The sequence below is a fragment of the Mustelus asterias genome, chromosome 8 (genome assembly GCF_964213995.1).
Source record: "Mustelus asterias chromosome 8, sMusAst1.hap1.1, whole genome shotgun sequence".
Lineage (NCBI taxonomy): Eukaryota > Metazoa > Chordata > Chondrichthyes > Carcharhiniformes > Triakidae > Mustelus > Mustelus asterias.
The window spans coordinates 128,592,432-128,736,610 of record NC_135808.1 but is presented as its reverse complement, the minus strand read 5'-3'; the positions used below and the strand labels follow the sequence as shown (position 1 = coordinate 128,736,610).

The 144,179-nt window shown below is 46.7% G+C and overlaps 2 protein-coding genes across 3 annotated transcripts in view; one reads left to right on the top strand and one right to left on the bottom strand.

Moving 5' to 3' along the window:
• The first annotated feature begins 24,481 nt into the window (after positions 1-24,481).
• On the top strand, positions 24,482-132,007 carry LOC144497551 (vitellogenin-like). 2 transcript variants are annotated; one of them, XM_078218970.1, is made up of 35 exons: positions 24,482-24,559; positions 26,537-26,551; positions 26,659-26,810; positions 28,789-29,040; positions 30,648-30,809; positions 40,557-40,705; positions 43,865-44,018; positions 52,440-52,597; positions 55,795-55,960; positions 57,239-57,364; positions 59,594-59,812; positions 61,438-61,655; positions 61,743-61,840; positions 72,771-72,895; positions 72,999-73,079; positions 75,241-75,351; positions 84,295-84,472; positions 85,512-85,602; positions 85,740-85,925; positions 87,811-87,955; positions 88,039-88,258; positions 91,064-91,257; positions 99,691-100,731; positions 100,835-100,891; positions 104,354-104,476; positions 105,712-105,924; positions 108,909-109,051; positions 109,146-109,284; positions 112,904-113,033; positions 115,908-116,085; positions 116,173-116,267; positions 118,709-118,803; positions 120,123-120,282; positions 122,015-122,176; positions 131,796-132,007. In XM_078218970.1, exons 1-35 carry the CDS (start codon positions 24,517-24,519, stop codon positions 131,915-131,917), a joined length of 5,901 nt encoding a protein of 1,966 aa, XP_078075096.1. In that variant the 5' UTR covers positions 24,482-24,516; the 3' UTR covers positions 131,918-132,007. The 2 variants fall into 2 exon arrangements, with proteins under 2 accessions (XP_078075096.1, XP_078075097.1); XM_078218971.1 differs by lacking the exons at positions 99,691-100,731; positions 100,835-100,891.
• A 7,536-nt stretch (positions 132,008-139,543) lies between these two features.
• Positions 139,544-144,179, bottom strand: part of LOC144497983 (interferon-induced protein 44-like) — a 21,217-nt gene continuing 16,581 nt past the window's right edge. Inside the window, exon 8 of the mRNA XM_078219447.1 lies at positions 139,544-140,003. Coding sequence (XP_078075573.1) covers positions 139,821-140,003 — 183 coding nt within the window. The 3' untranslated portion in view covers positions 139,544-139,820. The remainder of the gene's footprint in view (positions 140,004-144,179) is intronic.

The window sequence follows — 144,179 nt, the reverse complement described above, 5'->3', positions numbered from 1 at the left end:
TGAATTAATATTTTGTGTTTGTGTGTTATGAAAGGGGAAAGCTGAGTCTAGTTTCATTTAGAGTTTTTTATGAGTTGGATGACAACATGTTTGGAGCCCTGTTTGTATACACAGATTTTTAATGAGATTTTACAACTATTGAAGTGAAGAAAAGGGTTACCAAGGGGTTAGTAGTTTAGTGATGTTAAATAAAAGCACAATGTAGAAACAAACTGCTGTTGCCTGGCAACAGGGATCCCGCCATGCAGAGAAAGAAGGATTGTTCAGTCAGTTGAGGTGTGGATGCTAGAGAATGCAAACAGGAAATTTGTTTTATGTTTATTTATTAGTGTCACAAGTAGGCTTACATTAACACCGCAGTGAAGTTACTGTGAAAATCCCCTAGTCGCCACACTCCGGCACCTGTTCAGGTACACTGAGGGAGAATTTAGCATGGCCAATGCATCTAAGCAGCATGTCCTTTGGACTGTCGGGGGAAACCGGAGCACCCGGAGGACCGCACAGACAGTGGCCCAAGGCCAGAATTGAACCCGGGTCCCTGGCGCTGTGAGGCAGCAGTGCTAATCATTGTGCCACCGTGCCACCCTCTGAAACCCAGAATCACAGTGCAGAAGAGGCTCTTTTGTCTATCGGGTCTGCACCGACGCATGAAAGGCCCTGACCTGCCCACCTAATCCCACTTGCCAGCACTTGGCCCATAGCCTTGAATGTTATGGCGTGCCAAGTATTCATTCAGGGACTTTTTAAAGGATGTGAAGCATCCGAACTCCACCACCCTCCCAGGCAGCGCATTCCAGACCGTCACCACCCTCTGGGTAAAAAGGATTTTCCTCAAATCCCCCCTAAACCTCACACCCCTCACTTTTAACTTGTGTCCCCTCGTAACCGACCCTTCAACTAAGGGAAACAGCTGCTCCCTATCCACCCTGTCCATGCTCCTCATAATATTAAACACGTCGATCAGGTCGCCCCTCAGTCTTCTCTGCTCCAGAGAAAACAACCCAAGCCTATCCAACCTCTCTTTTAACTTAAATGTTCCATCCCAGGCAGCATCCTGGTGAATCTCCTCTGCACCCCCTCCAGTGCAATCACATCCTTCCTATAACGTGGCGACCAGAACTGCACACAGTGCTCCAGCTGTGGCCTCACCAAAGTTCTATACAACTCCATCATGACCTCTCTGCTTTTGCAATCTATACTGGGATTGATGAAGGTGAGTGTGTTATATACCTTTCTCACCACCCTATTAACCTGACCAGACTGTCGGGACTGAAAGTTGACAAAGCCCCGGAACCATGAGCAAAGAACAAAGAAAATTACAGCACAGGAACAGGCCCTTCGGCCCTCCAAGCCTGCACCAACCATGCTGCCCGACTGAACTAAAACCCCCTACCCTTTCGGGGACCATAACCCTCTATTCCCATCCTATTCATGTATTTGTCAAGACGCCCCTTAAAAGTCACTACTGTATCCGCTTCTACTACCTCCCCCGGCAACGAGTTCCAGGCACCCATCACTCTCTGTAAAAAATCTGCCTCGTACATCTTCTTTAAACCTTTCCCCTCGCACCTTAAACCTGTGCCCCCTAGTAATTGACTCTTCCACCCTGGGAAAAAGCTTCTGACTATCCACTCTGTCCATGCCCCTCATAATCTTGTAGACTTCTATCAGGTCACCCCTGATTCTATGATTAGGAGAGAGCCAACGTGGATTTCTGAAGGGGAAATTGTGTCTAACTAACTTCTGGAGTTTTTTGAGGTGGGAACTGAAAGGGTCGATGAGGGTAATGCTGTTGATCTGGTGTACATGGACTTTCAGAAGACATTTAATACAGTGCCGCACAACAGACTTGTGAGAAAAGTTATAGCTCATGGAATTAAACGCACAGCAGAAGCGTGGATATAAAATTGGCTGAATAGTAAGAAGCAGAGAGTTATATTCAATGGATATTTTTCAGGCTGGAGGAAGATTTGCAGTGGTGTTTCCCAGGGATCTGTATTGGGACCTTTGCTTTACCTGATATATATTATTTTTGATTTGATTTGATTTGATTTATTATTGTCACACGTATTAACATACAGTGAAAGGTATCGTTTCTTGCGCACTATACAGACAAAGCATACCGTTCATAGGGAAGGAAAGGAGAAAGTGCAAAATGTCATGTTACAATCATAGCTAGGGTGCAGAGCAGTGATTCCCAAAGGGTGCGGGCGCGCCACACTGGTGCGGCGAGAGAGGGTGGCAAGTGTGGCGGGAAGATTCAAGGACAATCAAAGAAACATTTAAACATGGTTTAAACAAGCATTGTTTTATACTTTCTGGGTGTCCCATGATCATATTATAAAGTAGTTGTGTTCTATGTTATGAATCAAGCACTGCGAGGAATTGTTTTTTTTTTGTTTTTGAATGTATTTCTTATCCTCTTTTTGCCCTTCTAACTCCCCGTTTGAGTTCTTTCCTACTCTCTCTGTATTCCTCCAGAGCTCCATCTGTTTTCAGTTGCCTGGACTTAACGTACGCCTCCCTTTTCATTTTAATCAGATCCTCAATTTCCCTGGTTATCCACGGCTCTCGAATCCTACCTTTCCTATCTTTCCTTTTTACAGGCACATGCCTATCCTGCAGCCTTATCAATAGTTCCTTAAAAGACTCCCACATGCCAGACGCGGACTTACCCTCGAACATCCTCTCCCAATCAACATCCACCAATTCCTGCCTAATCCGGCTATAGTCAGCCTTCCCCCAATTTAGCACCCTGCTCGTAGGACAGCACTCATCCTTGTCCATAACTATCCTAAAGTTAACAGAGTTGTGGTCACTATTTGCCACATGTTCCCCAACCGAAACTTTGACGACCTGACCGGGCTCATTTCCCAGAACTAGGTCCAGTATAGCCCCCTCTCTCGTCAGGCTATCTACATACTGTTCCAAAGAACCTTCCAGTACGCATTTTACAAATTCTTCCCCGTCCGGACCCCCAGCTCTAAGCACTTTCCAGTCTGTGCCAGGGAAATTAAAGTCCCCCACTACAACAACCCTATGTTTTCTGCACCTATCCAGAATCTCCTGACATATCCTTTCCTCCACTTCCCGTGGGCTGTTGGGTGGTCTGTAGTACACCCCCAGCATAGTGACTGCACCCTTCCTGTTTCTGAGTTCCACCCACAGCGACTCAGTACATGACCCCTCTAAGTTGTCTACCCTCTGCACCGCGGTAATATGCTCCTTAACTAATATCGCTACTCCCCCACCTTTTTTAGCCCCTCCTCTGTCTCGCCTAAAACACTTATACCCCGGAATATTCAGCTGCCAGTCCTGTCCTTCTTTTAACCAAGTTTCCGTCACCGCAACCACATCCAAATTCCGCATAAGCATTAAGGCCCTAAGTTCGTCTGTTTTACCCGTTACACTCCTCGCATTGAAGCAGATGCACTCCAGACCTCCAGGCCCAGTCAGGTCCTCCTCCTCCAGAGTGCTCCTCTTCTTAGCTAGCCTTGCCCTGGCCCCCAGCTCAACCCCAGCCTCAGTATTTACTGACCTCCTGTTTTGTTCCCCACCCCCCTGCCACACTAGTTTAAATCCTGCCGAAACACTCTAGCAAAACTCCCAGCCAGGATATTTGCTCCCTTCCAGTTGAGGTGTAACCCATCCTTTCTGTACAGTTGCCATCCTGACTTGAAGATTTCCCAGTTATCTATGAATTTAAAACCCTCCCTCTTGCACCAGTCCTTTAGCCACGCGTTCAACTGTAGAATCTCCCTGTTCCGAGCCTCACTTGCACTAGACACCGGGAGCAGTCCAGAGATTGCTACCCTGGAGGTCCTACTTTTTAGCCTAGCACCCAACTCCCTGAATTTCTCTCGTATGACCCCCCTGCTCTTCCTACCTACATCATTTTCACCAATGTGTACAATCACATCAGTTTGACTACCTTCCTTTTTAAATATGCTTCCTACCCTCTCGGAGACATCCAGTACCCCAGCACCAGGGAGGCAGACTACCATCCTGGATTCTCGTTCAGTCCCACAGAAGCGCCTGTCCGTGCCTCTAACCATTGCGTTCCCCACAACTATCGCTCTCCTAAACCCCTTCTTTCCCTTCCGGACCCCTGAGCCTGTCTCCATGGAGGCGATCTGGTCCTCGTGGCTTACCCCTGGAGGGTCATCCCCCTCCACAGAATTCAAAACAATATACCTATTTTGGAGGGGGACAACCACAGGGGATCCCTCCACAGACTGCTCATTCCCTTCCCTTCTCCCATCTGTTGCCCATCCCTTTCTTTTATGGGAGACTGCCACTGGGGTACTTTCTGGCACATCACCCTTCTGACTATTACCCCTCCTAACTGTGACCCACGTGTCTTCCTTCCGAGACCCTGGTGTCACTACCTGACTATAACTTTTATCTATTAATCTCTCATTTTCCCTAACTAAACTGAGTTCATCGAGCCTCAGCTCCAGCTCCCTTACACGATCCTTCAGGAGTTGCAGTTCCACACATCTGGCACAGATATGGACTTCCGGGAGGCAAGTTGTCTCCAGGAACTCCCACATCCCACACCGAATGCAGTATACTGGCCTCCCACTCATACCAGCCATGTCCTTTTTAGTTTTTGGGAGATAAAACAAAAAGGGGGTGTAACCGAAGAAAAACAAACAAACAAACAAACAAACAAGAAGGTGGAAGAGAGAATGTCTGGGGTGCGTGAGGTCCTTAATTATGCTGGCTGCTTTTCCAAGGCAGCGGGAAGTGTAGACAGAGTCAATGGATGGGAGGCTGTTTGCGTGATGGATTGGGCTACATTCACAACCTTTTGTAGTTCTTTGCGATCTTGGGCAGAGCAGGAGCCATACCAGGCTGTGATACAACCAGAAAGAATGTTTTTTATGATGCATCTGTAAAAGTTGGTGAGAGTCGTAGCTGACATGCCAAATTTCCTTAGTCTTCTGAGAAAGTAGAGGCATTGATGGGCTTTCTTAACTATAGTGTCAGCATGGGGGGACCAGGACAGGTTGTTGGTGACCTGGACACCTAAAAACCTGAAGCTCTCGACATTTTCTACTTCGGCCCCATTGATGTAGACAGGGGCATGTTCTCCTTTACGCTTCCTGAAGTCGATGACAATCTCCTTCATTTTGTTGACATTGAGGGAGAGATTATTGTTGCCGCACCAGTTCACCAGATTCTCTATCTCATTCCTGTACTCTGTCTTGTCATTGTTTGAGATCCGACCCACTACGGTGGTGTCGTCAGCAAACTTGAGAATCGAATTGGACGGGAATTTGGCCACACAGTCATAGGTGTATAAGGAGTATAGCAGGGGGCTGAGAACACAGCCTTGTGGGGCACCGGTGTTGAGGATGATCGTGGAAGAGGTGTTGTTGCCTATCCTTACTGATTGTGGTCTGTGAGTTAGGAAGTTCAGGATCCAGTCGCAGAGAGAAGTGCCGAGGCCCAGGCCACGGAGTTTGGAGACGAGTTTCCCATGTCTGCATGTATTTCCTCCGGGTGCTCCGGTTTCCTCCCACACTCAAAAGATAAGTTGATTGGTCATGCTACATTGACCCTTAGTGTCAGGGGGATTAGCAGGGTAAATACATGGGGTTATGGGGTTACGGCCTGGGTGGGATTATTGTCGGTGCGGGCTCAATGGGCTGAATGGCCTCCTTCTGCACTGCAGAGATTCGATGATTCTAAATTCAAGTTTATTTATTAGTGTCGCAAATAGGCTTACGTTAACACTGCAGTGAAGTTACTGTGAAAATCCCCTAGTCGCCACACTCCAGCGCCTGTTCGGGTACAGTGAGGGAGAATTTAGCATGGCCAATGCACCCTGGCCATACTCTCCTCCACCTTCATCCATCGGGAAAAAGATAGAAAAGTCTGAGATCGTGTACCAACCAACTCAAGAGCAGCTTCTTCCCTGCTGCCATCAGATCTTTGAATGGACTGTGGGTGGCACGGTAGCACAGTGGTTAGCACTGCTGCTTCACAGCTACAGCGACCTGGGTTCGATTCCCGGCTTGGGTCACTGTCTGTGTGGAGTTTGCACATTCTCCACGTGTCTGCGTGGATTTCCTCCGGGTGCTCCGGTTTCCTCCCACAGTCCAAAGATGTGCGGGTTAGGTTGACTGGCCATGCTAAAATTGCCCCTTAATGTCCTGAGACGCGTAGGTTAGAGGGATTAGCGGGTAAATGTGTAGGGATATGGGGGTAGGGCCTGGGTGGGATTGTGGTCGGTGCAGACTCGATGGGCCAAATGGCCTCTTTCTGCACTGTAGGGTTTCTATGATCTTCTATGATCTACCTCACACTAAGTTGATCTTTCTCTACACCCTAGCTATGATTGTAACACTACATTCTGCACTCATTTCCTTCTCTATGAATGGTATGCTTTGTCTGTATAACTCGCAAGAAACAATTCTTTTCACTGTATACATGTAACAATAATAAATCAAATCAAATTAAATCAATGCAAGGACATGGAGGAAAGTTCCTGCAGATCAGCTAAGTCTACCTCTCACTCTCTCTTTCTCTCTCCTCCTTAAAACCTAGCTAAGATTGATATCACATGTTCCAATGTCTCTTTATGTAGCTTGGTGTTAAATTTTGTCTGGTTATATCCCCATAAAGAGCCTTTGAACAATTTACTGCATAAATGGTGATATATAAATGCAAGTTGTTGTTGTTTTTGTTGTGGAATTTCCATCGGCACGAGTGTCAATACCAAACCTAAAGCTTTCGAAAACAAGGGGAAAACTTTTCATCGTGCCATCTTTCAGGTGCTAAATTCTTGAGCTGGTGGAAATATTCCGGCAATTCCGCCTTTCCCCAGTGGATGACAGTGCAAGCTCAGCTAAACCACATTGCAAGGCAGTGGATCATCCAAAGAGGTTCCTCCCATCCCCTCGCACCCCCTAATGCTTTAGCAAAGTAACCACGGGCATCTCTCTCTCTTCTGCAAGTGCTGCGTTCGTAGTCAGCCCTCAAACACCTTCCCAGAACAGCTTCAGCTGGTTACGTGGAAATATTCCAAACAGGGGTTCCGATGTCCGAAAAGACCTAAAAACAGACTGAGCACCATCGGTTAAAAAGACAGAAGGTGCATTTAATTTCTTCTGAATGCAAGCTGCTTCCCATTTTCAGCAATTGTATTCATGAGCATTAAGAGAGTGTGTGATGGATCTGTAAATGTAATTGTCTGAAGCCAAGTTAGGTTTCATAGAATCATAGAATCCCTACAGTGCAGAGGGGGGCCATTCGGCCCATCGAGTCTGCACCGACCACAATCCCACCCAGGCCCTATCCCCATAATCCCACATATTTATCCTGCTAATCCTTCTGACACTAAGGGGCAATTTATCATGGCCAATCAACCTAACCCGCGCATCTTTGAACTGTGAGAGGAAACCGGAGCACCCGGAGGAAACCCAAGCAGACACGAGGAGAACGTGCAAACTCCACACAGACAGTGACCCAAGACCGGAATCGAACCTGGGTCCCTGGTGCTGTGAGGCAGCAGTGCTAACCACTGTGCCGCCGTGCCACCCCTTTGTCACTTTATAGATCTCTGGGCAGAGGCCAGTAAATGAGGAGCGAATCACACAACGTTACCGTACAGGTGACAACACGTGATTAAATATACCTCCCAAACCGCAGAAATGAAGCAAAGACAGGAGCCGGAACGTTACGGCTGCCCAGGCCGGTGGGATTTTCCCATCCCGCTGCAGTGAACGGAAATTTGACTGGATGCCAAAATTCTCCAACTTCGATGCAGGCGGAGCGTGGCACGAACGACCGGTAAGATCACACTCATGGTCATTGTTTGGTGCCAAAAATAGAAAATGCCGGAAAATCTCAGCAGGTCTGACAGCATCTGTGGAGAGAGAATAGAGCCAACGTTTCGAGTCTGGATGGCCCTTCGTCAGAGCTAAAGGGGGAGTGGGAGGGTGGGGTTTGTGTAATAGACCAAGATGTTAAAGACAAAAAGACAAAGCGAATGTAAATGGTGCTGATAAAGGTTAGGAATGGTGCTAACAGCAGCTGAGATTTTCCAGCATTTTCTGTTTTTGTTTCAGATTCCCGTATCCGCAGTATTTTGCTTTTATAATTGTTTGGCCAACTAACTGAGATTGGAAGCAGTCCCCGAATCTCAATTCATTGCACTCAGCCAATCCCACTGGCCACTTACTGACTTTGACTATCGCAACTCCCGCCTCTAGAAGAAAGTGAGGCTAACAAAGCATTCCATTCTCCACGGCCAATGTTCTCATGTCAGCCCCAGTGTTTGTTGAGCAGCCAGGGATCTCTGCTGACAGTCTGGTGTCAGTTCCTCTTGGGTCACCCAGCATAGGAGCCCCCTACATGCCCTGATGGGCAGGCCTTGAGGACAGAAGTCAGATGATGTGGCCAAGCCAGCTGAGCCGTCCTTTGCAAATGATGGACAAAGCTATTGGGCTATAAAACGTAGGAGCAGAAGTAGGCCATTCGGCCCATTGAGTCTGCTGCGTCATTCAGTGAGATCACTGTTTCCCTTGGTGGGGAATTCTAGAACTGGGGGGGCGGGGGACATAGATTCAAGTTAAGTGGGAGTGGGTGTAGAGGGGACATGAGGAAGAACCTTTTAACGCAGAGGGTGGTGGGTGTCTGGAATTCACTGCCTGAGTTGGTGGTGGAGGCAGAGACCCTAAACTCTTTTAAAAAGTACCTGGATCTGCACCTTAAGTGATGTAAGATGCAAGGCTATGGGCCGGCTGCAGGAAAGTGGGATTATAAAGGACACCTGGGTGTCCTCAAATTGGCATGGACAAAATGGGCCAAATGGCCTCCTTCTGTGCTGTGACGTTTCTATGGTGCTAAGACTGATCTGATGTAATAATCCACTTTCCCGCCTTATCGCCATAACCCTTGATTCCCTTACTGATTAAAAGTCTGTCTGTCTCAGACTTGAACATACTTAATGACCCAGCCTCCACAACCCTCTGCGGTGAAGAATTTTGCAGATTTCTGGAGAAAATGGATGCTGTTCTGAGCAAATTCCTACTTCAATATTGGATATAAAATCCTAGAATTGTTCAAAGACAATAGAAGCGCCCAAGGCGGCACAGTAGCACAGTGGTTAGCACTGCTGCTTCACAGTGTCAGGAACCCGGGTTCGATTCCCGGCTTGGGTCACTGTCTATGTGGAGTTTGCACATTTTCCCCGTGTCTGCGTGGATTTGCTCCGGGTGCTCCGGTTTCCTCGCACATTCTAAAAGATGTGTTGGTTAGGTGCATTGGCCCGAACAGGCGCCGGACTGTGGTGAGTAGAGGAATTTCACAGTAACTTCATTGCAGTGTTGATGTAAGCATTACTTGTGACTAATAAATTAACTTTGACTTTGAAGCACCCAGTTTCCCTGTTTGAGAGGTCTTCAGATTCCTAAATCTCACGACCAGGTAATCTGGAGAGCACACTTGCACCTTTATTTTCATGAAAAGAAGTTTTACTGTTCCAAATCTTCTGCAGTTGGTTGAAGTCTGGTGATACTGGAAGACATGATGTGGAGATGCCGGCGTTGGACTGGGGTGAATACAGTAAGATGTCTCACAACACCAGGTTAAAGTCCAACAGGTTTATTTGGTAGCAAATACCATAAGCTTTCGGAGCACTGCTCCTTCGTCAGATGGAGTGGACATCTGCTCTCAAACAGTGCACAGACACAGAAATCAAGTTACAGAATACTAATTAGAATGCAAATCTCTACAGCCAGCCAGGTCTTAAAGGTACAGACAATGTGGGTGGAGGGAGCATTCAACACAGGTTAAAGAGATGTGTATTGTCTCCAGACAGAACAGCTAGTGAGATTCTGCAAGATCAGGGGGAAAGCTGTGGGGGTTACTGATAATGTGACATAAATCCAACATCCCGGTTTAGGCCGTCCTCATGTGTGCGGAACTTGGCTATCAGTGCACTGTTTGAGAGCAGATATCCACTCCATCTGACGAAGGAGCAGTGCTCCGAAAGCTTATGGTATTTGCTACCAAATAAACCTGTTGGACTTTAACCTGGTGTTGTGAGACTTCTTACGATACTGGAAGAGCCACTGGTTAATTGACAACCCAAGCCAAGGCATCCGCAATCTCAGGTTACAGCCGGATAAGATCTTTTTTTAAATTCATTTATGGGATGTGGACGTCGCTGTCTAGGTCAGCATTTATTGTCCATCTCTAATTTCCCTTGAGAAGGTGGAGGTGAGCGGCCTTCGTCAACCACTGCAGCCCATGTGGTGTAGGTACACCCACAGTGCTGTTAGGCAGTTCCAGGATTTTGACCCAGCGACAGTGAAGGAATAGCGATGTATGTCCAAGTCAGGATGTTGAGTAACTTGGAGAGCAACTGCGAGTGGCTCATTCCTAATGCTCTTGTACCCCTAGATGGCACTGTTCATTCATTTGGAAGGTGCTGCCAAAGGAACCTTGATGGGTTCCTGCAGTGCATCTTGTGGATGGTACACACGGCTTCCACGGTTCACCGGTGGTGGAAGGATTGAATGTTTGTGGGAGGGGTAACAATCAAGTGGGCTGCTTTGTCCTGGATGGTGTCAAGCTTCTTTTGTGTTGTTGGAGCTGCACCCACCCAGGCAAGTGGAGAGTATTCCATCACACGACTTGTGTCTTCTAGATGGTGGACAGGCTTTGGGGAGTCAGGAGGTGAGTTACTCACCACATGATTCCTGGCCTTCGGTCTAGAGAGGTTTGAATGCATCTGTGGGAGCACTCAGAATCCACCAGACTCGGCAACTTAGGAAGTTACAATCTTCTAGGCAGGTTGGAGCTTGGTGGATTCCAGTCTGCATCCCTGTGGAATGGGCAAACTAAAATGATCTTTGACACTGACGCCAATGGCAACCACAGCCTCTCTTCCTCCTTAGGCGGGATGAGAGTCGGTGGCAGGCAGGGATTAACCCAACCTCCAGGGAGCAAAGAAATGAAAGGTAAAGGGACAAGCAAAAATTTCCAACACCATTGAAAAATTGCTGGAGTCTCTTAGCTTGGAGCTAAGAAAGTGGTGGTGGAGAGAGGGAGGCAATAGAAGCGGCACGGTGGCACAGTGGTGAAGCATTGCTGCCTCACAGCGCCAGGGACCCGGGTTCGATTCTCGGCTTGGGTCACTGTCTGTGTGGAGTCTACACGTTCTCCCCGTGTCTGCGTGGGTTTCCTCCGGGTGCTCCAGTTTCCTCCCACAGTCCAAAGATGTGTGGGTTAGGTTGATTGGCCTTGTTAAATTGACCCTCGTGTCAGGGGGATTAACAGGGTAAATATGTGGGGTTACGAGAATTGGGCTGAGGTGGGATTGCGGTCGGTGCAGACTCAACGGGCCGAATGGCCTCCTTCTGCACTGTAGAGATTCTATGAGAAGCAGAGAACTTTGCAGTATGTCTGAAATAATAGACGGAAAAAGACAAAGTCAGAACAGGATTCAGTAACACCAGTGCCTTGAACAACATTGTGTGATACTGACAACATTAACAACTGCGGCAACTCATCAAGGTTCCTGTGACAACACCTTCCAAACCTGCGACCTCTAACACCTGGAAGGACAATGGCAGCAGATGCATGGGAACATCCTGAATAATCCGGGATTGGCAACAAATGCTGTGACGCCCACATCCCATGAAAGACCAAAAATGGCAAAGAGGGCGAATCGGATCCTCTGCCGGGAAGGACAGATATTTTTGCTGAATTTTACCTGATGCAAGAGGGAGGGTATCGGGGGGGAGGGAGGATGTTGGGGGAGGGGATGTGGGGGGAGTGGCATTAACTCCAACAGCAGCAGAGTTTAGTTTAGTTTATTTATTAGTGTCACAAGTAGGCTTACATTAACACTGCAATGAGGTTACTGTGTAAATCCCCGAGTCGCCACACTCTGGCGCCTGTTTGGGTACACTGAGGGAGAATTTAGCATGGCCCAATGCACCTAACCAGCACGTCTTTCGGACTGTGGGAGGAAACCGGAGCACCCGGAGGAAACCCACACAGACACGGGGAGAACGTGTAGACTCCGCACAGACAGTGACCCAAGCCAGGAATTGAACCCGGGTCCCTGGCGCTGTGAGACAGCAGTACTAACCACTGTGCCACCGTGCCGCCCCAGGTCCTGGCAGCACTGTTCTGTGGTGAGGTCAGGGCTGCAGGTCGCCTTTGGGTGTGATCCACTGCCAGGATGGTGCCCCAGAGATTTCCACCACCTTCAATATCAGGCTCTTTAAATTGATTCGCGTCCGGCTCCCGCATTCTAAACATCAACGTTTGAACTGTTTGCAGTTACACAACACATTTAATAAATAGCAGCCCAACCATTTCAACAAACTGCGTCCTTTTAATCTCCCTGCCCACAATCCCCACAATCCACTGAAGAACAAACTACAAAGGTCTAAGTGACCTGAATCTTTAAAAAAAAGGATGATTATGGCAAAAGAGAATGATGCTGGAGAGCAGGGGCTGTTGAGGTTAATTTGGAAATGCTGATTTAGAAGCTTCTAGATGGCTCAGTGACGGACGGAATTGTGGTGCAGTGATTGGTGTCCCTGCCTCTAAGTCAACCAGGCTCTGCAAGGGCTGGCACCACTTGGAAAGAGAGGGCTGGCTCTTAAAATCAAAGCCTCTCTGAATTTCTACGCGAGTGACTCATTCCAGGGCAGCAGGGGTGATGGCACAAAATGACCTGTGTGGCATCTCGCAGTCGGACAAACACAAACACATCCAGGAGGTTACAGATGCCCTTTATGTGAGGGCTTACGTATATGTTAATTTGGACTGGTGCCTACTGACGCAATGTATTGTGATGACTGTGTGTTTTTGTGGAAGACACTCACATTCTATGCTGGGGTATTGGTTCCTTTTGGAACTAGATTTCACTAAGATTTGATTTCTGATCTTATAGAAGCATATAAGATTATGAAGTGATGTGGAGTTGCCGACATTGGACCGGGGTGGGCACAGTAAGTAGTCTCACAACACCAGGTTAAAGTCCAACAGGTTTACTTGGTAGCACAAGCTTTCGGAGCGTTGTCCCTTCAGTCACTTGTGACCTGCATTCACCCGATGAAGGGGCAACGCTCCGAAAGCTCGTGCTACCAAATAAACCCGTTGGACTTTAACCTGGTATTGTGAGACTACTTACTGTGCCAAGATTATAAAGGGAATAGATAAGATAGAAGCAAAGAGGTTGCTTCCACTGGCGGGTGAAACCAGAGCTAGGGGCATAGCCTCAAAATAAGGGGGAGCAGATTTAGGACTGAGTTGAGGAGGCACTTCTTCGCCCAAAGGGTTGTGAATCTGTGGAATTCTCTGCCCAGTGAAGCAGTTGAGGCTACCTCATTGAATGTTTTTAAGCAAAGATAGATAAATTTTTGAACAGTAAAGGAATGAAGGGTTATGGTGGTTAAGTGGAACTGACCCGCCATAACTAAAAGATCAGCCATGACCATACTGAATGGCGGTGCAGGTTCAAGTGGCTGAATGGCCTTCTCCTCCTCCTAATTCTAATGTTCTTATGTTCTTTTGAAGCACTTGGCTTCTCGTAAATGATCATGTGACCAAGTTGCTTGGGTGATAAACACTAGAATAGCCAACAGCCACCAAGATTTGTAGGGGTGGGTAGTTTATGGGTGTGGCTCTGGATGCAAGAAAAGATTTTAGCGTTTAATATGAGGACAACCTGATTGCATTGCAAAGACCATTTCTTTTAGAGCAGAGTTCATTTGAAATTTCTGGTCCTGGCTAAAAGGGTTTAAACCTCTTGCTAACTGAAGGGTCCCTAACAGTGAATTAGGCTTTTGGGGAAGCCATGTTGAGAAGCAAGAGGGAAAGAGAGAGAGAGAGAGCATTTTAGATACAAGACTGCAGAGTTAAAAAATATTGGAACCAGGAAAGCTCTGACCTGAAATAGTTACGCTTGGGAAGTTAGCTGTACCCGTGTCGAACTGCAAGGCAAAATCCGTGGGATGATTGAAATAGATTTGAAGGAACAGCCTGGCTATTGGCAAATGGAAGGCCCAAAAAAATCTCAACCTCCACATGGATCTTTGAAACATTCCTCAGACCAAGTGTTTAATCTTGCAAATGTTGATAAGTATTTGACTTGAGATTTGGGGATGCGTGTCAAATGAGTATAGAAGGAAATTCAAGATAAGGATTTTGGTTTAGGAAATAAGTAGGTGAACATAAAAGATCCCTAACCCTAACCCACGGCACTGTTTTATCGGAGAGGGGAGCTCTCCCCAGTTTCTTGGGGTTAATATTTACCACCCAAGATGGATTTTTGTGAACAAAAGATATTAAATGTGTCAATCTCAGATTTCAAAGTTGCAACTGAATCAACATGAATTGTAGAATTGCTGCCACCCTTTGTGTATAAAAGTGTTTTCTAATTTCACTTCTGAAAGGTGTGACCCCAATCTTTACAGTAAGAGTTTTAACAACACCAGGTTAAAGTCCAACAGGTTTATTTGGTAGCAAATACCATTAGCTTTCGGAGCGCTGCTCCTTCGTCAGATGGAGTGGAAATGTGCTCTTAAACAGGGCACAGAGACACAAAAATCAAGTTACAGAATACTGATTAGAATGCGAATCCCTACAGCCAGCCAGATCTTAAAGATACAGACAATGTGGGTGGAGGGAGCATTAAGCACAGGTTAAAGAGATGTGTATTGTCTCCAGACAGGACAGCCAGTGAGATTCTGCAAGTCCAGGAGGCAAGCTGCGGGGGTTCCTGATAATGTGACATAAATCCAACATTCCGGTTTAGGCCATCCTCATGTGTGCGGAACTTGGCGATCAGTTTCTGCTCAGCAACTCTGCGCTGTCGTGTGTCGTGAAGGCCGCCTTGGAGAACGCTTACCTGAAGATCAGAGGCTGAATGCCCGTGACTGCTGAAGTGCTCCCCCACAGGAAGAGAACAGTCTTGCCTGGTGATTGTCGAGCGGTGTTCATTCATCCGTTGTCGTAGCGTCTGCATGGTTTCCCCAATGTACCATGCCTCAGGACATCCTTTCCTGCAGCGTATCAGGTAGACAACATTGACCGAGTCACAAGAGTATGTACCGTGTACCTGGTGGATGGTGTTTTCACGTGAGATGATGGCATCCGTGTTGATGATCCGGCACGTCTTGCAGAGTTTGCTGTGGCAGGGTTGTGTGGTGTCTTGGTCACTGTTCTCCTGAAGGCTGGGTAGTTTGCTGCGGACAATGGTCTGTTTGAGGTTGCACGGTTGTTTGAAGGCAAGAAGTGGGGGTGTGGGGATGGCCTTGGCGAGATGTTCGTCTTCATCAATGACATGTTGAAGGCTCCGGAGGAGATGCCGTAGCTTCTCCAATCTTTACACCAGATTCTTGACTCCCAACCAGCTGAAATACTTTGTCTCAATCGACCCCTTCAGTTTCCTTTGATAGCTTGAAAGCTTCAATCAAATCGCCACTCAACCCAAGGGTCCCCAAATTATGGGTCACAACCCCCAGTGGTGGCATCTTGTGCTGCCCTTACTCCAGTGGGTCGGTCCTGGCATTGGTTCCAATGTCCGATGACAGGCATTTGCAATTCCTTTTTCCAAAGAGCCTGAAAAACACTGGGAGAAGAAACATTGCTGTGTGTTCTCCCCTCCCAACCGCCCCCCCCCCCTCCCCCGCAACCCCACCCCACACTCTCACTGCTCTAAACCCCCACTGCTCTGACCAAGACCGCGAGAAACTACAAAGGATCGGGAATATAGCCCAATCCATCACGCAAACCAGCCTCCCAACCATTAACTCTGTCTATACTTCCCGCTGCCTCGGAAAAGCAGCCAGCATAATCAAGGACCTCACACACTCTAGACATTCTCTCTTCCACCTTCTTCCGTTCGGGGAAAAAGACACAAAAGTCTGAGATCATGCACCGACTGACTCAAGGACAGCTTCTTACCTGCTGCTGTCAGACTTTTGAATGCAATTGAATCAACATGAATTGTAGAATTGCTGCCACCCTTTGTGTATAAAAGTGTTTTCTAATTTCACTTCTGAAAGGTTTGACCCCGATCTTTCGACTAGATTCTAGACTCCCAAACAACGGAAATACTTTGTCTTAATCGACCCCTTCAGTTTCCTTTGATAGCTTGAAAGCTTCAATCAAATCGCCACTCAACCCATGTTATATTAAGCTGACATTTCTCTACACCCTAGCTCCGACTGTAACACTACATTCTGCACTCTTTGCTTTCCTTCTCCCCTATGCATTCTATGAATGGTATGCTTTGTCTGTATAATGCACAAGAAACAATATTTTTCACTGTATCCCCAGGCATGTGGCAATAATTAATTAAATTGCCACCCACCCCACTCTCAGCTCTTGCCCACTCACTGTATGTACCGTGACCAACACCCACCCAGCCTTCTTTAACCCCCCCCCCCACAATCCCAGCTATCTAACCCTTCCTCTCCCCCTGCTGGCTGTCCAGCTCCCCTCCCCACCCCCCACCACCTCACCACTCCCTTCCCCACCCAGAATGCTGGAGCAATTCCCCCGCCCAAATTATAACTGCTTACCTGACAAATCTGCCATCTCCGTAGCTGGGACCTTTGAACCTACCTGATTTATGGCAGCTGGTGATGTAAAATGGGGGTGGGGGTGGTGATAGCGGCGGTGGCGTGACCTCCTTGCCTCTGACTCAGCAGCACTCGATCGTAAGCCTCGGGGACATACTGCCCCGCACCATTCCCACCCGCCCTGAATCGAGGAAGCTGGGCGAGGCAGGGTCGGAAAGGTTGCAAGGTAAAGATGTCAGAGTGGACTAGCAATCTGACTCCGATTGCCATTCTGAGGCCAGCACACAGAGGTTGTTTCCCCTTGTGGAAGAGTCTAGAACAGAGGGCATAATCTCAGAGTAAGGGGTCGTCCATTTTACACAGAGATGAGGAGAAATTTCTTCTCTCAGAGGGTAGTGAATCTGTGGAATTCTTTATCGCAGAGGGCTGGAGAGACTGGGTCATTAAGTACATTCAAGGCTGAGTGTTTTATAGCTTTAATTTAAACACCATCCAAGCATTCCTGTTTAATGAGACAAACAAGGACAGTAATTCAATTATTTCGTTATTTAACACTTCCAGTACCAACTCAAACATAAACAGTCGCAACTCATTAACTCTTGACTGAACTTTAACTCTTAAACTACACTTTAACTTTAACTGAACGTCAACTTTAACTGTTTAACTGAAAATAGATACCACCAAATTTAGTAAAACCTTGGCCAAGAAATATCCTCGATGTAGAATCTACCTTCCTGTTTTCTCTGAAGTCTCCTTCAGGGTACAAGGTCTTGTTGCGATGGTTATTCCCTTGGAGTTATCGCTGCCAAACAAAGAACCCACATGTCTTTTATCCACAACTCTCCACTTGCTTCCAGAAGATTCTCTGTCATCCAGCCAATTGCGTCACCAGAAACCGGTCACATGGCTCGAACATCCAGTGAAATTACTTTTGAATGATGCCACGATGCTTAGTTCATTTTACATGTCCCACACATAGCAGCCATAAATTGGAGCCACACTGTCTCAGTTAATGTTAACAACTTTCCTGATCTGACCAACACAGGAAGCTCCAGATCACAGCCCCCAGACCAGACCCTCTTTATGACTTGCATCTGGTTTTAAACTATAAGTTGACCAAAATTCCCAGCATGCTTCACTCTCAGTCAGAACAACCATTTTAAAGCCACTATTGCCATTATTGTTGTTAAATCATTGCTATAGCCGTTCTTTCTCCGTCCACACTGAGATAGACAGATGTTTAATCAGTCAGGGAATCAAGGGTTATGGGGATAAGGTGGGAAAGTGGAGTCAAGGATTATCACTTCAGATCAGTCTTGATCTCATTGAATGGTGGAACAGATTCGATGGGCTGAATGGCCTACTGCTGCTGCTACGTCTTATGGTCTTAACAGCAAAGAATAGATTAGACTGGTGGTTGAAGGAAAGATGAATAAAAGATTTTGAGAACAGGAGGGGACTTGTGGAATTAGGACTACTGCTTGTGTGGAGGTTCAACACCAACACAGACTGACTACATAACGTAGAGATGCAGGCGTTGGATGGGGTGGGCAAGGTAAGAAGTCTTATAACATCAGGTTAAAGTCCAACAGTTTTATTTGGAATCATGAGCTTTCGGAGCACTGCTCCTTCATCAGGTGGTGATGAAGGACTTTAACCTGGTGTTGTGGGACTTCTTACTGTGGCTACATAACCTAACAACAACATAGAGGCTCTTTCAGGCAAACGAAGACCATTATTCTATCTACCTCATTTAGCCACACTGTTCCCTCCAGGTAATCTGTTTCCACACTGACCACCTTTTATAAGCAGAAAAAAACCTTCCATTTTCTTTGCATTGCCTTGTGCTTAAATTCTGCAGATGACAGAGCTTATTCCTTGAATCTAATTTAACTAACCTTTTCATAATTCAGGCACTTCTGGCCCGACAACTCTTTTTATTCACTCGTGGGACATGGGTGTCGCTGGCTGGGCCAACATTTATTGCAAATCCCTAGTTGCTCTTGGAGGGCAGTTGAGAGTCAACCACATTGTTGTAGCTCTGGAGTCACATGTAGGCCAGACCAGGTAAGGACAACAGACTTCCTTCCCTAAAGGGACATTATGAACCTGATGGTTTTTTTCCTTACAATCGACAAGGGTTTCTTGAAATCATGATAGATTCTTAACTCCAGATATTTTTTTATTGGATTCAAATTCCCCCATCTGCGGTGGCAGGATTCAAACCCAGGTCCCTAGAACATTAGCTGAGTTTCTGGATTAATAGTCTAGTGGTTCAACCATTAGGCCATCGCCTTTCCTATTGACCTAGGTCTTTCTGCGTTGAACTATCCATGTTATCCTTTCATTGCGATCACTTATAAACAGCTGAGACAAAGGTGAGCGGTGCGACAGCTTTCCAAGCTGGGCGAGCTCAAACTCGGCTAAATTAGTAAAGCTTCCAGGATCACCCTTCAGGCTGAAGTCCATGGTGTTTGTTTGTTTTATTGAGTAACCCTCTCCATGATTTGTAATCTGAATGAACCATGACATTAAGTCACTACGACCTGCAACTGGAGTTTTGTAACATCAAGCCTGAGATACTCCAATGCTCCTGTTAGTTTAGGCCCCATGGTCAAAGGCCATGGATTCAAGCAGCACTCAGCAGCAGATATAAACTAGAGCGACATTTTATTCCATGGTATTTTATTCAAGAAATTTGTTTGCAACCCAAAGGCTGAATTCCAGTGTAATTTATACTGACAAATTCATACATAGACAAAGTGACCCAGTCCACATCCAACAAAGTGACCTCGTGATGGCGGAGGCTGCCCACACGTGTAGCTATCCACCTGTCCTTAAAACTAAACCCTCTCCCTACCTCCTCCCCCATACTGAGGCCTCCCTGACTGGCCTTGGTGAGGTCACCTCGCGTCCAGGCTCCATCGACAACCTTCAGCCCGGGCCTACTGCAGTACCGGCAGCAACCACCATTCCCAGTGGCACTGTTAGTATTGGGGAGCTGCCGGACTCTGATTAGCCAGTGGCACACTAGAAGGCAGGAAATTCTTCTTGACCACGATGTGAACCTCAGCGACAACCAGGTAATTAACGGTATATCGGACGGGGGAAGGGAGGCTCACAATGGCTGCAGTGGGTTGCTTTTATTCATTTATGGGATGTGGGTGTCGCTGGCTGGGCCAGTATTTATTGCCCATCTCTAACTGCTCTCCGTTTCAGAGAGCATTTGAGAATCAACCACATGGCTGTGGATCTGGAGTCATGTGTAGGCCAGACCGGGTAAGGACAGCAGATTTCCTTCCCTAAAAGACAATAGTGAACCAGATGGCTTTACAACAATTTCATGGTCATCATTAGACTTTTTAATCCCAGATTTTTATTGTACTCAAATTGAACCATCTCCCATGGTGGGATTCGAACTCAGCTTCCCCAGAGCATTACCCTGGGTCTATAGATTACTAGTCCAGTGACAATACCACTATGCGACAACAACCCCCACTGGTGTTCCAACTGGGGGATGGGCCCACAACCACAACAATCAAATTCTGCCTGTTAACTCTGCGTTCTTTTCCACAGATGTTGCTGTGTGTTCCCTGCTATTTCTGTTTGGATGATCACGCGGGCGGCACGGTGGCACAGTGGTTAGCACTGCTGCCTCACTGCTCGAGGGACCCAGGTTCGATTCACAGCTTGGGTCACTGTCAGTGTGGAGTTTGCATGTTCTCCGTGTCTGCGTGGGTTTCCTCTGGGTGCTCCGGTTTCCTCCCACACTCCAAAGATGTGTGGGTTAGGTTGACTGGTCATGCTAAATTGCCCCTTAATGTCCCAGGATGTGTAAATTAGAAGGATTAGCAGGGTAAATATGTGGGCTTTCGGGCATAGGGCCTGGGTGGGATTATTGTCAGTACAGACTCAATGGGTTGAATGACCTCCTTCTGCACTGTAGGGTTTCTATGGTTTCTACATTGCTGTTTGTGGGAGTTTGCTGTGGGCAAATTGACTGCCATGTTTCCTACATTATAGCAGTGACTAAGTAACGCCTGGTCTTTGAGTTGTCTTGAGGTTGTGAAGGGTGCTATTGAACTGCAAGTTCCTTCTAGTGAACAGCAGCGACTACACATTGAAAGTAATTTATTCTGGAAAGTACTCTGAGACATTTCCGTGTGATAATAATGTGCTAAATAAATATTGAGCAAAGTGAGAATTCATTGCACGCTGTGCAGGAATGGTGAAAAATTCTACTTAGCAGATTGAAATAAACAAACCCATATTTACAAAGCGGGCTGACTTTTCCCTGCCCGTCGGTTCCTGGGGAGCTGTGGAGCAGAAAATGTTTCTTTTCATTCATTTTCAGGATTCCTGTGTCACTAACATTTACTGCCCATCCCTTAGACTCATAGAGTCCTTGAGGTTTACAGCTTGGAAACAGGCCCTCCGGCCCAACTTTTCCATGCTGCCCAGTTTTTACCACTAAGCTAGTCCCAATTGTCTACACTTGGTCCATATCCCTCTATACCCATCTTACCCATATAACTGTCTAAATGCTTTTTAAAAGACAAAATTGTACCTGCCTCTACTACTGCCTCTGGGAGGTCGTTCCAGATACTCACCACCCTCTGAGTGAAGAAACTACCCCTCTGGCCCCTTTTACATCACTCCCCTCTCACCTTAAACCTATGCCCTCTAGTTTTAGACTCCCCTACCTTTAGGAAAAGATGTTGACTATCTAGCTGATCTGTGCCCCTCATTATTTTATAGACATCTATAAGATCACCCCTCAGCTTCTACGCTCCAGAGAAAAAGTCCCAGCCTCTCCTTATAACTCAAACCATCAAGTCTCGGTCGCATCCTTGTAAGTCTTTTCTGCAATCTTTTCTTGTAGCCCTTGAGAGATGATGGGGATAGACCATCCTCTTGAACCGTTGCAGTCAGTGTGAGTCCCAGGACTTTGAGTCCAATGATATGCATAAATCATTAATTACTATAATAAAGTAGCAATGATGTATGCCCAAGTCTGTTTGGTGCCTGCGATATGGAAGGGGATTTGGAAGTGCTGGAGTTTGCATACGCTTGCTTCCAATGTCAGAAGAAAATCCTACGGGGGTGATTTTACCAAAATAATTCTAAGTGACAAAAGAGTGTTGAATCACACCCATTTTTCTGGCGAGAGAAAAGTTCAAATTTTATGCCACTTGGAGAAAAAAAGGAAGCAAAGTGTGATTTGCGCCAGGAGGGAGAGTGAACGGAGTCTATTCACACCGGGAAACCGGCTGTTGACTGCTAACATGTGCTATTGTGCACGCGCATGATCACCCAGTGCACTGTGTAAAGGCCCCTAATGGGCCCTGCTCTTTCCCTGGTTATCCTCTTCCCATTGATATGGAATATCTTGGGATTTTCCCTACTTTTACCCGCCAGAGCTTTTTCATATCCCCTCTTTGCATTCCTAATTTCTTTCTTAAGCTCCACCCTGCACTTTCTACACTTCACTGATGCCTCTGCTGATTTGCTCCCCTTGTACTTGTCAAAAGCCATTCTTTTCCTTCTCATCATATCCATCTCTCTGAATTTACATAAATTCAAATAACAATCTGCCTTTCTATTTTTGCTACCGAAGTGAATAACCTCACATTTATGCACATTATACTGCATCTGCCATGCAGATGCCCACACACTCAGCCTGTACAAATCACACTGAACCACCTTTGCATCCTCTTCACAACTCACCCTCCCAACTTTGTATCATCTGCAAATTTGGGGACAATACATTCAGTTCCCTCTTCCAAATCATTAATATATAATGTGAACAATTGGGATCCTAGTACAGATCCCTGTAGAACCCCACTAGTCACTGACTGTCAATCAGAAAAAGACACATTTATGCCAACTCGTTGTTTGCTATCTGCTAACCAGCTCTCTATCCATCGCAAGATCATTCTTGATCATCATCATTCCTGTTAATCTTCTTTGCACCTTTACCAATCTCTCTACGTCCTTTTTATAATATGGAGACCAGAACTGCTCACCGTACTCCAAGTGGGAGGCACTGACAAGGTGGTATTGTCACTGGACTAGTAAGCCAGAACCTACGGGAACCAGGTTCAAATCCCACCACGGCAGATAATGAACTTTGAACATAAATCTAGAATTAAAAGTCTGTAAAAACCCATCTGGTTCACTATAATGTCCTTTCGGGAAGGAAATCTGCCGATCTTACCTGGTCTGGCCTACATGTGACTCTAGATCCACAGCAATGTGACTAACTCTTAAATGCCCTCTCAAGGGTGCCCACATCTCATTAAAGAATAAAAACAAATGACTTATTGGCTAGGTCTTCATCCCCTTTGATTTTATCCAATGGCCGTGGGCAAAGACTTGAACTGGTGATAACCGTGATAAGATTCCGTTATGTTATGTTATATTTCCCTCGCATTCAATCTTTGACGGTCCCCTCTGACTCGCGGTGGGGGGGTGGGTGGGGGGATTGAGTTAGCAATTCTAACTCCAACTTCCCTCCTGACATCTACTGCTCACATCACGGTTCATGAGCCCCGATCTATCTGTGAAAAAAAGATCTTCTCTATGAGTACATTATGGATTCCATCGTTAGCTTAAAACTTGGTTTTCCAAAAGTGAGAGAGGATCTCATAGAAACTTATAAAATTCTAACAGGGCTAGACAGGGTAGATTCAGAAAGAATGTTCCCGATGGTAGGGGTGGTGTCCAGAATTAGGGGTCATAGTTTGAGGATTAGGACTGAGGTGAGGAGAAATGTCTTCACCCAGATAGTGATGAATGTGTGGAATTCACCACCACAGAATGTAGTTGAGGCCAAAACGTTGTGGGATTTCAAGAAGAAATTGGATATAGCTGTTGGGGCTAAAGGGATCAAGGGATATGGAGAGAAGGGGAGATCAGGATATTGAATTTGATGATCGCCCATGATCAAAATGAATGGCGGAGCAGGTTCAAAGAGCCGAATGGCCTCCTCCTGCTTCTATTTTCTATGTTTCTATGGCTGTAATTTTACCGTAAGAAGTCTCACAACACCAGGTTAAAGTCCAACAGGTTTATTTGGTAGCAAATACCATAAGCTTTCGGAGCACTGCTCCTTCGTCAGATGGAGCTCCATCTGACGAAGGAGCAGTGCTCCGAAAGCTTATGGTATTTGCTACCAAATAAACCTGTTGGACTTTAACCTGGTGTTGTGAGACTTCTTACTGTGTTCACCCCAGTCCAACGCCGGCATCTCCACATCATGGAATTTTACCCGCATGCCCACCCCGATTCCAGGGACGGGCGAAGCTCGGAGAACGGCATTCTCCGTTGGCCTCGGGCGGGATGGTACGAACCTCGGGCAGGCATGCTGGTAAAATTCCACCCTATGTTTTTATTTCCAAAACCCTGCAGAATGCAGGATGGAAATGACACATATCGCGGAGTTATACCAAAAGGTTCGAATTTTCTGTCGATGGAACACAAATGTATTCTTAAAATACACAATTATGTGTACTCAATGGGACATTCTCGAATGAAATAAATAGGAAGTTAGTCTTATATTTTGAATGCTAAAGCAGGCAGATAACAGCAGTTCTTTGATACGTGGGGACACATGTACAAAATCTAGGTCACCATAACCCATACACCGCGACAGTGCCAAATTCTAATGCCAAGTGTGGCACCGAGAGATAGCAACTAATCTTTTAAAACCGAAAAAACCTATCACACTTCAAAATCTCCCTGCAGTGTCTCTCATCGAAGATCTTGTTTACTGACTGTGTTTTGATGCTTCCAAAAAAGTTTAAACGCTTTTTTTCTTCAATAACTTGAGTCAAACTAATCTGATAGGAAAGTGATTGGTCACAGGGTAGGGTACACGTGGTCCCATGTGTTGAGTAGTTGATATAAAGGACAGAGAGAGAGAGAGAGAGAACCATTGCATTTGGCATTTATTATGGTGAGGGGGATCATTTTTGCACTGGTCTTCGCTCTTGTGGGTAAGTTTATAATTCTTCATGTATTAGGCCTTGCAGAGAATCTTCATTCGAAGGATGCCAGGGACTACAGTTACAAGGACAGAATAGAGAAGCTGAGGTTGTTCTCCTTAGATTTAAGGGAAGGTTTAACGGAGGTGTCTAAAATTATGAAGGGCTTCTGGTCGAGTAATTATGGAGAAACTGTTTCCTCCGATGACCCGGGTTCGATTGTGGCCTCGGGTCACTGTCTGTGTGGAGTTTGCACAATCTCCCTGTGTCTGCGTGGGTTTTCTCCGGGTGCTCCGTTTTCCTTCCACAGGCCAAAGATGTGTAGGGTAGGTGGATTAGCCATGCTAAATTGCCCCTTAGTGTCAGGGGAATTAGAAGGATAAATACGTGGAGTTATGGGGATAGGACCTGGGTGGAATTGTTCTCAGTGCAGGCTCGATGGGCTGAATGGCCTCCTTCCGTATTGTAGGGATTCTATGTTTCGAAGTTTCAAAGTTTATTTGTTAGTGTCTCAAGTAGGCTGACATTAACGCTGCAATAAAGTTGCTGTGAAAATCCCCTAGTCGCCACACTCTGGCAGAGCCATCAAGAAATATAGAAACACAGAGGGACCTAGGTGTGCAAGTCCACAAATCCTTGAAAGTTGCAACACAGGTGGAGAAGGTGGTGAAGAAGGCATATGGTTTGCTTGCCTTTATAGGATGGAGTATAGAGTATAAAAGCTGGAGTCTGATGATGCAGCTGTATAGAACGCTGGTTAGGCCACATTTGGAGTACTGCGTCCAGTTCTGGTCGCCGCACTACCAGAAGGACGTGGAGGCGTTAGAGAGAGTGCAGAGAAGGTTTACCAGGATGTTGCCTGGTATGGAGGGTCTTAGCTATGAGGAGAGATTGGGTAAACTGGGGTTGTTCTCCTTGGAAAGACGGAGAATGAGGGGAAATCTAATAGAAGTGCGCAAGATTATGAAGGGGATAGATAGGGTGAACGGTGGGAAGCTTTTTCCCAGATCAGGAGTGACGATCATGAGGGGTCACGGGCTCAAGGTGAGAGGGGCGAAGTATAACTCAGATATTAGAGGGATGTTTTGTACACAGAGGGTGGTGGGGGCCTGGAATGCGCTGCCAAGTAGGGTGGTGGAGGCAGATACGCTGACATCGTTTAAGACTTACCTGGATAGTCACATAAGCAGCCTGGGAATGGAGGGATACAAACGATTGATCTAGTTGGACCAAGGAGCGGCACAGGCTTAGAGGGCCGAAGGGCCTGTTTCCTGTGCTGTACTGTTCTTTGTTCTTTGTTCTTTGGCACCTGTTCAAATACACTGAGGGAGAATTTAGCATGGCCAATACACCTAACCAGCATGACTTTTGACTGTGGGAGGAAACCGGAGTACCCGAAGGAAACCCACGCAGACACGGAGGAACATGCAAACTCCACACAGACAGCACCCCAAGACGGGAATTGAACCCGGGTGCCTGGCAATGCTAACCATTGAACCCGGGTCCCTGGCACTGTGAGGCAGAAATGCTAACCATTGTGCCACCATGCCGTCCTATGATTTTATGGTGGGAGGTTTGGCAAGTTGAGGACACAGATTTAATATAATTGACAAAAGAACCAGATTGCAGATGAGGAGGATTTTTTTTTACACAATGTGTTGTGGGGATCTGGAAAGTGCTGTTGGGACTGAAGGTGGAAGTTGATTTAACAGTAACTTTCAAAAAGAAATCAAATAAAAATTTGAAAAGGAACGAAAATTGCGGAGCTGTGGAGAAATTGTAGGGCTGTAGAACTAATTGGTTAGCTCTTTCAAAGAGCTAGTATGGGTGTGATGGGCTGAATGTCCTCCTGCTGTGCTGTAGGCTTCTATTTCTATAATCATTTTCAATGTAATTACTTATTCATGCAAGCAAATGAAAAGCAAAATTTTAAAATGACTTTATGAATGATGTCCTCTTTTTGATTTTGTGCTCTTTATTTTCCCGCAGGGAGCCAGCAATATGGTAAGGATATTTCTCTTCTGGATTTCAAGCGGCTGACAAATGTCATTTTTGGGGTTACTGCTGACCATGTCCATTCTTAAACTACCACTAACTACCTTTCCACACAGAGCCTTCTTTCAGTCAAGGCAAGACCTACATCTACCAGTACGAAGGAATCGTTCTGACAGGCCTACCTGAAAATGGCTTGGCCAAGGGAGGTCTCAAAATAACCAGCAAAGTTCAGATCAGTTTAATCGGTCAGAGGAAGCATCTCCTGAAGGTAAGGAACATTTGAACAATGGAAGAATGGTCAGCTGGCATGATTTAAATTGTACCAACATTTGTACCAAAAGAGTAGATTCAGAGAGAATGTTCCCAGTGGCGGGGGAGTCCAGAACTAGGGGTCATAGTTTGAGGATAAGGGGTAAACCTTTTGGGACTGAGGTGAGCAGAACGTTCTTCACCCAGAGTGTGGTGAATGTATGGAATTCACTACTGGTGAATGGCTGCTGCGTTAGGGCAAGTCAAGGATGGCACGGTGGCACAATGGTTAACACTGCTGCGTAGTGACTAGTGTTGGCGAGTAAATGTCGCCTTGCTTATAGCACCCACCTCCCAAAAACAAATTTGCAAAGAATCAGGGGAAAGGAATCAGTTTTAGTAGGAGATCAGGAAAAAATTAATTGACTCAAATACTGAGAACTGCAATATTAGAGGTCGAAATACCTGGGGCGGCATGATGGCACAGTGGTTAGCACTGCTGCCTCACAGCGCCAGGGACCCAGGTTCAATTCCGTCCTCGGGTCACTGTCTGTGTGGAGTTTGCACATTCTCCCCGTGTCTGCGTGGGTTTCCTCCGGGTGTTCCGGTTTCCTCCCACAGTCCAAAGATGTGCAGGTTAGGTTGATTGGCCATGCTAAATTGCCCCTTACTGTCAGGGGGTTAGCAGGGTAAATAAGTGGGGTTATGGGGATAGGGCCTGGGTGAATTGTGGTTGGTGCAGACTCGATGGGCCAAATGGTCTCCTTTTGCACTGTAGGGTTCAATGATTCTATGAAGCCAGTGCTGACCATGATGCCCTAACTAAACTAAAGAAAAAGACCTTCTGCCCTTACTCGGTCCGGATCCCTCTATTCCCTCCCTATTCATGTACCCATCCAGATGCCTCTTAAATGTTGCTAAGGTGCCGGCTTCTACCATCTCCTCTGGCAGCGCATTCCAGGCACCCACCACTCTCTGCGTGAAAAACTTCCCCCGCACATCTCCCTTAAACTTTCAACCTTGAACCTTGGACCTGTGCCCCCTTGTGTTTGACATTTCCACCCTGGGAAAAAGCCTCTGACTATCCACCCTGTCTGTGCCTCTCATAATTTTGTAAACCTCTATCAGATCTCCCCTCAGCCTGTTGAATGCTTTATTCTAAATTCTTTCCTGCCAGCACTTTGCTGCCCGACTACTATAACAGAGGTCTCCATGACTGCAAATCGTACATTACAATTCCTCTTTAAAAGTGTGAATAAAACACTGTCGTTAAGAAAGCCCAGCAACGCCTCTACTTTCTCAGAAGACTAAGGAAATTTGGCATGTCAGCTACAACTTTCACCAACTTTTACAGATGCACCAGAGAAAGCATTCTTTCTGGCTGTATCACAGCTTGGTATGCCTCCTGCTCTGTCCAAGACCGCAAGGAACTACAGAAGGTCATGAATGTAGTCCAATCCATCACGCAAACCAGCCTCCCATCCATTGATTCAGTCTACACTTCCCGCTGCCTCGGCAAAGCAGCCAGCATAATTAAGGAACCCCAGCACCCCGGGCATTCTCTCTTCCACCTTCTTCCGTCGGGAAAATGATACAAAAGTCTGAGGTCACGTACCAACCGACTCAAGAACAGCTTCTTCCCTGCTGCCGTCAGACTTTTGAATGGACCTACCTCGCACTTAGTTGATCTTTCTCTACACCCTAGCTATGACTGTAACACTACATTCTGCACTCTCTCCTCGCCTTCTCTATGAACGGTATGCTTTGTCTGTGCAGCACGCAAGAAACAATACTTTTCGCTGAATACCAATAGTAAATAAATAATAATAAATCAAATCAAATTAAATCAAAAACTCAGTATTTCACAGATTCTTCACATACCCGATGACATCTAATTTATAAGCATCCAAAGTAATAACTCCTAAAAATATAGATTGGTTTCCGAAAGCCATGAATGTTTCTTTTTAAGAGTAATTCTGTTCCCTTCCATCCCCAAGATCATCTCACCTCAAATTCAAGAGTACAGCGGGATATGGCCAAATGCTCACTATTTCCCAGCTCGGAAGCTGACTCGGAAGCTGAGCGCACAGCTGAGCAAGCCCGTCGAGTTCGAATACAGCCGTGGCCGAGTGGGGAACCTATACGCCGATCCAGACCTGTCTGAAAACATCCTCAACATCCACCGAGGCATCCTGAATATGCTGCAGATCAGTATCAAAAAGTCGCAGAATATTTATGAGTTGCAAGAGGTATGTCAATTATTTTTTTAAATGGCATCCGCGTTGGAGATGTGAATATCCTTTTCTGGGCCTGTATTTACTGCCCTTCCTTCGTCACCCTTAAAAAGGTGGGGGTGAGCTCGGGTGGCACAGTGGTTAGCATTGCTGCCTCACAGCACCAGGGATGCAGGTTCAATTCCCGGCTTGGGTCACTGTCTGTGTGGAGTTTGCACGTTCTCCCCGTGTCTGCATGGGTTTCCTCCAGATGCTCTGGTTTCCTCCCATAGTCCAAAGGACGTGCGGGTTAGGTGCATTGGCCATGCTAAATTCTCTCTCAGTGTACCCGAACAGGCGCCGGAGTGTGGTGACGAGGGGATTCCACAGTAACCTCATTGCAGTGTTAATATAAGCCTACTTGTGACTAATAAATAAAAAAACCTTAAGCTTTAAATCTTCTTGAACCAATACAGTCCGTGTGGTCAATTTGCTTTCACAATGGTACTTGGTGATGGGTTCCAGGATTTTGATCCAGAAACAATGAAGGAATGTCCCAAGTTGGGATCAGTGTGGGATTTGTAAGGTAGGATTTTACGGCCTTGCTTGGGCGAGACCGGAAATTCCCGCCCAAGTTCAACGGAGATTTTCGTTGTTGGACCCTCACCTGCGCCGAATCCGTGACGGAGAGTTAGCTGGAGGCGATTCGGCCGGAGAGTTAGCTGGAGGCGATTCGGCCGGAGAGTTAGCTGGAGGTGATGGTGATCCCAGCTATCGTCCTTCTGGATCCTGGAGTTTACAGGATTAGAAGGTGCTGCTGGTGAAGCCTTGGCAAGTTGCTGTGGTTCATCCAGTCATTAGTACGCGATGTAGCCACAGTGTGCCGGTGGTGGAGGGAGTGAATGTGTAATGTGTTGTTGGCTGACAAATAGGCAAAGTGCTGTATCCCAGATGGTAGCAAGTTGCATGAGTGTTGCTGGAGCTGCCTTCATCCAGGCAAGTGGAGAGAATTGCATCACATTTTTGACTTGCACCTTGTAGATAAGTACAAAGGCTTGGGGTGTCAAGAGGTGAGTTGGCCACTGTGGAATACCTGGCCTTAGCACTCCTCTAGTCACCATTGAGAAGGTCGCGGTCATGCCTTCTTGCCCTCTGATAGTCTGTGTGGTGTAGGTACTCCCAAACTGTTACTCGAAAGGAAGTTCCAGGATTTGGACCCTGCGACAGTGCAGGAGTGGTGATGTGATTCCGAGTTCTGCGGAATTCCCTGCCCAGTGAAGCATTTGAGTCTACCTCATTGAATATTTTTAAGGCAAGGCCAGATAAACTTTTGAACAGTAAAGGAATTAAGAGCTATGGTGAGCGGGCGGGTAAGTGGAGCTGAGCCCATGAAAAGATCATGATCTTATTGAATGGTCATTTCAATAAGGGGCCAGATGGCCTACTCCTGCTTCTAGTTCTTATGTCCTTATGAGTTAGGATTGGTGTGGCTTTTGAAGAGGAACTTAGAGGTGATGGTGTTCCCAGGCTAACCTTCTCTTTCCAGGGGATATTTGCCGATTATGTAATATGACAGAATGTTTGTGATATTTTCTTCCATGTTGTACTGTACATGCACTGATCAAGTCTGCGCTTATATCTAGAATGGGGTGGAAGGAATCTGCCACACGAGCTATGTAATTCAGGAAAACAAGAAGAGTGGAATTGTTACTATCACAAAATCCAAGGATCTGAACAAGTGCCAGGAGAAAATCTCAGAGAACCAGGGTTCTGCTTATACTCAGCTATGTGAAACCTGCCAGCTGGTAAGTACACAGATTATGTTTCTAGTTGCAAAATATCGGATAAGCAGAGAAATTGGATAAATATTTACAACATTTAAATGATCATTGGTAATAGCTCGATGGGAAACCTCTCTCGCCTCCTGAGTCAGATGGTTGTATATTCAAGTCCCATTCCAAAGACTTTTTGTCAATTTATTCGAGGACCATAGTCTTCACTGGCTAGACCAGCATTCAATGTCCATCTCACTAGCACAGTGGTTAGCACTGCTGCTTCACAGCGCCAGGAACCCAGGTTCGATTCCCGGCTTGGGTGACTGTGTGGAGTTTGCACATTCTCCCGTGTCTGCGTGGGTTTCCTCCAGGGTGCTCCGGTTTCCTCCCACAATCCAAAGATGTGCAGTTCAGGTTGATTGACCATGCTAAATTGCCCCTGAGTGTCCGAACGTGTTTGAGTTAAGGGGATTAATTGAGTAAATACGCAAGGTTATAGGGATAAGACCTGGGTAAGATGCTCTGTTGCAGAGTCGGTGCAAAACTCCATGGGCCAAGTGGCCTCCTTCAGTGCATAGGGATTCTATGGATCTAATTTCCCTTGAAAAGAGGGTGGTGAGCTGCCTTCTTGAACCCCCTGTGGTGTAGGTACACCCACAGTGCTGTTCGGGAAGGAGTTCCAGGATTTTGACACAGGAGCCGTGAAGGGATGGTCGATATATTTCCAAGTCAAGATGCTGAGTGGTTTGGAGGGGAACCTTCAAGTGGTGGTGTTCCCAGGTATCTGCTGCCCTTGTCTTTCTAGATAATAATGGTCGTAGGTTTGGAAGATGTTGCCTAAGGAGCCTTGGTGAATTCTTGCAGTACACATAATCCAGGCTGATGGTTTAGTGTAGCACTGAGAGAGTGCTGCTCGATCAGAAGTGCCACCTTTTGGATGAGTTAAATTGAGGCTCCGTCCGTTATCTCAGGCGGATGGAAAAGATGCCATGGCATAGCTTCGAAGAAGACCAAGGGAGTTAGCCTTGGTAGCCTGGCCAATACTTAAACCTCAATCAACACCACAAAAGCAGATTATCTGGACATTTTCTATTGTTGCTTGTGGGATCTTTGGCACAAATTGGAAGTAACATTTCCCACAGTGACTCCATTGGTGTAAAGTGCTTTAACATTCCCTGGGATAGAGTCATAGAGGTTTACAGCATGGAATCATGCCCTTCGGCCCAACTTGTACATGCCGACCTTTTTTTTACCACTAAGCTGGTCCCAATTGCCCGCGTTTGGCCCATACCCCTCTATACCCCTCTATACCCATGTAAATGTCTAAATGCTTTTTAAAAGACAAAATTGTACCCGCCTCTACTGCTATCTCTGGCAGCTTGTTCCAGATGCTCACCACCCTCTGAGTGAAAAAACTGCCCCCCTGGATCCTTTTGTATCTCTCCCCCTCACCTTTAACTTATACCCTTTAATTTTAGACTCCCCTACCTTTGGGAAAAGATATTGACTATCTAGCTGATCTTTGCCCCTCATTATTTTATAGACCCCTATAAGATCACCCCTCAGCCTCTTACGCTCCAGGGAAAAAAGTCCCAGTCAATCCAGCGTCTCCTTATAATTCAAACCATCAAGTCCCAGTAGCATCCTAGTAAACCTTTTCTGTGCTCTTTCTAGTTTAATAATGGAGCAATGAAATGAAACAGTGGGCATAGAAAGGTGAAACATTGTGTACCGTTTTGCATTTGTACATTAAAATGTTATCTCTGTACTGAAGTGAATATGAAAGGATTGAACAGTTTTCAGTTGTGGAAATGTTTTCTTAACATCTTTTTCAAGTTCTTGGACATATTCCAGGAAGCTTTGTCAGCTCCAGCCCCTCCCGCTTGTTCTAACCGGCCCTCTCCCCCTCTCTCGCCTATTGCAAATTATCCATCCTTTCCACTTTATTGGCACTGCTACAATCCATTCTCCTTCTTTTCTTCTCTATTCTCCTTCTTCATCCTCACTCCATCAGTGTTGAAATTAGATGGATGATTCCACGATGTGATGTTATGTGAAGGCTCGTAACGTGCAATTCCCAGAACAGAGAGTTCTCTCGATGCCTGGAAACAATTATTCCTCCTCAAACCACCAAAAAAAAATGATCAGGTCATTTTGTGAACTCGTGCTGTGCACAAACTGGCATTCCTGCCTCCCTATATTATACCTTTGTCTACACGTTGTGGTGAACCATAGATGGTTAGCACTATGGGTACTTGTACATATGTTACTGTTGTCACTGTTGGGGTTAGGGTTGGGGTGTTCTACCTGTTGGTATTGTTCTGTGGTACACTCCGGTTGGCTCCGCCTACCTGTAGGAATATAAAGGTCACTGCACTGCCTGGTGACCCTTTAGTCTGGGATTGTATTGTTATATAGTATGCTCCATTCTTGTTACTAATAAAAGCCTTTATTTCCCGGGTACGATCCAGCCTCCCGAGTGATTTAATCGCGCATCAATTTTATTAGCAATAAATTTGGTTAAAAAAAAAACCATGGAGCAAATGTTAAAACCCGATCGGCTTACCTTAGATCCGCGTGCCGCTGGAGCGTCGAACACTTTCGACCATTGGTTGAAGTGTTTTCAAGACTATATCGATGCCTCAACAGCCATTCAAAACGACGCCGATAGACTGCGGGTCCTCCACGCAAGGGTAAGCGACACTGTATATTCAACAATCCGCGATGCCCAAGACTATAAAGGGGCCATCGAACTACTTAAGAAACTGTACAACAAACCGCCAAATGAGATTCATGCTCGACACCTTCTAGCCACTCGACGGCGGCAGCCCGGTGAAACGACGGGACAGTACCTGTGCGAACTTCAGCAGCTAGCCAGAGCCTGCAATTGCAAGCCAGTGTCGGCGGCCCAGTATACTAACGATTTGATCCGAGATGTGTTCGTGGCGGGAATCGGCTCATCCTATATTCGCCTGCGGCTGCTAGAGCAAAGTAACTTAGACCTAGCTAAGACGGTGGAATTGGCTGATGCGATGGAAACGGCCTCCAGAAGTCTAGAAACCTACCCCACCGACCACGTGGGAACATCGTGGCAAGTACAGCCACCGACTCAACTCTACCCAGGGGCTCCGAGGAACTGCGCGATCGTGCTTTCAACCTCGGACCTGACGACGGCGGCAGCTCCAGGAGGCCCGCGGTGCTATTTCTGTGGATTGGCAAAACACCCTCGGCAGCGATGTCCGGCCAGAACGGTATTTTGCTCCGCGTGTGGGAAGAAAGGGCACTATGCCAAAGTGTGCAGAGCTAAACCACCCTCGAAGCCAAGCAGTGCGGCGTGTGATTCTCCAGAATCTGTCTCCTTGTCTCCGGCTTCATCGAGGTCTTCCACCATGTGCGATTCACGAGCGCCGCCATTCCTGACGACGACGACGCAAGACACGTGCGACCTGCGGGTGCCGCCACTTTCAACGCCACCGACCACGTGCAATCCATGGGCGCAGCCATTTTGGTCGGCACCGACCGCAGACGACCAGCAGGGGTCATCATCATCGACCATCTCAGCTGCCTGCAGTTGCACTCAAGATTCAACGGTGGCGTCAATCATCCTGGACCAGGCCAAGCCTCACAGACTCGACAAGTCCATGATGGGCATAGAGGTAAACGGACGCCTGATACATTGTCTGTTTGACAGCGGGAGCACGGAGAGTTTCATTCATCCTGACACCGTGAAACGGTGCGGTCTCCGAGTACAGACTGTCAGACAGACAATTTCTATGGCGTCGAGGTCCCGATCTGTTACTGTTCTTGGGAGCTGCGTGGTAAACCTAACGGTGCGGGGCACAGTTTATGAGAACTTCAGGCTCCTCGTGTTACCGCACCTTTGCGCTCCGATACTCCTGGGACTAGACTTTATGGTCCACCTGAGGAGTGTGACCCTGCAGTACGATGGGCCACTCCCTCCACTTTCAGTGGGAGAGCAGCACCTTCCAAATTGCCCAGCGCGCTCCACGTGCAGTCTCTCGATACTCAGAATCACCCCGCCATCTTTATTCGAGAATCTCGTGCCAGGCTGCAAGCCCATCACAATTAAGAGCAGGCGTTACAGCGCTGAGGATCGGATCTTTATTCGATCTGAGGTTCAGCGGCTCCTCAGGGAAGGGATAATTCAACCTAGCACTAGCCCATGGAGAGCACAAGTCGTGGTGGTTAAAACTGGAGACAAGCCCCGGATGATCATAGACTATAGTCAGACCATTAATAGATACACGCAGCTGGACGCGTACCCTCTCCCGCGCATATCTGACATGGTCAACCAGATTGCGCAGTACCAGGTGTTCTCCACCATTGACTTGAAGTCAGCCTACCACCAGCTCCCCATTCGCCCAGAAGACCGAAAATATACGGCCTTTGAGGCGGATGGTCGTCTCTACCACTTCTTAAGGGTCCCCTTTGGCGTCACGAATGGGGTCTCGGTCTTCCAGCGTGCTATGGACCGAATGGTGGACCAAAACGGGCTACGGGCTGCCTTCCCGTACCTGGACAACGTCACTATCTGCGGCCATGACCAGCAGGACCACGATGCCAATCTCCTAAAGTTTTTACGCACTGCGTCTCGCCTGAATCTGACGTATAACAGGGAGAAGTGTGTATTTAGCAAGCGCCGCCTAGCAATTCTCGGATAAGTGGTGGAAAACGGGGTCCTTGGCCCTGACCCAGACCGTATGCGTCCCCTCCTTGAACTTCCCCTACCCACTAGCATCAAAGCACTGAGAAGATGCTTAGGCTTCTTTTCGTATTACGCACAGTGGGTTCCCAATTATGCGGACAAAGCCCATCCGCTCATAAACTCTACCTCTTTTCCCCTGGCAGCAGAGGCTCGCTTAGCCTTTGAAGGGATAAAAGCTGACATCGCGAAAGCCACGATGCACGCTGTAGACGAGTCCATCACCTTTCAGGTGGAGAGCGATGCATCTGATTTTGCCCTGGCCGCCACACTTAACCAGGCGGGCAGGCCCGTCGCCTTTTTCTCTCGCACCCTCCAAGGCCCTGAAATTCGGCACTCCGCGGTGGAAAAAGAGGCTCAGGCCATTGTGGAGGCCGTCCGGCATTGGCGCCATTACTTGGCTGGAAAACGATTCACCCTGCTCACGGGCCAGCGGTCCGTGGCGTTCATGTTCAACAACACGTTACGGGGTAAGATCAAAAATGATAAAATCTTGAGGTGGAGAATCGAACTCTCCACCTACAACTATGATATCATGTACCGTCCGGGGAAGCTCAGTGAGCCCTCGGATGCCCTGTCGCGTGGAACATGTGCCAGTGTGCAGGAGGATCGGCTACAGGCCCTCCACAATGATCTCTGCCATCCGGGGAACACGCGGCCCTTCCATTTTGTAAAGGCCCGGAATCTACCCTACTCAGTAGAGGATGTCAGGTCAATAACCCGAAGCAGCCAGGTATGTGCTGAATGCAAGCCGCACTTCTACCGACCTGACAGGGCACACCTCATTAAAGCCACTCGCCCTTTTGAAAGACTGAGTGTGGATTTCAAGGGCCCCCTTCCTTCGACAGATCGGAATGTGTACTTCCTCAACATGATTGACGAGTACTCCCGATTCCCTTTTGCCATTCCCTGTTCAGACATGACCGCTGCCATGGTTATCAAAGCATTGCAGGATCTTTTCACCCTGTTTGGTTATCCCAGCTATATCCACAGTGATAGGGGCTCGTCGCTTATGAGTGACGACTTGAGGCAATACCTGCTCTCAAAAGGGATTGCATCAAGTAGAACTACGAGTTACAACCCCAGGGGTAACGGGCAGGTTGAAAGAGAAAATGCTACGGTCTGGAAGGCTGTCTTACTGGCGTTGAGGTCTAAGGGTCTTCCAGTCTCCCGTTGGCAGGAGGTACTCCCTGATGCGCTCCATTCAATCCGGTCCCTCCTGTGTACGGCAACCAACGCTACCCCACATGAGCGGATGTTTATCTTCCCTAGGAAGTCTTCCTCTGGGACCTCACTGCCATCTTGGTTGATGTACTCAGGACCTGTCCTCCTGCGGCGGCATGTTAGGACCCGCAAGTCCGACCCTTTGGTTGAACAGGTCCATCTCCTCCAAGCCAACCCTCAATATGCCTATGTGGCATATCCTGACGGGCGAGAGGACACGGTCTCTATTCGAGATCTGGCGCCTGCAGGGGACTTGGAAACCCCCGTCGCTCCCGCACCCCTGGTTAGGGACCCCTTGACCTTTATCTCCCCTCCTGACACGGCACGGGCAGTATCGGGACCACCACTTAATCCTCTTACTCCCGTGTGCAGCTTGCCTGAGTCCAGGAGATTGTCGCCACCTCGGGGCGTTCCCGAGTCCAGGAGATTGTCGCCACCTCGTGGTCCACCTGTCCGTGAGGAACTGGAGGAGTCACTGGACACCGCCTTGGAGAGAGGGTCATCACGGTCACCAGAACCGGCGCTACTGCCAGTGTTGAGGAGGTCGCAGAGACGGTGCGGCCCTCCGATACGACTGAATTTGTGAATATATGGACAGTTCATACTGGGTTTTTTTTGCCCCACCGGCCTTTGTTTTAAAGGAGGGGTGAATGTGGTGAACCATAGATGGTTACCACTATGGGTACTGAACCATAGATGGTTTGCACTATGGGTACTTCTACATATGTTACTGTTGTCACTGTTGGGGTTCGGGTTGGGGTGTTCTACCTGTTGGTATTGTTCTGTGGTACACTCCGGTTGGCTCCGCCTACCTGTAGGAGTATAAAGGTCACTGCACTGCCTGGTGACCCTTTAGTCTGGGATTGTATTGTTATATAGTATGCTCCATTCTTGTTACTAATAAAAGCCTTCATTTCCCGGGTACGATCCAGCCTCCCGAGTGATTTAATCGTGCATCACACATCAAAAATATTTCATTGATATTAGGACGCAATGGGAGGGAAGGGAGGCAATGGCCTAGTGGTGTTATCGCTAGACTGTTAATCCTGAAACTCAGCTAATGTTCTGGGGACCTGGATCAAATCTCTTCCACGGCAGATGGTGGAATTTGAATTCAATTTTTAAAATTAATCTGGGATTAGGAATCAACTGATGACCAGGAAACCATTGTCAATTGTCGGAAAAACCCATCTGGTTCACTAATGTCCTTTGGGGAAGGAAATCTGCTGTCCTTAGCCGGCCTGGCCTACATGTGACTGCAGAGCCACAACAATATGGTTGACTCTCAACTGCCCTCTGAAATGGCCTCGCAAGCCATTCAGTTCAAGGATAACAAGAGTCATAGAGGTTTACAGCATGGAAACAGGACCTTCGGCCCAAGTTGTTCATGCCGCCCTTTTTTTTTTAACAACTAAGCCAATCTCATTTTCTCACGCTCATATCCCATATCCTTCGATAGCCATCTCACTCAAGTAACTGTCTAAATGCTTTTTAAAAGACAAATTTGTATCCACCTCTTCTACTACCTCTGGCAGCTTGTTCCAGACACTCACCACCCTCTGTGTGAAATAATTGCCCCTCTGGACCCTTTTGTATCTCTCCCCTCTCACCTTAAACCTATGCCCTCTAGTTTTTGACTCCCCTACCTTTGGGAAAAAATATTGACTATCGAGCTAATCTATGCCGCTCATTATTTTATAGACCTCAGCCTTCTATACTCCAGAAAAAAAAGTCCCAGTCTATCCAGCCTCTCCTTATAACTCAAACCATCAAGTCCTGGTAGCATCCTAGTAAATCTCTTTTGCACTCTTTCTAGTTTAATAATATCCTTTCTATAATAGGGTGACCAGAACTGGACACAGTATTCCAAGTGTGGCCTTACCAATGTCTTGTACAACTTCAACAAGATGTCCCAACTCCTGTGCTCAATGTTCTGACCAATGAAACCAAGCATGCTGAATGCCTTCTTCACCATTCTGTTCCCCTGTGACTCCACTTTCAAGGAGCTATGAACATGTATCCCTAGACCTCTTTGTTCTGTAACTCTCCCCAACGCCCTACCATTAACTGAGTAAGTCATGCCCTGTTTCAATCTACCAAAATGCATCACCTCGCATTTATCTAAATTAATCTCCATCTGCCATTCATCAGCCCACTGGCCCAATTGATCAAGATCCTGTTGCAATCCGAGATAACCTTCTTCACTGTCCACTATGCCACCAATCTTGGTGTCATCTGCAAACTTACTAACCATGCCTCCTATATTCTCATCCAAATCATTAACATAAATTACAAATAACAGTGGACCCAGCACCGATTCCTGAGGTGCACCGCTGGTCACAGGTCTCCAGTTTGAAAAACAACTCTCTACAACTATCCTCTGTCTTCTGTCAGCAAGCCAATTTTGTGTCCATTTGGCTACCTCACCCTGGATCCCGTGAGATTTTATCTTATGCAACAACCTACCATGTGGTACCTTGCCAAAGGCCTTGCTAAAGTCCATGTAGACAACATCAACTCAACTGCCTTCATCTACCTTCTTGGTTACCCCTTCAAAAAACTCAATCAAATTTGTGAGACATGATTTTCCACTCACAAAGCCATGCTGACTGTCCCTAATCAGTCCTCAGGATGGGCAATGAATGCTGGCCAGTCAGCAACTCCCATATCCCACAAATGAATAATAAAAAATGGTGGAAGGTGCAATAAAAATGCAGATTCTCTTGAAGCAGGATCTGAAACTCTTCATCTCCCTCAGTCTCCCTTTTCTTCAAAAATCTCCAGCCATTAAACCCATGTTTAGCATCGTCTAAACACATATCTTTGTTTGATGTATCTTTTCTCTTAAACAATGTGGCCTCCTGCGTTATGAGTACTGATCCCTTTCTTCTTGGTTTATCCATAGGGAATAATCTGCCAAGTATTTCACACCTCTTAGCACGGCTGCCTCTCAGTGCCAGGGACCCGGTTTCAACTCTGGCTTCGGGTGACTGTCTGTATGGAGTCTGCACATTCTCCCGTGTCTGCGTGCGTTTCCTCCCAAACTCCAAAGATAGTTTAGGCATAGCATCACTGAATCATAGAATCCCTACAGTTCAGCAGGAGGACATTTGGCCCATAGAGCCTGCACCGACAACAATCCCACCCAGGAACTATCCCTGCAACCCCATGCATTTACCCTACTAATCCCCCTGACACTAAGGGGCAATTTAACATGGCCAATCCACCTAACCTGCACATCTTAGGTGGATTGGCCATGCTAAATTTCCCCTTAGTGTCAGGAAGATTAGCAGAGTAAATACATGGGGTTACAGGGATAGGACCTGGGTTATCGTTGGTGCAGACTCAATGGGCCGAATGAGGAGTTCCCAATGTAGGAGTTCTATGATTCTATGCCTAAACATTTTCAATGAACTGGACCTTTCCTCCTGCATTCCCATCACCCTCTGGAACAACAATGAGAGTGATCCTTTCCTATATATTTCTGCATGGAATTCAGCTTGACCGGGTTCGATGGTTTAAAACAGGTGATAGGGAATAGGCAGCCCATGTTACTCTCCCGATTTTTTAAACTCACATTGAAGTCAATGTAAATACACTTTACAGAATCGCATCAAGTCTGAATTTAGTCATGGCAATAGTTTACCTTTTCAAAGGTTTTTCCGTAGTCTTCAGATTAACCTCGAGTCACTGAGGCAATGGAGGCAAATGGTTGCCACATGTAAGGGTTTCCAATGTGATTTCTACTTCCCAGTTAGACTTGTGTCGATGGAAAGAGACTTAAGAAAAGGCAACAATAATCAGACAGCTTCTGTTTTCTTCTGATGCAGAAAGGTAAGAATCTGCGGAGTCTCTCCACCTACTCGTACGCGATCAAACTTATAGAAAACGAGGCGGTGATTATCGAAGTGTTCAGTAAAGAGACACACCAGTTCACACCGTTCAATGAACTTGATGGTGCGGCCAGCACGGAATCCAGGTAAGAGCTCTTCTCCAATGTGCACGTATCTACATAAAGTTCCAAATCCTGCCTGAGTATAATCCATTCTTTCCCTGCAGGTTATTTATCTGCTGGTTGCCTGGGATGGAGTATTTGAAGGAGAGACTGGATAGGCTTGGATTGTTTTCTGTCGAGCAGAGAAGGCTGACGGGGGGACATGATTGAGGTGTACAAGATTATGAGGGGTATGGGCATTGCGAATAGGAAACAGCTGTTCCCCTTAGTCGAGGAGGTCAATCACGAGGGGGCATGGTTTTAGGGTGAGGGGCAGGAGATCCAGAGGGGATTTGAGAAAGAAATTCACTCAGAGGGTGTTGGGAATCTGGAATGCACTGCCCGGGAAGGCTGGAAACCTTATAACCATTAAAGAGTATTTGGATGAGCACTTGAAATATCATAACATTCAAGGATATGTGGGCGGCATGGTACATTAACACTGCAATGGTAGCACAGTGGTTAGCACTGCTGCTTCACAGCTCCAGCGACCTGGGTTCGATTCCCGGCTTGGGTCACTGGCTGTGTGGAGTTTGCACATTCTCCACGTGTCTGCGTGGGTTTCCTCCGGGTGCTCCGGTTTCCTCCCACAGTCCAAAGATGTGCGGGTTAGGTTGATTGGCCATGCTAAAATTGCCCCTTAGTGTCCTGGGATGCGTAGATTAGAGGGATTAGTGGATAAAATATGTAGGGATATGGGGGTAGGGCCTGGGTGGGATTGTGGTCGGTGCAGACTCGATGGGCCGAATGGCCTCTTTCTGTACTGTAGGGATTCTATGATTTCTATGATATGGGACAAGTGCTGGAAAGAGAGATTAGCGTGACTTTAGTGTGAGTTATAGTCAGTGCGGACTTGATGGACTGAAGGGCCTTTTCTGTGCTGTGCGACTCAATGACTATGGAGGGAATTTTCCCGTCCCGCCCGCCACAGGAATTGTAGTGAGTGGGGAGTGTGCAGACCATGGAATGGTCCGTTGACCTCAGGCGGGATTTTCCAGTTTTGGGGCGAGCGTGGCCAGAAAACCCCATCCTATGCCTCTAGGATTGTGTTTTCCCCCGCCACTTTGTTTCCTGAAGGCATCGCTTCCATGCTGTGCTACATCAGGTAGCCTCTGGTACCTAACAAAGTAGCTATTTTTTAGGGTGGCACGGTGGCACAGTGATTAGCACTGCTGCCTCACAGCACCAGGGTCCCGGGTTCAATTCCCTGCTTGGGTCACTGTCTGTGTGGAGTTTGCACATTCTCCCCATGTCTGTGTGGGTTTTCTCCGGGTGCTCCGGTTTCCTCCCACAGTCTGAAAGATGTGCTGGTTAGGTGCATTGACTGAACAGGCGCCAGAGTGTGGCGACTAGTGGAATTTCACAGTAACTTCATTGCAGTGTTAATATAAGCCTTACTTGTGACTAATAAATAAACTTTTTCTTCCTCCATGGATCTCGAGAATGAGTTCAGGAAGCTTTTTTATGCTCACACCTGGAGCTGTCCTTACCTCCATCCACCCTCAGCAGTAATCTTGCTTGCCATTGTGCTGTGTGTCATTCTGTGGAAGATTGTTATTAAAGATTAGCCCAGAAGCAAAAACCCCACTCCGGCCCACTCGCCAACTCTCCCTAACTTTCACGTGGGCGGCATGATGGCACAATGGTTCACACTGTTGCCTCATAGTCCCTGTTGCCTCACAGGGACCCGGGTTCAATTCCTGGTTTGGGTCACTGTCTGTGCGGAGTCTGCACGTTCTCCCCGTGTCTGCATGCGTATCCTCCGGGTGCTCCACTTTCCTCCCATAGTCTGAAAGGCGTGCTGGTTAGGTACATTGGCCATGCTCAATTTTCCCTCAGTGTACCCAAACAGGTGCCGGAGTGTGGTGACTAGGGTATTTTCACAGTAGCTTCATTGCAGTGTTAATGTAAGCCTACTTGTGACTCTAATAAATAAATAAAACGTCTCAAGATCAGTTTTAGCATACTCTGAGATCAGCCTGGATGTCATGCTGAATCTTTATAAATCACTGGTTTGCTGTGTTGTGCCCAGTTCCAGGCACCATGCTTTGGGAAGGATGTCAAGGTTATGTAAAGAGTGGAGAGGAGGTTTACGAGCACACTGTGTGTTTTAGAATGCTTTTTGCTGCCGTGAACACCAGGTTGCACTGTGAACTACACATTCCCAGCCAGGGTTATGCGGATAATCCAGGAAATTTGCCTTGTTTCGCAATGAGGTTCCATTCAATGTGCTGGATGTAAATGATCGGAAGGTGCAATTCCCAGAACAGAGCGTTCTCCCAATGCCCTCATCGAAACCACCAACAATAAATAATGATCAGGTCATTCCGGTCACTGTCTTTTGTGAGCATTTGCTATGCACAAACTGGCATTTCTGTTTCCCTGCATTATGCCTTGTCGACACGACAAAAGTAATTCATTGATGTTAAGACCCAGGTTCGATTCCAGCCTCGGGTCACTGTCTGTGTGGTGTTTGCACGTTCTCCCCGTGTGTGTGTGTGTGGGTTTCCTCCGGGTGCTCCGGTTTCCTCCCACAGTCTGAAAGATGTGCAGGTTAGGTTGATTGGCCGTGCTAAATTGGCCCTTGGTGTCAGGGGGTTGAGCAGAGTAAATCCATGGGGTTACAGGGATAGGGTTTAGGTGGGATCGTTGTCGATGCAGGCACGATGGGCCAAATGGCCTCTTTCTGCACTGTAAGGGTTCTATGATGCATGATGAAGATGCATTGGGGGAAGGGTCCTAAAATGGTGAAAAGTGCAATAAAAATGTAGATTTCTGTGAAGCAGAATCTGAAATTCTTCATGTCCCTCGGTCTCTCGGTGACGGCATCAACTCAATGTTTCCTATCTGTTTGCGTCGCACGTTGGACTGTTGAGTTGGCTGATCAGCCATGATAGTGAACGATGTGGAGTTGCCGCCGTTGGACTGGGGTGGGCACAGTAAGTAGTCTCACAACACCAGGTTAAAGTCCAACAGGTTTATTTGGTAGCACCAAATAAACCTGTTGGACTTTAACCTGGTGTTGTGAGACTACTTACTACGATAGTGAATGGTGGAGCAGGCTTGAAGGGCTGAATGGCCTCCTCCCGCTCCTATTTTCTATGTTTCTACGTTTAATGTTCTTTGCCTTTCGTTTGGAAATAGGCAACACCTTGTCTTCTTGGAGAGCAAAAGTCAGTCGTCACCGAATCCAACCGAGCATCTGGATGGGCGGGGAACCCTGAAATACCAGTTTTCCAATGAACTGCTGCAGATCCCAATGCAACTGATCAGACCTTCAAATAATGACACTAATAAGGTACACCTGACTCTCAGTCTTGTGTCAATGTAGGACATTTGTACTTTTATCATAGGTGAGATGGAATCCCTTGTGCGATGTCAGAATCCAAGCACGTTTTCACTCCATGCATGTTTGCTGCAGGTTTATCTGAATTAGTTTCACAAAAACTCTTTTTCATCTGTAAATCTGCGATCCATATCCTAACAAGCTCCAAGACCCATTCCCTGCTGTGCTTGCTGAACTTCACTCTTTCCTAGTCCCCCACTGTCTCGATTCTAATGCTCTTATTGTTGAATTCCAATCCCTCATCGGTCTTGCTCCGTCCTATCTCTATAATCTGCTCCAGCCCCACAACAGATCTCTGTCCTCTTTCAATCCCGATCTCTTATGCAACCCACTTTTCCCACCCCCACCAAGGAGTACTTTGGCAGCGAATGTTACTGCATAGAGAGACATGTTACCGTAGCTTTTTGTCTTGCACTGGCGAGGACACATGCAAGAACACCAAATTTCAAACAATAACGACAGTTCATTTGATTTGATTTATTATTGTCACATGTATTGGGATGGAGTGAAAAGTATTGTTTCTTGCGCGCTTTACAGACAAAGCACACTGTTCATAGAGAAGGCAACGAGAGAATGCAGAATGTAGTGTTACAGTCAGAGCTAGGGTGCAGAGAAAGATCAACTTAATGCAAGGTAAGTCCATTCAAAAGTCTGATGGCAGCAGGGAAGAAGCTGTTCTTGAGTCGGTTGGTACGTGATCTCAGACTTTTTCCCAATGGAAGAAGGTGGAAGAGAGAATGTCCAGGTGCATGGGGTCCTTGATTATGCTGGCTGCTTTGCCGAGGCAGCAGGAAGTGTTAATGGACAGAGTTAGACAGAGTTAATGGATGGGAGGCTGGTTTGAGTGTTGGGCTGGGCTTCGTTCACGACCTTTTGTAGTTTCTTGTGGTCTTGGACGGAGCAGGAGCCATACCAAGCTGTGATACAACCAGCACCAGATGGTGCATCTGCAGAGGTTGGTGAGAGCCGTAGCTGACATGCCAAATTTCCTTAGTCTTCTGAGAAAGTAGAGATATTGGTGAGCTTTCTTAACTGTAGCGCGGCATGGGAGAACCAGGACAGATTGTTGGTGATCTGGACACCTAAAAACCTGAAGCTCTCGACTATTTCTACTTTGTTCGCATTAATGTAGACAGGGTCATGCCCTCCACTATGCTTCCTGAAGTCGATGACTACCTCCTTCATTTTGTTGACATTGAGGGAGAGATTATTGTTGTCTCACCAGTTCACCAGATTCTCTATCTCTTTCCTGTACTGTTTATGCTACAAGAGGACAGCGCGCCGATTAGTTGGCAAGTTGACTCTGATTGGCCAAGGAGAAAGCAGCAGGGAATAATTGTCATTCAAAAAGATGCAAGGCTTAAATGGCAAGGCGATGGCCTAATGGAATTATCACTGGACTTTTAATCCACAAACTCAGCTAATGTTCCGGGGACCTGGGTTCAAATCCCGCTACAGCAAATTATGGAATTTGAATTCAATAAAAAAAATCTGTAATTAAGAATCTACTGACGACCATGAAACCATTGTCGATTATCAGAAAAACCCATCTGGTTCACTAATGTTCTTTAGGGAAGGAAATCTGCCATCCTTACCTGGTCTGGCTTACATGTGACTCCAGAGTCACAGCAATGTGGTTGACTCTCAACTTCCCTCTGAAATGGCCTCGCAAGCCACTCGGTTCAAGGGCAACTAGGGATGGACAATAAATGCCGGCCAACCAGTGACACCCTTGTCCCTCAAATTAATAAAAAAAGAATGCAGCAACATGTCTCCCTCTTCAGCAATATTCAAGTTCTGTATTACCAAGCCATGTCAAAATGAATGAGCAGAAAAAAATCACAGAATCGTTACGCTGCAGAAGGACGCCATTCGGCCCATTATGTCTGTACTGGCTCTCCAAATGAGCATCATGACTTAGTGCCATTCCCCTGCCCTTTCCCCGTACCCCTACACATTGTTTCTATTCAAATAATCATCTAATACCCTCTTGAATGCCTTGATTGAACCTGCCTCCACCACACTTCCAGGCAGTGCATTCCAGACCCCAACCACTCGCTGTGTGAAAAAGGTACTTTCTCACATCACATTGGTTTCTTTTGCAAATCACTTTAAATCTGTGCCCTCTCGTTCTTGATCCTTTTACAAGCGGGGTAAGTTTCTCCCTGTCTTCTCTGTCAGGCCCCTTCATGATTTTGAATATCTGTATCGAATTTTCTCTTAGCCTTTTTCTCTCCAAGGGGAACAGACCCACCCTCTCCATAGCTGAAGTTCCTCATCCCTTGAACCAATCTTCCGCACTCTCTCCAGTGTGTTCACATCCATCCTATAGTATGGTGCCCATGTACACCTATTAATGAAGCCCAGACTACTTTATGCTGGATTAAATGCTCTTTCCAACTGTCCTGCCACCTTCAATGATCTCTGCACATATACACCCAGATCCCTCTGCTCCTGTACCCCCTTAAGAATTTTAACCTTTCTTTTCTATTGTCTCTCTATGTTCATCTCACCAAAATGCATCATCTGACACTTCTCTACATTGAACTTCACATCTGCCACATATGTGCCCACTCTTCCAACTTGTCTATATCCTTTTGAAGTTTTACACTGTCCTCTTCACAGTTTACAATGAACAAAGATCAAAGAAAATTACAGTACAGGAACAGGCCCTTTGGCCCTCCAAGCCTGCACGGACCATGCTGCACGCCTGAACTAAAACCCCCTACCCTTCCAGGGACCATATCCCTCTATTCCCCATCCTATACATGTATTTGTCAAGATGCCCCTTAAAACTCACTATCGTATCCGCTTCCACTACCTCCCCCGGCAGCAAGTTCCAGGCACCCACCACCCTCTGTGTAAAATACGTGTCTCGTATATCTCCTTTAAACATTGCCCCTCACATCTTAAACATATGCCACCTAGTAATTGACTCTTCCACCCTGGGAAAATGCTCCTATCCACTTTGTCTATGCCCCTCATAATCTTGTAGACTCCTATCAGGTCGCCCCCTCAACCTCCGCCATTCTAGTGAGAACAAACCAAGTTTCTCCAACCTCTCCTCATAGCTAATGCCCTCCATACCAGGCAACATCCTGGTAAATCTTTTCTGTACCCTCTCCAAAGCCTCCACATCCTTCTGGTAGTGTGGCGGCCAGAATTGAACACTATATTCCTAGTGCTTCCAAATTCTGCGTAATCTGCAAATTTTGAAATTGCTCCCGACACATCAAAATCTAGATCATTAATATATAACTTGGTAAAAGATTTAAAGTAGTTAGTAACTTCTTTATCTACACAATGACAACAGCTTGCATTCATGTAGTGTCTTTGATATAGATTGAAGTGTCTAGTAGCTTGCCTATTATTAGATTATTCTGTTTGATGGATTGAGAGGGGATCAAGTATGATATAACAATGTAAAAGTAGAGTGTAGTCCACCTCTGGAGTGCGTTACCAGTGATGTTACCCGTTCCGATTCACTGAACCCCATCAAGAGGGAGCTGAATGGTTACAGACCGAGGCTGGGATTTTCCGGTCATGCTCGCCCAAAGGCCGGAAAATCCCACCTGAAGTCAACAGACCTTTGCATGGTCCATGTCCCACCCGCTATGATTCCCGTGGCGGGCGGGACAGGAAAATTCTGCCCCAGGTCTATGATCATATCATATAGAAGGTTTTACAGATGCTACAAGGTCCATCTGATCTCCTGGGTTGCTTTTGACTTTGAGGGGAGGGCTCATAGGGACATATCCATACCAGTTTTTGCCATATCAACCCTGGTTTCTGTTTGACTGTGGGAACAGTGGACCAAAGGTATGGGTTAAGTGTCTGGATATTGATCATTCTGGTACATGGTTGTGGGGCAGGCTCGATGGAGTCGCTGCTGTTGTTCTAGCTATCGTTCCATCCATCTGTTTGTTCATCTGTCTTGTAAAGAGTCAACAGAAGGATGCAGACAGGTTAAGTGAGAGGGCAGAAAAATGAGCAGACGGAGTATAATGTGGGAAGATGTGAACTTTTCCACATGGGCAGGAAGCATAGAAAAGCAGAATATTATTTAAATGGAGAGGGATTACAGAGCTCAGTGGTACAGAGGGATCAGGGTGTCCGAGCACATGAATCACTTGCTGCGTACGTGGTAAAAAAGAGGGACTAGGATGAGGAAGGCAAGTAGAATGTTGCCATTTATTGCAAGAGGAATGGAATATAAAAGTAGGAATGCTTTGCTGAGCTGTACAGGACCTTGATGCGATTATATCTGTGTACAGTTTTGTTCTCCACATTTGAATAAGGATATAGAGTCACAGAGTCACAGAATACTACAGTGCAGAAAAGGCCCTTTGGCCCATCGAGCCTGCATCAATGCATGAAAGGCCCTGACCTGTCCACCTAAACACACTTGCCAGCACTTGGCCCATAGCCTTGAATGTTATGGTGTGCCATGTAATTGAGTTAGAAGCAGGTCAGAAAAGATCCATTCATCTCCTTGCTGGGATGAAACGCCTATTTTATCAAGAAAAGTTGAATGGGTAGTTTTATTATACCTATTGGAGTTTAAAAGGAGGAGAAGTGATCCCATCGAAACATTTAAAATCTTGAGGGGACTTGATAAAGTTTATTTATTAGCATCACAAGTAGGCTTACATTAACCCTGCAATGAAGTTATTGTGAAAATCCCCTGGTCGCCACACTTCGGCACCTGTTCGGATACATTGAGGGTGAATTTAACATTGCTAATGTACCTAATCAGCATATCTTTCAGAATGTGGGAGGAAACCGGAGCATCCAGAGGAAACCCACGCAGACACGGGGAGAATGTGCAGACTCTGCACAGACAGTTATCCAAGTGAACCCGAGTCCCTGGCACTGAGCAGAAGCAGTGCTATCCACTGTGCCACCGTGCCGCCCATAAGGTGGATCCCGAAAGGACATTTCATCTTCTGGGGGAGACAAGAACTAAGGGATGCAGTTTAAGAATGAGAGGTCCTTTTGGCTAAGATCAAGCCCAAGATGGGGTGCAATGCCTTATCTTATCAGCTTGGATCATGTCTGTCTCTCTTGTGGGGACCTTGAATTGGATTCATTTGGATTTTGGAGCAAGCAAGGAATGGATTTGGGTTTGCCCTGAGCATTGGCTTTGTAACTTTAAGGATCGAGTAAAAAAACTAATTAAAAAAAGGTCTCCCTATGAAGACAGATTGGAGGAGACAATGGTCGGCATCCTCTGACCTCGCCACGGCTGGGATTCTCTGATCCCGTTGCAGTGAATGGAGTTTTGGCTGTGTACAGGAAGAACGTGCTAACTCCTCACAGCCAATGACCCAAGGCCGGAATCAAACCGGGTCCCTGGTGCTGTGAGGCACCAGAGCTAACCACTGTGCCACCATAGTTCCTCCTCATCTCAGTTTTAAATCTACCACCTCGCAACCTATACCTGTGGCTTCTTGTTCTAGATTGCCCCATAAGGGGAAACATTTGGTCTACATTTACTTTATCAATCCCTGTTAAAGTTTTATATCCCTCGATCAGATCCCCTCTCATCCCCCTAAACTCCAGCGGGTATAAACCCAAACTGTTTAATCACTCCTCATACGTCAATCCTTTCATCCCCAGAGTCAACCTGGTGAACCTCCTTCCCCACTGACTCATCTGAGTTAGGCGGGAGTGGAGAGGGGGGCAGGAGGGGGAAGTCCCATCCGACAAATCCTGCCCGTGACGATTTATTTGCTGCCAAAGTTCTTTTAACTTCAGAAAAGGGTTTCCAAACTCGATTTGATTTGATCTGATTTGATTTTGATTTGATTTGATTTTGATTTGATTTATTATTGTCACAAGTATTGACATACAGTGAAAAGTCTTGTTTCTTGTGCTATACAGACAAAGCATACTGTTCGTAGAGAAGGAAATGAGAGAGTGCAGAATGTAGTGTTACATTCATAGCTAGGGTGTAGAGAAAGATCAACTTAGTAGGTCCATTCAAAAGTCTGACAGCAGCAGGAAGAAGTTGTTCTTGTTTCGGTTGGTACGTGACCTCAGACTTTTGTATCTTTTTCCCGATGGAAGAAGGTGGAAGAGAGAATGTCCGGGGTGCGTGGGGTCCTTGATTATGCTGGCTGCTTTGCCGAGGCAACGGGAAGTGTAGACAGAGTCAATGCATGGGAGGGATGGGGAACTCAGCAACTCTGTGAAGGAGGCGTCTGTTCCAATTCCTTCTGGCAAAGTGCAGTCCAGTTAATCTTGCCGTGCAAGAGGGCAGCTGGGAGCTTTGGCAACAGTGAGGCTTCAGGGATTCCTGCCTCACAGTCTGCCCGAGGCCATGAACAGAAAAGCACAGTAACCTCCAAATCCCAAAGGTTTAACATGAAGTTGACGTGTAATAGTAATGGCCAGAATAAAGGATTGACCACTGAGAAACAAACAACAGGATGACCGATGAGTTTCTGTTCAAAATGTAATTTCTGTATGTTACATTACTTGCAGATGGATCAATACTAAAATGAAAGAAATGATAAATATTGTACCTAAAATTAGTTTTCTAAAGATTGTTGACATGGGGAAATGATTTGTTCGGGCTCCACAATTAAACACAGAGGGGGCAATTTCCAACACATGGAAAATGACACTTTTCCAATCCCAGAATCTTACTCTCTCAGCCACGTGCAAGAACCTTTACTGCAGGATACTACCAGAATAGGCACAGAGGGCCGAATTCTCCAACCTCGCTCACGGCTGAGATTCTCCAGTCCCGCTGCAGTGAACAGAGATTTGGCTGAGCACCGAATTCTCCTGTTCTCGCCGGCAGCAGCGGTGGGACGCAAACGGCTGGAGAATTCCGGCCAGAATGTCAACATTTCTGTTGTCACAGATCTTGTGATTTGTATCTGTGCCCAGAGTCTTCTTGGTTCTAGAGCAAAGAGCCCAACCTGTTCAATCAGTGTCTACAGTGTCTACAGTGTCTACTGTTCAATCAGTGTCTACTGCTGTACTAGCCAAGGGGGCAAGAGCAACTCTCAGTCATCCACCAGTTCCAACTCTTCCCAAAGTAGATCATTGAAATTCCACTGTAATGCCCGAGAGATTGAGAATCACAACTTGGCTGCAAATCCAACCATTTCTAGGAACAAGAAGCTTCCAACCTAAATGAATACACATCGGAACACAGGAATATGGGAATTAGGACAGGGAGTAGCCCAGTTTGAATCATAGAAACCCTACAATGCAGAATGTGGCCATTCAGCCCTTTGAGTTTGCACCAACCACAATTCCACCCAGTCCCTATCCCCATAACCCCATGCATTTACCCCAGCTAATCCCCCTGATATGAAGGGGCAATTTATCATGGTCAATCCACTGAACCTGCACATCCTTGGAGCATGGGAGGAAACCTGAGGAAACTCACTCAAGCACGGGGAGAATGTGCAAACTCCACACAGACAGTGACCCGAGTGAATTGAATGCAGGTCCCTGGCTCTGTGAGGCAGCAGTGCTAACCTCTGTGTCACCGTGGTCCTTGATTGGTTTATGAAGTGTGTGATCATAGAGTCATAGAGAGTCATAGGGTGAAATTTTCCCATCACGGGAATCATAGAGGGCACGGGGGCAGATCCTGCAAAGATCCATTGACCTCGGGCGGGTTTTTCCAGCCTTGGGGCGAGTGCAGCCAGAAAATCCCGCCCATAGAGCCATACATCGCGGAATTCTCCCTCAGTGTACCCGAACAGGCGCCGTAGTTCAGCGTCCGGGGGACCCCCACAGACACCCCATTGCAGTGTTAATGCAACATCCTTGTGACGAATAAATTAATTTTAATAACTTGGTCCTCCTGCAGCTCCCAGTTCTGGACTACAACTCCCATGTGGGGCTAGGGCAGTGAAGGCCCTTCGGCCCATTGAGCCTGCACCAACAATAACTCCCATGAAAGGTCCGCTAATCCCATTTTCCTGCACTTGTCCCATATCCTTGAATGTTAAGATATTTCAAGTGCTCATCCAAATATCTCTGATCAGTTTACATAAAGTTGAGCTTTGTGCGAGGTATCATATATAGTTGGTTTCTCCCTGCACACATTTGTTACACCAGTGAATATCTGGTGCATCTGCATTTTGCTTCTTTCAGGCTTCTGTTGTCTCATAGGTGGTTGTACAACCACCTCCAAGTCCCAACTTCCTGCCAGCATCAAAGGTTATTTGAGAAAACGTAACTGCGGTAGTGACTTAGAAAGGACAGTTTGGCGGGCCACAGCAAGAGAGTTTTCAACTTAATTCCGAGGTACCTTAGCTGCAAATTCCACCGAACCTCTCACATTATCCTCACACACTTGCATGCCAACAATGTACAAACTCATATGTCCTTGATTTGTCTCCATAGATTGTCACAACATTGGAAAATCTGGTTCGGATGAACCAAGAGAGGGCTCATCCTGACGCTCCGCAGAAGTTCCTGCAGCTCATTCAGCTCCTACGCTCAGCAACTTTGGAAAACCTTCAAAGCATTTGGGAAACCAGTGCACCCACATTAGATCACAGGTGATTACGAAGGGTGGGGGTGGGGGTGGTGGGGAGTTTGCCCACATTTGGCCCATTTCCCTCTATACCCATCGTACCCATGTAACTATCTAAATGCTTTTTAAAAGGTAAAATTGTACCCGCCTCTACTACTACCTCTGGCAGCTTGTTCCAGACACTCACCACCCTCTGTGTGAAAAAATTGCCCCTCTGGACACTTTTGTATCTCTCCCCTCTCACCTTAAACCTATGCCCTCTAGTTTTAGACTCCCCTACCTTTGGGAAAAGATATTGACTATCTACCTTGTCTATGCCCCTCATTATTTTATAGACCTCTATAAGGTCACCCCTCAGCCTCCTACGCTCCAGAGAAAAAAGTCCCAGTCTATTCAGCCTCTCCTTATAATTCAATCCATCAAGTCCTGGTAACATCCCAGTAAATCTTTTCTGCACTCTTTCTAGTTTAATAATATCCTTTCTATGATAGGGTGACCAGAACTGCACACAGTGTTCCAAGTGTGGCCTTACCAATGTCTTGTATAACTTCAACAAGACGTCCCAACTCCTGTATTCAATGTTCTGACTGATGAAACCAAGCGTGCCGAATGCCTTCTTCACCACTCTGTCCACCTGTGACTCCACTTTCAAGGAGCTATGAACATGCACCCCCAGATCTCTTTGTTCTGTAACTCTCCCCAATGCCCTACCATTAACTGAGTAAGTCCTGCCCTGATTCAATCTACCAAAATGCATTACCTCGCATTTGTCTAAATTAAACTGTAGGGGCACGATAGGGGCACAGTAGCACAGTGGTTAGCACTGTAGGGGCACAGTAGCACAGTGGTTAGCACTGCTGCTTCACAGCTCCAGGGTCCCGGGTTCGATTCCCGGCTCGGGTCACTGTCTGTGTGGAGTTTGCACATTCTCCTCGTGTCTGCGTGGGTTTCCTCCGGGTGCTCCGGTTTCCTCCCACAGTCCAAAGATGTGCAGCTTAGGTTGATTGGCCAGGTTATAAATTGCCCCTTAGAGTCCTGGGATGCGTAGGTTAGAGGGATTAGCGGGTAAATATGTGGGGGTAGAGCCTGGGTGGGATTGTGGTCGGTGCAGACTCGATGGGCCGAATGGCCTCCTTCTGCACTGTAGGGTTTCTATGATTCTTTCTATGATAAACTCCATCTGCCATTCATCAGCCCACTGGCCCAATTGATCAAGATCCCGCTGCAATTGGAGATAACCTTCCTCACTGTCCACCATGCCACCAATCTTGGTGTCATCTGCAAACGTACTAACCATGCCCCCTATATTCAAGGAGTTTACAAGGATGAGGGGGGATCTTATTGAAACTTACAGGATACTGCAAGGCCTGGATAGAGTGGACGTGGAGAGGATGTTTCCACTAGTAGGAAAAACTAGAACCAGAGGGCACAACCTCAGGCTAAACGGACGATCCTTTAAAACAGAGATGAGGAGGAATTTCTTCATCCAGAGTGTGGCGAATCTGTGGAACTCTTTGCCGCAAAAGGCTGTGGAGGCCAGGTCATTGAGTGTCTTTAAGACAGAGACAGATAGATTCTTGATTAATAAGGGGATCAGGGGTTATGGGGAAAGGGCAGGAGAAAGGGGATGAGAAAAATATCAGCCATAATTGAATGGCGGAGCAGACTCAATGGGCTGGGTGGCTTAATTCTGCTCCTCTGTGTTATGGTCTTATGGTCTTATGTTTAAGATAACTGCACAGTTGATAGGATATGCATGATGTGGTGGGGAATGGCTGTACAATGCTGTCAATTCAGTCAATGGGTCAAGCTGCGACTATGAACTCACTCACCTGATTGGTGTACCTCTGCAAAGACTTTCCCCAAATTTCATTGGCAGATTTATTGATCCTTTCTAACAATTTTCTCAGTAGAGAAAAGGATAGAAAATGTTAGAAAGCAAATTAGAATGAAATCAAGGAGAGTAAATGGTGGCACAGTGGTTGACGTTGCTGCTTCACAGCGCCAGGGACCCGGGTTCAATTCTGGCCTTGGGTCACTGTCTGTGCGGAGTCTGCATGTTTTCCCCATGTCTGCCTGGGTTTCCTCCGACTGCTCCTGTTTCCTCCCACTGTCCGAAAGATGTGAAGGTTAGGTGGATTGGCCATGTTAAAGTGCCCTTTACTGTCCCAGGATGTGTAGGCTAAGTGGATTGGCCATGGTAAATGCACAAGGTTATGGGGATAGGGCGGAGGGGAGGGCTTGGGTCGGATGCTCTTTCAGAGAGTCAGTATGGACTCGATGGGCCAAATGTCCTCCTTCTGCAGTGTAGGGGTTCTATGGTTCTATGATACATAGAGAGAAACTATTTCCTCTGGTGGGGAGAATTTAGAAAGATTGCACATAAAGTTAAAATAAGGAACAGAAAAATTAGGACACAGAAGGAGCTCATTTTGAGGTGATCTCTGACACTAAGAATGACGACAATCTGAATTTTTTTCTCCATCCTAAAAAAAGCTGCTGAGGCTGGGGGAGAATGGGAAAATCCAAAACTGACATTGACCGATTTTGTTCGGCAAGGGTTTAGAGGATATGGAAACAATGTGAGTAAATGGACGTGCAACATAGTCTAGTCTAGGCAATGGCCTCGTGGTATTATCGCTAGACTATTCATTCAGAAACTCAGTTAATGCTCTGGGGACCCGAGTTCGAATCCCGCCAAGGCAGCTGGTGGAATTTGAATTCAATAGAACTCTGGAATTAAGAATCTACTGATGACCATGAAACCATTGTCGATTGTCGGAAAAACCCACCTGGTTCACTAATGTCCATTCGGGAAGGAAATCTGCCATCCTTACCCGATCTGGCCGACATGTGACTCCAGACTCACAGCAATGTAGTTGACTCTCAACTGCCCTCTGAAATGGCCTAGCAAGCCGCTCAGTTCAAGGGTGACGTGGGATGGACAATAAGTGCTGGGCCAGCCAGCGACACCCATGTCCGATGAATGAATAATAAGAAGTCATCGGGTGGGATTTTACGCCCATGTTCGTCCCAGAAACCATAAAATCCCACCCGGGGTCAACAGACCTTTCGATTGTCCGCCCCTCTCCCGATTCCTGTTGCGGGTGGGGTGGTAAAATTCCGGTCGTAATCTCTGGGAATGGTGGAACAGGCTTAAGGGGCTGAATGGCCTTCTCCTATTGTTATGTTCTCAATGTTTATTCTTTGCTGTGTAACTAGGCGCTGGATATGGGATACCTTACCGACTGCAGCGACCCCGCAAGCAATTCAATTCATCCAAGCTAAAGTCGAACAGGGGGACCTCACACAGCTGGAAGCGGCCAAGGTTCTGATTTTTGTGTTACATTCCATCAAAGCCGACTGCCACGGTGTGGATAATGCAACGGTATGTCCTCACGCCTCCCAGCATGTCCTCATGTGCTTAGTAGAATAAGGTGCCAATCCACAATGGTTAACATGTTCATGCATGTAGCTCTAGCTGCTCTTTGTACAGCCTCTCTTCGTGTCCTGGTCTGCTTCTCAACCACCCGACCAGTTTTTGAAGGGCACTCACTCCTGTTACATAGCGAGATGCACCAGCCAATTCATGCACAGCAAGATCCCAGAAGAAACCACATCTTCAGGCTTCTAGGCCCTAAGGCTTTGAAAATTACTCTCCAGCTTGTGATCTCCTTTACAGCACGCCATAAAATATATCGCGTGACGGCACGGTGGGTTAGCACCGCTGCCTCACAGCGCCAGGGAACCGAGTTCAATTCACAGCTTGGGTCACTGTCTGTGCGGAGTCTGCACGTTATCCCCGTGTCTGCGTGGGTTTCTTCCGGACGCTTTGGTTTCTTCCCACAGTCCGAAAGATGTGCTGGTTAGGGTGCATTGGCCATGCTAAATTCTCCCTCAGTGTACCCGAACAGGCACTGGAGTGTGGCAACGAGGGGATTTTCAGAGTAACTTCATTGCAGTGTCAATGTAAGCCTACTTGTGACACAAATAAATAAACTTTACTTTACTTTAATATCGAATATGCAACAGGCTGGCTTCAGACTTCAGGCCCCTTCAGTGAATGGGGGCCTCAGATAAAACAAATCCTAAAGGAATATCATCTTTAAATTTCCATCCCACATGCTTGCCCTCTCTCAATGGCACCATGTTCCCACCTCGCTTTAAATGGAGTCTTATTCTGCCTCTCAAAATGCCGGCTCACCTCAGGATTTTCTTCAGCTCCCTGTGAAGCTGAGGATATCATCATTTGCAGGGTAGGGAGGAAGTCCTATCTTCCTTGTAAGGACCACAATGTATACACCCCAGCTCACAGGCCGTCTTGTCAATGGGGATTTTCAAACCCAAATGGTTCATTGTCCTCACTTACTCCTCACACGTAAAGGGATTTTCACAGGAACCTCATTGCAGTGTTAATGTAAGCCTACCTGTGACTAATAAAGAAATAAATAGGCCTGCATTCACTACGGTACCCACGGGCCGGAATTCTCCCGATCTCGCGTGCCTCATTGCTGCTGTCGCCAAGGAGAATTTGACGCTCAGCCAAATCTCTGTTCACAGCAGTGAGACCGGAAAATCCCAGCTGCCGGCGAGGTGGAAGAATTCCGGCCATCGCGATTTTTAGTTTCTTGTAAAGTGACAGCAAAATATTTGTGCTTCTCCCAAGGTCCTTCTGTCCAGCCCTTACATGCAGAGACACCCCTTCCTTCGCAGGGTCACTTTGCTTGCCTATGGAACGTTGGTCAACAAATATTGCACGACTCTCCGTGTTTGCCCCGAAGAAGCTCTCCGGGTACGTGAGTATCAGAAGCATGGTCTGACAGCATCTGTGGAGAGAGAGTGGAGCCAACGTTTCGAGTCTAGATGAACGTTCGTCAGAGCTGACCCTTGGTCATCTAGACTCGAAAGGTTGGCCCTACTCTCCACACAAATGCTGTCAGGCCTGCTGAGATTTTCCAGCATTTTTCGGTTTTTGTTTCAGATTTCAGCATCCCAAGTATTTAGCGTTCCTTTTATCAGAAGCACGGTGGTGGATTTTCACCTGGGGGATGACTGAAGGGAGCAGATCGATGGAAGAGACAAGTGCCGGAATTTTACTGGCACTCCCGCCCCAGAATCGGGGTGGGCGAGGCTCGCAGAACGGCATTCTCCGTTGGCCTCGGGTAGGATCGTACAAGCCTCAGGCGGGCGAGGCAGTAATATCCCGGCAATGGGGCGGGCTCCAATAATCCTTCACTCCAACTATCTTTACACGTGCACACAGATTTATAAAGATAACACAAGTTACAAAAAGTATCTTGCACTCAAATGTTCCCAGTAAGTGCATGGGTGGCACAGTTAGCACTGCTGCCTCACAGCGCCAGAGACCCAGGTTCAATTCCAGCCTCGGGTCACTGTCTGTGTGGAGTTTGCCCTTTCTCTCCGTGTCTGCGTGGGTTTCCTCCGGGTGCTCCGGTTTCCTCCCACAGTCCAAAGATGTGCAGGTTAGGTTGATTGGCCATGCTAAATTTACCCCTTAGTGTCCCACGATTTATAGGTTAGGGGGATTAGTGGGGTAAATGTGTGGAGTTACAAGATAAGCCTAGGTAAGAGTTGGTGTAGACTCGATAGGCTGAATTGACTCCTTCTGCACTGTAGGGATTCCATGAGTCCATGTAAACCAATAGGCAAAATGTGGTCAGACACACCACACTCTGAAACCAAGTGACAGATGCCACCCAATTCAATTTCTGTGGAGTTCTCATCAAATCCCCACCCCAGATGTTTGTCACACTGTGAATCAATTGGTCTGACCGGATCTCTGACTTCCGCACGAGTATTTCCAAACACCACTCCTGAAAAAAACACGCCTTAGATTCATCTCCCAAACAAGGCTTTCTCCTTGATGCCTTCACCAAGGATCCAGCTCCAGGATTTCAATCTCTCCTTTCAGTATTCCTCTGCCTTGGATTGTCACGTGCATTCAAGTTTCCACTCAATCTCTTAGGTACCACCCACACCCTCTGCTCCTTCTAAATGATGTGGGATGATGTGTACTGAAAACTGACTGCTGTTTAGTGAAGCTGGGTACATTGCAACGCAGCAGTGCTCTTTCATTCATTCAATGGTGTCAATAACATGCTTGTTCCAACAGTAAAATACTGTCATCGTGCTTTCCATTATAAATGGCCATCACATAAAATGCTCAAATAACATTCACATGAACATGTGCATCGTACGGCCAATTGTGCAGCACGGTGACACAGTGGTTAGCACTGCTGCCTCACAGTACCAGGGACCCGGGTTCAATTCTGACCTCGGGTCACTGTCTGTGTGGAATTTGCACATTCTCCCCGTGTCTGCGTGGGTTTCCTCCGGGTGCTCCAATTTCCTCCCACACTCCAAAGATGTGCGGGTTGGGTTGACTGGCCATGCTAAATTAACCCTCGTGTCAGGGAGATTAGCAGGGTAAATACGTGGGGTTATGGGAATAGGGCCTGGGTGGGATTGTGGTCGGTACAGACTCGATGGGTCAAATAGCCTCCTTTTGCACTGTAGGGATTCTATGTTTCTATGAAATGGTGTGAATCTCCACAGAAATTGAATCCTAAAATTAGAAACTAAGAATGCCCTTGAACCTATTCCATCATTCAATTATGGCTGATCTGTATATGAATGCCACCGACCTGGTTTCTAAACTGATCCAAAGAACCTGTTTTTTACATTTCCCATTCCTCATTTCCACATCCTCAACAGCTTTTTGAGAGATCGGGTTCCTGCTTTCCCAACCAGTTGCATGATGAAGTCTTCCTGACATTGTCCCAGAACATCCTGGCTCTAATTTTAAACCTATGCCCCCTTGGGACTCTTCCCCACCAGAGGCAGAGGTTTCTGTCTGCCCTCCCAACGTCCTAAACTCCTGAATTAGATCACTCCTTAATCCTCTTGGGAGGAGGGGAACACAAGCTTGGCTTGTGCAGTCTGCCCTAAGCAGCATAGGTGCCATTCTCCATTCTCTGTGCTGACCTTCCGTGCTTTGCAGCCGCTCCACGAACTCGTTGTTGAGGCTGGGAGCCAGGGCCACGAAGACGAAACCATCCTTGGACTCAAAGCCATCGGCAACGCAGGACAGCCAGCCAGCCTGAAGCGCATCCAGAAACTCCTGCCGGGATTTGGCACTATGGCCAGCAGCGTTTCCAGCCGAGTCCACGGGGAGGCGGTGATGGCCTTGCGTAACATCGTCAAGAAGGAGCCACGCAAGGTGAGCTGGGATGGCCAACTCGCTCCTGGGGCGCGTTTGGAATGGGACCAGAAAAGTGGAACATGGTAATCGGTAATGCAAGGCAAGTCAGAAAGTAATCATCAGGTCAATAGAGGGAGAAAACTGGAAATAGTCAGCAAGTCAGGCAGCGGCTATGGAGAGAGAAACAGAGTTAACGGGCGGCATTCTCCCAAACAAATTCGAAGTGTCGAATTCACGTGAAAACTGGAATAATCACGCTTTTTTTGAGTGGGAGTTCAGAGAAGAATTTCCCACACTCTGTACATTGCAGAGGCCACCAGTGTGAATATCATCAAATTCCAGGGGGCGGGCCTATTCCCGCTGGAGAGGCTGAAATCAGCGTGCTGAGCAGGCCACCGCGCACACATCGATCTGTCAGTGGCCACCGCGCACATGCTGATCTGTCAGCGGCTACTGTGCATGCGTCGATCTGTCAGTGGCCACCGCGCACATGCCGATCTGTCAGCACCGAGATCAGCACATGCATAGTGGTCCCGCACTGCCAACCTCCCGGTCGCTGGCCAGCTTGATCATTGGCCAGCCCCACAACCCCCGCAATGCCGGCTCTCCGCCCACCTCCCCCAACTCACTCCTTTCCATTGTTCCCCCCATCGCCACCCCTCCTGGTGAGGGAGGCTGCTCGAAACCAGTTCCTCGCATCAGTCGAGTTGGTAGAATGGGCGGCTGGTCCCGAGAATACACGTTAGGCCCAAGGGAGCTGCACATTGGCACAGTGGTTAACACTGCTGCTTCGCAGCGCCAGGGACTTGGGTTTGATTCCCGGCTTGGGTCACTGTCTGTGCGGAGTCTGCACGTTCTCCCTGTGTCTGCGTGGGTTTCCTCCCACAGTCCAAAAGACGTGCTGGTTAGGTGCATTGGCCATGTTAAATTCTCCCTCAGTGTACCCGAACAGGCGCCGGAGTGTGGCGACTGGGGGATTTTCACAGTAACTTCATTGCAGTGTTAATGTAAACCTTACTTGTGACTAATAAGTAAACTTTTTTTAAAAATTCCAACTTCTATCAGTCCTCGAGCCTCCTGCTTCAGGACCATGCTGCCTCTGGGGAAATGGAGTCTCGGTCAAAAAGCAGGTCCAGAATATAACCCCCCTACCTTCAAGAGTGTAAGCCCATGTTTTGGGAACCTATGTCTGCTGTCACCAGGGTTCATGCTTGTGGTCTTTCTGTACTGAGGGTGTATGCACTCTCGGATGAGACATTTATGTCTTCTAATGTGGGCATGGAAGACACCAATAAACTACTAAAGAAGGGAGTTTTACCCTGTTTCCTGGGCAATATTTATCCCTCAATCTAGTAAAAAAAAAAGCTGGTCACTTCATTGCTGTTTGTGGGATCTTGCTGTGTGTAAACCTGGCTCCCACATTTACTGCAATAAATATACTTCTATAAAGTACTGAATTGGTGGTGGAGGGCTTTGGTACGTCCTGCTGATGGGCAGATGCTATCTTTTCTTTCCATCCAAAAGTCTGAGATTGGCAGTGTGGGGCCATTACGCATGCGCCAATCTTGGCGCTGACAGATCGGCACAATCAAGGTTTCATATCTGTACATCAGAGCTGACTTTAGCTATGATCTCTCGGACAGGTGCAAGCCATTACCATTCAGTTATTCATGAACAAAAGGCTCCCCGCTGAATTACGAATGAAAGCTTTTGTCGTCCTGCTGGAAAGCAGGCCATCCTTAGCTCTGATCGCAACAGCTGCCAACTCGCTGGTCAGCGAGGCAGACTTACAAGTGACCGGTTTTGCGTATTCCTACATGAAGTCTCTGGCAGCATCTTCGGTACCAGAACTCCAGCCGCTGTGAGTATGAAGATACCAAGGACTATCGCTCTGTAACTTGATCTGTTGAACCGAGTGCTTCCTTGCTAACACGGCAACTTTTCACAGGGCTGCCGGTTGCAACATTGCCATCAAACGTTTGAACCAAATGTGCGACGCGCTCAGTTATCGGTACAGCAAAGGCTTGCATTTCGGAACGTTTAAAGGTAAGAGGCTAAGATCTGTTTTGTTTTATATCTTTTTCCTATTTTGTGAATTGACCCTGTCTATACTTCCCGCTGCCTCAGCAAAGCAGCCAGCATAGTCAAGGATCCCACACACGCCAGACATCCTCTCTTCTACCTTCTTCCATTGAGAAAAAGATACAAAGGTCTGAGGTCACGTACCCAACCGACTCAAGAACAGCTTCTTCCCTGCTGCTGTCAAACCTTTACCTCACGCTAAGTTGATCTTTCTCTGCACCCTAGCTATGACTGTAACACTACATTCTGCACTCTCTCCTTTCCTTCTCTATGTATGTTTTGTCTGTATAGCGCGCAAGAAACAATACTTTTCACTGTCTGCTAATACATGTGACAATAATGAATCAAATCAAATCAAATCAAAAGGACTTAAAATGAAAGGAGAGGGAAAATATCATTCAAGCCAACACACCCAGTAACACCACTGAGGGAATGCTGCACTGTCAAAGGTACTGGCTGGAATTCTACCGCCCCACTCACCACGGGAATCGGAGTGGACGAGGAACCGACAATGTGAAGGTCCATTGACTTCGGGTGGGATTTTATGGCTTCGGGACGAGCGAGGCTGAAAAATCCCGCCATAGTCTTTTAGATAAGACCTGAAAGCAAGGTGCTGCCCACTCTCTCAGACCACTGAAACATCCCACAGCACTATTTCAGGTAAGAACAGGGGAGTTCTCCCAATGTCCCGGTAAATATCTTTGAATATCTTTAAGGCATGGGCGACACGGTGGCACAGTGGTTAGCACTGCTGCCTCACAGCATCAGGAACCCGGGTTAGATTCCCGGCTTGGGGCACCGTCTGTGTGGAGTCTGCACGTTCTCCCCGTGTCTGCATGGGTTTCCTCCGGGTGCCCCGGTTTCCACCCATGGTCCAATTGGTTAGGGTCAATTGGCCATGCTAAATTCTCCCTTGATGTACCCGAACAGGTGCCGGAGTGTGGCGACTCGCAGTTTTTCACAGTAACTTCATTGCAGTGTTAATGTCAGCCTACTTGTGACACTAATAAATAAACTTCAAACTTCAATATTTATCGCTGAACCATTATCACAAAAGCTGTTGGTCTGGCCATTATCAAATAGCTCCTTGTGGGAGCTTGCTGTGTTCAAATTGACTGCCATGTTTCCAATAACGGTTTCCTAAACTTCAAAGCATTCCTCATTATCTGTAAAGCAAAACTCAGGACGCAGACCAGCTGCGAAACTCTGCCAAGCAGACAAGACAATGGAACTACTCCATCTACATGCACGGCAAGAACAGGAAACTCGAGAAACTCGGCATCACCACCAGCAGCAACCAAGCCTCCCCCGGTACCACAGTAGAAAACAGTACCACTGCAGGGAAGTCCATTGTCAACTTGTCGGACTACACACTTCAACCAGACAAAATCGAGGGCTCAATTTCTGCCCCACCACCAAAATAGACCCCATCAGTCTCGCAGCAGACACAGAGGAATTCATCAGGTGAATAAGGCTGCGGGAGTTCTTCCACAAACCCCAAGAGGCCAACAGCGAACACAATGAGACAGCCAACAAACCGGAACTGCCGACAGAGAGATCCGCAGTGCAGCAACCCAAGAGGAAAGAGTCAAATTGGACCCCTTCAGAAGGCCGTGCCCTCGACTTGACATGTATGCCCAAGCCATCAGGAGATGTGTCAATGCCAGATTCATCAGCCACACTCACAAGACAGCCCCGAACATCACCCAAGCACAACGCAACGTCATCCGCGCTCTCAAGACAAACCGCAACATTGTCATCAAACCAGCAGACAAAGGAGGGGCCACTGTCATACTGAACAGAACGGATTACTACAAAGAAGTGTACCGACAACTGAACAACAAGGAACAGTGGGAGATATTTATAGTGCAGGGTGAGGGAATGAAAGATGAGTCATAACCACAGAAACCAGGGGAAAAGACTGCTAATAGCTGTACACAGAGAGAATAAAGGGTGTGAATGGCCAAACGGCAGAGAAGCTAAAATGAAGATGTTGGGGGAGGGGGGTGGCAGGGAAATGGATGGGACAGAGGTAAGATTTGGAAAAGGGAAAGCAAAGGGGCAGAAAAGGTAAGGGAAGGCGATGAAGCAGGGGGAAGAGTGGGGGGGGGAGAAAATGAAGAAAGACAATAAAGAAATAAAAGATAGAGAACAGTAAAAAATTAAATAAAATAGAATGAAAACAAAGGGGTTGAGGTGGGGTAAAGCTAATCATCTGAAGTTGTTGAATTCGATGTTGAGACCGGAAGGCTGTAAAGTGCCGAGCCGGAAGATGAGCTGCTGTTCCTCCAGTTTGCGTTGAGCTTCACTGGAACATTGCAGCAGGGCCAAGGACAGACATGTGGGCATGGGAGCAGGATCGTGTGTTAAAATGGCAAGCAACCGGAAGGTCAGTGTCCTGATTGCGCACAGACCGAAGATGGTCAGCAAAGCGATCACCCAGTCGACGCTTGGTCTCTCCGATATAGAGCAGACCACATTGGGAGCAGCAAATGCAATAGACCAGATTGAAAGAGGTGCAAGTGAAATGCTGCTTAACCTGGAATGAATGTTTTGGGCCTTGGATGGTGAGCATAGAAGAAGTAAGGGGACAGGGACAGACCTTCTACGATTGCATGGGAAGGTGCCATGAGTGACGGGAGAGGTGTTGGGTATAGAGGAGGAGTGGATTGTTATCCCAGAGGGAACGGATTCTGCGGAATGTTGACAGAGGGAGTTAACAAAAACAAAGAAAATTACAGCACAGGAACAGCCCCTTCGGCCCTCCAAGCCTGCACCGACCATGCTGCCCGACTTAATTAAAACCTCCTACCCTTCCGGGGACCATATCCCTCTATTCCCATCCTATTCATGTATTTGTCAAGACGCCCCTTAAAAGTCACGACCGTATCCGCTTCCACTAGCTCCCCCAGCAACGAGTTCCAGGCACCCATTACTCTCTGTGTAAAGAAACTGCCTCGTACATCTCCTTTCAACCTTGCCCCTCACACCTTAAACCTATGGCCCCAAGTAATTGACTCTTCCACCCTGGGAAAAAGCTTCTGACTATCCACTCTGTCCATGCCTCTCATAATCTTGTAGACTTCTATCAGGTCGCCCCTCAACCTCCATCATCCAGTGAGAACAAACCAAGTTTCTCCAACCTCTCCTCATAGCTAATGCCCTCCATACCGGGCAACATCCTGGTAAATCTTTTCTGTACCCTCTCCAAAGCCTCCACATCCTTCTGGTAGTGCGGCGACCAGAATTGAACACTATATTCCAAGTGCGGCCTAACTAAGGTTCTATCAAGCTGCAACATGACTTGCCAATTTTTAAACTCAATCCCCTGGCCGATAAAGGCAAGCATGCCGTATGCCTTCTTGACTACCTTCTCCACCTGCATTGCCACTTTCAGTGACCTATGTACCTGTACACCCAATCCATCTGTCTATCAATACTCTTAAGGATTCTGCCATTGACTGCATATTTCCTATCTGTATTAGACCTTCCAAAATACATTACCTCACATTTGTCCGGAAAAGGGAAGATGTGTTTGGTGGTGGCATCAAGCTGGAGTTGGCAAAAATGGCAGAGGATTATGCTTTGCATGCGGACGCTGGTGGGGTGAAAGAAACCATCCCCTACGGACAAGCCCTCCATATACACAAGATCTCTCAGATGAGGAGGATCGCAACAGACACCTCCAGACGCTGAAAGATGCCCTCATAAGAACAGGATATGGCGCTCAACTCATTGATCGACAGTTCCGTCATGCCACAGCGAAAAACCACACCGGCCTCCTCAGATGACAAACACAGGACATGGCGGACAGAGTACCCTCCATCGTCCAGTACTTCCCCGGAGCGGAGAAGCTATGACATCGTCTTTGGAGCCTTCAACATGTCATTGATGAAGACGAACATCTTGCCAAGGCCATCCCCACACCCCCACTACTTGCCTTCAAACAACCGCACAACCTCAAACGGACCATTGTCCGCAGCAAACAACCCAGCCTTCAGGAGAACAATGACCACGACACCACACAACCCTGCCTCAGCAACTTCTGCAAGATGTGCCGGATCATCAACACAGCTGCCATAATCACACGTCAAAACACCATCCAGCAGGTACACGGTACATACTCTTGTGATTCGGCCAACATTATCTACCTGATACGCTGCAGGAAAGGATGTTTCGAGATGTGGTACATCGGCGAGACCATACAGATGCTACGACAACGGATGAACGGACGCCGTTCGACAATCACCAGGCAGGAGTATTCCCTTCCTGTCAGGGAACACTTCAGCAGTCACGGGCATTCAGCCTCCGATCTTCAGGTAAGCATTCTGCAAGGCGACCTTCTCGACACACAACGCAGAATTACTGAGCAGAAACTGACAGCCAAGTTCCGCACACATGAAGACGGCCTCAATCGGGATCTTGAGTTCATGTCACACTATCTGTAACCCCCACGACTTGCGTGGGCTTGCAAAATCCTACTAACTGTCCTAGCTTGAGAAAACTCACACCTCTTTAATCTGTGATTATCCCTCTCTCCACTCGCACTGTCTGTACCTGTAAAGACTTGATTACCTGTAAAGACTTACATTCCAACCGTTATCTTGCAATTGAGTCTGTGTCTATATATGCCCTGTTTGTGAACCCAACTCTCCAGTCATCTGATGAAGGAGCAGTGCTCCGAAAGCTCGTGATTCCAAATAAACCTGTCGGACTTTAACCTGGTGTTGTGAGACTTCTTACTGTGCTTACCCCAGTCCAAAGCCGGCATCTCCACATCATGATTATCTGTTAAGTGCTCAAGTGAAGTCCTGCAGGCATAAAAGATGCTTATAAAGATGCATGTCCTTTTTCTGTCATCACAATATTATCCTTGATGTTCATGAACCATTACAAGTTTTCCCGATGGAAGAAGGTGGAAGAGATGTCCGGATGTCTGGGATATGTGGGGTCCTTGATTATGCTGGCTGCTTTTCTGAGGCAGCGGGAAGTGTAGACAGAGTGAATGGATGGAATTTTCCACATTTTCCAAACTAATGGAACTTTCCATGAACCTAGTAAATTTTGGGAAATTAAAACCAAGGCATCAGCTATCTCACTAACCACTTTATGTAAAATCCCGGAATGAAGTCCATCATGACCTGGGATTTGCCAGCCCACAGTGCCAACAATTTGCTAAGTACCACTTCCCTGGTGATTGTAATTTTTTTGAGTTTCTCCCTTCTAATTCCTGATTGACACCTATTTCCGGGATATTACTTGTCTCCTCCATAGTGAAGACCGATGCAAAATAACTGTTCAATTCTTCTGCCATCTCCATGTTATCCATTACTAATCCCTCAGACTCACTTTCTATAGGACCATTTGTGATCTCTTCCCTTTTTCAAACATCTATAGAAACTTACAGTCTGTCTTCATATTTTTAGTTTGCTTTCACTCGTACTCTAATTCTTCCCTCCTTATTAATCACTTAGTTATTGTTTGCTGTTTCTTATATTCTGTCCAATTTTCTGACCTTCCACTCATCTTTACACAATTATATGCTTTTTTCTTTAAGTTTGAGACTGCCCTTAATATTTTTAGTTAACCGCAGATGCTGGGTCCTCCCCTTGGAATTTTTCATCCTCCTTCGAACACATCTATTCTGTAAACCCTAAAAAATCTCCTTAAATAATCTCCTTAAATGTCTGTATTACATCTCTATTGGTCTATTCCTTAACCTAAATTGCCAGTTTGCTTTAGCTAGCTCTGCTTTCATTCCTTCATAATTGGCCTCATTTAAGTTTTAATCATTAATCTTAGACCCACTCTTCTCTCCCTCACTGCCACTTCTCTTCCAGGAATGCCCATCCTGAAGAAGTACTGCTCTTCTCTCCAACAGGATTTCCGTATGTCTCTCCTCATCTTTCATTCCCTCACCTTGCAGTGTAAATATCTCCCACTTTCTCTGCCTTTTAGCTTTGACAAAGGGTCATCTGGACTCGAAACGTCAGCTCTTTTCTCTCCTTACAGATGCTACCTGACCCGCTGGGATTTTCCAGCATTTTCTCTTTTGGTTTCTTCTCTCCCTCACACTGATTATAAAATTTAATCATATTATGATCACTGCTAACTAGGAGGTCATCAATTAATCTTATCCTATTATGCAAGGTCTAATATAGGCTTCTGTCTGGTTGACTCCAGAACATGTATTCTAAGGGACTATCCAGAAAACATTCTGTGACATCTTCATTTAGGCTACCTTTGCCCGTCCGTTTTTCCAGTCTATATGTAGATTAAAACTCCTAATGATAATTGTCATAGCTTTCTGACAAGTTCCCATCATCTATTCCTTTATACTCTGTCCTATCATGTGGTTACGGTTAGGGGGCCCAAACACCACTCTCACAAGTGACTTCTTGCCTTTATCATTCTTCACCTCTATCCAAACCACTTCTGTATCCGTATTTCCTGAACTTAGGTCATCCTTCCCTGTTGTGCAGATATTATCTTAATTCAACAGAGCCGCCTTTTCCTAGCTTCCTGTCCTTCATAGCAGTAACATACTCTTCAATATTCAAGGTGTAGTGACTTCAACAAGGCCCATGAGGTTGGCCTCTTGGAGTATGAGCTCCCTGATTAATGTCATAATTGCGTATCCAATCGGGGAGCCTCCCCTGGATATAAATATGGGAGTGTCAAGTCCACTGGGACACCTGATTCTGACTGAGTGTCTGAAGCACTCTAGGAGTGGAATCGAGTTTGTAAATAAAGGGAATCTGGTGAAGAGGTACCAGCCCACGAGGAGTTATTTAAGTGGCAATGAAGATGGGATTGAGCCAGATCTCTGGTGCACCTGTTAGATCCACCCATCCCATGTCAGATGCCGAGTTGGGGGATCCAGACCCAGCACTGAGACATCACAAGAGGCCCATGAGGCGCCCAAACTGTTGAGGTTTCTCAGACTTGGGGTAGGGGTGTAATGACGTAAACAAGGCCCATGAGGTTGGCCTCTTGGAGTATGAGCTCCCTGAATAAGGTCATAATTGCCTGCTCAATCAGAGAGCCTCACCTGTATATAAGTATGGGGGTCTAGCCGTATGCAACACTTTAGCACAAGCCAACTGCTTGAAAGCAAGCACCAAGAATTTCCAAATCAAATTTCTGTAATCTTGTGTTATAGTCCATTAAATTCAATGACATATTCTTCTGTGGAATAATCATTTGTCTTTCTAAATACATCAAAGGCTGACCACACCTTGCGTGGCTCTGAAAGTTCATCTTTCTTACAAATTTTATCCATGGAGTTTAATAGATTATCCAAACTTTTCTTCGTGTCCAATTGATAGTCCACCAGCTTCAATAATATATTGCATCTTATGCTGAATTTGTTATGAAGTGGAAGTGTTCATGGTGTTCTTTGTTTTCTCTTTGTTAAGAACGTAACCCGTGTCCGTATATAAACTTCATTTTCCATTGGTCATAAGGTTCAGATTCAGAGACCATGGGCCCGATTTTACCATCGCGTTGCGCCCGTTTCGAGCATGCAAACTTGGTAAAGTTGGGCGTGAGAGGAGTAGCGCGACCCGCACCTACCTCTGTCCCAGTTCCCACTTTACCAAGGCCCGAAAATGGCCGCAATCGGGACCGCGGCTGAAACGGGAGCGACGGCCATTTAAATGCATTCGTATTTGCATGCATTTAAATTGACTTAATGGGCTGCATGCCCAACCTTACCGGCACTTCCCCCTTCACCACCGCTTTCGCCAATCCGGAATCGGCACAACTAAGAACAAAGAACAATACAGCACAGGAACAGGCCCTTCGGCCCTCCAAGCCCATGCCGCTCCCTGGTCCAAATTAGACCATTCTTTTGTATCCCTCCATTCCCACTCCGTTCATGTGGCTATCCAGATAAGTCTTAAAAGTTCCCAGTGTGTCCGCCTCCACCACCTTGCCCGGCAGCGCATTCCAGGCCCCCACCACCCTCTGTGTAAAATACGTCCTTCTGATATCCGTGTTAAACCTCCCCCCCCCTCACCTTGAACTTTTGACCCCTCGTGAACGTCACCACCGACCTGGGAAAAAGCTTCCCATCGTTCACCCTATCTATGCCTTTCATAATTTTATACACCTCTATTAGGTCACCCCTCATCCTCCGTCTTTCCAGTGAGAACAACCCCAGTTTACCCAATCTCTCCTCATAACTAAGCCCCTCCATACCAGGCAACATCCTGGTAAACCTCCTCTGCACTTTCTCTAAAGCCTCCACATCCTGCTGGTAGTGTGGCGACCAGAACTGGACGCAGTATTCCAAATGGGGCCGAACCAACGTTCTATACATCTGCAACATCAGACCCCAACTTTTATACTCTATGCCCCGTCCTATAAAGGCAAGCATGCCATATGCCTTCTTCACCACCTTCTCCAACTGTGACGTCACCTTCAAGGATCTGTGGACTTGCACACCCAGGTCCCTCTGCGTATCTACACCCTTTATGGTTCTGCCATTTATCGTATAGCTCCCCCCCACGTTAGTTCTACCAAAATGCATCACTTCGCATTTATCTGGATTGAACTCCATCTGCCATTTCTTTGCCCAAATTTCCAGCCTATCTATATCCTTCTGTAGCCTCTGGCAATGTTCCTCACTACCTGCAAGTCCAGCCATTTTCGTGTCGTCCGCAAACTTACTGATCACCCAGTTACACCTTCTTCCAGATCGTTTATATAAATCACAAACAGCAGAGGTCCCAATACAGAGCCCTGTGAAACACCACTAGTCACAGGCATCCAGCCGGAAAAAGACCCTTCCACTACCACCCTCTGTCTTCTGTGACCAAGATGTGGAGATGCCGGCGTTGGACTGGGGTAAACACAGTAAGAAGTTTAACAACACCAGGTTAAAGTCCAACAGGTTTATTTGGTAGCAAAAGCCACACAAGTGACCAATCTCTCCTCATAACTAAGCCCTTCCATACCAGACAACATCCTGGTAAACCTCCTCTGCACTTTCTCTAAAGCCTCCACGTCCTTCTGGTAGTGTGGCGACCAGAACGGGGCGCAGTATTCCAAATGCGGCCGAACCAACGTTCTATACAACCGCAACATCAGACCCCAACTTTTACACTCTATTATACTCTGTGACCAAGCCAGTTCTCCACCCATCTAGCCACCTCCCCCTTTATCCCATGAGATCCAACCTTTTGCACCAACCTACCATGAGGGACTTTGTCAAACGCTTTACTAAAGTCCATATAGACGACATCCAAGGCCCTTCCCTCGTCAACCATTCTCGTCACTTCTTCAAAAAACTCCACCAGGTTAGTGAGGCATGACCTCCCTCTCACAAAACTCCCTCTCACAAAACAAAACAGACATGCTCCACCAAAGTCCGATTCAAGTGCTCAGTCAATGAGGGTTAGTGAGGAGGTAGATGCCGAGTGTCCAATGGTTCTCTGCTTGAGATCGGTGGCGGGGGAGAGGGGAGTGGGGGGGATTGGAAGGTGGGTGCGCTGCCACTCTGCCTGAGATCTGTTGGGGGGGGAGAAGGGGGATCCGCTGCCACTCTGCCTGAGATCAATGGGAGGGAAAGGGGGGGGGAGGTGCCTGTGATAGGTCTGGGTGGTGGGTGTGTGGGGGGGATAAGGGGGTGAGTAATGTTGTGGGGGTGGGGCATTGTCTGTGGGGTCCAGGGGGAGACTTTGTCCGGCCTGGGAGGGATGTGTCAGGGGGGCAGCATTCTATCATTCTTTTACTGCGTATGCGCAGTTGGAGGCGCCGACCGGAGCTGCAGTGTTTCGGGCGCGGTAAGCCCCGGCCACGGGAATCGTAGCGGGCAGGCCATGGACCATGCAAAGGTCTGTTGACCTCAGACGGGATTTCCGACCTTGGGGCGAGCGTGGAAAGTCCCGCCCTTTCAGTGGAAAAACTATATTCTGACATTTTACATTGGGTTTCAGCCATTCTTCTCAAAAGTAACTCCAATTACAGTCTTAAGTTGGAAATATAATCTTCTTAAGTTTCCAATTATCACTTTTAATCATCCTCTGCTACCATGTTACATGAATCTAAACAAGATGGTGAAGTTCAAAACAAGAGAAGGCATCCATGAGGCACTGTGGGCCATCGGCAGCAGTGGAACTGTACACAACCACCATCTGTAACCTCAGGGCCTGGCATATCCCTCACACTATCTCACTCTAACACTGCCCCTTCTGCAAACATTCACTCCCTCCACCATCAACAAACAGTGGCAGCCGTACGTACCATCTCCAAGCTGCACTGCAGGAACTCACCAAGGTTCCTTAGGCAGCACCTTCCAAACCCATGACTTCTACCACCTAGAAGATCAAGGGAGCAGATACCTGGGAACACCACCACCTGGCTTGAAAATATATCGCCATTCCTTCACTGTCGCTGGGTCAAAATCCTGGAATTCCCTCTTGCCACTTTTTGTTAAGACTCCCCCTAAAGCTTTGGTTCCATCCTTGTCCCTCTCTCTCTCCTGCTCTAATGGGTTAGAGATTTTCAGTTGACTAACAGCCCCAAGATTGTGAGTTAAAATCCCAATGTGACAAGTGGGGAAAATTATTCTCTTAAATCTGGGAATTTGTGGAATGGCACGAGAAAGTAAACACAAAAGCTATTGAATTGACATAATCATTAATAATATCCCGCAGGAAAGGGGTAGCTGACTACCCTGCTCTGCATGTGGTTACAGCCCAAATCTACAAGGGACAACTAGAGATGAGAAATAATAACTGCCTAAATCCTTTAAGAGTTCTGTGCATGAGAGGCACGGTAGAAATTGATATGGTTTATTATGAAATATAGGATTGAGTTTTAATGAGATGTCTGATACTTGTTTATTGAGCTGATAACAGAATAATGAGTGTTGGAACTGTCCCTGCAGATAAGTTTCTGGCTGGAACCAATGCCAATGTTTACCTCATGAAGACGTCAGAGGGTATTCTACCAACCACCGCCATAGCCAACTTCCATCTTTATGGCCTTGGAGTCTCTTCGGATTTCCTAGAGGTAAATTGGCCTTCCAATACTTAGAAAAGAGAGTGGCACCTGCTTCTATCTCACTGAATGCTACAGTTCCTAAACAGAATAATTCTTTGCTTGTTTTTCGAAGATCGGCATCCAAGCAGAGGGACAGTGGAGCAAAGGTCAGTCCTATCTGAGGGGACCGAGGAGTGAACGTCTAATAAGGAAGGTTTGGACAATTCCTTTTATCTTCTTAGACTGTTGCTAAAGTCTCTTCCTCTGGTGTCGGTCACCACCTGGTAGCTCAGCCCATTGCTCAGGCGTGGCCTCTATGTTATTGGGTTCTGAAGCTTTTCATCTCCAAGGGCCACTGCAGTCACACATAATCCTGCCACAATGCAGTTTCCTCACTCGGACACTTTCTATGAAAGGATATTACTTGATGAACAACGGCCGGGATCCTCATTTGCGTTGCTTAAGCTGGACTCACACATCAAGGGACGTGTGGGGATTACTCGACAATGATTTAATTTACTTGTTTTTAATCATTTGTGCAACATGGGTGACGCTGGCTGGCCAGTGGGTGTTGCCCATCCCTAGTTGCCCAAGGGCAGTAGAGAGTCAACCACATTGCTGTGGCTCTGGAGTCACATGTAGGCCAGACTAGGTAAAGACGGCAGATTTCCTTCCCTAAAGGACATTAGTGAACCAGATGGGTTTTTCTGACAATCGACAATGGTTTCATGGTCATCAGTAGATCCTTAATTCCAGATATTTTTTATTGAATTCAAATTCCACCATCTGCCGTGGTGGGATTCAAATCCAGATCCCCAGGAAATTAGCTGAGGTTCTGGTTTAATAGTCTAGTGATAATGCCAGTAGGCCATCGCCTTCCCTGCAATCTGTTTCTCAGATGACATGTTAAACCGAGGCCCTACCTACCCTTACAAGTCAGCGTAAAAGATCCCATTGTCCAGGCCAATATCCATCCTTCAACAATATCCCAAAAAAACAGATTGATTGGTCACAGAAACATACACAATATTCCACCTGAGGTCTAACTAGTATCTTGTATAAGGTCAGCATATATTCCTTGCTCTTGTACTCAATGCCCCTCTTAGTAAAGCCCAGAACATCATATGCTTTATTAACTGCTCTCTCCACCTGACCTGCCACCTTCAATAATCTATACACCCGGTTCCCTCTGTTCCGACCTCCCCTTAGGCATTTTACCCCCTATTTTTTATTGTCTCTCCATGTTCTTCCTATCTCACACTTCTCCGCATTGAGCTTCATCTGCCACCTACCTGCCCATTCCACCAACTTGTCTGTGTTCTTTTGAAGTTCTGCACTGTCCTCTTCATAGTTTACAATACTTGCAACTTTGCAAACTTTGAAAGTGCCCCCTGCACACCTCGATCTGGATCATTCGATAAGCAGCAGTTAGATTTACAATGCTGCTGTAAGGTGATTCTCAAACCCATGCCTTTTTGAAATTATGTCAGATGGTGACTTCTCCACCAACATCACTGTTCATTGATTCTCAGGTGTCCCAAATAAAACCCTTCCCTGGTTGCACTGAGAGGGTGATGGTAATCATTCTTCAACCACTGCCATCCATGTAGCATTGATATTCCCACAGTGTTGTAAGGTATTCAATTCTCAGAATCTTGACCCAGTGACAATTTCCATCACGCAAACCAGCCTCCCATCCATTGACTCTGTCCGCACTTCCCGCTGCCTCGGAAAAGCAGCCAGCATAATTAAGGACCCCACGCACCCCGGACATTCTCTCTTCCGCCTTCTTCTGTCGGGAAAACGATACAAAAGTCTGAGGTCACGTACCAACTGACTCGAGAACAGCTTCTTCCCTGCTGCTGTCAGACTTTTGAATGGACCTACCTCGCATTAAGTTGATCTTTCGCTACACCCTAGCTATGACTGTAACACTACATTCTGCACGCTCTCCTTTCCTTCTCTATGAACGGTATGTATTGTCTGTATAGCGTGCAAGAAACAATACTTTTCACTGTACACTAATACATGTGACAATAATAAATCAAATCAAAAATCAAATCAAATCAAATTAGAGTGGTGGATAACTTGGAAGGGGTCTTGGCGGTGGTGTTTCCATGCATTTGCTGCCATTGTCCAGATTAAAGAGGCGCTGTCTAAGAAGCCATTGGCAAGTTGTCTGCCGTGCATGCTGCACACAGCAGGGAATGGACCAGTCAATGGCTCAGATGTAAACTCTTCCCCGAAGTCCCGCCTGAAATATTAACCTTTCATTTCTCTTTACTGGCCGCGAATCTCTGCCACTCTCCAATTTTGTTTCAGATGTACAGCTTTTATTCATTGTTTTCTCTCTTCTGAATTTTGTTGTCCTCCAGGTGCCTGGGTGGAAATCAATACCAATGATTAAGCCCTTCGCAGTCGCCTACATCAAGTTGTCTGGTCAGGAATTATCTTTCGTTGAATTTCACCAGAGCGATTTACAAGAGGTTAGTCATTTTATTGGCAATTTAAGAAAAAAAGAGAATGAACATTGGTTCACATGAGTTCCAGAGTCCAAAGTCCACTCGGGTCACTGTCCGTGTGGAGTCTGCACATTCTCCCCGTGTCTGCATGGGTTTTCTCCGGGTGCTCCGGTTTCCTCCCACAGTCCAAAGATGTGCGGTTTAGGACGATTGGCCGTGCTAAATTGACCCTTAGTGTCCTGAAATGCGTAGGTGAGAGGGATTAGCAGGGTAAAAATGTGGAGTTACGGGGATAGGGTCTGGGTAGGATTGCTGTACGTGCAGACTCGATGGGCCAAATGGCCTCCTTCTGCACTGTAGGGTTTCTATGGATGATGTCGGCTCTGTAGGTGATGGTACAAAGTCTTCCAGCAGAGTCAGATTAAATGGATCAGTTGTCCTGCCTGATAAAGCCAATTGCTTTGTGGCTTGCCAGTTGGATGTTAGAACAGCAAGCTATTTGTGAAGCCCCAAGTTGTAATATTAAATTGTCCATAAAGCACAGACGTTTGGGTCATGTAACCTTCCTCCTCGCCAATGATTTAAATCAGGGTATGTTTATCCAGCTTCTGGACTTGGCTTTGTTTTCAGGCATGATAATACCTCAGCCATTAGTCATTGAAAGAGATGCCAGCTATATTGAAGATCTGATGTTTGGGAAGCCATTATCATGGCAGACCCATTGGCCGGAGCTCTACCACCTCGCCCGCCTGGAGCATAGAACATAGAACATAGAACAGTACAGCACAGAACAGGCCCTTCGGCCCACGATGTTGTGCCGAGCTTTATCTGAAACCAAGATCAGGCTATCCCACTCCCTATCATCCTGGTGTGCTCCATGTGCCTATCCAATAACCGCTTAAATGTTTCTAAAGTGTCTGACTCCACTATCACTGCAGGCAGTCCATTCCACACCCCAACCACTCTCTGCGTAAAGAACCTACCTCTGATATCCGTCCTGTATCTCCCACCACGAACCCTATAGTTATGCCCCCTTGTAATAGCTCCATCCACCCGAGGAAATAGTCTTTGAACGTTCACTCTATCTATCCCCTTCATCATTTTATACACCTCTATTAAGTCTCCCCTCAGCCTCCTCCGCTCCAGAGAGAACAGCCCTAGCTCCCTCAACCTTTCCTCATATGACCTACCCTCCAAACCAGGCAGCATCCTGGTAAATCTCCTCTGCACTCTTTCCAGAGCTTCCACATCCTTCTTATAGTGAGGTGACCAGAACTGCACACAACATTCCAAATGTGGTCTCACCAAGGTCCTGTACAGTTGCAGCATAACCCCACGGCTCTTAAACTCCAACCCCCTGTTAATAAAAGCTAACACACTATAGGCCTTCTTCACAGCTCTATCCACTTGACTGGCAACCTTTAGAGATCTGTGGATATGGACCCCAAGATCTCTCTGTCCCTCCACAGTCTTCAGAACCCTACCTTTGACCCTGTAATCCACATTTAAATTTGTCCTACCAAAATGAATCACCTCACATTTATCAGGGTTAAACTCCATTTGCCATTTTTCAGCCCAGCTTTGCATCCTATCTATGTCTCTTTGCAGCCTACAACAGCCCTCCACCTCATCCACTACTCCACCAATCTTGGTGTCATCAGCAAATTTACTGATCCACCCTTCAGCCCCCTCCTCTAAGTCATTAATAAAAATCACAAAGAGCAGAGGACCAAGCACTGATCCCTGCGGCACACCGCTAGCAACCTGCCTCCAATCCGAAAATTTTCCATCGACCACCACCCTCTGTCTTCGGTCAGACAGCCAGTTACCTATCCAATCGGCCAACTTTCCCTCTATCCCACACCTCCTCACTTTCATCATAAGCCGACCATGGGGGACCTTATCAAACGCCTTACTAAAATCCATGTATATGACATCAACTGCCCTACCTTCATCAACACACTTAGTTACCTCCTCAAAAAATTCTATCAAATTTGTGAGGCACGACTTGCCCTTCACGAATCCGTGCTGACTATCTCGGATTAATCCGCATCTTTCTAAATGGTCGTAAATCCCATCCCTAAGGACTCTTTCCGTCAATTTACCAACCACCGAAGTAAGACTAACCGGTCTATAATTACCAGGGTCATTTCTATTCCCTTTCTTAAACAGAGGAACAACATTCGCCATTCTCCAGTCCTCTGGCACCATCCCCGTGGACAGCGAGGACCCAAAGATCAACGCCAAAGGCTCTGCAATCTCATCCCTTGCCTCCCACAGAATCCTAGGATACATTTCATCAGGCCCAGGGGACTTATCGACCTTCAGTTTATTCAAAACTGCCAAGACATCCTCCCTCCGAACATCTATTTCCTCCAGCCTATTAGCCTGTAACACCTTCTCTTCCTCAAAAACATGGCCCCTCTCCTTGGTGAACACTGAAGAAAAGTATTCATTCATCACCTCGCCTATCTCTACTGACTCCATACACAAGTTCCCACTACTGTCCTTGACCGGCCCTAACCTCACCCTGGTCATTCTTTTATTCCTCACATAAGAGTAAAAAGCCTTGGGGTTTTCCTTGATCCGACCCGCCAAGGACTTCTCATGTCCCCTCCTAGCTCTCCTAAGCCCCTTTTTCAGCTCATTCCTTGCTAATTTGTAACCCTCAATCGAGCCATCTGAACCTTGTTTCCTCATCCCTACATAAGCTTCCCTCTTCCTTTTCACAAGACATTCCACCTCTTTTGTGAACCATGGTTCCCTCACTCGGCCATTTCCTCCCTGCCTGACAGGAACATACCTATCAAGGACATCCAGTATTTGTTCCTTGAAAAAGTTCCACTTTTCATTAGTTCCTTTCTCTGACAGTTTCTGTTCCCAACTTATGCCCCCTAATTCTTGCCTAATCGCATCATAATTACCCCTCCCCCAATTGTAAACCTTGCCCTGCCGTACGGCCCTATCCCTCTCCATTGCAATAACAAAAGACACAGAATTGTGGTCACTATCTCCAAATTGCTCTCCCACAACCAAATCTAACACTTGGCCCGGTTCATTTCCCAGTACCAAATCCAATGTGGCCTCACCTCTAGTCGGCCCATCCACATATTGTGTCAGGAAACCCTCCCGCACACACTGCACAAAAACTGCCCCATCCAAACTATTTGACCTACAAAGGTTCCAATCAATATTTGGAAAGTTAAAGTCCCCCATGACAACTACCCTGTGACCCCCACACATATCCATAATCTGCTTAGCAATTTCTTCCTCCACATCTCTATTACTATTTGGGGGCCTATAGTAAACTCCTAGCAACGTGACCGCTCCTTTCCTATTTCTAACTTCAGCCCATATTACCTCAGTGTGCAGATCCCCCACGAAGTGCCTTTCCGCAGCCGTTAAACTATCCTTGATTAACAATGCCACTCCTCCACCTCTTTTACCAGCTTCCCTACACTTAGTGAAACATCTATACCCCGGAACGTCCAACAACCATTCCTGTCCTTGTTCTACCCACGTCTCCGTAATGGCCACAACATCGTAGTCCCAAGTACCAATCCACGCCCCAAGTTCATCTACCTTGTTCCGGATGCTCCTTGCATTGAAGTAGACACACTTCAACCCACCTTCCTGTCTACCAGTACCCACCCTTGACCCTGATACCTTCCCCAATACCTCACCACCCTCACTGACTTCTGGACTACAACTCCCTTTCCCACTCCCCTGACAAATTAGTTTAAACTCCCCTGAAGAGCCGTAACAAATTTCCCTCCGAGGATATTGGTGCCCCTCTGGTTCAGGTGCACCCCGTCCTGTTTGTACAGGTCCCACCTTCCCCAGAACGTGTTCCAATTATCCACGTATCTGAAACCCTCACTCCTACACCATCCCTGCAACCACATATTTAACTGCACTCTCTCCCTGTTCCTCAACTCGCTATCACGTGGTACCGGCAACGTACCAGAGATGACCACATGTTTCGACTTGGCTCTCAGCTTCCAGCCCAGCTCCAGAAATTCCTGCTTTAAATCCCCGTCCCTTCTCTTACCTATGTCATTGGTACCAATGTGCACCACGACTTGTGACTGTTTCCCCTCCCCCTTCAGAATCCGGAAAACACGGTCTGAGACATCACGGACCTTGGCATCCGGTAGGCAACATACCATCCGTGAGTCTCTTTTGCTGCCACAGAACCTCCTATCTATCCCTCTAACTAACGAGTCCCCAATAACTATCGCCCTCCCGCTCTCCCCCTTTCCCTCCCGAGCCACAGAGACGGACACAGTGCTGGAGATCCTCTCACTGCGGCTCCCCACTGGTATGTCATCCCCCTCAACCGTATCCAAAGCGGAATACTTGTTGCTAAGGGGAACGACCACCGGGGATCCCTGCACGGACTGCTTCCTCCCAGCCCCTCTCACCGTCACCCATCTGTTTTCAATCCTCGGAGTAACTGTATTCCTAAAGCTTGTGTCTATGGCCATCTCTGCGTCCCTGATGATCCTAAGTTCATCCAACTCCAGCTCCAGTTCCCTAACACGGTTTTGGAGGAGCTGCAGATGGGTGCACTTCCCACAGGTGTAATCAGTAGGGACACTGTCGTCGTCCCTCACCTCAAACATAGTGCAAGAGGAACATTGCACTGCCTGCACACCCATCCCCTCTAGATACCTTGCCAGTACCAGGTAGAAAGTGCAAAAATGAATTCAACTCACCCCTGCTCGCCCTTTCAGCCTACGCCCTGTGAGCCAAAGTCTTATAGCTCACACTCTGCTTCCCACACACTCCCTGCCCGCTCCCGACGCTGCCCGCTGTATACTGCAGCCTACCTTTTATACTTCACGCGCTTAAAAAACCCTTCCCAGACTCCTTTGCTGCCCACTTCTAGTTTTCACTTTAAACTTGAAAAACTGCTGTTAAAGTAAAGGCCAAAAAAATACACACACTAGCTGACTAATTAAATAAATAAACAATTCAATTAATCCAATTAATCTCTCACCAGCACTGCTGCCTTCAATCACCCCTCTCAGCTTGCTCCAGTGGATCAATGAGGGGGAACCTCCCAGGTAACTGACTTTTAAAGTTAAAATAAAAACCCTTCCCAGACTCCTTTGCTGCCCACTTCTAGTTTTCACTTTAATCTTGAAAAACTGCTGTTAAAGTAAAGGCCAAAAAAATACACACACTAGCTGACTAATTAAATAAATAAACAATTCAATTAATCCAATTAATCTCTCACCAGCACTGCCGCCTTCAATCACCCCTCTCAGCTTGCTCCAGTGGATCAGTGAGCAGGCGAGGGTCCGACAATGGAGGCCATAAAATCCCGCCCATAGACTCCACCAGTAGTGTTGGCTTATCAAATACAACTGATCTTCCTGTAGGCCCCTTTGAAATTGGTCTGAACAGTCCGAGGTTGTCTGTTAGTCACTCCCTAGGCATAACGAGGTGAGACATTCCAAAATGGAAAAGAGAATTCTTTTGTCCTGGAAGCTGCGGGGGATAACTCCCAGACAAAGGGTCAACATTCCAAATTGTCTTTGTTCATCAGCAAAGTCCAGATTTAAAATTTTTAAAAAATAACAATAAGGATAAAGTTTTTAAAATATTTACCGTGGTGGGTTTATTTTCTAAACCAATAATTTGTTCAAGGTTTTTTTTAAATATTGTGAATAGAGGTAAGCTATTTCCGTTGGGTTGGGAATGAATGCTGAGTGAAGCCCCAATTTAAAATTGTTGCTCAGAGTGAGGAGAGAGATTTTGTGAAATGTATTTCAAATGCATTTGAATCAGAGCGCATTGAATCTTTTAAGAAAAATGTAAATATTTTAAGCAGAACAACTTACAAAGCAATGAGCAGAAGTCAAATTAGTTCTCCAAGCATGGTGGGCTAGATGATCTTTTTTTTCATCCATTCGTGGAATGGTGGCATTCATAGAACCAATAGAAAAGTTACAGCAAAGAAGGAGGCCATTAAACCAATCTTGTCCATACCTGCTTGTGTACCCTTGCTAATTCTCTGGGCCAGTGGGCTGACAAATGGCAGCTGGAGTTTAATTTAGACAAATGCGAGGTGATGCATTTTGGCTGAGCGAACCAGGGCAGGACTTATTCAGTTAATGGTAGGGCATGGGGAGAGTTACAGAACAAAGAGATCTAGGGGTACATGTTCATAGCTCCTTGAAAGTGGAGTCACAGGTGGACAGAGTGGTGAAGAAGGCATTCGGCAGGCTTGGTTTCATTGGTCAGAACATTGAATACAGGGGTTGGGACGTCTTGTTGAAGTTGTACAAGACATTGGTAAGGCCACACTTGGAATACTGTGTACAGTTCTGGTCTCCCTATTATAGAAAGGATATTATTAAACTAGAAAGAGTGCAGAAATGATTTACTAGGATGCTACCAGAACTTGATGGTTTGAGTTATAAGGAGAGGCTGGATAGATGGGACTTTTTTCTCTGGAGCGAGGAGGCTTAGGGGTAATCTTATGGAGGTTCATAAAATAATGAGGGGCACAGATCAGCTAGATAGTCAACATCTTTTCCCAAAGGTAGGGGAGTCTAAATCGAGAGGGCATAGGTTTAAGGTGAGAGGGGAGAGATACAAAAAGGTCCAGAGGGGCAATATTTTCACACAGAGGGTGGTGAGTGTCTGGAACAAGCTGCCAGAGATAGTAGTAGAGGCGGGTACAATTTTGTCTTTTAAAAAGCGTTTAGACAGTTACATGGGTAAGATGGTTATCGAGGGATATGGGCCAAATGCGGGCAATTGGGACTAGCTTAGTATTAAAAAAAAAGGGCAGCATGGACAAGTTGGGCCGAAGGGCCTGTTTCCATGCTGTAAACCTCTATGACTCTATAACTCTAATCCCACCTTCCTACATCCGGCCCATAGCCTGTGGCTTACAGCACTTAAGGTGCAGATCCAGGTGCTTTTTAAAGAGTTTAGGGTCTCTGCCTCCACCACCAACTCGGGTAGCGAATTCCTGACACCCACCACCCTCTGCATAAAGAAGTTCTTCCCCATGTTCCCTCTCCACTGACTGCCACTAATCTTGAATTCATGTCCCCCGGTTCTAGAGTTTGCCCATCCCGAATTGCGCTTTATAAGGTGGTGGTGAGCTGACTTCTGGAACTGCTGCAGTCCATGTGCTGTATGTCCACTCACAGTGCTGTTCCTGAGGGAATTCCAGGATTTTTGGCCCAGTGACAATGAAGGAATGATGATATATTTTCAAGTCAGGATGGTGAATGGTGGCACAGTGGTTAGCACTGCTGCTTCACAGTGCCAGGGACCTGGGTTCGATTCCCTTCTTGGGTCACTGTCTATGTGGAGTTTGCACGTTCTCCCCGTGTCTGCGTAGGTTTCCTCCCACGTTCTGAAAGACATGCTCGTTAGGCGCACTGACCTGAACAGGTGCCGGAATGTGGCAACTAGGGGAATTTCACAGTAACTTCATTGCAGTGTGAATGTAGGCACTACTTGCGACTAATAAATAAACTTTACTTTAACTTTGACTTGGAGGAGAACCTACAAGTAGTGGTGCTTCCATGTATCTGCTGCCCTTGTTTTTCTAGGCATTAGATGTCGAGTGTTTTGGAAGGGGCAGTTGAAGAAGTCTTGGTGAGTTGTTGCAGAATGTTTTATAGTTCATACACACTGCTGCCACAGTTCACCACTCGTGAATAGAGTGTTGCAAACCTCCAAGTTGGCTTTAGAATCATAGAATCTCTACAGTGCAGAAGGGTTTGCACCGACCACAATCCCACCCAGGCCCTATTCCCGTAACCCCACTGTGGTGAACCATAGATGGTTACCACTATGGGTACTGAACTATAGATGGTTATCACTATGGGTACTTGTACATATGTTATTCTGCTTGCTGTTGGGGTTAGGGTTGGGGTGTTCTACCTGTTGGTATTGTTCTGTGGTACACTCCAGTTGGCTCTGCCTTCCTATAGGGGTATAAAGGTCACTGCACTTCCTAGTGACCCTTTAGCCTAGGATTGTATTGTTAAGCAGTATGCTCTATTCTTGTTGCTAATAAAAGCCTTTATTTCCCGAGTACGATCGAGCATCTTGAGTGAATTAATCGCCCATCACCCACACAGGGAGAATGTGCAGACTCCACACAGACGGTGACTCGAGGCCGGAATTGAACCCAGGTCCCTAGTGCTGTGAGGCAGCAGTGCTAACCACTGTGCCGCTGTGCCGCCCCATGGTTTTGGATGGTTATAAACCCAAGAATGAACTTGGCATAGTCAGTAAGTGGGCACCATAATTACATAGGGTCACTAGACACCCATGTCACTATGGGTTCCTCTCCACAGCCATCTTACCCCATTTGTCTGTAAAATCTACCGAATTCCTATCATGGGGGAGTTGCCCAGGCTGTAACCCATCCCCAAAACAACGTAATGACCAATCGAAAACTGTGTGAACAAACAGATGGAAAACTCACTTAACTTCACTTCATGTTGCTTGCCCAAAGTAAAGCCTCCTCCCTACTTCACCCACAACAAATCACTCCCACCCACTCCCACCGTTACACCCAAGGTCGAACTCGGAACCATCAGGAGGTGAATCCACATTACCTCACCCAATCAACTGATTTCCAGGAGCTGGAATTTATAGGATTGGGAGGTCCCACCAGCTGACACTGAAGGAGTGAACGGAGGATCCCTTCCGTCCAAGGTCAAGTGGGAATTCCCAGAGTTGAAAGGAAGGTAGTGCTGCTGGATCTCAAAGGTGGGAAAGTGGAATTGCTGGAAAAGAATAACCATTATCACACTGAGTGAAAGAACAGGCTTGAGGGGCCGAACGGCCTACTCCTGTCCTATGTTCTTGTTGGCACCTGGGTTTTGCCAGGTTACCAATATTAAATTGGGAGATTGATGGAATTTCCAGTGTCAGGCCTTGAACTCTAACTGTTTTGCATGTTTTAATTTTTTTTGTCTTGCATAGCTAAAGAAAGAAAAGATGGAGAGAGTCCTGAAGAAATTCGCAGACATGCTTCAGACTGGAATGTCAATACGCTGGACCAAACCCTGGCTGGTATCCGAGATTCGGCACATTGTGCCAACGTCACTTGGCCTGCCAATGGAGATAGCGTTTTATTACACCGTCGTTTCAGCAGTACAGGGTAATGATTTCGTGGACAGCTGTGATAGGGAGCTGAGGGAATTTTACCGCGGGCTTCAGGACCCTGACGTTAAGCTGAAGAGAGTCCCTGAGCCTGCACGTGCCAGCGGCGCGCCAACCTTACTGCAGGCCTCCAAACTGGTCACCTCTGGGTCCTGCGGTCGAATTGAGGATGGTGGGTGGGCCAACTCCTACTGCCGCTGGCCCAGTCAGAGGGTCGACCGCTCTGAAGCCTGAGGCAGCCCCACGTGGAGGCTGCTGGAGCAGGCCAGAAACCTCAAAATGGAGGCACCCTTTGAAAGGAATGCCAAGCACAGGGAGACCTCCCCCACCCCCATCCCCACCTCGGTTCTGCACTACCACCCCACCCCCGCCGACCCCCCACCAGGGGGCTATAAAATTCACCTCAGCGTGTCTGAAATAAATGCCACAAATGCACAGGAGAGAAAGAAATTTGAGAAGAGGCAGGCTCGCGTTCACAGAGAATCATAGAATCCCCAGAGTGCAGAAGGAGGCCATTCGGCCTATTGAGGCTACACCGACAGCAATCTCACCCAGGCTCCATCCCCGTAATCCTACGTATTTACCCTGCTAATCCCCCTGACACTAAGTGTCAATTTAGCATGGTCAATCAACCTAACCCGCACATCTTTGGACTGTGGGAGGAAACTGGAGCACCTGGAGGAAACCCATGCCGACACGGGGAGAATGTGCAAACTCCACACAGACAGTGACCCGAGGCTGGAATTGAACCCGGGTCCCTGACGCTGTGAGGCGGCAGTGTCAAAGGGACTTTGTCCTAAAACATTAGCAAATCTTTTCCCAGTTTTAACATTGACTGGTATGCTGTGCATTATCCGTGTTTAGTGCGTAAGAAACAATACTTTTCACTGTATGTTAATACATGTGACAATAATAAATCAAATCAAATCAAATTTATTTCAGAATTCCAACATTTTCAGTATTATTTTATCCTTGATCAGAACAAAGCCAGTTCACTTAAATTATCATTTTCTTTCCCCAATGAATTGTTCCAACAGCCAAAGTGAAGCTTACTCTCGGTTCTTCCAACTTTACAATGGATCAGCTCCTGAACACCAGCATTCAGAGTGAAGTTCAGTTCACCTCAAGGTACGTATTTCACACAAATATAATTAAGCTGCCTGAACGAAGTGGATAAACGTTTCTTAATCGATCGATATCAGTTGACCAAATTTCTTTTCAACTCTGAATTGCCTCTCAATGTATCTGTTTTTATTTTACTCCAGTTCGGTCAAAGATGTTATTGCTATTATGGGGATAAACACCCCTCTGATTCAGACAGGAGTCGAAGTGCAGTTGAAGACAAGTACCGTGCTCCCTATGAACTTCACGGCAAGAGCAAACTTGAAGAAGGGAAACATCAAAATTGAAACACCCCCTTGGCAACAGGAAGATCAGCTGTTCTCTGCTAGGTAACGGAAACTCTATCCAATTATCCAAAAGGTCATTTTTCTTTGACTGCTTCTCCAACCTATGACATCAATGGCAATTTGCATTTTATATACGCCATTAACACTACAAAAAGGTACTCTTTTTAAAATGTATTCATTCATGGGATGTGGGCATCGCTGCCAGGCCAGCATTTATTGCTCATCCCTGAGGGCAGTTTAAGAGTCAACCACACTGCTGTGAATCTGCAGGCCATGAACATTTAGGCCAGATCAGATAACCATGGACAGGTAGACAAGATCAGATAACTATGGATATGTAGCCCAGACCAGGTAATCATGGACATAGAGCCAGACCAGGTAACCATGGACAGGTAGGCCAGACTAGGTAACCATGGAATTATAGCCAGACCAGGTAATCATGGACATAGAGCCAGACTAGGTAACCATGGACATGTAGCCAGATCAGATAACCATGGACATAGAGCCAGACCAGGTAACCATGGACATGTAGCCAGATCAGATAACCATGGACATGTAGGCCAGACCAGGTAACCATGGACATGTAGGCCAGACCAGGTAACCATGGACATAGAGCCAGACTAGGTAACCATGGACATGAAGGCCAGACTAGGTAACCATGGACAGGTAGGCCAGACTAGGTAACAATGGAATTATAGCCAGACCAGGTAACCATGGACATGTAGGCCAGATCAGGTAACCATGGACATGTAGGCCAGATCAGATAACCATGGATATGTAGCCAGATCAGATAACCATGGACATGTAGCCAGATCAGATAACCATGGACATGTAGGCCAGACCAGGTAACCATGGACATGTAGCCAGATCAGATAACCATGGACATGTAGGCCAGACCAGGTAACCGTGGACATGTAGCCAGATCAGATAACCATGGATATGTAGGCCAGACCAGGTAACCACGGACATGTAAGTCAGACCAGGTAAGGACAGCAGATTTCCTCCCCTTAAGGACATTAGTGAACCACATGGGCTTTTCCAACAATCGACAATGGTTTTATGGACGTCATTTCACTGTTAATTCCATATTTTTATTCATTTCAAATTTCGCCATGTGCCATGGCAGAATTCGAATCCGGGTCCCCAGAGCATTACCCTGGGTATCTGGATCACTAGTCCAGTGACAATAGCACTACACCACTGCTTCCCCATACTTCACAGAAGCATCATTAGACAGGGCTGGGCGATGAGTTAAAGGAATGTCAGAAAAATGTTTGATCAAAGAGCAACAGCAAAATACTGCGGATGCTGGAAATCTGAAACAAAAACAGAAAACTCAGCAGGTCTGGCAGCATCTGTGGAGAGAGAAACAGAGTTAACGGTCGGAATTCTCGCCCCGCAGTCGCTGGAAGCCAGGACAGCGAATTTGGCATCCAGCCAAATTTCCATTCACTGCAGCGAGACCGGAGAATCCCGCCAGCTTGAACGGCCAAACAATTCCGCTCAATGTTTCGAGTCCTTATGACTCGAGGGTGGCACGGTGACACAGTGGTTAGCAGCCTGACTCACAGCGTTGGGGTTCCGGGTTCGAATCCTGGCTTGGGTGACTGTCAGTGTGGAGTTTGCACGTTCTCCCCGTGTCTGCGGGGGTTTCCTCCGGGTGCTCCGGTTTCCTCCCACACTTCAAAGATGTGCGGGTTAGATGGATTAGCCATGTTAAATTGCCTCTTAGTATCAAGGGGACTAGTAGGGTAAATGCGTGGGGTTATGGGGATAGGGCCTGGGTATCGATTGTGGTCGGTGCAGACTCGATGGGCTGAATGGCCTCCTTCTGCACTGCAGGATTCTATGACTCGAAGATCAGCACATGGGCAGGAGATGGAAAGATGACACCACTGACCTTCACTTCTGTTTTTATTCACTGTAGGTCACGAGCTTTTGCATTCGTAAGAAATATTGAAGATTTGTCTGCAGAGAAAGTCACTCCACTGCTATCGAGAGATGGGTTTCGATTAATGAACAGAGAATTGAGTTTAGCAAAGAATTCAACAATGGATCAAAAAGGAGTGCTGGTAATAAAAAAATAACCCCTTAGTAGCTTTCTCCTTGGTCTGACTGTGGTCTGTTACCGTTTTAAATGATGGTTGTGTTACAGGAGAAAGTGTTACCTCTTGCTCTACCGCGGGGATCTGTGTGTTCTGCTGAAGAGGCGCCAGATGTACCAAGCGTAAAGGTCCAGCAGGCTTGTGCAAGCTCCAACACATTCGGAGTTGAAATTTGTTACATGGCCAGTGTGGAAAGCGCCGTCTTTGCCAGTGACTCCCCACTGTACAAAATGGTTGGAGATAAATCAATTGAAGTCACAATCAAACCAGGTAAAGGCAATGACAAAAGAAAATAACTCGCATTTAAAAGGCTCTTTCACCTTTTCAGGTCATCCCAAAACCTTCAAGGCAAATAAGTCAAGGGAAGTTTTAGCAGTGAATCTCCTCCCTCCTATGCTTCGTAACAAAATACTTTGGGGCGATCTTACCAAAGAAACTTCATGAACGGGCAGAAAATGGGAGAGTTTCCAATTTGTTTTTTCAGCACGACCAGTAGCCAAATCTTATGCACGCTGTGCAAAAGAAAGCCCTCAATCTGAGTGGGCGGGGCCTAACTCGCTCAAAAGCCGGCTGATAGAAGAAGAGGGCGCAATTGCGCATGCACAGGTCTCTGTTCTGAGAGCAGCAGAGACCTGTCACTGCCTCTGCTGCTCTGGCAAGCCGACCTCCATGGCCTAAACCCATCGCCCTCCCCCCACCACCACCCCCCTGCCCCCGCTACTTTGGGGCCTTGTGGCCTTAGCGACCCTCCCTTTCCAGAACATTGCCCCCTCCCCCCACCTCTCCCCAAGTCCGGCCCGGAACTATACCGTAATGGGCTCGCTAATTCCATTTAAATTATATTTCAATTCAATTTAATTAATTTATTCAGCCTCACACCGGAAATGGGTGCAAGGCCGATCAGGCTGGATATCTGGTGCTGGTATGATCACGAGAAGTCAGGCGCGAACCTGATTCCCCAGCTCTCTCGCAATCTTACCAGCGCAACAGTAATATCGCCCCCGTTGAATGAGCACGGACATTTGAGGACAGATTTTTGTGCACAAAATCAGATTTGCATGAATTCAGGCGATCGAATAATTTTTTTTATTTATTAATTTTTATGAGATGTGGCTGAGCCAGCATTTATTGCCTATCCTTAATTGCCTTCTATTTCAGAGGGTATTTGAGTGTCAACCACATTGCTGTGGCTCTGGAATCACATGTAGGCCAGACCAAGTAAGGACGGCAGATTTCCTTCTCGAAAGGACATTAGCAAACCAGATGGGCTTTTCCGACAATGAACAATGGTTTCATGGTCAACAGTAGATTCTTAATTCCAATATTTTTGTTGAATGCACATTTCACCATCTGCTGTCGTGGGAATCGAACCCGGCTCCCCAGAGCACTGCCCCGAGTCTCTGGATTGCTAGTACAGTGGGAGGCCAAAGCCTCCACGCCAGTCTGCCAACTCCATCCCCGAACCTGCCGGCTGGGGGATGGAGCTGGCATTCGGAGCATTCGGATGGTGGGAAAGTGATGTTGCCCGCAGCGTTGAGTGGTTAATTAAGAAGCTCACGAGGATCTCGCCTTCTAACCTCCTGAGATTTTCACAGGGGCCTTTGGGAGCTGTGTACATCTGAACCCTTCCCTCAATCAGAAACAGGGTCAGCAGCATTGAGAATGTTTGATGTGATACCTTTATAAAGCAGCATCTCTGATACAAATCTATCGCACAGCAATGACATTTCAAGATCAAAAACATTTCCTAACCTATCCTGGGTTCCAGCTCTCCGTCTACCCTGGCCAATTTGTACGTCACATTACACCCTTTTTCTAAAGCATTCTCATGTCACTTAAAATGGGCCCTTTCCAACACAAGTGGCATTAAGTTGGGGGAGGCGATGGCCTAGTGGTACTATCACTGGAATATTAATCCAGAAACTCAACTGATGTTCTGGGGCCCCGGGTTCGAATCCCGCCACGGCAGATGGTGGAATTTGAATTCAATAAAAAATTTCTGGAATTAAGAATCTACTGATGACCATGAAACCCCCATTGTTGATTGTCGGAAAAACCCATCTGGGTCACTAATGTCCTTTAGGGAAGGAAATCTGCCCTCCTTACCTGGTCTGGCCTACATGTGACTCCAGATCCACAGCAATCTGGTTGACTCTTAACTGCCCTCGGGCAACGAGGGATGGGCAATAAATGCTGGCCAGCCAACGACGCCCATGTCCCACGAATCAATTAAAAAAATTAGAATCAAGGGGCTGGACCTATAATTAATTCCCACCCCATTACCCTATGGTTATCTCCATCCCAACAGAGACTGAAAATAGTTCCTGGGATTTTCCAGTCGATGCAGCTTATCTTCTCACTGGACAGACACACTAGTGCATCAGGGAAAGCCCAATAAGCATTCCACAATGGAGAATGAGCTTAACATTCACACACTAGAAGTAAAAATTCTGAATTTAAACTTTTGCCCATCTGGGGAACTTCCAATCTTACTGGGTTGAAGAGTTGACAATTTTTTTTTAATGGAGTGAATTTTACCCTCAGCTACCATCACCCTCCCCCCACCCCAAACACCACCACCACCACCAGGGCGCCCCCCCCCCCCCCCCACCCCAACTCCCCCCCTCTCCCCACCCCACTCTCACAATGGGGGTCACAAAAAATAAAGTGGGTTGAGCCTGCTACCTTCCCGCTTACCCCTGAGATGTCCGCCCCCCCTCCCCCTATTACAAGGGCAAGTAAGACATCAGGCAGCCAGCCACCCTGAGGCCTATTGAGGCCCTTAGGTGGGTAATTAACTGTCGCCTTGAGCCTCATTCTGTCTCTGCTGCAATTATTCAGTCAGCGGGGGAAGGCAGAAGGAAGGCGACGAGTGTAACAGCTTTCATGCATCTAGCAGGTAACAAGCAGGAGGGACACATTCTTTCTGGTCCCCTGTGCCTATTGGAGGCACCTTCCCCAACATGATACTTCCCTTTGCAGAAATGCTGGGCATGAAAGTTCAGTTCTTTTTACGATCAGATAAGGGTGTACAAATTTAGCACCATAACTGAGATGCTTTTAATATATTTGCAGTTCCCACACCAGTTGCAATCAAGAAGTCACAAATCGAATTGCAGTTGCACGGAGGGGAGCAAATCAGTGCAAGAGTTCGTCACTTGGTGAGGAAGAGTAATGTGACGGACACGGATTTCTCAGACACATCTCACGAAGGCAAATTAACCCTTCTGAGAATGAAGAAAACTTATTCTAGACATGGTCAGCATCAGGTAAATATTCTTCTATATTGGGGGCAAAGCCCCCTCCTCTCTCCTTCTGCACATGAAGATTATTGCCCTATTGTTGCACTCTTGTCAATGAAGGTGATTGATTAATTCTCACTCCAAAGGTGTAATCTTAACTTCATTGCAATTGAAATTCGGAGAAGGGACAGTGAGCCAATATAACTCATTTGGAACTCTTGTCTCGAATCAAAATTAATGCCCAAGACTTGAATCCATGGTTAAACAAGATGCTCCAGTGCAGTACTGAGGCAGTGCTGCTTCATAGGAATTACTGTCTTTCATAGAATCTTAGAATCCCTATAGTGCAGAAGGAGGCCATTCAGCCCATCGAGCCTGAATCGACAGCAATTCCATCCAGGCCCTATCCCCGTAACTCCATGTATTTATCCTGCTAATCCACCTGACACTTAGCATGGCCATTCCACCTAACCCTCACATCTTTGGAGTGTGGGAGGAAGCTGGAGCACCTGGAAGAAACCCATGCAGACATGGGGAGAATGTGCAAATTCCACACAGGCAGTGACCCAAGGTCAGAATTTGAGGCAGCAGTGCTAACCACTGTGCCACCGTGCCACAGTGGTTATGAGATGCTGTTTGTCTTGCTTCCCCACTCCCTTCTCAACTCTGTAGGAAGTATTAATGTCTTGCAGAGGTAGCATTGCCCTCCATCACCTCATAAGCTAAACACGTGGACCTATCTTGGGGCTAAAGGGATCAAGGGATATGGGGGGGGAGGGGGGATAAGGATATTGAATTTGATGATCAGCCATGATCATAATGAATGGCGGAGCAGGCTCAAAGGACCGAATGGCCTCCTCCTGCTTCTAGTGTCTATGTTTCTATCTTGTGATGATCTGGTGGTTATGTGAAGCCCCCCACACAAACTTCCAAAGAGAAGGACTAACACTGAGCTTGATTCTATCCTGAGGCCCATACAATATGGCAGGAATCATTGAACAGTATGGCAATCCTGAGAGGTTTTCTCTCCATGAATTGAGGGCGGCACGGTGGCACAGTGGTTAGCACTACTGCCTCACAGCTCCGATTCCCGGCTTAGGTCACTGTCTGTGTGGAGTTTGCACGTTCTCCTTGTGTCTGCGTGGGTTTGCTCCGGTTTCCTCCCACAGTCCAAAGATGTGCAGGTTAGGTTGATTGGCCATGCTAAATTTACCCCTTAGTGTCCCGGGATGTGTAGGTTAGAGGGATTAGAGGGGTAAATGTGTGGGGTTGTGGGGATAATCCTTGGTGGGATTGTTGTCGGTGCAGACTCGATGGGCCAAAAACCTTCTCTCTGCAGTGTAGGATTTCTATGATTCTATGAATCAAGTTGCATCCTGAACTAGTTACAGTGTTTTACTGAACCCCCAACTAGCACAGCGTAGGATGGTGATGCAAACTGGGATTCCCCAATCCTGTGTGTTGCAGCTATGTGTCGCAACCAGCTGAATCATGCACAAAGCATTTAGAACCTTGGTGGCCTTCGCCGTTTGGTAACAGGTATAAATTCACACTGTTGATATTAATTTACCAACAGGCAGGCAGCTGTTCTACGTGATCACAGTGATACATAACAACAGTAAAGGGTTGTTATATTGCTGAAGCAATGACATTAAATAGTTTTTCTTTTTAACACCAGACCAAACCTTTCCACTTTTAAGCATTTGTTACCCAATTTAAATGTGAATTGGACAATGGACTTCAGACATATTGGTAACTCATTGCATTGTGAGGAAATAAAAATATTCCAATTGAAATTTAATCCATTGTTCTGATCAAGAAAGCTGGACGATAATTCAAGCCCCTTGGCTATAAGCTGCCTTTAGTTACAAGTAATCAGGTGTTACGAACAGGGATGAGAGGGAACTGAAACCCCAATTTCTTTCCCTTACGGTCCTTAGTCAGTGAGTTTATGGAAGGGAAGATGTGTATGTTTCTTAATTTGGAGCGGCACGGTGGCACAGTGGTTAGCACTGCTGCCTCACAGGGGCCCAGGTTCAATTCCCAGCCTGGGTCACTATCTGTGCGGAGTCTGCACCTTCTACCCGTGGCTGCGTGGGTTTCCTCTGGATGCTCCAGTTTCCTCCCACAGTCCAAAGATGTGTATGTTTCTTAACCTTGGGCAACACGGTGTCACAGTGGTTAGCATTGCTACCTCACAGTGCCAGGGACCCGGGTTCGATTCCAGCCTCAGGACACTGTCTGTGTGGAGTCTGTACATTCTCCCCATGTCTGCATGGGTTTCCTCCAGATGCTCCGGTTTCCTCCCACAGTCCGAAGGATGTGCTCGTTAGGTGCATTGGCCATGCTGAATTCTCCCTCAGTGTACACAAGTGCCAGAATGTGATGACTAGGGGATTTTCACAGTAACTTCATTGCAGTGTTAATGTAAGCCGACTTGTGACACTAATAAATAAACATTAAACTCTTGAATGTGAGGTCAATTTGAATAACCTGCAGCACGTTTTGTGGATTTAAACAAAGAGGATTATTTATTCACACATTCACCCCAAAAAGTCTAATGGTACACCACACACACATTCACTCTCAATAAAAAGACAGTTGATGAAAAAAGTGCACTTTTACTGGTCGTAACCCAAAGAAGATTCATTTGTTTGGTTTGAATTGGGATGAGCATGCATTGCAGGCCAGGTGAGGGAGGCATTTTCACTCCTGAAGAATGGTGTAGGTGGGTGCGATAGCTGGAGTGATAAATCAGGATTATTGCAGGTTGCCCTTGAAGAGACGGATGTTCAGCAGGTCACAATGTTAGTTACTTGTAACCTTCTTACCGGGGGATCGGGTTTCTGGTACTGTTGGGCTTGAAAGGAAATAGGTTTGGAGACCTTACAGTGTCTCTGCCTCCAATTTTAAGCCATCAAGGCCTTGTGTTCTTGTGTATAGATATTGCTGTCTTTGCTGCTGCCTGTTTTTTGTGATGTGAATTTCAAACTACCTGAGTTCTCCCTGGTTCTTGGCCTGGAACTCATTGCCGGGGGAGGTAGTGGAAGCAGATACAACAGTGACTTTTAAGGGATGTCTTGACAAATACATGAATAGGATGGGAATAGAGGGATATGATCCCTGGAAGGGTAGGGGGTTTTAGTTCACACAGGCAGCATGGTCGGTGCAGGCTTGGAGGGCCAAAAGGCCTGTTCCGATGCTGTAATTTTCTTTGTTCTTTGTTCTATAATGAGATTCGTTATCTGAAAGCAGCTTCGGTCAGGTGACCACATGATCAATACTTCTATTGCCCACTCAGAATGATTTGAAGCTCGAAGCCATTTCTACACAATGGAAGAGGAATGGTGGCCATTAACACCGCTTTGTGGTTGATTGGTTTCTGCTGTTCCCTTTAATTAGATATTGGGTTTGTGGATATTGAGTGAGATTCTCTGGCCTCCCAGCCGCATGTTTCCTGGCGGTGGAGCACTGGAGAGGAAACCCATGAAGACACGGGAGAACGTGCAAACTCCACACAGACAGTGACCCGAGGGCGGAATTGAACCCGGGTCTATACACAAGAACACAAGGCATCGATGTCTTAAAATTGGAGGCAGAGACACTGTAAGGTCTCCAAACCTATTTCCTTTCAAGCCCAACAGTACCAGAAACCCGATCCCCTGGTAAGAAGGCTGCAAGTAACTAACATTGTGACCTGCTGAACATCCATCTCTTCAAGGGCAACCTGCAATACTCCTGATTTATCACTCCAGCTATCGCACCCACCTACACCATTCTTCAGGAGTGAAAATGCCTTCCTCACCTGGCCTGCAATGCATGCTCATCCCAATTCAAACCAAACAAATGAATCTTCTTTGGGTTACGATCAGTAAAAGTGCACTTTTTTCATCAACTGTCTTTTTATTGAGAGTGAATGTGTGTGTGCTGTACCATTAGACTTTTGGGGGGTGAATGTGTGAGCAAATTCTCTTTGTTTAAACCCAAACAACGTGCTGCAGGTTATTCAAGTTGACCTCACATTCAAGAGTTTAATGTTTATTTATTAGTGTCACAAGTCGGCTTACATTAACACTGCAATGAAGTTACTGTGAAAATCCCCTAGTCGTCACACTCTGGCGCTTGTGTACACTGAGGGAGAATTCAGCACGGCCAATGCACCTAACGAGGCTGGAATTGAACCCGGGTCCCTGGCGCTGTGAGGCAGCAGTGCTATCCATTGTGCCACTGTGCCGCCACTTGTGTTCCCAGGCCTGTAATATTAGCACAATGCTACTGCCTTCTGCCCAGGTCGAAGCTCAGCATTCTGTGTCCATTCAAATTGTCCGGACGGAATCCTCAAGACAAAGTTTCACTGGTTAGCTCTCCCTCAGGTGGATCTGTCTACCAGTAAGTGTCAGCACCTAAGACCAGAAATACTTGATCCACTGCAGTTTCGATTGGGAATTAGTTAATACTTGTTAAGGCAAAAACATAAACAGGAACACTAGAAGTACTGAACAGGTTATTGAGCATCTGTGGAGAGAGAAATATATACAAACATAGGAGTAGGCCATTCAGCCCCTCGTGCCTGCTCTGCCATTTAGTAAGATCATGGCTGATCTGATAGTAACCTCAAATCTGGGTCCCACTCACCCTCGATAACCTATCACTCCCCCTTGCTTACCGAAAATCTATCCACCTCTGCCTTAAAAATATTCAAAGGCTCTGCTTCCCCCACCTTTTCAGGAAGTGAATCCCAAAGACTCGCGACCCTCTGACAGAAACGATTTCGCCTCACCTCTAGTTTAACTGAGCAGTCCCTCATTTTTAAACAGTTACCCCTGGTTTTAGATTCTTTATTCTTTAGATTCTTTAATTCTTTAGCAGAAACTGATAGCCAAGTTCCGCACACATGAGGACGGCCTAAACCGGGATGTTGGATTTATGTCACATTATCAGTAACCCCCACAGCTTGCCCCCTGGACTTGCAGAATCTCACTAGCTGTTCTGCCTGGAGACAATACACATCTCTTTAACCTGTGTTTAATGCTCCCTCTACCCACATTGTCTGTACCTTTAAGACCTGGCTGGCTGTAGGGATTCGCATTCTAATTAGTATTCTGTAACTATTCTGTAGTTATAGAACCGATGTCAGGGGTAGGTTCTTTACCCAGAGGGTGGTGAGGGATTGGAATGCCCTGCCAGCATCAGTAGTAAATGCGCCTAGTTTGGGGGCGTTTAAGAGATCCGTAGATAGGTTCATGGACGAAAAGAAATTGGTTTAGGTTGGAGGGTCACAGTTTTTTTTTTAACTGGTCGGTGCAACATCGTGGGCCGAAGGGCCTGTTCTGCACTGTAATGTTCTATGTTCTATGTTCTATGTTCTATGTAACTTGATTTTTTTGTGTCTCTGTGCACTGTTTGAGAGCACATTTCCACTCCATCTGACGAAGGAGCAGTGCTCCGAAAGCTTATGGTATTTGCTACCAAATAAACCTGTTGGACTTTAACCTGGTGTTGTGAGACTTCTTACTGTGTTTAGATTCTTCCACAAGAGGAAACATCCTCTCCACATCCACCCTATCAATACCATTTAGGATCTTTTTTGTTTCAAATGGTGGCTGAACAGAACATTTTTTTTATTCATTTATGGGACATGGGTATCGCTGGCTGGCTAGCATTTATTGTAAGAAGTTTAACAACACCAGGTTAAAGTCCAACAGGTTTATTTGGTAACAAAAGCCACACAAGCTTTCGGAGCTGCAAGCCCCTTCTTCAGGTGAGTGGGAATTCTGTTCACAAACAGAGCATATAAAGACACAAACTCAATTTACATGAATAATGGTTGGAATGCGAATACTTACAACTAATCAAGTCTTTAAGAAACAAAACAATGTGAGTGGAGAGAGCATCAAGACAGGCTAAAAAGATGTGTATTGTCTCCAGACAAGACAGCCAGTGAAACTCTGTGAGGGTTACAAATAGTGTGCCATGAACCCAATATCCCAGTTGAGGCCGTCCTCGTGTGTGCGGAACTTGGCTATCAGTTTCTGCTCAGCGACTCTGCGCCGTCGTGTGTCGCGAAGGCTGCCTTGGAGAACGCTTACCCGTGGCCGGGCATTCGGCCTCTGATATTCGGGTAAGCGTTCTCCAAGGCAGCCTTTGCGACACACGACGGCGCAGAGTCGCTGAGCAGAAACTGATAGGCAAGTTCCGCACACACGAGGATGGCTTCAACCGGGATATTGGGTTCATGGCGCACTATTTGTAACCCCCACAGAGTTTCACTGGCTGTCTTGTCTGGAGACAATACACATCTTTTTAGCCTGTCTTGATGCTCTCTCCACTCACATTGTTTTGTTTCTTAAAGACTTGATTAAGAACAAAGAACAATACAGCACAGGAACAGGCCCTTCGGCCCTCCAAGCCCGCGCCGCTCCCCAGTCCAGGATTGAATCCTGAATCCAGGATCCCCGCCCAATTTTCCAGCCTATCTACATACTAATATCCTATCCACCGAGCTGTCCCTCACAGCTATGATGCTTTGTTCATCACAACCTATTAACTCACCCCTACCCCCCCATTCCAGACCATGTGATCTCCAGGGAGAGGCGAAAACCCAGAGTGAAAACCCCAGGGCCAATATGGGGAAAAAAATCTGGGAAATTCCTCTCCGACCCCCTGAGGCGATCGAAACGAGTCCAGGAGATCACACTGGCCCTGATCGGAAAATGCTTCCCAACCCTATTCATTTCCACTTCCACGAACACCATATGAATTCCCTGCCCCCGAGACAGGTTCCCAACTATCCGCAGTCTCGCTCTGTACTGGCACCAGCAAGATGATCATAGAATGAAGCCTTGAAACGAGAAACAAAGAACAATTAACCCGCGCCGCTCCCTGGTCCAAACTAGACCACTCTTTTGTATCCCTCCATTCCCACTCCGTTCATATAGCTGTCGAGATAAGTCTTAAACGTTCCCAGTGTGTCCGCCTCCACCACCTTGCCCGGCAACCCATTCCAGGCCCCCACGACCCTCTGTGTGAAATATGTCCTTCTGATATCTGTGTTAAACCTCCCCCCCTTCACCTTGAACCTATGACCCCTCGTGAACGTCACCACCGACCCGGGGAAAAGCTTCCCACCGTTCACCCTATCTATGCCTTTCATAATTTTATACACCTCTATTAAGTCTCCCCTCATCCTCCGTCTTTCCAAGGAGAACAACCCCAGTTTCCCCAATCTCTCCTCATAACTAAGCCCCTCCATTCCAGGCAACATCCTGGTAAACCTCCTCTGTACTCTCTCCAAAGCCTCCACGTCCTTCTGGTAGTGTGGCGACCAGAACTGGACGCAGTATTCCAAATGCGGCCGAACCAACGTTCTATACATCTGCAACATCAGACCCCAACTTTTATACTCTATGCCCCGTCCTATAAAGGCAAGCATGCCATATGCCTTCTTCACCACCTTCTCCACCTGTGACGTCACCTTCAAAGATCTGTGGACTTGCACACCCAGGTCCCTCTGCGTCTCTACACCCTTTATGGTTCTTCCATTTATCGTGTAGCTCCTCCCTACATTATTCCCACCAAAATGCATCACTTCGCATTTATCAGGATTGAACTCCATCTGCCATTAGTTGTAAGTATTCGCATTCCAACCATTATTCATGTAAATTGAGTTTGTGTCTTTATATGCTCTGTTTGTGAACAGAATTCCCACTCACCTGAAGAAGGGGCTTGCAGCTCCGAAAGCTTGTGTGGCTTTTGCTACCAAATAAACCTGTTGGACTTTAACCTGGTGTTGTTAAACTTCTTACTGTGTTTACCCCAGTCCAACGCCGGCATCTCCACATCATAGCATTTATTGCCCATCCCTAGTTGCCCTTGGAGGGCAGTTGAGAGTCAACCACATTGCTGTGGCTATGGAGTCACATGTAGGCCAGACCAGGTAAGGACGGCAGATTTCCTTCCCTCGAGAACATTAGTGAACCAGATGGGTTTTTACAACAATAGACAATGGTTTCATGGTCATCAATAGACTCTTAATTCCAGATATTTTTTATTGAATTCAAATTCTACGATCTGCCGTGGCGGGATTCGAACCCGGGTCCCAGAGCATTAACTGAGTTTCTGGATTAATAGTCTAGCGATAATACCACTCGGCCATCGCCTCCCCATTCTTGGTATGATAAAGGCAAAATACTGCGGATGCTGGAATCTGAAACAGAAACAGAAAATGCTGGAAAATCTCAGGAGGTCCAACAACATCTGTGGAGAGAGAATAGAGCCAATATTTTGAGTCTGGATAATCCTTCATCGGAACTTGGTGTGAGTTAGGATATGCGCAGCAGAGTCCTGGATAAGTTCATGTTTATGAAGTCACAAAGAGATTTTTTGTTTTTGTCACTGGGGATGTTTTTTTAAATTTTTGTACCAGAAATACTTTTGACAAATGAGGTACTTTGTCAACAGGAAAAGCCAGAACACAAATATACCATGAGCGGCATGGCACCAAGTTCCCAGGCATTGGGCAGGAGGTCAACAAGTGTCACCAGAGAGTCAAACGAAAATAAGAGAGAACACATGAAGAACAAGCGCAGAGGTTCACCCATACCAGAGACCAGAGACGCTGGGCACCGGACTCAACACAGGTCTGATAAACGCAATAGGCAGGATGAACGCAACAAGCACGAGCAACCTATGTCCTCAAGAATATTATCTTCAACTCAGTCAAAGGACAAGCAATATAGGCATCCTCAGCGTGGATCATCAAAGCCAATGACTCATCATTCGACCTCCTCTAGTTCATCATCAGCTCAGTCAAGAGAAGAATATGGTTCATATCCTCAGAATAGAAGATTAAGACCAAAGATTCATCAGTCACCATCACAGTCAAGGAAAGACATTGGTGCAATTCTTCATGAGGGATCAACAAGGAAATCGAGTAACAGTCAGTTCTTCAGCAGTTCATCTTCAGCCCAGTCGGTGCGCAGGAAAGGAATCACTAAGTCTCCACATCACTCCATCAGCACCGAAAAGTGTGAGGGTGGCAACTGTAGGGGCAGACAGCTCGGCAAACCTGCCGCCCGGCACTCAATCAGAAACACCTCCTTGTCTTCAACTGCCTCCATTAGCCGGTCCAGGTCCGATTCATCCTCAGCCCAGTTGCATGCCAAGTATGGTGAAAGGGCTGAGCATGCGTCATCAAGCGCATCATCTTCGAGTGAGTCAAGCTCTGGCCGCTCATCATCGGAGCAGTCCAAACGTCGACGCAGCAAACACTCTAGACAACAGCAGTCTAGCTCTTCATCAATGGCTGACACTTCCAGTAGTTCCATGTTTTGGAACCACAGGGCCGTAAATACAAGGCCATCCACAAAGCATCACAGCAGCACCAGAAAATGTAAAAATGGTAAATGTATCTACAAGCATGCCAAATCACGCTCAACCACCATACACAACCATGAGACAGACCGCAGCACTTGGATCTTCAACTCAAGATCAGCAGAAAAGGTAGAATCTCCCAGTGCCATTTCAACCGCGCCCTCCTTTAACCACAATACATTGGTTGTAACAAAGTATTTTAAACAATACTTTTTTGTGTGTGTTATTATAGGAAGGAGCCAATGCAAACATCTTCCAGTTTCGCTTCAAGCCATCTGAAATTAGCCTGGTATGGAAGATTTGAGGGCCATATTGGCTCAACAATTGCATGTGTATCATATGTGGTTTTTAACATGGGGCAGCATTTAATGTGTTGCACTGTTATCCCTGTTTGAAGATAATAATTCGACACTTGCCAACTTTTTTTTATGCTTGTCTGTCTGGTAGCTTCCCTCTGAATCAGTCTTCCATCGGGAAAAAGGTACAAAAGTCTGAGGTTGAGTTTTTCGATTGGATTTCTTATTGTCACAACTATTTGTATACAGTGAAATGTATTGTTTCTTACACGCTGAACAGACAAAGCATACCATTCATACGGAAGGAAAGAAGAGAGTGCAGAATGTAGTGTTACAGTAATAGCTCGGGTGCAGAGAAAGATCAATTTAATGTGAGGTAAAAATCTGATAGCAGCAGGAAATAAGCTGTTCTTGAGTCGGTTGGTACGTGTCCTCAGACTTTTGTGTCTTTTTCCCAATGGAAGAAGGTGGAAGAGAGAATGCCCGGGGTGCATGGGGTCCTTAATTATGCTGGCTGCTTTGCCGAGGCAGCGGGAAGTGTAGACAGAGTCAATGGATGGGAGGCTGGTTTGAGTGATGGCCAGGGCTTCGTTCATGACCTTTTGTAGTTTCTTGCGGTCTTGAGCAGAGCAGGAGCCATAGCAAGCTGTGATACAACCAGAAAGAATGTTTTCTATGATGCCTCTGTAAAGGTTGGTGAGAGTTGTAGTGGACAAGCCAAATTTCCTTAGTCTGTTGAGAAAGTAGAGGCGATGGTGGGCTTTCTTAACTATAGTATCTGCATGGAGGGACCAGGACAGGTTGTTGGTGATCTGGACACCTAAAAACTTGAGTACCAACTGAGTCAAGAACAGCGTCCTCCCTGCTGCCATCAGACCTTTGAATGAACCTACCCTATATGAAGTTGATCTTTCTCTACACCCTAGCTATGACTGTAACACTACATTCTGCACCCTCTCCTTTCCTTCTCTATGTATGGTATGCTTTGTACAGCACGCAAGAAGCAATACTTTTCACTGTATACTAATACATGTGGCAATAATCAATCAAACCAAATCAGTGAGTTATTAAATTCAAGGGGAAATTATTGGAGAAGATTCTTAGGGACAGGATGTGCCCACATTTGGAAGAGAATAGGCTTATTAGCGATAGGCAGCATGGTTTTGTCAAGGGGAGGTTGTATTGCACAAACTTGAGGAAGTGACATGAAAAATTGATCAGGGCAGGGCAGTGGATGTTGTGTACATGGACTTTAGTAAAGCCTTCGATAAGGTTCCTCATGGCAGGCTGATACAGAAGGTGAAGTCATATGGGATGGATAAGATGGATACAAAACTGGCTTGGGCATAGAAAGCAGAGAGTAGCAGTGGAAGGGTGCTTTTCTAACTGGAGGTCTGGGACAAGCGGTGTTCCACAAGGATCAGTGCTGGGGCCTCTGTTGTTTGTAATATATATAAATGATTTGGAGGAAAATGTAGGTGGTCTGATTAGTAAATTTGCAGATGATACAAAAATTGGGAGAGTAGCAGATAGTGAGGATTGTCAGAGGATACAGCAGGATATAAATCCGCTGAAGACCTGGGACGAAAGATGGCAGATGGAATTTAACCCGGGCAAATGTGAGGTGATGCGATTTGGAAGGTCTACTGCAGAAGGAAAGTATACAATAAATAGTAGAGCCCTCAGAAATATTAACATACAGAGGGATCTAAGTGTGCAGATCCACAGTTCCCTGAAGGTGGCAACTCAAGTGGACAAGGTGGTCAAGAAGGCGTATGGCATGCTGGCCTTCATCAGTCAGGGTGTTGAGTATAGGAATTTTTGATTTGATTTATTATTGTCACATGTATTAGTATACAGTGAAAAGTATTGTTTCTTGCACACTATACAGACAAAGCATACTGTTCATATAGAAGGAAAGGAGAGAGTACAGAATGTAGTGTTACAGTCATAGCTAGGGTGTAGAGAAAGGTCAACTTAATGCGAGGTACGTCTATTCAAAAGTCTGATAGCAGCAGGGAAGAAGCAGTTCTTGAGTTGGTTGTTATGTGATCTCAGACTTTTGTATCTTTTTCCTGATGGAAGAAGGTGGAAGAGAGTATATCTGGGTTGTATGGGATCCTTAATTATGCTGGCTGCTTTGCCGAGGCAGCGGGAAGTGTAGACAGAGTCAATGGATGGGAGGCTGGTTTGCGTGATGGATAGGGCTATGTTCACAACCCTTTGTAGTTTCTTGCGGTCTTAGACAGAGTAGGAGCCATTCCAAGCTGTGTTACAACCAGAAAGGATGGGTACCTTGACCTCTTCTGCGGTCTTTAAGATATTTGACCGCACCAATCTGCTCTAATACCTGCCTCCATCCTCCCGCTCAGTGGAACTGGTCTCATTTGATTTCACTTTTATAGATCCAACGTAGACATCCTACATCACCTATCAATTTCAGTCAACCAAAACTATATAAATGAGTTTTCCACCGTACTATCGACAAAGCAATGATGAGAGACTCAGGAGCCGTCACTAGGTGTCTCCTGGCAGCTAGCCATAGGCTGAACATCCAGGGATTCGTATAGAAGCATAGAAACAGGAATAGGCCATTCGGCCCTTTGAGCCTGCTCCGCTATTCATTTTGATCATGACTGATCATCGAATTCAATATCCTGATCCTCCCTTTAGCTCCAAGAGCTATATCTTTTTTTTTGAAATCAGACAACGTTTTGACCTCAACTACATTCTGTGGAAGTGAATTCCACACATTCACCACCCTCTGGGTGAAGAAATTTCTCCTCACCTCAGTTCTAAAAGGTTTACCCCTTATCCTCAGACTGTGACTCCTAGTTCTGAACTCCCCCACGATTGGGAACATTCTTTCTGAATCTACCCTGTCTAACCCTATTGGAGTTTTATAAGTTTCTATCAGATCACCTCTCATTCTTCTAAACTCCAGTGAATATAATCCTAACCGACTTAGTCTTTCCTCATATGACACACCTGCCATCCCAGGAATCAGCCTGGTAAACCTTCTCTGTACTCCCTCTATAGCAAGGACATCCTTCCTCAGATAAGGACACCAAAACTGCATGCAATACTCCAGGTGTGGCCTCACCAACGCCCTATAAAATTGCAGCAAAGCATCCCTAATCCTATAGAGTCAGAGGCACTGAGATAAGGTATCAAACATTGAGGAATGCTTGGTGAAGTGGATGTAAAGATCCCAAGACCATTTAAAGCAAAATGTTCCACCAACACACCTTCATCCCGCAACAGAACCACCTTAATAGTTCAGTTTATCATTCATCGCTTTTCCTACTTGTGGGTCCTTCCTGTGCGCAGAAAGGTTGCTGTATTTGCCTGCGTGACAGAAATTTCTTAAATTGTACTTCTTGGACAGCGAAATGAAAAGGTATGTCTTGGGAAGTTTCCAGATTTTGTTAATACAAGCTTATCTTCAATTTCAGTCACAAAACAGAGGTCGATTCAACTTTGAGTCATCGTCTGAATCCAGTTCGGGATCCAGAATGAGTTTCTCGAGCTCATCTTCATCTTCATCTTCATCCTCATCCTCATCTTCATCACAGCAGGTACATCACGGCTAAAGGATTAAAAATAAAAGGTCGACGTTAGATTTTGTGGAGAGCTGGCCAACGACCTCTGGGGGATTTAACCATTCAACGCAGTACTGACAGAGAGTCACAGGCCGGAATCTTCCCATCCCGGACATTCCCACCCTGCCGCAGTGAACGGAGATTTGGCTGGCAGCCAAATTCTCCGACTTCGCTGCAGCTGGAGCGTAGCATGAACAGCCAGTAAGATAGTGCCCATGGAGTTTTACAGCACGAAAAGAGGCCCTTCAGCCCATTTGTGCCACTCTTCAGATGGGTTTTTCTTTTACTCTTTCAAGGGACATGGGCATCGCTGGCTGGCCAGCATTTATTGCCCATCCCTAATTGCCTGAGGGCAGTTGAGAGGCAACCACATTGCTGTGGATGTAAAGTCACACATAGGCCAGACCAAGTAAGGACGGCAGATTTCCTTACCTAAAGGACATTAGTGAACCAGATGGGTTTTTCCCACAATGGTTTCCCGGCGGTGGGGGTGGATTCAGCGGAAAATCCCACTGACTCTGGCGGGGCCAGAAGATCCAACAGCGTGCCGCCTCCAGCCATCAATAGACATTCCGTGGTGTGTGGGGCCGGAGAATCCCACCAGAAAATCTTAGAAATACTTGGCAGGTGCTGCAACGTCTGTGGAGAGAGAAACAGGGTGAATCGATGGGATTTTCTGAACCTGCCCGTTGCAGGAGAGACATCGTGGGCTGGGTGGGAAATCTGACGGAGCAGCAAAAACCCTGTTGAGTGCAGGTGGAATTCTGCAGTGGGCGGGACTGAGATGCCCCCCCCCCACCTCCTGCCCCCCCCCCCCCACCCCCCTGCCCACCCCCCCCCCCACCCCCCACCCCCCCTCCAATGTTTCAGGTCGTGACCTTTCATCAGAGCTCCTTATGTGACCCAGGGCAGAGTTTTCCCGTTCCCGTCCCGCCCGCCACGGGAATCGCATCGGGCAGGACACGGACTATGCAAAGGTCTGTTAACCTCGGGCGGGATTTTCCAGCCTTGGGGCGAACATGACTGGAAAATCTTGCACCCAGTGTTTACGTTTTGTCTATGGAACACCTTGGGGTGTTATAGCTATGTTAAAGGCGCAATATAAATTGTTGCTACAATTACAGTAAAGTAGCATTGCATTAGCACGAACAATTCTGCATTGACATTTCTCAATAATGACCCGTCTTCCTGTTTAATATTTCTACCTCCAGTCCTTGTCCCTCGAAGACTCTGTGTCACCAATATTCTCGATGCTAACCCGAGCCATCACAATTGATAGCAAAGACAAAGGGTACCAGGCAAAGCTCTATGTGGACAATTCCATGGAGAAGCGAGCAATACAAATGTATGTGGATGAGCTTCACGAAGAAGACAGCTGGAGAGCTTGCATTGGTGCTGAGATGCCCAACGTGCACAGAGCAATGGTAATATACAACAGCGAATAACACATCGGTGTTGTAAAAGTCTGTAGTATATTTCAGTAAAGCACCCAATGACTGCCGACTAACTAAGTCACAATCCATTTTTATTCTCAATGACTCCAGGATCTTCAGTTGTTAAAACTATTAACAAAGAAACATAGAAGGCAGGAGCAGGTGGAGGCCATTTGGCCCTTTGAGCCTGCTACACCATTCATCACAATCATAACTGATCACATGCTGCTGTGCAGAGGGACCTGGGGGTCCTTGTGCATGAGACGCAAAAACCCAGTCTGCAGGTGCAACAGGTGATCAAGAAGGCAAATGGGATGTTGGCCTATATTGCGAGGGGGATAGAATATAAAAGCAGAGATGTCTTGCTGCATCTGTACAGGGCATTGGTGAGGCCGCAGCTGGAATACTGTGTGCAGTATTGGTCCCCTTATTTGCGGAAGGATATATTGGCCTTGGAGGGAGTGCAGAGAAGGTTCACCAGGTTGATACCAGAGATGAGGGGTGTTGATTATGAGGAGAGACTGAGCAGATTGGGTTTGTATTCGTTGGAATTTAGAAGGCTGAGGGGGGATCTTATAGAGACCTATAAGATAATGAAGGGGCTGGATAGGGTAGAGATGGAGAGATTCTTTCCACTTAGAAAGGAAACTAGAACTAGAGGGCACAGCCTCAAAATAAAGGGGGGTCAGTTTAGGACAGAGTTGAGGAGGAACTTCTTCTCTCAGAGGGTGGTGAATCTCTGGAATTCTCTGCCCACTGAAGTGGTGGAGGCTACCTCGTTGAATATGTTTAAGTCACGGATAGATGGATTCCTGATCGGTAAGGGAATTAGGGGGTTATAGGGATCAGGCGGGTAAGTGGAACTGATCCACTTCAGATCAGCCATGATCTTATTGAATGGCGGGGCAGGCTCGAGGGGCTAGATGGCCTACTCCTGCTCCTATTTCTTATGTTCCTATGTTCCTCTGATCGTCCAACTCAATAGCCTAATCCTGCTTTCTCCCCATAACCTTTGATCCCATTTGCCCCAAGTGCTATATCCAGCTGCCTCTTGAATGCAAAGGGGTTAAAGAGGTTTAACATGTTAAAAGGATTTGTTGGGCTAGACAAGGGAAAATTATTTCCTCGAGTGGGAGAATGAAGAATAAGAATAATAATAACACTGCATTCTGCTCTCTCTCGTTTCCTTCTCTATGAATGGTATGCTTTGTCTGTATAGCACGCAAGAAACAATAATTTTCACTGTATGTTAATACGTGTGACAATAATAAATCAAATCAAAATCTAATCTTAATATCAGAGCCAGCTCATTTAGAATAGGAATCAGCAAGCACATTTTCCATACAAAGTGGTGTGTAAACATATGAACTAGGAGCAGGAGTTAGGCCATTCGGCCCCTCGAGCCTGCTCCGCCATTCAATAGATCATAGCTGACTTGATTGTAACCTCAACCCCGCATTCCTGCCTAACCCTCCAATAACCTTTGACCCACCTTGTTAATCAAGTGTCTATCTTAAAAACCAAGATGGAACTGGAGTGAGGCGACTTCTTGCAAGCTGTGCCCAGCATACCCTCTAACTCTATCTATAGATAGGGGGATATGGGCCAAACGCGGGCAACTGGGGCTAGCTTAGTGGTTAAAAAAAGGGCAGCATGGGCAACTTGGGCTGAATGGCCTGTTTCCATGCTGTAAACCTTTATGACTCTATCCCTTACTCTTGTTTTATGCTTCCAAAACTCTATTCTAAATCTTTTAAACGCTCTAACGATGCTTAAGTTGATCTTTCTCAACACCCTAGCTCTGACTGTAACACGACATTCTGCACCCTCTCCTTTCCTTCTCTATGATGTGGAGATGCCGGTGTTGGACAGGGGTGGGCACAATAAGAAGTCTCACAACACCAGTTTAAAGTCCAACAGGTTTATCTGGTATCACAAGCTTTCGGAGTGCTGCTCCTTCATCAAGTGAGTCTCACCCACTCACCTGGTGAAGGAGCAGCGCTCCGAAAGCTAGTGATACTAGATAAACCTGTTGGACTTTAACCTGGTGTTGTGAGACTTCTTACTGTTTCCTTCTCTATGAATGGTATGCTTTGTCTGTATAGTGCACAAAAAAACAATACTTTTCACTGTATACTAATACATGTGACAATAATAAATCAAATCAAATCAAATCAAATGAGAATATCTTGAAAAGATTCAATGATTCTGCTTCCACTGCCTTTGGAGGAAGATAGTTCAGAGGCTTACAATGCCGAGAGAGAAAATAATTCTCCTCATCTCTGTCTTAAATGAATGACCCCTTATTTTTAAACAGTGACCCCTAGTTCTAGATTCTCTGACTCGAGGAAACATCCTTTGACTTGATTTGATTTATTATTGTCACATGTATTAGTATGCAGTGAAAAGTATTGTTCTTGCGCGCTACACAGGCAAAACATACCGTTCATAGAGAAGGAAAAGAGAGGGTACAGAATATAGTGTTATAGTCATAACTAGGGTGTAGAGAAAGATACTTAATGTGAGGTAGGCCCATTCAAAAGTCTGACAGCAGCAGGGAAGAAGCTGTTCTTGAGTCGGTTGGTATGTGACCTCAGATTTTTGTATCTTTGTCCCGACAGGAGAAGGTGGAAGAGAGAATGTCCGGAATGCGTGGGGTCCTTAATTATGCTGGCTGCTTTGCCGAGGCAGTGGGAAGTGTAGACAGAGTCAATGGACGGGAGGCTGGTTTGAGTGATGGACTGGTCTACATTCATGACCTTTTGTAGTTTCTTGCAGTCTTGGACAGAGCAGGAGCCATACCAAGCTGTGATACAACCAGAAAGAATGCTTTCTATGGTGCATCTGTAAAAGTTGTTGAGAGTCACAGCTGACATGCCAAACTTCCTTAGACATTTCTTTGAAAGATATTTCTTTGAATAGTTTTGCTTTTTCGGAGGAATGGAAATAACATTTATTAATATTTAAAATTTCAGGCCTTATTGAAATGGGGCAAAAATTGCCAAGACTACAAGATCGCAGCAAAGGCAACGACTGGTCACTTTCAGCATCATCCTGCAGTACTGGTCAAAGCACAATGGGACAGGATACCTCAGTCCCTAAAAGAAACTGCAGGAATGTAGGGACCTCTCTAATTTACGGACATCTTTCACTGTATTACTGTGCTTTCAGAGTGACATGCTGAAAACTAACTCCCCTCACTTCCACTGCAGCCTGGCTGACCAGCTGGCAGAGATTGCCTTCATGTTGGGATTCTCGGAGCGACATCAGAAGAGCCGAGCCCATCAGATTTCAGTGATTGCTGCTGCAACATCTCAACGAACACTTGACATTGTCGTGAAAACTCCAAAGGTATTTCGCATTTCACTTCCATTTCCTCTGCACGTGACAGGCAGTGAGTAAGAGCAAAGAAAGAACAAAGAACAGAACAGCGCAAGGACAGACCCTTCAGCCCACCAAACCTGCACCGATCACGTTGACCTATTTAAACCAGTCCCTCTATTCCCCGCCTGTTCGTGTGTCTATCCAGATAAGTCTTAAGTGTCACTAACGTGTCTGCCTCAACCACCTCACTGGCAGTGCATTCCAGGCCCCCACCACCCTCTGTAAAAAACTTTCCCCGCACACCTCCACTGAACCTCTCCCCCCCTTACCTTGAACTTGTGCCCCCTTGTAATTGTCATTTCTGCCCTGGGAAAAAGCTTCCAACTGTTCACCCTATCTATACCCCTCATAATTTTATAAACTTCTATCAGGTCGCCCCTCAACCTTCATCGTTCCAATGACAACAAACCAAGTTTCTCCAACCTCTCCTCATAGCTAATGCCCTCCACACCAGGCAACATCCTGGTAAATCTTTTCTGTACCCTAATTCTGGTTACCACACTAACAGAAGGATGTGGAGGCTTTGGAAAGAGTACAGAAAAGGTTTACCGGGATGTTGCCTGGTATGGAGGGCATTAGCTATAGGAGAAATTGAATAAACTGGGATTGTTCTTCCTGGAAAGACGGGGACTGAGGGTCGACCTGATAGAAGTCTACAAGATTATGAGAGGCATGTACAGAGTGGATAGTCAGAAGCTTTTTCCCAGGGTGGAAGAGTCAATTATTAGGGGGCACAGGTTTAAGGTGAGAGGGACAAGGTTTAAAGGAGATGTACGAGGCAGATGTTTTACAGAGAGAGAGTAGAGGGTGCCTGGAACTCGTTGCCGGGGGTGGTAGTGGAAGTGGATACGATAGTGACTTTTAAGGGGCATCTTGACAAATACATGAATAGGATGGGAATGGAGGGATATGGTTCCTGGAAGGGTAGGGGGTTTTAGTTAAGTCGGGCAGCATGGTCAGTGCAGGCTTGGAGGGCCAAAGGGCCTGTTCCTGTGCTGTAATTTTCTTTGTTCTTTGTTCTAATTGGACATAGTGTGCCAAATGTGGCCTAACCAGCATTTTAGGTAACTGTAACATAATTTGTCAACCTTTATACGCAATGCCCCGTCTGATGAAGGCAAGCGTGCCATATGCTTTCTTTACCGGTGGGGATCCCACAGGGATCAGTGCTTGGGCCCCAGCTAAGGGTGGCATGGTGGCAGACTGGTTAGCACTGCTGCCTCACAGCGCCAGGGATCCGGGTTCGATCCCCAGCTTGGGTCACTCTCTGTGCAGAGTCTGCACATTCTCCCCGTGTCTATATGGGTTTCCTACGGGTGCTCCGGATTCCTCCCACAGTCTGAAAGACGTGCTGGTTAGGTGCATTGGCCATGCTAAATTCTCCCTCAGTGTACTCAAACCTGCTCCCTCAGACTGATTCCTGGGAAGACAGGATTGAGGAGAGATTGAGTCGACTGGACCTTTATTCACAGGAGTTCAGAAGAATGAGAGAGGATATCATTGAAATGTATAAAATTTGTGAATTCTGTGGAATTCACTATCACAGAATGTAGTTGAGGCCAAAACACTGTGATTTCAAGAAGAAATTAGATATAGCTCTTGGATAAAGGGATATGGGGGGAAGGCGGGATCAGAATATTAAACTTGATGATCAAAATGAATAGTGGAGCAGACTCAAAGGGTCAAATGGCCTACTCCTGCTTCTAGTTTCGATCAAAGCAAACATGCAGGCACAGCAAGCAGTTAGGAAGACAAATAGTACTTAGCCTTCATTGCATGAGGATTGGAGTGCAGGAGCAAGGATGTTTTCGTGTAACTGTATAGGGCCTTGCTGAGTCCAAGGTCTTTGTTTTGGTCTTTTTACCTGAGGAAAGATATGGGGCAGGGTCTTCCTTCCCATTCCCGCGTGTTCCGTAGCAGCTCATCAGTGGCTGACGCGGGATCCGTTGGTCCCACCGTTGTCAATGGGGTTTCCATTGAACATGCCCCTCGCAGCCAGGAAACTCACGATGGGGGGTTGCACCATCAGCGAGACCATAAGATCCCGCCAACGGGACGACCAGAAAACCTCGCCCATGCTGACTAAAGAGGGAGTGCAACGAAAGGGCATCAGACTCATTCCTGGGAAGACAGGATTGAGGAGAGATTGGAGTTTAGAAGAATGAGAGGGGATATCATTGAAAATTCTGGCAGTGGTTGGACAGATTGGATGCAAGGATGTGAATTCCCTTGGCTGGGGGGGGGTCTAGATCAAGGGGTCACAGTCTCAGATACAGGGTAGGCCGTTTAGGATTGTGTGAGGAGACATTTCTTCACTCAGTGGGTGGTGAATGTGTGAAATTCTCTACCACATCAGGCCACGGAGGCTAAGTGACTGAATGTGTTTAAGAAAGAAATAGATAGATTTCTGGACTCTAAAGGGGTTTGGGGAGAGAGCGGGAATATGGCATTAAGATAGAGGATCAGCCATGATCACCTTGAATGTGAAGTAGGCTCGAAGGGCCGAATGGCCAACTCCTGCTCCTATTTACTGTTTCAATGCAAATTTTTCTCCCCTCAGTTTCCTGGATGTGCACATTCCTCATTAAGGTATGGTACCTGTCACTGCTGGGCACCGTCCAGAAGCCTCCGCCAAGCAGCTGCTCACAATGTATGAGTTGGCAGGCAGTTTGCCTACAAGAGGTTGACAGAATACCATCTTGCCCTCACTTGATTGGATGGGCACCATTGCCCAGGAGCCAATCTTGATCCCTCCTTGAAACCGTGTTGCTGAAGCCAACTGCAGTGCCAAAATGGCAGCCAGGTTGAGCTGGAAGTAGATATGGAAACAAAGGGTGGGGTTATTTGGCCTCCCTGCCACATGTTTCCCATGGCAGGAAGTGGCATGTCATTCACTGGTGGCAGAATCTTCTCATCCTGCCACTGTCAATAGGATTTCCCATTGATTCCACCGCATGCTACTGGAAAACCCACAGGAGATCCCCCAGTGTGAATGGCTGGAAAGTCCCAGCCCTCGGGGCGATTTTAACAAAACAATTCCAAATCTAAAGGGTGTGAAAACAGGGGAAATTTGCGCCATTTTTTTGGGTGACTTAAGAATCGAATCTTTGACTTAGTCAAAAAAATCTTGACAAGCTTATTTCTCAGAAGCAGGGGGAGTGGGCAGCGTCTAAATTGCCCGAAAGCCAGCTGAAAGCAGCAGAGGGCTCCATTGCGCATGTGCAGATTTCCATGCTCTGAAAGCATAGAAATCTCCCACTGCCTCTGCATAGCTGGCCCCTGTGGCCAAAAACACCGCGGGGCTCCCTGGGCGAGTGCCCTCTCCCCGCCCAGGCTGATCACCCACATCACCCCCCCACCCAAACCGATCGCCAATCCACCTGGACCGATTGCCAACACCCCTTAATTGCTGTGCAGAGTGGCAGCGGTTCCCCCCTTCCACCAATCACTGCTGTAGATTGTGCAGCAGTTTCCCCCCTCTTCCCCCACCGATCGCTGCTGTCGAGTGGATTTCAATGCATCGTTGCATAGGAGAGCTGAATGCTTTAGATTAAACCTCTCATGATCCTGTTTCTTTTCTATTCAGCATGTATTTAGTCACCAGACTCTTCGCATCCCAGCACCATTACCTTTTAATGTGAACTCTCCCTCGGTGCAGCAAAGAGGTTTGCTGATCTTTGCGGATTTACCTGCCATGATTTCTGCAAAATCCACAGGTACAGCATTTTGTTGTCTCTACTTCTTTCAGCAGATATTATTAAATCTCTGAGTGTGCAAAATAAAATGTCTCACGGAGCTCTCTCCCGTGTCCAACTCTGAGCACCACTTTAGAAAGGACGTCAAGGCCTTGGAGAGGGTGCTTTGGGGTGGCATAGTGGCACAGTGGTTAGCACTGCTGCCTCACAGCGCCAGGGACCCGGGTTCGATTCCCGGCTTGGGTCACTGTCTGTGTGGAGTCTGTACGCTCTCCCCGGGTCTGTGTGGATTTCCTCCGGGTGCTCCAGGTTCCTCCCACAGTCCAAAGATGTGCGGGTTAGGTTGATTGGCCATGCTCAATTGACCCTAGTGTCAGGGGGATTAGCAGGGTAAATATGTGGTGTTGCAGGAATAGGGCCTTGATGGGATTGTGGTCAATGCAGTCTCGATGGGCCGAATGGCCTCCTTCTGCACTGTAGGGATTCTATGAAATCAAAGGATTTACTGGAATTATTTTTTTCGTTTACGGGCGTCGCTGGCTTGGCCAGCATTTATTGCTCATCCTAATTGCCCTTCAGATGGTGATGGTAAGCTGCTTTCTGGAACTGTTGCAGACTCTGAGGTGTAAGCACATCCACAGTGCTGTTAGGGAGGGAGTTCCAGGAATTTGACCCAGTGACAGTAAAGGAACAGCAATATATTTCCAGGTCAGGATGCTGAGTGACTTGGAGGGGAACCTCCAGGTGGCGGTGTTCCCAAGTATCTGCTACCCTTGTCCTTCTAGGTTCTAGAGACCATGGGTTTGGAAGGTGCTGCCTAAGGAACCTTGGTGAGTTGCTGCAGTGTATCTTGTAGATGGTACACACTGCTCCCACTGTGTGTTGGTGGTGGAGGGAGTGAATGTTTGTGGATGGGCTGCCTTATCCTGGATGGTGTTAAGCTTCTTGAGTGTTGTTGGAGTTGCACCATCCAGGCAAGTGGGGAGTATTCCATCGCACGCCTCACTTATGCCTTGTAGATGGTGGACAGGCTTTGGGGAGTCAGGAGGTGAATTACTCGCCATTGGTTACTTAGCCTTTGATCTGCTCTGGCAGCCACAGTATTTATATGGCTGGTCCAGTTCAGTTTCTGGTGAATGGTAACCCGCACCCTATTGATCGTGGGTGATTCCGCAATGGTAATGCCATTGAATGGTGTGGAGAGATTCTTTCTTGTTGGTATCGGGAATGAGAGACTTCAGTTCTCTGATGAGCTTCAGGAAGCTGGAGTTGTTTTCCTTAGAGCAGAGGTTAAGGGAAGATTAAGGGGCGGCACGGTGGCACAGTGGTTAGCACTGCTGCCTCACAGCGCCAGGAACCCGAGTTCGATTCCCGGCTTGGGTCACTGTCAGTGTGGAGTTTGCACGTTCTCCCCGTGTCTGCGTGGGTTTCCTCCGGGTGCTCCGGTTTCCTCCCACACTCCAAAGAAGTGCGGGTTAGGTTGATTGGCCATGCTAAATTGCCCCAAATATCAGGGGGACTGGATAGGATAAATACATGGGGTTATGGGGATAGGGCCTGGGGTGGGATTGTTGTCGATGCAGACTCGAAGGGCCAAATGGCCTCCTTCTGCACTGTAGGATGCTATGATTCTAAGATTTAATGGAGGAGTTCAAAGTTATAAAGGGTTTTGGGAGAGTAAATGAGGAAATCAGTTTTCACTAATAGGGGGCGGGATTCTCCAGCCATTCACGCTAGCGGGATTCTCCTGTTCCACTGCTGTTAATGGAGATTTGGCTGAGTGCCAAATGCTCCGTTCTCTCTGGCAGTGGTGGCCGGAGCGGGGAGGGTGGTGAATGGCCAGGGAATTCTGGCCAGGATGCTTGATTACCAAAGGAGACAAGTTTGCAAGAGATACCAAAGGAAACAAGAGGGGGTGAGGAAAGAATTTTTTAATGCAGCGAGTTACTGTGAACTGTGTAAAATGTGTGGAAGCAAATTCAGCGCAAATTCAGTGATAAATGTTGAACAGAAAATGCCTATATACTTTGAAAGGTAATATTCCCAGGGGATATCAATCTTTGTCAATTGAGGCATGGATTACAAAAGCAGGGAAGTCATGTTGGAGTTGTATAGAACTTTGGTGAGGCCACAGCTGGAGCACTGTGTGCAGTTCTGGTCACCATATTATAGGAAGGATGTGATTGCACTGGAGGGGGTGCAGAGGAGATTCACCAGGATGCTGCCTGGGATGGAGCACTTAATGTTATGAAGAGAGGTTGGATAGGCTTGGGTTGTTTTCGTTGGAGCAGAGAAGACTAGGGGCGACCTGATCGAGATGTACAAGATTATGAGAGATATGGACAGAGTGGATGGGGAGCAGCCATTCCCCTTCGTTGAAGAGTGAATCATAAGGGGACATTGGTTCAAAGTGAGGGGCAGGAGGTTTAAGGGGAATGTGAGGAAAAATGATTTTACCCAGAGGGTGGTGATGATCTGGAATGCGCTGCCTGGGAGGGTGGTGGAGGCGGGTTGACTCATATTCTTTAAAAGGTATCTGGATGAGCACTTGGCATGTCATGACATTCAGGGCTATGGGCCAAGTGCTGGCAAGTGGGATTAGGTGGGAGTTCAGGTGTTTCTAATGTGTCGGTGCAGACTCGATGGGCCAAAGGGCCTCTCCTGCACTGTATGATTCTATGATTCTATGATTGGGAATAATTGGATAATTCTTTCAAAAATCCAACACGGGAATGACAGACAGAATGGCCTCCATCAGTGCCTCAAGGCTCTATTATTCTCCATTTTCTGAAATGCTAAGTTTGTTAATCGCTCAGGTCTCACCAGTTCATTATTTGGTCAATAACTCATTCAGGAGATTTACCAAGCGCTGATTATTATGATTTTGTTTTACAGTTGAATGCACAGTTATACAAAACCAGTTCACCCCATTTACCAAGGACAGTTTTGAGTACCAGATGCCTGAAGGCTGTGCTCACGTATTGGTCCAAGACTGTACACCTGAACTGAAGTTCATCACACTAATAAGACGCAGCGCAGAATCACTGTTTGTACAGCTGTATTTGCCTTCGAGGTAAGGGACACTAACATCGTCAGCACAGAAGAAACATTCAACAGGGTCACACTTTTGATAACGCGCTGTCTTTCTCTTTTGGAAAAGTGAAATAGAAATGCAATCGACAACAACAGGAAAAATCCAACTGTTTATCAACGGGACCAGGACGTCAATCACAAGCCTTCCATTTACAGGCCCAAGTACGTAACTTTGCTTCTTTAAGATAAACATTGAAAATCTTGGTCTCACACAAATCTCATTGAGTCCCTGTTGAAGAGTAAGATTGTGATTACCATTCCCACAGACAATTATAATGATTACTGTTGGTTTTTAAGTGAAATTTTGGTTAAGTATAAGAACATAAGAACTAGGAGCAGGAGTAGGCCATCTGGCCCCTCGAGCCTGCTCCGCCATTCAATGAGATCATGGCTGATCTTTTTGTGGACTCAGCTCCACTTACCCGCCTGCTCACCATAACCCTTAATTCCTTTACTGTTCAAAAATGTATCTATCCTTGCCTTAAAAACATTCAATGAAGTCGCCTCAACTGCTTCACTGGGCAGGGAATTCCACAGATTCACAACCCTTTGTGTGAAGACGTTCCTCCTCAACTCAGTCCTAAATCTACTTCCCCTTATTTTGAGGCTATACCCCCTAGTTCTAGTTTCACCCGCCAGTGAAAACAACAAAGTATGTGGGGTCGAGGGATTCTATATTGGCTCCGTTGGTTTAGGTAATGACACCTCATGCGGAGAGGGGTGAGGGGTGGAGAAGGCGGAGAACCCCTTCATGAACCTGCTCCTGGGCCTGGCCAAATTTGCCATCAACAGATCCAGGCAGCGGGTGAACAAGGGGGGCGGGTGAACAAGGGGGGGGGGGGTTATCTGACCTGACTGTCTGCCCCTCCACTGCGGCCATATTCGCGGCTGGGTGACCCTGGAGAGGGAATATGCGGTGTCCGAGGGCGCTGTCAAGGCCTTCCATGCTCGTTGGGCACCGAGGGACTGGAGTGTATTGTTGGCCCCTTTAATCACACTTTGGTTTGACGTTTTAAGTTTCATTTATGCTTTGTTTTTGTTTGGGGCAGTCCCCCCTTCAAGGGCTGCCCTTCTTTTTTTGTCCCTCAGTTTATTTATTTTAGTTTAATTTGTTTAGCCAAAAAGAAAGGTTTAGGCAATGACTCCCTCATCCCCGCTGGTAAGGAAGTTCCCTTGTCTACATTCCTTTGTGAAGATTTGCCAAAACAGGGCACTTGCATTCCAAGGATTCTTTTTTTCAGTTTTAAAGTTAAGTTAAAGTTTATTTATTAATGTCACAATTAGACTTACATTAACACTGCAATTAAGTTACTGTGAAAATCCCCTAGTCGCCACACTCCGGTGAGTGTTCGGGTACACTGAGGGAGAATTTAGCACGGCAAATGCATCTAACCAGCCCATCTTTTGGACTGTGGGAGGAAACCGGAGCACCCGGAGGAAACCCACACAGACATGGGGAGAACGTGCCAACTCCACACAGACAGTGACCCAAGTTGGGAATTGAACCTGGATCCCTGGTGCTGTGAGGTCGCAGTGCTAACCATTGTGCCACTGTATTGCCCTTAGGAAGAATGGGAGTAAAAACAAGCCTGCCTTTGACTCCCCCAGGCAAGAATCATCCCTACAAGGAGATCGGTTTCTTGAATTTGCCAACCACTATCCTATTTTTTAATGTTCTGCACTGGTGATGCTCAAGCTAATGTTACATGAAGCCACAGACATGACCCAATGTTTGAATAATTAAATGTATAATTTGAACAACTTCACAATTGGCTTTCAGTTTTGCAATTGAGTAAAGTTTATTTATTAGTCACAAGTAGGCTTACATTACCACTGCAATAAAGTTACTGTGAAAATCCCCTCGTCACCACACTCCGGTGCCTGTTCGGGTACACTGAGGAAGAATTTAGCATGGCCAATGAACCTAATCAGTGTGTCTTTCAGACTGTGGGAGGAAACCGGAGCACCCGGAGGAATCCCACGCAGACACGGGGAGAACGTGTAGATTCTGCACAGACACTAACCCGAGCCAAGAATCGAACCCAGGTCCCTGGCGCTGTGGGGCAGCAGTGCTAAGCACTGTGCCACCGTGCCACCCATAAAAGCAAAGAAACCTCCATCCCTACAAGGACCTCAGTTTCTTGATTTTGCCAACCACTGTCCTATTTTTTAAGGTTCTGCACTGGTGATGCTCAGTGGTAGAATATACCTCAAGCTAATGTTACATTAAGCCACAAAGATTTGACCCAATGTTTGAATAATTAAATGTATAATTTGAACAACTTCACAATTGGCTTTCAGTTTTGCAAGGTGCTTGTTGTGAATTCCAGTAACTGGGGGGTATTGGGCAGATTAGTCATGATCTTATTGAATGACGGAGCAGGTTAGAAGGGCTGAGTGGTCTACTCCTAATTCGTATGTTCGTATTCAGTGCCCACTTTGCATGGAAAAGTATCAAACTTAATTTCTATGAAACTCTCACAAATTCAATGCTCCTACTGATTTGTCTCTATCTCGAAGCAGCTTCTCCAAATCTCACATCTTCTTCCAGCTCTGACCGGTTTGTGACTGATCCTGTCTAATGGTGATTTTCACTGTTGCAGGATCCTTGGCCATCGAGAGATATGACAATGGGCTGAAGATAGAAGCACCAGAACTCGGTCTCGAAAAGCTCTCCTTCGATGGCAAAGAGATCAAGGTGCTGATCATTTCATGCTGTTATCCTCCTTTCAGATGAAGAAAAAATTAGCATTTCAAAATTTACATTTGAGATCCATAGGAATCCTACACTTTTTTAATGCAATCATGGGACCTGGGCGTCGCTGGCTGGCCAGCATTTATTGCCCATCCCTAGTTGCCCTTGAGAAGGTGGCGGTGAGCTGCCTTCTTGAATCGCTGCAGTCCATGTGCTGTGGGTTGTCCCACAATGCCATTAGGGGGGGAATCTCAGAATTTTGACCCAGCGACTCTGAAGGAATGGCAAAGGAATGCGGTATTGCTATATACCAGACAGTGCACCATCTAGACTAACACATCAGCGCAGTACTGAGAGAATACTGCACTGTCAGAGATGCAGCCTTTTGGACAAGGCAATAAACTGCCCTCTCAGATATAAGATTCGGAAGAAGAGCAAGGGCTTTCTCTCCTGACCAATATTCATCCCTCAAACAGCATTACTATCTACACCCCTTCACACCGGGTCTGGATTTTCCAGTCCCACCAAAGACAATGGATTTTTGGTTGGCTCGCAACATCCACCGTGACTGGGCCAGAAAATCCCAGCCATTAGTTTCTGTGAGATCTTGCTGTGCACAAATTATTATAGAACTTATAGAAACCCTACAGTGCAGAAGGAGGCCACTCGGCCCATCGAGACTGCACCAACAACAATCCCACCCAGGCCTTATCCCCGTAACCTCACATATTTACCCCACTAATCCCTCCAACCTACGCATCCTGGGACACTAAGGGGCACCCTTAGCATGGCCAATGCACCTAACCCGCACGTCTTTCGGACTGTGGGAGGAAACCGGAGCACCCGGAGGAAACCCACACAGACATGGGGAGAACGTGCAGACTCCGCACAGACAGTGACCCAAGCCGGGAATCGAACCCGGGTCCCTGGAGGTGTGAGGCAGCAGTGCTAACCACTGTGCCACCGTGCCACCTGCATTACCGCATTTCCTCCAGTGCGACAGCAACAACACTTCAGAAGTATTTCATCGGCTGCAAAGGGTTGTCCTGAGGTGGTGTCAGACGCTTTATAAATTGAAGTCTTTCTTTTTGTCTATTTTATCCCCCTTACCTTCCAGCAGAGACTCCCGCCTGAGTCAGATCAGGCACATCAGCTGCCACGGGGCAGAAATGGGGCAGTAAATATGACAGAGGGACCTGAACTCTGACTGGGCGGAGAGACTTAAAATCACCCCTTTCATAACAGCTACACCTGCCTTGAATTATATTGGAGTTCTATCATCATTCCATTGAACTCTTCTTCTCTCTTCATCCCTAACCCAGGTTGCCGTGGTGCCATGGATGGCTGAGAGCACATGCGGATTGTGTGGGCGAAGCGATTCCCAGAGGAGGGATGAGTATCAACAACCAAATAAACGCAGCACCAGTGACATTCTCAAATTTGCTCACTCGTGGTTACTGCCGGGGGAAAACTGCAAAGATGGTAAAGGAATCTATTCCTGTCTCTTTGAGTGAGAATCTCAGCATTCTGGCTTCCGGGAATGAAGGGGTTTGTTTCATGAGAAAGGCTTGAGCAGGTTGGGACGATACTCATTGGCGTTTGGAAGAATGGGGTGGCACGGTGGCACAGTGGTTAGCACTGCTGCTTCACAGCGCCAGGGACCCGAGTTCGATTCCGGGCATGGATGAGCGTCTGTGTGGAGTCTGCACATTCTCCCTGTGTCAGCGTGGGTTTCCTCCGGGTGCTCCGGTTTCCTCCCACACCCCAAAGATGTGTGGGTTAGGTGGATTGGCCACGTTAAGTCGCCCTGTAGTATCAGGGGGACTAGATAAGGTAAATGCATGAGGGTTATGAGGATAGTGACCCAAGCCGGGAATCGAACCCGGGTCCCCGGCGCTGTGAGGCAGCAGTGATAACTACTGTGCCACCGTGCCACCCACCGTGCCGTCCAGCCTATTGGGATGCATAATTCCTGGTAGTCAGTGCTGAAAGTGATGGTGGAGCCAAAGGGATAAGGGAGCAAAGCTCAGCTCAGACCTTGAACAATCATCACTCAATTACTGCAGGAGTCACTGGATTACAATCAGGGATTAGGAAGAGTGGTCATTGCCAACTTTTAACTGAGGTGGGAGAGTGAGGTTGAGGTTGAGGTTGAATTCAGCGCAAACATAAATTTGGAACAGGATCCCTTCCAGTCCGTGGGGCACACTGACTCACTGGCTGAACCACTTCAGGCATACAGGTTGATATTCAGCCACCCAAGCACTGTGGTGACACTGTGCCTATAAAAAATGTATTTAGATTATGTTTCTTGTGAGGGGGTATGTTTAAAATTCAGCTTTGTTTACATGGTGCCAATTTGTCTGCACCAGGCAGCTCCAGTTTCCTGAGAACTAGATAATGAGATATTTGTTTTAATCTGAATTGGTGCGTTTTTGTTTATTTTTGTTTTTTCCCCTGGGGTTTCAAGGTAGGGCTTTGATTAGATTATTTGAAAGAGACAGAGTCATGTGAAGGGGAGGAGCAAAGTTTACAGGCAAAGTAGGCAGTTTCTGCTTGGTTCTGAAAGAAGCAAGAGGTGTCTCCCACTTTCTCTCTCTCTCTGGAGGCTGCTGTTTTAGAAGACAGGGGTCTCTCTGACTGTATCTCCCCGGAGGTGTTGAGAAATCTCTAGGACTGTTAACCAGTATCAGCATGTAAGACTGGGGGTTTGCTAACTGATTCCGAACAGATGTTTAAGACTATGAGGAATATTGCTTAAATTGGAACTATTAGAGATAGGTTAAGAATTGTATGTTGTCCTGTTTGAATATTCCAATTGGTAAAAGTTAAGCTAATTCATTTGTTATAGTTAGACTGTATTGTTAAATGAAGTTTGTTTTAATAAAAGCTTCCTGGTGTGTCAATAGAATCACACCTGGAGTGAAACACCTATGATTCACACGAATCATATAATCCTACAATGCAGAAGGAGGCCATTCGGCCCATCGAGTCTGCACCAACCACAATCCCACCCAGGCCCTATCCCCACAATCCCATGCATCTACCCAAATTAGTCCCTCTGACACTAAGGGGCAATTTAGCATCTTGCTAGCCAAGATCAGCAAAGTGGAAAATGTAGGACTCACAGATGACAGAAATAACTTGTTGTCAACTATAATAATCATGCATCGCTGAGGTGATTATCTAACTCTTGTTTTAACCATCTTTTCAGCTTGTAAACTAATGAAAAGAACTGTGAAACTGGAGAGCCCCGTTAAGATACACGGTCAGGAATCTAAATGCTACACGATTGACCTGGCTTTACGCTGCCAGACTGAATGTTCACCAGTGAGAACAGCCCCGGTTGTCTATGGCTTCCACTGCCTTCCAGCTGGTATGATTGCTAGTTTGTCTACATTATTCTGTCGCGATGAATGAGTTTGAAATCATAGTCATTGTAGAACAGAAACAGGTGGCTAAGAAAGAAGCCATTTGGCCCATTGTACCTGTCCTATCACTTTGAAAGAACTACCCAATTAGACCACAACCCATGTTTCATCCACAAAGGCCTACAAATTATGCCTCTTCAAGTATACTTCCTATTCCCTTTCGCAAGTTGCTATTAATACGTTTTGTTAACCTACCCTCACTTTGTACCACAGGAAAGAGTTTTCATTTATATAGCACAGATGGGATCTTATGGCCTCGCTCAAGCGAGACCGGAAATTCCAGCCCAAGGTCAATGGACATTTCTGTCGTCTGCCCCTCGCCCGCTCCGATTCCATGGTGGTCGAGGTGGTAGAATTCCAGCGCACATGTCTAGAACTGTTCGACAATACTCCAAACCAGATCACAAGGTCAAAGGTGGGATTCGCTGGCCTCCCCACAACGGGTTTCTCACGACAGGAGGTGGTGCGCCATTGGCCGATGGCGGGATGTTCCAGCCCCGCCGCTGCCTGTGGGATTTCCCAGCGACTCCACCCCATGCTGCCGGGAAACCCACGGGGTCGGGGGCGGGGGGCACCATCGGCGGGAACGGAAGATCCCACTGGCATGAGCAGTCGGAAAGTTCCAGCCCAAAAATATTTGAAATGATAGTGTGATAGCCAGGCTTGAATGCAACACTCTATCTGAGACTTAGCAATGACTAATTGGTGCTCAATGTAATTTCCTTCCTTTTATAGCAAAGGATTCCATATGTTTTAATTACTGACAACTCCCTCAACAAAAACTGATCTTTATAACTTGATGCACAATGGAAAAGTGAATTGTTGAAGCCAGTAGGGGTTGGGTTTGGTAACTAAAGGATTAATGTGGAACTGAGTACAGTGCACAGAGCTATGGTCAGTCTAGAGATGAGCAGTGACGTCCAATGGTCTAGTACTTGGGTCTTTTCCATAACAGTACCTTTTACTGCAAGTATGTATATAGTTATATCCTGTTACTAAAAATATGCTCTTCACTGAAGCATGACTATGGAGACCGCTTCACAGTGTCTGGAGCACGATCCTTCAATATAGTTTTTTTATTCATTCGTGGGGCATGGGCATCGCTGACTGGCCAGCACTTATTGCCCAAGGGCAGTTGAGAGTCAACCACATTGCTGTGGCTCTGGAGTCACATGGAGACCAGACCAGGTAAGGACGGCAGATTTCCTTCCCTAAAGGACATTAGTGAACCAGATGGGTTTTACCGACAATCGACTATGATTTCATGGTCATCAGTAGATTCTTAATTCCAGACTTTTTTTATTGAATTCAAATTGCACCGTCTGCCGTGACGGGATTCGAACCCGGGCCCCCAGAACATTGGTAGTGGCGATAGGATTCTTCAAATTTGAGACGCTTTACATCTATATACCATTCTGTTCCTCAGCAGCAGAACTCAACATCCTTCCCCGCATTGAGTGATCCTACCTATCAGCTCATCTCATTAACTTCCACTGAGTGTCTGTCAACACGTTTTGACTTTCAAAATCTTCCTCCTTGCTTAAAAATCCTTCCCGCCTTCCCGTTGGCAACATCCTACAGCTTTGCATTCTGCTTTTCCAGTCTACGCTCCACCCTCTGCCATAGTAACGGAACCTCATTCAAAGAACAAAGAACAATACAGCACAGGAACAGGCCCTTCGGCCCTCCAAGCCCGTGCCGCTCCCTGGTCCAAATTAGACCATTCTTTTGTATCCCTCCATTCCCACTCCGTTCATATGGCTATCTAGATAAGTCTTAAACATTCCCAGTGTGTCCGCCTCCACCACCTTGCCTGGCAGCGCATTCCAGGCCCCCACCACCCTCTGTGTAAAATATGTCCTTCTGATATCTGTGTTAAACCTCCCCCCGACCTTCACCTTGAACCTATGACCCCTCGTGAACGTCATCACCGACCTGGGGAAAAGCTTCCCACCGTTCACCCTATCTATGCCTTTCATAATTTTATACACCTCTATTAAGTCTCCCCTCATCCTCCGTCTTTCCAGGGAGAACAATCACAGTTTACCCAATCTCTCCTCATAACTAAGCCCCTCCATACCAGGCAACATCCTGGTAAACCTCCTCTGTACTCTCTCCAAAGCCTCCATGTCCTTCTGGTAGTGTGGCGACCAGAACTGGACGCAGTATTCCAAATGCGGCCGAACCAACGTTCTATACATCTGCAACATCAGACCCCAACTTTTATACTCTATGCCCCGTCCTATAAAGGCAAGCATGCCATATGCCTTCTTCATTACCTTCTCCACCTGTGACGTCACCTTCAAGGATCTGTGGACTTGCACACCCAGGTCCCTCTGCGTATCTACACCCTTTATGGTTCTGCCATTTATCATATAGCTCCTCCCTACATTATTTCTACCAAAATGCATCACTTCGCATTTATCAGGATTGAACTCCATCTGCCATTTCTTTGCCCAAATTTCCAGCTTATCTATATCCTTCTGTAGCTTCTGACAATATTCTCCTGCACTCAATGGGCAAGAGATTACAGCCTCGCTTGTCCCGAAACCGTAAAATCCTGTCCAAGGTCAACACACCTTCCCATTGTACGCCCCTTGCCCACTCAGATTCCCGTGGCAGGCGGGCCGGTAAAATTCCAGACAATGGGCAGAATTTTACCACACGTCCGCCTGAGATTCGTACAGTTCCGTCCGAGGCCAATGGAGAATGCTGTTTTCCGAGTCTCGCCCACCCACGGAATCAGACAATGACTCTCTCCCTAAGTCCCGTCACCTTGGTACATATTTCCGACCTTCAACAAGCTCCTGAAAATCATTTAGCTCATTCCTTTGGTCACCTACCCTATTCTTGTTGGTTCTTTTTCACGCAACCTGGAACATCGTGCAACATTGAACACACTGGTCCTGAAATGCTATCGAGATTTTATTGATCTTTAACCATTGACAGGGCACCTGGAAGTACAGTGTGAACAGTCCACACTGAATTTCAGTGCTACTGCACCAGTTCAAATATATTTAGCGTAGTGATTTCATTGAATAGAATCCCTACAGAGCAGAAGGAGGCCATTCGACCCATCGAGTCTGCACCGACCACAAGCCCACCCAGGCCCTATTCCCATAACCCCGCATATTTACCCTGCTAATCCCCTGCACTAAGGGCCAATTTGGCACGGCCAATCAACCTAACCAGCACATCTTTGGACTGTGGGAGGAAACCGGAGGAAACCCACGCAGACACGAGGAGAACATGCAAACTCCACACAAACTACTGGGCCCGATTTTACTATTTTCATTCTAAGTGCTGAATCTTGGCGCAATTCAGATCCGACTTGGAAATCTGTTCCCATTACCACTAAGCCTGAAAAAAAATTTGCAAGTCTGAATGGCGCTGTGGGTGGGGTTTATCGCGCCTGAAACACTGCAGCTCTGATCGGAGCTTTGAACTGCGCATGCGCAGTGAGAGAAAATTTTTTAAAAACATGTCACTGTCGGATAAAGCGGTTCCGGAGCGAAAAGTGAGAGTGATGGCCCCCACAGACATCACCCCACACCCACAACATAACTGTCCCCCTTATCCACCCCCACCCCGCCTACTCAGACCGATCGCGACCCAGTACCCCACTTCCCACCCCACTGATTGCCTGTAGAGTGGCAGCGGTCCCCCTCTCGCTCCCCCCTCCCCTGCCCCACCAACCCCCCCCTCCCCCCCCCCCCGTCTCCCCCACCACCAGAGAATGATCTGGCCTCACACCCCGCCCCTCACCAGACAACAATCTGGCCTCCCTCTGCCTCCCCCCACCACCAGACAACGATTGGGCCTCCCTCCCTCCCCCCATCCACCAGAGAACGATCTGTCCTCCCTCCCACCCCCTACCAGCGATACATCTGACCCGCCGCCGCCCCCCCCACACACCAGAAAATGATCCGGCCTCCCTTCTCCCTCCCCTCCTCACCAGAGAATGACCGGCCCGCCTCCCTCCAACCCCCATGACCGATCTGAGTCAGAGAGCCATAGGAAGCTCTGGACTTACCTCTTCAGAGGCTGGAGCGCCCGAAACAGACCTTTGTTGAGCATGTCTGTTTCGTGCTGAATCTGGACGGGCGAACGTGATGGTAAAGGGGGAAATGCTGGTAAAGTTGGGTGGGTAGCCCATTAATTCAATTTAAATGCATGTAAATGCATTTAAATCGCCGTTGCACCCGTTTCAGGCGCGAATCGGATTGTGGCCATATTCAGGCCTTGATAAAGTGGGCATCTGCGCGGACGTAGGCGCGGATCGCATTAATGGCCTCACACCTGACTTTACCATGTTTTCGTGCCCGAAAACGGGCGCGACGCAATGGTAAAATCGGGCCCAGTGACTCACGGCGGGAATTGAACCCAGGTCCCTTGTGCTGTGAGACGGCAGTGCTAACCACTGTGCCACCGTGCTGCCTATTGTGGTTTGGACTACTCGAGAAGATTTTGATATAAGGTGCCAAACAAGTGAGAACTCTTTACTCCACAACATGGGATATAGAACAAAGAACAGTACAGCACAGGAAACAGGCCCTTCGGCCCTCCAAGCCTGTGCCGCTCCTTGGTCCAACTGGACCAATCGTTTGTATCCCTCCATTCCCAGACTGCTCATGTGACTGTCCAGGTAAGTCTTAAACGATGTCAGCGTGCCTGCCTCCACCACCCTACTTGGCAGCGCATTCCAGGCCCCCACCACCCTCTGTGTAAAAAACGTCCCACTGATGTCTGAGTTATACTTCGCCCCTCTCAGCTTGAGCCCGTGACCCCTCGTGATCGTCACCTCCGACCTGGGAAAAAGCTTCCCACTGTTCACCCTATCTATCCCCTTCATAATCTTGTATACCTCTATTAGATCTCCCCTCATTCTCCGTCTTTCCAAGGAGAACAACCCCAGTCTACCCAATCTCTCCTCATAGCTAAGACCCTCCATACCAGGCAACATCCTGGTAAACCTTCTCTACACTCTCTCCAATGCCTCCACGTCCTTCTGGTAGTGCGGCGACCAGAACTGGACGCAGTACTCCAAATGTGGCCTAACCAGCGTTCTATACAGCTGCATCATCAGACTCCAGCTTTTATACTCTATACCCCGTCCTATAAAGGCAAGCATACCATATGCCTTCTTCACCACCTTCTCCACCTGTGTTGCCACCTTCAAGGATTTGTGGACTTGCACACCTAGGTCCCTCTGTGTTTCTATACTCCTGATGACTCTGCCATTTATTGTATAACTCCTCCCTACATTATTTCTTCCAAAATGCATCACTTCGCATTTATCCGGATTAAATTCCATCTGCCACCTCTCCGCCCAATTTTCCAGCCTATCTATATCCTGCTGTATTGCCCGACAATGCTCTTCGCTATCCACAATTCCAGCCATCTTCGTGTCATCCGCAAACTTGCTGATTACACCAGTTACACCTTCTTCCAAATCATTTATATATATCACAAATAGCAGAGGTCCTAGTACAGAGCCCTGCGGAACACCACTGGTCACAGACCTCCAGCCGGAAAAAGACCCTTCGACCACTACCCTCTGTCTCCTATGGCCAAGCCAGTTCTCCACCCATCTACCACTTCTCCTTGTATCCCATGAGCCTTAACCTTCTTAACCAACCTGCCATGTGGGACTTTGTCAAATGCCTTACTGAAATCCATATAGACGACATCCACGGCCCTTCCTTCATCAACCATTTTTGTCACTTCCTCAAAAAACTCCACCAAATTTGTAAGGCACGACCTCCCTCTTACAAAACCATGCTGTCTGTCACTAATGAGATTGTTCCGTTCTAAATGCACATACATCCTGTCTCTAAGAATCCTCTCCAACAACTTCCCTACCACGGACGTCAAGCTCACCGGCCTATAATTTCCTGGGTTATCCCTGCTACCCTTCTTAAACAACGGGACCATATTCGCTATCCTCCAATCCTCAGGGACCTCACCCGTGTCCAAAGAAGCGACAAAGATTTCCGTCACAGGCCCAGCAATTTCACCTCTCGTCTCCCTGAGCAGTCGAGGATAGATGCCATCAGGCCCTGGGGCTTTGTCAGTTTTAATGTTCCCTAAAAAACCTAACACTTCCTCTCTTGTAATGGAGATTTTCTCTAACGGGTCAACACCTCCCTCCGAGACACTCCCGGTTAACACGCCCCTCTCCTTCGTGAATACCGATGCAAAGTATTCATTTAGGATCTCCCCTATTCCCTTGGGTTCTAAGCATAATTCCCCTCCTTTGTCCCTGAGAGGTCCGATTTTCTCCCTGACAACTCTTTTGTTCCTAACGTATGAATAGAATGCCTTAGGATTCTCCTTAATCCTGCCTGCCAAGAACATCTCGTGCCCTCTTTTTGCCCTTCTAACTCCCCGTTTGAGATCTTTCCTACTCTCTCTGTATTCCTCCAGAGCTCCATCTGTTTTCAGTTGCCTGGACTTAATGTACGCCTCCCTTTTCATTTTAATCAGATCCTCAATTTCCCTGGTTATCCACGGCTCTCGAATCCTACCTTTCCTATCTTTCCTTTTTACAGGCACATGCCTATCCTGCAGCCTTATCAATAGTTCCTTCAAAGACTCCCACATGCCAGACGCGGACTTACCCTCGAACATCCTCTCCCAATCAACATCCACCAATTCCTGCCTAATCCGGCTATAGTCAGCCTTCCCCCAATTTAGCACCCTGCCCGTAGGACAGCACTCATCCTTGTCCATTACTATCCTAAAGTTAACAGAGTTGTGGTCACTATTTGCCACATGTTCCCCTACCGAAACTTTGACGACCTGACCGGGCTCATTTCCCAGAACTAGGTCCAGTATAGCCCCCTCTCTAGTCGGGCTATCTACATACTGTTCCAAAGAACCTTCCAGTACGCATTTTACAAATTCCTCCCCGTCCGGACCCCCAGCTCTAAGCACTTTCCAGTCTGTGCCAGGGATATTAAAGTCCCCCACTACAACAACCCTATGTTTTCTGCATATGTCAGAAAAGTGACTAAGGTCAGAGTTTTCCAGTCCCGCTGTGGTGGGACCTGCCACAGGAGATTCAATGGCCCAACCATTGGGTTGTAAAACCCCACCCATTGTTACTGGACTAGAGAAATAGTTCATATCTCACCATGGCAACAGGGGGACTTGCACGCAAATCAATCCAGAATAATAAGAAGGCCAGTCTCAGTAATTAATAATAAACATAAAACTATCAAATTGCCATAAAAACCCATGTGGTTGATCAGGTGAAAGGAAAGGAAATCTGCCACCCCGATGCAGTCTGGTCCCTATGTGACGTCCGATCCGACTAATGTGGTTGATTCTTAATTGCTCTCTCATAGCAAGTCACTCTGCTATACCCCAGGGGCAATTAGAGATGGGCAATAAATGCTACCCTTGCCAGGGATGCTTTGGGCAGCACGGTGGCACAGTGGTTAGCACTGCTGCCTCACAGCGCCAGGGACTTGGGTTCGGCTTGGGTCACTGTCTGTGTGGAGTTTGCACATTCTCCCTGTGTCTGCGTGGGTTTCCTCCGGGTGCTCCGGTTTCCTCCCACAGTCTGAAAGACGTGCTGGTTAGGGTGCATTGATCCGAACAGGCGCCGGAGTGTGGCGACTAGGGGAATCTCACAGTAACTTCATTGCAGTGTTAATGTAAGTCTTACTTGTGATTAATAAATAACCTTTAACTTTATTACAGGTTAATATTTTAAAAAAGGCCCATTACTCTCATTGAAACAGTACACCCCAGGGAAAACATTGCTTGATTGACAGCTCAGGCTCAATCTCTGTGGCCAGTTGCTCAATGTTTATTTACACAAGGTTAAGTGGTTTCAAAAGCTTGTGATTTTTCTTATTGTTTACTACAGAGGGCTTGGATGATTGGCACTTTTATTGTCCTGCAGTGAGTCGACTTCTTAAAACTTTTTTCCCCAAAGGAAAATTATGAATGAATCACTTTTTTTTAAGTTTTATTTTTATGCATAATGCCACCATATGGTTCATTGCTTCTACATCAGTGTGTAGTTGATCAATGGGCATGGAAGTGCCACCGCTTGGCATGGAGGAGGGGGGAATGAGGGACCTTAGGGGGTGGGTGGAGGGGCATTGCTTGCCATTGGGAGCATGAGGGGGAATAGGTGGTGGGGGAATGAGGTGGTATGGGTGGAGCATGGGGAGTGCGTTGGTGATGAGGGGGAGTGAGGGGCAAGGGCTGGAGGGCCTTTGTGTGTTTAGGACAAAGTCCCACAGCAACTTTGAAACAGCCACCTGGAACCTGGCATCCTTTGTGACTGCCTTTGTCCTCGTTCCCACATCAACTATCCTCACGCCAGCCTGCACCCACGCCGATGGAGATCCCATCTTTGCAGGCATTTTCTCCTGAGATGGGCAGGCCAGGCTGGGAATTTTCCAGACTCTCCCTTTATGCTGTGAGGGTGACATTTCAGAGCAATGTGTCTGTCTGACAGCAGGCGAGAAGTGAAAGGGAATGGGGTGATCCAAGGGGAAGGTTGGACCTCTGGTGTTCTCACAAAGGCCGATGAAAATCGGGAGTTGGAGATTGTGTTAAATACTACCTCCCTCACCTAGAACTAAGATCCCAGCTCTTATCTAAGGTAGAATTATGAGTGGGGATTTTCCAGCCATTCCCACCGACAGGGTCTTTCAGTCCTGCCGATGGTGATACCCCGCCATAGGTTCCCCGGTGGCAGAGGGCATCAGCAACATGGAAGTTCCTGCCACCTGCCAATGGCCCACGTCCACCGTTACAAGTCGGGGGGGGGGGGGGGGGGGGGGTGGGGTGGGAATGAGTGCGGGGGGGAGTCCCACCCATTGCACGATTATAGTACAAAAGAAGGCCATTTGGCCCATTGTGGCTGTGTCAGCCCTTACAAGAGCAATGGCTGAGCTCAGTGTCAGGCTGTGCACCTTTATCCATTTGCAAAAAAAAGCAGCAAAGTTCTCCAGGTGCCCCGGCCCAGGTTCCTCATTAACCCATTAATTGTACAAAATGTGGACCTGAGATGCTTCTGGAGAACTGACAACAAGCTATAGAAACATAAAAACTAGAAGCAGGAGTAGGCCATTCAGCCCTTCAAGCCTTGCCCCGCCATTCATTTTGATCATGGCTGATCATCAAATTCAATATCCTGATCCCCTTTCCCCCCAAATCCTTTGATCTCTTGAGCCCCTAGAACTATATCTAATTTCTTCTTGAAATCGCACAACGTTTTGGCCTCAACTACATTCTGTGGCAGTGAATTCCACACATTCACCACCCTCTGGGTGAAGAAATTTCTCCTCACCTCAGTTCTAAAAGGTTAACCCCTCAAACTATGACCCCTGGTTCTGGACTTCCTCACCATTGGGAACATTCTTTCTGAATCTACCCTGTCTAACCCTGTTAGAATTTCATAAATTTCTATGGGATCCCCTCTGCAGTTACTTGTAGACTATCATCTGTATCTTAGTAGCAGCACTATAATGTTATAATGAGTCATTGTAACACACTGGGATCTTCCCTGGGGCAAACTAAACACGGTTTAATATTTTGCAGATTCTCAAGCGAATCCAAGTGACGAACAGCTGGTATCGGCCAACTTTGGTCAGAAGAGTGAAGACTTGACAGGCGCTGTTGAAGCCCACACCACCTGTTCATGCCCTTCTCAATGCAGCTAAGCAGATAACTGGCATTTCTGTCTATCTGATGCAGAGTCCCCAGGATAAATATCTCTCTTACTGTTGCAATTAAAGAAATGAAGACATGTGACACAATAGTAACACATTGAATTATTTTTAAAAATAAATTTGTATTAGATGCACTAATTTGTAATTTGTTTTACTCAATAAATCAGCAAGCAAATTAATTTATCATCCAGCATACAGTTTGCATGTTGCCTTAAAGTAAATCTTAGTCTTTAAATGGTAGCTTTGATTGCCCCTGACCTGTAGTGTGGTGATCCACAGGTTGTATCACCACCAGCTCTCTCCCTCAAAGTGGATAAAAGTCTGTGGTCCTTTGGGACTGTTACTGGGGTACATGAATGCTGAGGTATGCTTGCACCTCCAAACTCGCTTAATAGCTCAATTGGAAATGACCAGACATGGGACATTATCTACGGAAATAGGGCAAACTGGTAGGGAGGCCATGGAACCTTTACAGATTAAAGGGGAGGAGGTGCTCGCTGTCTTGAGGCAAATCAGAGTGGATAAATCCCCAGGACCGGACAGGGTATTCCCACGGACCTTGAGGGAAGCTAGTGTTGAACTTGCAGGGGCCCTGGCAGACATATTTAAAATGTCAGTATTCACGGGGGAGGTGCCGGATGATTGGAGGGTGGCTCATGTTGTTCCGTTGTTTAAAAAAGGTTCCAAAAGAAATCCGGGAAATTATCGGCCAGTAAGTTTGACGTCGGTGGTGGGCAAGTTATTGGAAGGTGTGATACGGGATAGGATCTACAAATATTTGGATAGACAGGGACTTATTAGGGAGAGTCAACATGGCTTTGTGCGTGGTAGGTCATGTTTAACCAATCTATTAGAGTTTTTCGAGGAGGTTACCAGGAAAGTGGATGAAGGGAAGGCGGTGGATGTTGTCTACCTGGATTTCAGCAAGGCCTTTGACAAGGTCCCTCATGGGAGGTTAGTTAGGAAGGTTCAGTCGCTAGGTATACATGGGGAGGTAGTAAATTGGATAAGACACTGGCTCAATGGAAGAAACCAGAGAGTGGTTGTGGAGGATTGCTTCTCTGAGTGGAGGCCTGTGACTAGTTGTGTGCCGTAGGGATCGGTGTTGGGTCCATTGTTGTTTGTCATCTATATCAATGATCTGGATGATAATGTGGTCAATTGGATCAGCAAGTTTGCTGATGATACAAAAATTGGTGGTGTAGTGGACAGTGAGGAAGGTTTTCAAAGCTTGCAGAGGGATTTGGACCAACTAGAAAAATGGGCTGAAAAATGGCAAATGGAATTTAACGCAGACAAGTGTGAGATATTGCACTTTGGAAGGACAAATCAAAGTAGAACATACAGGGTAAATGGTAGGACTCTGAAGAGCGCAGTTGAACAGAGGGATCTGGGAATACATGTACAGAATTCCCTAAAAGTGACGTCACAGGTGGATAGGGTCGTAAAGAGTGCCTTTGGTACATTGGCCCTTATAAATCGGAGTATCGAGTATAAAAGTTGGAGTGTTATGGTAAGGTTATATAAGGCATTGGTGAGGCCGAATTTGGAGTATTGTGTACAGTTTTGGTCACCTAGTTACAGGAAGGATGTAAATAAGATTGAAAGAGTGCAGAGAAGGTTCACAAGGATGTTGCCGGGACTTGAGAAGCTGAGTTACAGAGAGAGATTGAATAGGTTGGGACTTTATTCCCTGGAGCGTAGAAGATTGAGGGGAGATTTGATAGAGGTGTGTAAGATTTTGATGGGTATAGATAGAGTGAATGCAAGCAGGCTTTTTCCACTGAGGCTAGGGGAGAAAAAAAACCAGAGGGCATGGGTTAAGGGTGAAAGGAGAAAAGTTTAAAGGGAATATTAGGGGGGGCTTCTTCACGCAGAGAGTGGTGGGAGTGTGGAATGAGCTGCCGGATAAAGTGGTAAATGCGGGGTCACTTTTAACATTTAAGAAAAACTTGGACGGGTTCATGGATGAGAGGGGTGTGGAGGGATATGGTCCAAGTGCAGGTCAGTGGGACTAGGCATAAAATGGTTCGGCACAGACAAGAAGGGCCAAAGGGCCTGTTTCTGAGCTGTAATTTTCTATGGTTCTATGGTTCTATTAGTTACCTGAGACACCTGACAAGCCATACTCATGCAAGATCTTCCAAAAAGGATCTGTTCTGTTCTGTTGTCCGGGGAAAGCAATGATGGATGTTACAACTGACCTTGTTCCTCAGCCAGTGAGGGGAGAGTCTCAGAATGGTCTGGCTCCTGACTGCAACTCTGTGTATATGGAATGAGCTGCTGGAGAAAGTGGTCGAGGCAGGTATAATAACAACATTTAAAAAGCATTTGGATAAGTACCTAGATGGGAAAGGATTAGAGGGGTATGGGCCAAACACGGGCAATTGGGACTAGCTGGGAGGGTGCCATTGTCGGTACGGACTGGTTGGCCGAAGGGCCTGTTTCTGTGCTGTATCGCTCTATGACTCAAGGAGCGGGATTTTCCAATAGCAAGACCGGAAAATCCCACCTGAGGTCAACGGACCTTTGTATGGTCCGTGTCCCGCCTGCTCCAATTCCCATGGCAGGTGGGATGTGAAAATTCCGCTGTATGACACTTTGACTCTTGCTGGTAGGGGTGCGCGTGCATGTGTGTGTGAGTGTGTGTGTATGTGAGTGTGTGTGCATGTGTGTGCGTGTGTGTGTGTGTGTGTGTGTGTGTGTGTGTGGAGAAAACCGGCAGAGAAACAGCATCATTGCGATAATTTTTACCACCACACAATTTACAAACAAAATCGCCTTACAACTGAGCTTGCTTTTTACAGGGTGGGATTATTTGCATTTAAATTAATCTGCCTTCTATTACAATTCCCATTGAAGGCAACAAACCAAAGGAACCAAATTTATCCAACGACTCAAAAAAAAACATCAGACAATATTTCACTTTCTAAACTTTTACTTTAAGAATCAAATCAAAATCGGCATAAATTATTCATGAATTAATAACCAAATTGCAGTCAGTATAAGTTACGCATTATATAGCAGGTATGACAAGAATACATCTCACAGATTCACTGGTCAGTCCACTGAGAATACACAGCACTAATCTCAACCTCAAAGCCTTCCAAAGCATTGAACTTTCTCAGAGAGTATTCCAGCTCCTTTCCTTTGAGGATATAGGCTCTGATTCTCAACCAACCTAATTTCCACTGGCCTAGTTTGCAATAAAAATGACTCATGTCTGCAAAAACTCCTCAGCTTTGCTCACAGTGGACGTATTAGTGAGAGGCAACATGGTTTTGTGAAGGGGAGGTCGTGTCCCACGAACTTGATCAGGTTTTTCGAGGAAGTGACGAAGATGATTGATGAGGGGAGGGGAAGGCAGTGGAAGTTGTCTACATGGACTTCAGTAAGGCCTTTGACAAGGTCCCTCATGGCAGACTGGTGCAGAAGGTGAAGTCGCATGGGATCAGTGGTGAGCTGGCAAGGTGGATACAGAACTGGCTCGGTTATAGAGGACAGAGGGTAGCAGTGAAAGGGTGCGTTTCTGAATGGAGGGCTGTGAAAAATGGTGTTCCTCAGGGATCAGTGCTGGGACCTTTGCTGTTTGTAATATATATAAATGATTTGGAGAAAAATGTAACTGGATTGATTAGTAAGTTTGCGGACGACACAAAGGTTGGTGGATTTACGGATAGCAATGAGGACCATCAGAGGATACAGCAGGATATAGATTGGTTGGAGACTTAGGCAGAGAGATGGCAGATGGAGTTTAATCCGGACAAATGTGAACATTTTAGGAGGTCTAATACAGATAGGAAATATACAGTAAATGGCAGAACCCTTAAGAGTATTGACAGGCAGAGGGATCTGGGTGTACAGGTACACAGGTCACTGAAAGTGGCAATGCAAGTGGAGAAGGTAGTCAAGAAGGCATACGGCATGCTTGCTTTCATCGGCTGGGGTATTGAGTTTAAAAATTGGCAAGTTATGTTGCAGCTTTATAGAACCTTAGTTAGGTCGCACTTGGAATATAGTGTTCAATTCTGGTCGCCACACTACCAGAAAGATGTGGAGGCTTTGGAGAGGGTACAGAAAAGATGTACCAGGATTTTGCTTGGTATGGAGGGCATTAACTATGAGGAGAGGTTGGAGAAACTGGGTTTGTTCTCACTGGAACGATGGAGGTTGAGGGGAGACTTGATAGAAGTCTACAAGATTATGAGAGGCATGGACAGAGTGGATAGTCAGAAGCTTTTTCCCAGGGTGGAAGAGTCAATTACTAGGGGGCACAAGTTTAAGATGCAAGGGGCAAGGTTTAAAGTAGATGTTCGAGGCAGATTTTTTACACAGAGGGTAGTGGGTGCCTGGAACTCGTTGCCAGGGGAAGTAGTGGAAGCAGATACGGTAGTGACTTTTAAGGGCCGTCTTGACAAATACATGAATAGGATGGGAATAGAGGGATATGGTCCCCGGAAGGGTAGGGGGTTTTAGTTCAGTTGGGCAGCATGGTCGGTGCAGGCTTGGAGGGCCGAAGGGCCTGTTCCTGTGTAATTTTCTTTGTTCTTTGTTCTTGCCCGAGGCCAACAGAGAATGCCGTTCTCCGAGCCTCGCCTGCCCCCGGAATCGGGGTGGGCATGCCGGTAAAATAGCCTCAGTGGCCATCAGCTTTGAATCAAGGACACCCAATAATGACTTCAATAATAACGGAGCCACCTCTCATTATTGAACCTGTCCCAGATTTTGCTCTTATAGGAGCTTAAATGTCAGGCTCTGACAAATCTTTCCGGATTCCTCTGCAAAGGAAATGTTTTGCCTCCTATTGGTTGGGAGGACTGGTGCGTTCTTACTGATGTTTTTTATTCATTTGTGGGACATGGACGTCGCTGGCTGGCCAGCATTTATTGCCCATCCCTAGTTGCCTGAGGGCAGTTGAGAGTCAACCACGTTGCTGTGGCTCTGGAGTCACATGTAGGCCAGACCGGGTAAGGACGGCAGATTTCCTTCCCTAAAGGACATCAGTGAACCAGATGGGTTTTTCCGACAATTGAAAATGATTTCATGGTCACCAGTAGATTCTTAATTCCAGATATTTTTTCTTGAATTCAAATTCCACCATCTGCCGTGGCGGGATTCGAACCCAGATCCCCAGAACATTAGCTGAGTTTCTGGATTTATTGTCTCTAGCGATAATTCCACTAGGCCCTCGCGTCCGCATTATAATTCACTCCTCAAATCAATAGAAACCGTGGACACAATGTCGGTGGTCACAGATTTATTAAGGATACAAATAATTAAAATATATGGGACAATTTAGCTCATTTCGTCAAAAGATTCAAACAGTCAAACATTGTAATGACCAGTACCTTAATTTAATACAATTCCAGCATCCATTTCCATATCCTTATCTTGCTCCTACTGATATCAAAGTCCATACATTTCTGTACTTCATATTACAACACCAAAGAAGAATTCTGCTCAGCTTAACCAATTTTACCCATTTATTTTTCAGGAGACAAGAACAACTCCCCAGCAGTTTATTAATAATAGTTTCACTGGTGCAATTGCCATTTTATCAAGCAACTTCTGATTATTAGTAAACGCATCATTCCTTCACAATCACCAGCTTCCAGAAAGGTGGATGTGTCCACAAATGATGACCGGGATTCTCCCCGCCCGCTGCACTGCTCAAGTTGGCCGAGGGTGGGGGGGTCGGGGGGGGTAGGTGATTGGCAGGGGGGGAGGGGATGGTGGGAGGGGAGGGGGGAGTTGGGAAACAATCAGGGTGGTCAGGGATCGGGGGGCCAGCGATGTGGGGGATGGGGATTGGGCCAGTGCACATGCACCGATCTGTCAGTGGGGAGATCGGCGCATGCGCAATGGCTCGCTCAGCACGCTGACTCCGGCCTCTCCAGCGGGATAAGGCCCCGCCTCTCCCACTTACCGACATCAATCCCTCTAAGACACTCTGCGATGCACTGAGTGCCAGAGGTTCGTGAAATTGTGCCCAAAGAAACGGGTGTAAATTCTCCCGTCTGCCGGCCCATTAGACACTTAGTTTTTTTGGGGGGGGGGGGGGGGAGTCCCAGCCATTATATCCCTCAGAAATCTGTATCATTTTATTCATATTCTCTCTAATTATTCATCGGTAATGCTGAAATGTCTTTTAATAAGAAACTGAGCATTGCTTTATGTTTAGTCTTAATTTAACAATTTTGTGGTTGTTACATTTACCAGCAAAATCTACAGCATACTATTGCCCCAATCTAATGATAACACAACATTAATACGTTTCAGGGGAGTCTGATTAAGCCTTTCCTTACACTATCGAAATCAGTATCACTCTAAGCTATAATTAGTTTAAACAATGTTTTTCAAACCTGAGAGATCCAAAGGTAGGGGAGTCTAAAACTAGAGGGCATAGGTTTAAGGTGAGAGGGGAGAGATACAAAAGTGCCCAGAGGTAGTAGTAGAGGTGGGTACAATTTTGTCTTTTAGAACATAGAACATAGAATAGAACATAGAACAGTACAGCACAGAACAGGCCCTTCGGCCCACGATGTTGTGCCGACCTTCATCTGAAACCAAGATCAAGCTATCCCACTCCCTACCATCCTGGTGTGCTCCATGTGCCTATCCAATAACCGCTTAAATGTTCCTAAAGTGTCTGACTCCACTATCACTGCAGGCAGTCCATTCCACACCCCAACCACTCTCTGCGTGAAGAACCTACCTCTGATATCCTTCCTATATCTCCCACCATGAACCCTATAGTTATGCCCCCTTGTAATAGCTCCATCCACCTGAGGAAATAGTCTTTGAACGTTCACTCGATCTATCCCCTTCATCATTTTATAAACCTCTATTAAGTCTCCCCTCAATCTCCTCCGCTCCAGAGAGAACAGCCCCAGCACCTTCAACCTTTCCTCATAAGACCAACACTCCAAACCAGGCAGCATCCTGGTAAATCTCCTCTGCACTCTTTCCAGCGCTTCCACATCCTTCTTATAGTGAGGTGACCAGAACTGCACGCAATATTCCAAATGCGGTCTCACCAAGGTCCTGTACAGTTGCAGCATAACCCCACGGCTCTTAAACTCCAACCCCCTGTTAATAAAAGCTAACACACTATATGCCTTCTTCACAGCTCTATCCACTTGAGTGGCAACCTTTAGAGATCTGTGGATATGGACCCCAAGATCTCTCTGTTCCTCCACAGTCTTCAGAACCCTACCTTTGACCCTGTAATCCACATTTAAATTTGTCCTACCAAAATGAATCACCTCACATTTATCAGGGTTAAACTCCATTTGCCATTTTTCAGCCCAGCTTTGCATCCTATCTATGTCTCTTTGCAGCCTACAACAGCCCTCCACCTCATCCACTACTCCACCAATCTTGGTGTCATCAGCAAATTTACTGATCCACCCTTCAGCCCCCTCCTCTAAGTCATTAATAAAAATCACAAAGAGCAGAGGACCAAGCACCGATCCCTGCGGCACTCCGCTAGCAACCTGCCTCCAGTCCGAAAAATTTCCATCCACCACCACCCTCTGTCTTCGATCAGACAGCCAGTTACCTATCCAATCGGCCAACTTTCCCTCTATCCCACACCTCCTTACTTTCATCATAAGCTTTTTAAAAAGCATTTAGATAGTTACATGGGTAAGATGGGTATAGAGGGATATGGGTCAAATGCGGGTAATTGGGATTAGCTTAAGGGTTTAAAAAAAAGGGCGGCATGGACAAGTTGGGCCAAAGGGCCCTGTTGCCATGCTGTAAACCTCTGTGATGCTATGATTCTATGAGATCACAGGTACACAAGTGGAAAATAATTGTTAAAAGTCTCTGAATTAAGTCAGACTCACAATGAAGCTATTGAGCTAACAAGACAGAGTAGGTCAAAACCAACCTAAACCACTGGCAAATCCTCACCCAGATTCTCAAAATAATCATCTGCATAATGCAACATTTGTACCACAGCAGACAGTAGTAAAGCGCTTGTCTTATCATCAAGTTCAAATTCTGTGCAATAGTTTTTCACAGGGAGGATGCACAAAGCTGGGATATTCAGTTGTTTTCCAACTTCCAGCACCTAGAAAAAAAAAGGATACAACTTATTAAGGATACAGCAACACAAAAAAGGCATTTGGATCAAGTCCATCCTTATCCCTAGGAGTATAGTTGTGGCTTAACCCCATTACCTGCCTTTTCCTGTATCCTTACTAACTGTAATTCCCAAACAAGTACGTGCTCCCTTACAACTGTAGAAGTTTACAGCACAACAATAAAGAACAAAGAACAAAATAAATTACAGCACAGGAACAGGCCCTTCAGCCCTCCAAGCCTGCACCGACCATGCTGCCCGAACTAAAACCCCCTACTCTTCCGGGGACCATATCCCTCTATTCCCATCCTATTCATGGATTTGTCAAGACAGCCCTTAAAAGTCACTACCGTATCCGCTTCCACTACCTCCCCCGGCAACGAGTTCCAGGCACCCACTGGCCTCTGTGTAAAAAATCTGCCTCGTACATCTCCTTTAAACCTTGCCCCTCGCACCTTAAACCTATGTCCCCTGGTAATTGACTCTTCCACCCTGGGAAAAAGCTTCTGACTATCCAATCTGTCCATGCCTCTCATAATCTTGTAGACTTCTATCAAGTCTCCCCTCAACCTCCGTCGCTCAAGTGAGAACAAGCCAAGTTTCTCCAACCTTTCCTCATAGCTAATGCCCTCCATACCAGGCAACATCCTGGTAAATCTTTTCTGTACCCTCTCCAAAGCCTCCACATCCTTCTGGTAGTTTGGCAACCAGAATTGAACACTATATTCCAAGTACGGCCTAACTAAGGTTCTATAAATAGTTGTGGACAGAGAAAGAACAGCTGATTTAACAACAATAATGACAATAGTGGCTTTAAAATGGCTTTTCTGGCTGAGAGTTAAGCATGCTGGGACTTTTTTGGTCAGCTTATAGATTAAAACCAGATACAGGTCGTAAAGTTGCATTGTGTACAGCTCTGGTCTGGGAGCTGTGATCTGAAGCTTCCTGCATTGGTCAAATAAGGGAAATTGTTTACATTGACCCAGATATTGTGGCTTTGATTTATATGGCTATTATGTGTGGAGCGTGCGGTTTGAATTAAGCGCAATGGTATCGTTCGCAAGTAATTTCATTGAATGTGCCAGCCATGTGATCGGTTTCTGGTTACATAGTTGGCTGGATGACAGAGAATCTTCCAGAAGCCTGATAAATGTGAGGTGATTCATTTTGGTAGGACTAATTTAAATGTGGATTACAGGGTCAAAGGTAGGGTTCTGAAGACTGTGGAGGAACAGAGAGATCTTGGGGTCCATATCCACAGATCTCTAAAGGTTGCCACTCAAGTGGATAGAGCTGTGAAGAAGGCCTACAGTGTGTTAGCTTTTATTAACAGGGGGTTGGAGTTTAAGAGCCGTGGGGTTATGCTGCAACTGTACAGGACCTTGGTGAGACCACATTTGGAATATTGTGTGCAGTTCTGGTCACCTCACTATAAGAAGGATGTGGAAGCACTGGAAAGAGTGCAGAGGAGATTTACCAGGATGCTGCCTGGTTTGGAGGGTAGGTCTTATGAGGAAAGGTTGAGGTAGCTAGGGCTGTTCTCTCTAGAGCGGAGGAGGCTGAGGGGAGACTTAATAGAGGTTTATAAAATGATGAAGGGGATAGATAGAGTGAACGTTCAAAGACTATTTCCTCGGGTGCATGGAGCTATTACAAGGGGGCATAACTATAGGGTTCGTGGTGGGAGATATAGGAAGGATATCAGAGGTAGGTTCTTTACGCAGAGAATGGTTGGGGTGTGGAATGGACTGCCTGCAGTGATAGTGGAGTCAGACACTTTAGGAACATTTAAGCGGTTATTGGATAGGCACATGGAGCACACCAGGATGATAGGGAGTGGGATAGCTTGATCTTGGTTTCAGATAAAGCTCGGCACAACATCGTGGGCCGAAGGGCCTGTTCTGTGCTGTACTGGTCTATGTTCTATGTTCTAAGCGAGTGGAGAATTGTTGGTAAAAAGACATCTGAGTCTTTGTTTGTCAACAATAACTCAAAGAAAACCTGTACCCTGAAGGGTGCTTCAGAGAAGAAGATAGGTTCTACATCGAGGATATCTCTTGGCCAATGTTTTTCCTAAACTCAGTAGTATCTATTTTCAGTTAAATAGTTAAAGTTGATGTTCAGTTAAAGTTAATTTTCAGTTAAGGGTTAAAGTTCAGAGAGAGTTAAAGTTCAGTAAAGAGTTATGAGTTGCAGCTGTTTATATTTGAGTTGGGACCAAAAGTGTTAAATAAAGAAATAATTGAATTACTGTCCATGTTTGTCTCATTAAACTGGAATGCTTGGAAGGTGTTTAAATTAAAGGCCGAGTAACATAGTGAATCTTATGGATGGCACACACCGCTGCCACCATGCAATGGTGATGAAGGGAATTACTATTTAGGATGGTAAGTGGATTGCAGATCCAGAAGGGTGCTTTGTCCTGGATGGTGTCGAGTTTAGAACCATAGAACCACAGAAAATTACAGCTCAGAAACAGGCCTTTTGGCCCTTCTTGTCTGTGCCAAACCATTTTATGCCTAGTCCCACTGACCTGCACTTGGACCATATCCCTCCACACCCCTCTCATCCATGAACCCGTCCAAGTTTTTCTTAAATGTTAAAAGTGACCCCGCATTTACCACTTTATCCGGCAGCTCATTCCACACTCCCACCACTCTCTGCGTGAAGAAGCCCCCCCTAATCTTCCCTTTAAACTTTTCTCCTTTCACCCTTAACCCATGCCCTCTGGTTTTTTTCTCCCCTAGCCTCAGCGGAAAAAGCCTGCTTGCATTCACTCTATCTATACCCATCAAAATCTTATACACCTCTATCAAATCTCCCCTCAATCTTCTACGCTCCAGGGAATAAAGTCCCAACCTATTCAATCTCTCTCTGTAACTCAGCTTCTCAAGTCCCGGCAACATCCTTGTGAACCTTCTCTGCACTCTTTCAATCTTATTTACATCCTTCCTGTAACTAGGTGACCAAAACTGTACACAATACTCCAAATTCGGCCTCACCAATGCCTTATATAACCTTACCATAACACTCCAACTTTTATACTCAATACTCCGATTTATAAAGGCCAATGTACCAAAGGCACTCTTTACGACCCTATCCACCTGTGACGTCACTTTTAGGGAACTCTGTACCTGTATTCCCAGATCCCTCTGTTCAACTGCACTCTTCAGAGTCCTACCATTTACCCTGTACGTTCTTCTTTGGTTTGTCCTTCCAAAGTGCAATATCTCACACTTGTCTGCGTTAAATTGCATTTGCCATTTTTCAGCCCATTTTTCTAGTTGGTCCAAATCCCTCTGCAAGCTTTGAAAACTTTCCTCACTGTCCACTACACCTCCAATCTTTGTATCATCAGCAAACTTGCTGATCCAATTTACCACATTATCATCCAGATCATTGATATAGATGACAAACAACAATGGACCCAACACCGATCCCTGCGGCACACCACTAGTCACAGGCCTCCACTCAGAGAAGCAATCCTCCACAACCACTCTTCTTCCATTGAGCCAGTTTCTTATCCAATTTACTACCTCCCCATGTATACCTAGCGACTGAACCTTCCTAACTAACCTCCCATGAGGGACCTTGTCAAAGGCCTTGCTGAAATCCAGGTAGACAACATCCACCGCCTTCCCTTCATCCACTTTCCTGGTAACCTCCTCGAAAAACTCTAATAGATTGGTCAAACATGACCTACCACGCACAAAGCCATGTTGACTCTCCCTAATAAGTCCCTGTCTATCCAAATATTTGTAGATCCTATCCCTTATCACACCTTCCAATAACTTGCCCACCACCGACGTCAAACCTACTGGCCGATAATTTCCCGGATTTCTTTTGGAACCTTTTTTAAACAACGGAACAACATGAGCCACCCTCCAATCATCCGGCACCTCCCCCGTGAATACTGACATTTTAAATATGTCTGCCAGGGCCCCTGCAAGTTCAACACTCGCTTCCCTCAAGGTCCGTGGGAATACCCTGTCCGGTCCTGGGGATTTATCCACTCTGATTTGCCTCAAGACAGCGAGCACCTCCTCCCCTTTAATCTGTAAAGGTTCCATGGCCTCCCTACCAGTTTGCCCTATTTCCGTTTCTTGAGTGCTGTTGATTTCCTCCCCTGGAGGATACGAATGAACCAGTTGGCTTTAAACATTC

Coding starts and splice junctions, on each gene's coding strand:
- LOC144497551 (XM_078218970.1), top strand. CDS start 24,517: ATGGTGAGGGGGATCATTTTTGCACTGGTCTTCGCTCTTGTGG. Junction 75,352..84,294: donor ACCAGAGCGATTTACAAGAG/GTTAGTCATTTT, acceptor TGTCTTGCATAG/CTAAAGAAAGAAAAGATGGA. Junction 109,285..112,903: donor TTGTCGTGAAAACTCCAAAG/GTATTTCGCATT, acceptor TTTTCTATTCAG/CATGTATTTAGTCACCAGAC.